The following is a 138746-nucleotide window of genomic DNA, read 5'->3' on the forward strand; positions in this document are numbered from 1 at the left end:
CAGGCTGCTAGGGTACAGTGCATATATATATATATATATGGCTTCAATAGAAGCGTACTTTACTTAACATAAAGTCACTTCTTCACCAATTCCAAACCTAAAGAATTCACTAATACTTTCATTCCTAGCTATACAACTAACCAGTTAACCTGAAAATACCAACACTAAAGCATTATAAGTGCTATGTAAAAATTAGCAAATATCCTTTTGGATGTATCAAAGACAACATTTTAAAAAATAACCTCCCATGTACCCATCACTTAGCCCAACAATCATCAACCTATAGCCAACCCATGGCCTTATCCAAACTGCCATCCACTTCCCTCCAGCCAGTATTATTTGAAAGCAAATCCCTTATATCATCCATATGTATTTACATATGAATTTCTAAAAGGAATGACTTTCTTCTTTTAACAAAACCAAATACAACATTACATCTAAAACATTCCTTAATATTATTAAATATCCAGTATTCAAATTTCCAATTATCTCATAATCGTCATAAATGGAGGGTTTTTTTGTTTGTTTTTTTAGTATTAGAAACATTTAGGTCTATTTCTTAAAAATAAGAGAAGATATTTTCCAAAAATTTTAAAAAATTTTAAATGCCGGGCGTATTTGACACAGAACTAAACAGAACTTCAGTAATTATAAAACAAATGTACTTGCTACAGCAGAAACCCCCTGAATATTCAAACTTAAAGGCTATCGTGTTGACTTCTTTGACATAAAATGTTTGTCTGCAGTGATGTCCCTGCTATCGTGAGCTAGAACGTCAAGCTGTTCTGACTCTGAATATTATATTTAGAACTGAATTTCAGCCAGAACCCCACCTAGTGCATGAAATGTGGAGTATATTTGATAACAGTTTGTTACTTTATTTGAAATGACCAAACTGCCTTGGACTAAGCATTGTTACCTAGTTAACCAGCATAAACTGGATGTGGGTACAGCTATTTTCCATTAATTAAATTAATAAACCAAAACAGAGGAGAGTATATGTATCTAGTTTGTCTGATGAGGTTGCACACTAGCTCTACTCGTTTTCTGTTGCTGCAAAGCAAATTACTACAAACTTACTGGCTTTCGACAGTACCCATTGGTTATCTCCTGGTTGGGTAGGTCAGAAGTCTGGGACGACGTGACTGGATTGTGTACTTAGGTTCTCACAAGGCTGAAATCCAGGTATCAGCAGGCTGGTCCATTATCTGAAGGATCTAGGAGAATCCACTTCCCAGTTCATTCAGGTTGTTGGCAGAATCCAGTTCCTCTGTGGGTGTAGGACTGAGGTCCCCGTTTCCTGGCTGGCTGTCAGCTGGGAGCCACCATTAGTTCCCAAGGTCACCAGCATTCCTTGGCATGGGGTCCCGTCCATCTTCAAAACCAATAATGATGCATCCAATGTCCCTCAAATTTGGGATCTCTGACTTCCTTTTCTCCCACCAGTCAGTTGACACTCTGCTTTTAAAGAGCTTGTGAAATTAGATTAGGCCCAACCAGATCATCTCCCTTTTGCCATGTAACATAATCATGATAATATAATCAAGGGAGTGGTATCTCATGACATGCAGAGGTGTGACCACATTTAAAGGGGAGGGGAGTACACAAAGGTGAGGATTATTAGGGTCCTTCTTAGATTTTGCCTACCTCATATGTCAAATTATGCTTTATTTTTTTTAAAGACTGAGAATAAATTTATTAACTCAACACACATTTATGACACTCCAACTATGTACTGGGTGCTGTTGATACAAAGATTAGTAAACCATAGCTCCTTCCCTCAGGGAGATTAACTTCTGAATAAGTATTTACTGTGGTGAATGCAGTAACAGCGACTCTAAAGGTACAGCAGTGGAATAAAGAAGGGAGACATGGATCTGAATCTTGATGTAGGAGCTAGGTGAGTAGTAGAACGAGGTGATAAGATCTAAGCAACATACCAGACCCCAGGGGGCTTTGCATGTCATGCTTCAGAATTTTTACTTTATTCTGTAGCTGAAACAGAGTCATTGGTAGTTACTAAACAAAAGAATGATATGAGATTCTTCCGAACACTTGACACCCAGTTTATGAAATTATCACTAGCAATAAATAGTATAACACCAGCTACACCATATGCGAACTGACTATTATCATTGCTGCATTTGGGAGAAATGAATTCTAATAACCTAGGGACCAAAAATGTTAGTGCAGTTTTCAAAGGAGCCTAAGTTATAACCAGATCATTGCCCAAGCACTGGGAAAATGTGACTCAGCCTGGCATCTCCTCCATCAGTATTCTTTGACAAATTTCTAACTTGCCATAATCTACCATGTCATACTTCCAAAATTCCATGACTTTCCGCCCCACCCTCTGCCAGGCTTTCAACAACCCACCAGAAAATGTTTTCTTTTATAGACTGGAATTAAAGCTTTGCACACATTTAAAAAAAAAAAATCTGCACATTTTATACCTGCTGTTGCTTCCTGAGAAAAGGTTACAGGAACCTCAAGTAAATTTTAATGAGTGAGATTCTTAGGTCTCAGAACTGATTTATGTGAGGAAGCGTTTGAGAGTTTGTAGTAAGTGCATGGTTGACATGAATTATCATGTAGGTGTACACCATTCCACATACATCGGCCTTTTATTTTAAAGAGTAGCCAAGTTCCAGAAACAGAATCATTTTTAAATGTCACCATTGGATCTCTGCTAACTATAAAGAATTAAGTATTTAAAAAATCAAATTCCTGCTTCCTGAAATTGACTCATCATTAAGTTTCTTCTTGTCGGTGAAATATATTGTTCAAAAAAATAAAAGTGGGGAAGGAACAACTACTTCCTGATTAAGAGGAGAAGAAAATAAAGTAAGCAACTCCCTTCCCATTATCTTCTGTACTTGTACATCTCTCCTTGTCTCCCTCCTGTTAGCAGACATGTGTATGACTCATGAGATTCTATTTGAAGTTTAAGCTCAACTATTCTTTCCCCAGAATGGAGTTTATCGTCAAAATCCATGAGGTAGAGAAATAAAGGAGCCTGAGCATTCAAGCTTCCTGACTTACAAAAAGATAGGTGAACATTTTTAAATAGGAAAGATCAAAAGTCAAAGTATTAGTAAAAATTTAAAGAAGCATAATGTCATCTTCCCTGTAGATATAATTTCAGAAATTCATATTGCTATAAGGTAATGGGAAATTTTAGAGCTTCTAAAAATTACTTTCTGAAATATCTAAATTTCTCAAAATAAATTTTATTTTATTCAACCAAAAATATTTTCTGAGGACCTACTGTGTGACAGTATTATACTAGGCATGGGAAATACAATAGAGAACAAGCCACCTTGTCAGATTTTATTTTAGAATAGAGTGTTAGGAGTTCTATTCAACCTTCAATTGCCAACCCACCATGGGAAGCTTTTTAAAAAAATTTTTTTTTGCTTTTTCATTTTGTTTTAGCTTTATTGAGATATAGCTGGCATACAGTATTGTGTAAATGTAAAGTGTACAACGTGTTGATGTGATACACTTACATATTGCAAAATGATTACCACCATGGTGTTAGGTAACACCTCCATCACATCATATAATTGTTTTGTTTTATGGTGAGAACATTTAAGATTTATTTTCTTACCAACTTTCACACATATAAAACATTATTATTAACTATAATCACCATGCTGTACTTTAGACCCCCAGAACTTATTCATCTTATAACTGGAAGTTTGTATTCTTTGACCAACATGTCCCATTTCCCACACCCCCAGCCCCTGGTAACCACCATTCTACTCTCTCTTCCTATGATTTCAGCTTTTTTATTGAAATCATACAATATTTGTCCTGCTCTGTCTGACTTATTTCACTTAGTATAATACCTCCAAGGTCCACGCATGTAGTTGAAAGTATTTCCTTCTTTCTCACGGCTAAATAATTTTCCATTGTGTACATGTGTATACCACATCTTCTTTATCTTCATCAGTTGAGGTTGTTTCCATATCTTGGCTCTTGTGAATGAAATGATCTTCCCAACCACATACTATATCTTCCTCCTCTGAGGAATCTGATTGATTTTTGCCTTTCTTAGAGCCCTTAGCCCCTTCTTTTCTGTACTCAAATTATTTATGTAATTGTCCTTTTAATCACCAACACAGTTCACTACACCCTTCCCCACTTCAAGAGTAAAATTCAGTTCATTTAAGCTACCAACAAGGTCCAAATTCACAAAAGTTTAGTGCAAACTAGAACACCTATCTTTGGTTGGAGGTCTGCTGTCTGGCAAATAGTTTCTACTCTTGCTACCAAGAGCGATGGGAGATGGTTTATGAGTGATTTTCTTGGTGTTGAGTATCTAATCTTACATTTTGCATGCAATATAGGCATATTGAAAATAATGATATCATGCCTATACTGAGCCAGTTCTACTGTTCTAAGACCCACTCCTTGAAATCAGATAGAAGCCTTGTTCTATCAGCAAATGTTTTAAGAATGTACTCTTTTAACTGAATTCCCCTAATATTAATCATTATTCATATTTTGGAAGAAACTCTACCAGAACACTCTTAGCCTAAGCCTTTGTTCACCAATGCCTGGCAAGAGAAGGCTTCCAAGAGGTGTCTTCTCTTGGAAAGAAGGGCAGGATGTTTTACAAAGATCTAGGGGGAGAACATCACCAAAGTCAGCTAGTGCTGGGAGTGGAGGAATTGTTCCCGCATATTAGCAGCCATTGTTCACACAGCTTGATTCTATCAGGAGGAATGGAGAGGAATAGTTACTGGGTAAAGTCAAATAAAACAGAAGGGGGAGGGACAGCTGCCAGGGACAAAGACAGGTGGATGTACCAGTGGAAAATTCCCAAGTCTCAAATCCATTTTGGGTTGATTTTTGCACATGGTGTAAGATAAGGGTCCAGTTTCATTCCGGGATTTCTCACAATGTTAAAAAATATATTGAAAGTAAAGTCCTAAAACAAAATACAAAAATCAACTTTTTAACAACATACAACAACAGAACTCCACAGTAAGTGGATAGCTTCTAGCTTGGTACATTATATTATTTCTAATAGTGGATTTTGTTTAACTCTTATCCAACTCCAGCTGAGTATAGGATATTAATTTTTGACAACATTTTGCAAAATGATGGAGTTACTTCTTGGTAGAAATCAATTTTATATAATGGTTACATTAGGTCTTTTTGTGACTTAAAACAATGTTAGCCCTGGTTACATGATTTCTATAGGTATTTCTGTTTTGGCTGCCATGTAAACTATAGGATTAAGTTTTATTTTATGCATTTGTGTATGTACTTGTTCATTTTTAAAATAATTATTTATTAAACCACTATTATAAGTAAGGAGTTTTGCTAGGTATTTGATTTGAAGGCTTTGATCTGTTTGGGATAAAATAGAGATGAAATTAAAATAGGTTAGCAATATTAGTGAGAATCATTGGCACAAGATAAGTATCTGTATGTTTATTTTCCATACATGGATTTTAATTTATTTTACAACTAATGCATACTTATCATTTTAAGAAAGTAGAAAAACAGATAAGAAAAATAAAATACATTTTTTAATTATCCATAATTTCACATTCTGGTGATTAACAGTAGTAAGGCTTTATTTTATATCTTTCCATTTTTTCCCCTACATATGTGGCAGGGAAAAAATAAAACATCAGTAGTTCTGTGCTGGCTCAGAATGGTACTGTGTCAGAGGAACTCCTTGGTGCAGGGTACAGTCATAGGAGACAGGAGACATGAAGGAAGCAAGATGGTAATATCACTTACCTCTTGTCTCCTTTTGTTTCTTGTGCTTTTGGTATCATATTCAAAAAAATCATTGCCTTAGACCATTATCACGAAGCTTTTCCCCTATGTTTTTTTCTAGGAGTTTTATAGATTCAGGTGTTACATTTAATCTTTAAACCATTTTGAATTGTTTTTGTATATGGTGTAAAGGCCCAGTTTCATTCTTTTGCAAGTGGATGTTCAGTTTCCTCAACATTATTTGTTCAGGAGACTATCCTTTTCCAATTGTATTCTTGGTACCTTGTGGAAAATCAGTTGACTGTATATGCATTCTATTCTATTGGCTGATAAGTCTATTTTTATTCCAGTACCACACTGTTTTGATTACTGTAGCTTCCTAATGTATTTTGAAATCAGGAAATGTGATCCCTCCAGGTTTGTTCTTTTTCAAGATTGTTTTGGCTATTCAGTGTCTTTTGTGGTTCCATATAAATTTTAGAGTTTTGTTGGGGTTTTTTCTGTTTCTGTAAAAAACGCCATTGAGATTTTGATAGTGATTGTATTGAATCTGTAGATCTCTCTGGGTAGTATGGACATTTTAACAATATTAAGTGTTCTAATCCACAACCATGGGATGTCTTTCCATTTATTAGCCAGTCACAGAAGGAGAAATATTGCATGATTCCACTTATATGAGGTATCTGAAATAGTCAAACTCAGTAACAAAGAGTAGAATGGTGGTAGCCAGGGGCTGCGGGGAAAGGATAATGAGGTGTTGCCGTTTAATGGGTATAAAATTTCAGTTACACAAGAGGAATAAGTTCTAGAGATCTGCTGTACAACACCATACCCATAGTGAACAATACTACATTGTGCACCTAAACATTTGAGGTGTTGAGAGTAGATCTAGTGTCGTGTTCTTACTACAATTTTTTTTAAAAAGAGGCAAGACTGATTTGAATGATTTACATCAGAAAGGGCATTGAAAGAGAATGAAGTAGATCTGGGATATGGAAGGAAGAGAAAAAGAAGATTGTAAAGAGAGAGAATTTAGGTGATCTGGAAAGAGGAAGGATAAAGTTTTTAGTATCAGGTGTGGGGTGTATGTATGGTGGGGAGAACTTTAAGAAATGTGTGCTGAGTATGTCACTACAAACTTTAAAATGTATTTTCAAATTGTTGGAGAATTTTATAGTGCCATTTATTTGAATGAAGACCAATAGGTGATTCAGCTTTTTATGAATAATACATCTACATATTTTATGATACCTCCTGTGGGTTTTCTGCCCACCCATAATCATTCCCCTTTTTCAAGTGATGACATCAACTTTCTAAACCTAGTGGGTTCCTGGCAGCCACATTTTTCTGACACAATTTTATTCCTCTGGCCATACTTAATACACTAAGGAATGACATCATATATTCATGTATTCTTAGACCAAAATCTCTCTAGGAATTTGGAGCTGGAATTTACAGAACACCAGGCAGTTTCTAGGTATAGCTGGACTTTAATATATAAAATTGGGAGTTCTAGGATAAACAAATTCATCACATGGATCATGGAGTAAGCACGTAGGAATAGAGAAACAGAGAAGAGAGATGAAGAATGCTTATAAGTTTTTAATATGTGGTTTAGTCTTTTCCTAAGAAGTTTCTCCTAAAAAGTAGCTTTGGAATCTTGGAGACATCCCTTTATTTATGATAAATTCCCTTTCTTTTGCTTTAGCTAGCTCAACTTGGTTTCTTTCCTGTGCAAATACATGCACACATGCATATGCACACACACACATTTAATAACCTACCCTTTCTCTTTCAGTAATACCAAGAATATCTTTATATTAATAAATATACTTTTACCTCATCTATATTAGTTACTGCATAGTTTTGTGTTAATAAATGCTCCATAATTTATTCAACCAATTCCTATTTTTGTACAGTTTTTGCACTCAAAAAAATCCTTACATATACATTTTTGCACACTAAATAATTATCAATTATTTGATAATTTCCTTAGGATAAATTTATAGTAGCACACATGCTGGACCAAAGAGTAGGTACTTCTTGTAAGACTTTTGAGGCATGTTGACAAATTGTCCAAAGAAATGTGTAACAATTCATCAAAATAGCTATAAAGATTTAAAATTATTGTCAGTAGGAAGGAAGACAGTATCTTATTTTATGGTGTAGTCCTTTGATCTCTAGAGCAGTAGAGTATTTGTTCACATGAGGGTCATTTTATTCCTTCCTTAGTTACTAAGTTTTTTAGTGCCTTCCCAAGATCTGTCCCACCTCCTCTCAGGTGTCCAGGCCTATAACAAGGATAAGTCACAATATAACACAGTCAGGAAAGTGCTGGGTCTGATAAAGGAAGAAAAGGCCTGTGCTTTGAATGAGCTGCAAGATACAGCTTGAATCTACTAGAAAGAACCAGGCCTATTTGGAGATGGGACCTCTAAGGAGGTAGCTGTTCCTGGGACTTCCCTGGTGGTGCAGTGGTTAAGAATCCACCTGCCAATGCAGGAGACACAGGTTTGAGCCCTGAAGATCCCACAGGCCGTGGAGCAAATAAGCCTGTGCGCCACAACTTCTGAGCCTGCACTCTAGAGCCCACGAGCCACAACTACTGAACCCACGTGCCACAACTACTGAAGCCCGTGCGCCTAGAGCCCGTGCTCTGCAACAAGAGAAGCCACTGCAATGAGAAGCCAGCGCACTGCAGCAAAGAGTAGCCCCCACTCACCGCAACTAGAGAAAGCTCACACGCAGCAATGAAGACCCAACACAGCCAAAAATAAATAAATAAAGTTATACAAAAAAAAAAAAGAAGAGCTAGCTGTTCCTGAAATCACTGAGGAGAATCACAAGAAGCCTCAAAGTAATCTCTCTGTCAGTGAGTCCCAACGCCTTATTACCACCTTCTGTGATCATGCTGTGACTTTGACAAGTACCCTTGAGGAAATAGCTTTGTCAGTTTACATAGTGAACCAAAGGCAGAATTCGAAAAGGGATAAAGCCTTTCATTCTCTTTATGCCAGTGTATATGGGGTTGCCCATTCCATTCCAAGCTGACCCTGCATGACTTGCTGCAACATGAAGGAATCTTCCCAGTGGTGTTATTTCTGGGAACACTTAACTAGAAACAGATCTGTTGACAGAGCTGTGACCAATGTAATATTTAATAGCATCTTTAAAAAAACACACACACACAAATAGGCATTGGGTATTGACTTGCTTTTCTCAGTATAAAAAATATGAAGAGTTTTTTGTTACAAATACAAAGGAGTATTTTAAATATTATAAAATTATCTGTGGCCTTGTCATATATGGCCTTTTATGTTGAAATATGTTCCTTCTAGGCCTAATTTAAGAGTTTTTATCATGAATCGATGTTCAATTTTGTCACATGATTTTTCTGTGCCTATTGAGATGATCATATGATTCTTTTTTTTTTATTCTATTAATGTGATGGATCCCATTGATTGATTTGTGTATGTTGAACCATCCTTGCATCCCAGGGATAAATCTCACTTGCTCATGGTGATTGATTCTTTTAATGTGCTTCTGAATTCTGTTGGCTAGTATTTTATTGAGTGTTTTTGCATCTATATTCGTCAGGGATATTGGCTTGTAGTTTTCTTTATAAAATGAGAACTTGTGATAATCTAAAATTAGAAAGCATTCACTGGTCCTGTAGATATCAGAATACATAGCTATTATTTTTGGTTATTAATTGCTTTGTAAACAAAATAGCACACATATGTCCTGCAATTTCTAGAAGTATAATATATATTAGAAGAATCCAGCCAAGTTTATTACACAAGATAATTTTAACAATATGAATTTTTTTAAAAGAAACCATAAAATCAAAGTTCTTAAGGTACAAAAGCAACGACAGAAGCCTCTAGAAAAGGGGAGATAGTTACAGGTGCAACTAGTCCAAAAGGGTTTCCCCTGCCCCCCACAGAATTCAAACTATAATACAATGGCACCACCTGTTGATGGAATGGCAGAATTGAAATCCTAAAATTACAAACAACACAATATCAAATATTTATTGGACGTATAAATCAAGTTACAGAACATACATCACTGATCAGTGATTAGGTGACATCTATCAGTGAGATAGGTGGTAACTGATTTGCTTACATCAATTGTTCTTTGACTTTCTGGCATTCTGTGATATGGCACAGCATTTGTTCAAGGGCTAATAATTTCTTGATCATAAGAAAATATATAACTACCAAATGTAAAATAGATATCTAGTGGGAAGCAGCTGCATAACACCGGGAGGTCAGCTCGGTGCTTTGTGACCACCTAGAGGGGTGGGATAGGGAGGGTGGGAGGGAGCCTCAAGAGGGAGAGGATACGGGGATATATGTATATGTATAGCTGATTCACTTTGTTATAAAGCAGAAACTAACACAACAATGTAAAGCAATTATCCTCCAATAAAGATGTTAAAAATAAATTAATTTAATTTAATTTAAAAAAGAAAATATATGAATAAAATCAGTTTTCAATATTTTTTTTTTTTTTAGTTTTCAATATTTTTAAACTGAAGTATAGTTGATTCACAATGTTGTGTTAAGTTCTGTTTTATAGCAAAGTAATTCAGTTATACATACACATATATATATTCTTTTTTTATGTATTATTTTCCATTATGGTTTATCATGGGATATTGAATATAGTTCCCTGTGCTATACAGTAGGACCTTGTTGTTTATCCATTCTATATGTAAAAGCTTACATCTGCTCACCCCAAACTCCCACTCCATCCCTCCCCCAACCCCCTCCCCCTTGGCAACCACCAGTCTGTTATTCTGTTTTTGTTTCATAGGTAGGTTCATTTGTGTCATATCTAAGTGATATCATATGATATTTGTCTTTCTCCTTCTGACTTACTTCACTTAGTATGATAATCTCTAGTTGCATCCATGTTGCTGCAAATGGCCGTATTTCAAACTTTATGGCTGAGTAGTATTCCATTGTATATATGTACCACATCTTCTTTATCCATTCATCTGTTGATGGACATTTAGGTTGTTTCCATGTCTTGGCTATTGTGAATAGTGCTGCTATGAGCATAGGGGTGCATGTATCTTTTTGAGTTATAGTTTTGTCTGGATATATACCCAGGAGTAGGGTTGCTGGATCATATGGTAATTCTATTTTAGTTTTCTGAGGAACCTCCATACTGTTTTTCAGAATGTAAGTTGTTACACCAACTTACATTCCCACCAACAGTGTAGGAGGGTTCCCTTTTTGCCACACCCTCTCCAGAGTTTGTTATTTGTAGACTTTTTAATGATAGCCATTCTGACCGGTATGAGGTGGTACCACACTGTATTTTAATTTGCATTTCTCTAATAAATAGCGATGTTGAGCATCGTTTCATGTGTCTATTGGCCATGTGTATTTCTTCTTTGGAGAAATGTCTATTTAGGTCTTCTGCCCATTTTTTGAGTGGGTTGTTTATTTTTTTGTTGTTGAGTTGTATGAGCTGTTCATCTATTTTGGAAATTAAGCCCTTGTCAGTTGCATCATTTGCAAATATTTTTTCCCATTCTGTAGGTTGTCTTTTTGTTTTGTTTATGGTTTCCTTTGCTGTGCAAAAGCTTATAAGTTTGATTGGGTCTCATTTGTTTATTTTTGTTTTTATTTGTATTGCCTTGGGAAACTGACCTAAGAAAACATTGGTACGATTTATGTCAGAGAATGTTTTGCCTATGATCTCTTCTAGGAGTTTTATGGTTTCATGTCTTATGTTTAGGTCTTTAAGCCATGTTGAGTTTATTTTTGAGTATGGTGAGAGGGTGTGTTCTAACTTCATTGATTTACATACAGCTGTCCAACTTTCCCAACACCACTTGCTGAAGGGACTGCCTATTTCCCATGGTATATTCTTACCTCCTGTGTTGAAGATTAATTGGCCGTAGGTGTGTGGGTGTATTTATGGGCTCTCTATTCTGTTCCATTGATTTATATGTCTGTTTTTGTGCCAGCACCACGCTGTTTTGATTACTGTGGCTTTGCAGTATTGTCTGAAGTCTGGGAGGGTTATGCCTCCTGCTTTGTTCTTTTTCTTCAGGATTACTTTGGCAATTCTCGGTCTTTTATGGTTCCACATGAATTTTTGGATTATTTGTTCTAGTTCTGTGAGAAATGTCTTAGGTAATTTGATAAGGATTGTGTTAAATCTGTAGATTACTTTGGGTAGTATGGCCATTTTAACGGTATTAATTCTTACAATGCAAGAGCATGGAATATCTTTCCATTTCTTTGAATCATCTTCCATTTCCTTTATTAATGTTGTATAGTTCTCAGTGTATAAGTTTTTCACCTCCTTGGTCAGGTTTATTCCTAAGTATTTTATTTTTGGGGGTGTGATTTTAAAAGGTTTTTCTTTTTACATTCCATTTCTGATATTTCATTTTTGGTGTAAAAAAATGCAACCAATTTCTGTATGCTAATCTTGTATCCTGCTAACTTGCTGAAATCATTTATCAGTTCTAGTAGTTTTTGTGTGGAGTCTTTAGGGCTTTCTATATATAGTATCATATCATCTGCATATAATGAAAATTTTACTTCTTCCTTTCCAATTTGGATACCATTATTTCTTTTTCTTGTCTGATTGCTGTGGCTAGGACTTGCAATACTGTGTTGAATAGAAGAGGTGAGAGTGAGCATCCTTATCTTGTTCCAGATTTTAGTGGGAAGGTCTTCAGCTTTTCACCATCGAGTATTATATTGGATGTGGGTTTGTCATAAGTAGCTTTTATTATATTGAGATATGTTCCCTCTACACCTACTTTGGTAAGAATTTTTAATCATGAATGGGTGTTCAATTTTGTCAGATGCTTTTTCTGCATTTATTGAAATGATCATGTGGTTTTTATCTTTTCTTTTGTTTATGTGGTGCATCACACTGATTCATGTGCATATGTTGAAGCATCCTTGTGAACCTGGGATGAATCCTACTTTGTTGTGATGTAAGATTAGTTTTCTATTTTTTTTATAGATCTTTATTGGAGTATAATTGCTTCACAATACTGAGTTAGTTTCTGTTGTACAACAAAGTAAATCAGCCATATGCATACATCTATTCCCATATCCCCTCCCTCTTTCATCTCCCTCCCACCCTCCCTACCCCACCCCTCTAGGTTGTCAGAAAACATCAAATTGATTTCCCTGTGCTATGCTGCTGCTTCACACTAGCTAACTGTTTTACATTTGGTAGTGTATATATGTCGCTGCTACTCTCACTTCTCCCCAGCTTCCACCTCCCCCACCCCATGTCCTCAATCCATTCTCTATGTCTACGTCTTTATTCCTGGCCTGCCAGTAGGTTCATCAGTACCATTTTTTTTTTTTTTTTTAGATTCCATATATATGCGTTACCACATGGTATTTGTTTTTCTCTTTCTGACTTACTTCACTCTGTACGACAGACTCTAAGTCCATCAACGTCACTACAAATAACTCAAGATTAGTTTCCTTACATAAATTTTAAAGCAAATTATAGAAAAAAAATACTGTAAGATTGATTTTTTATATAACACATTAGTGACATTGGATTGAACATTCAGAATCTACAGAATGTTTAAAAATAACTTTATAAAACATACTCTCAGCAGCATACTAGTACTTGCAAGAAAATAAGAGATAACCCCATGGACCAAACCTAAAGAAGAGCTCCCAAAAAAGACCAATAATCCAATGAGTTGGATATTCCCCAGCTGTCCTGGAGGAAGGCATGTGTGTGTTGGGGGTTGGGGTTTGCTTTCAAAATTCTTGGGTTTTCATAATTCAGAAAGAGTCATGTACCACAATGTTCATTACAGCACTATTTACAATAACCAGGACATGGAAACAACCTAAGTGTCCATCAACAGATGAATGGATAAAGAAGATGGGGCACATATATACAATGGATTATTACTCAGCCATATAAAGGAATGAAACTGAGTTATTTGTAATGAGGTGGATGGACCTAGAGTCTGTCATACAGAGTGAAGTAAGTCAGAAAGAGAAAAACAAATACTGTATGCTAACGCACATATATGGAATCTTAAAAAACGGTACTGATAAACCTAGTGGCAGGGCAGGAATAAAGACACAGACATAGAGAATGGACTTGAAAACACGGGGGGGAAGGGGAAGCAGGGACGAAGTGAGAGAGTAGCATTGACATACATACACTACCAAATGTAAAATGGATGGCTAGTGGAAAGCTGCTGCATAGCACAGGGAAATCAGTTCAATGCTTTGTGATGACCTAGAGGGGTGGGGTAGGGAGGGTCGGAGGGAGGCTCAAGAGCGAGGGGATACAGGGATATATGTATACATATAGCTGATTCGCTTTGTTGTACAGCAGAAATTAACACACCATTGTAAAGTAATTATACTCCAATAAAGATACAAAAACAAAATTCTTGGGTTTTTAAGGCATCAAATCAAAAGATGGTAACTTGAACTTGTGTGATGTCACTAATTGAAACTGAGACTTTCAAATGGCTGTACCTTTAGTGAAAGCATAGAATAAAAAGAAAATATGCCCAACACTCCAAAAACAAATAAGTAAGCTTGTCTGTCTTGACACAGAATCTAGATGGATCAATAAAAAGTCAGATTTGAGAATTTGTGATAAGGGATTTTCCTCACATAGGATGAAGTTCTTATTTCCACTCTCTACGTGGTCCAGGAGTATTTCAGCTCAGAAGGCATCTTAAAATTGGTCTATGGCTGCACAATACTCCAAATTCAAAATCTCTTTGGGGGACAAATATTCGATCTAGATATTACAGCCATACAAGTTTCCCACAAATAAAACTTAATTGAAAATAAGCTTGGGAGTTCCCTGATGGCCTAGTGGTTAGGATTCTGGGCTTTCACTGCTGTGGCCTGGGGTCAATACCTTGTCAGGGAACTGAGATACCATAAGCCACACAGCGTGGCCAAAAAAAAATGTCCTCATAATCCAAATCATAAAACTAACAAGAAAACATTTCCTCATAAGTGAGTCAGAAAATACTATTATAAAAGTTCTGGAAAATCTGGAAAACAATCAAAGGTTTTGATTTGTATAAATAAAAATAAAGTAACTGATTTAAAATTCAATTAAGTTGGCTAAAAGCAGGAAAGAGAGAGGTAAGCAGAGATTAATAAATAGAAGACTTTATTTCACAAAATTATATATAATTTTGTAGAGAAAAATAAACAGAAAATACAGAAGACAAGTTGAGGTATAGAAGATGGAATGACTAAACCCAACGTATGTCTCTTCAGATTTCCAGAGACAGAAAATAATGACTGAGAGAGGGACTTCCCTGGTGGCACAGTGGTTAAGAATCCGCCTGCTAGTGCTGGGGACACGGGTTCGATCCCTGGTCCGGGAAGATCCCACATGCCGCAGAGCAACTAAGCCCGTGCACCACAACTACTGAGCCCACATGCCCCAACTACTGAAGCTCACACGCCTACAGCCCTTGCTCCACAACAAGAGAAGCCACCGCAATAGGAAGCCCGTGCACCGCCACAAAGAGTAGTCGCAACTAGAGAAAGCCCGCGCACAGCAGCAAAGACCCAACACAGCCAAAAATAAATAAATTTTTAAAATAAATAAATAAATAATGGCTGAGAGAAAATATTAAAAATTAAACGGCTGAAACCTTTTCCAAATTGATGAAAGACCTGATTTTCCAATTTGAAAATGTACAACAAACACCAAGCAGGATAAATAGAAGTGAACCATACCGAGATAACACAATAGAAAACCAAAGATAAAGACATGTTCTCAAATGCAAACAGAGAGACAAGACAGATTTCCTAAAAATAAATGACCATTAGATAAACTAAAGACTTCTCAAAAGTAACAATAAACTACAGACAACTGTAGAATGTTATCTTTAAGGAGTAAGAGAAAACAACTCCCACCTTATTCATACATTTTATTTTTATTTAACAAACATTTACATGGCACTTACCATGAGCCAGCACTCTTCAGGACCTTACAAATGTTAACCCATTTAACTGACATAATTTAAGCCTCATAAGCCCATAATGTAGGTACAATTTTAAACTTTCATTTCACTGATAAGAATATTGAGGAAAGTCATATAGCAAAGAAGAACCTGAACTTGTATTTTGTACCTTACGAAACTATCACTGAAGAATAAGGCATTTTTACAAACAAATATATAGTGACCACAAAAAGCTTCTCATTAGCAGAATTCAGAAAAGATATGCTTTAGGAAGTAAGAAGTTAAATCCTAAAAGAAGGGATGGTAAACAAAAATAAACCTTAAGTATAAAAAAGCAAAACATAATTTATAGATGGCTTAAACATGGGAAAACTACGTATTGGACACCACCACTACTTATTCAGTTTATTACTTACAGAAAAAAGGATAATTTTCCAGATAGATATAACAATTCCAAATGTGTAAACACCTAATGTATAATATAGCAATATATATAAAGCAATGCTTGGCACAAGAAAAAATACTGGCAAATCTGTACTAACCATGGGAGATCTAACATTCTTCTCCCCAGATACTAATGAACTAGATTTTTTTAAAGTTTTAAGGCTGTGGATGGATAAAACAATGAACTGACATTTTAATTTACTAGTAATAGACAGAAGCTTGTACCAAAAAATCAGAGAGCAGATATTCTTCTCAATCATGCACAAAACTTTTATAAAAATTCACCATGAACTAAGCCTGAAAGCAAGTCTCACCAAATACCAGAGTATCAGGATCACAAAAATGTGTGTCTGCTGAACAGAATATAATTAAACCAGAAATTAATAATAAATAGATTCCTCTAAGAAATATTTGAAGATTTAAAATTTACTTGGAAATAACCAATGAGTTAAGAAAGAAAAATCATGGGAATCATTAAATATTTGAACTGAATGATAATTATGAACATGCTATATATCAAAACTTGTATAATTCTTAGATAGTAATTTTGTAGCACTAAATGCTACATTAAAAATATTGAAAAATAATGAACTAACCATTCAACTCAAGAAGTTAGGAAAAAGAACAACAAAAAAACCAGAACATGATCATTTTGCAACTACTAATGAATTAATTGACTCAGGCAAGGATTTTCAATGGATGCTTAACCATTAGATAAAAGGTTGACAGAAAATTGAATGGACACAGAGCTAAAGTAGAGCCTACAGATTACCCACTGGTGACACCTTCCTCAAGTGATCAATTTTAACAACAATAATTAGACACCCAGCCCTTTGATGTGATACAATGAGAAATACATAGCTTTATTCTTAAAGTGTTCTTACAAAGAAGTGTTTTGCCATCAAATTAATTTATTCAAATTAACCAAATAAAATATTTACCCCTAAACTTTCAATTTACAGGAAGTACCAAAATGTATAGTAAGGTACAAGTCAAATAATCCCCACAAGGAAACAATCATACACATTTTTAAAAATCAGATATTCTAAAGTAAAATTGATCCAGTCTCTTCAAAAAATTAATGTCATGGAGAAAGGAGAGAGAAGAGGAATGTTGTATACTAACATATTCTTTAGAGAAATGCCACATATTGTCATTGATTGAACCATGGTCTGAAGCAACTAGCTTTAAAGAGCATTGTATGAACTAATGGAGACATCTGAGTAATGTGAAATAATATTATTTTAGGGAACTATTATTAATTTTGTTAGAAGTGATCATGCTGTTATGATTATGTAGAAAAGTATCTTAAATTTAGAGATGCATACTGAAATAACTACAGGTATCTTGTTACGATATCTGTAATTTATATTCAAAAATTTACCAAAAATAGATGAAACAAAGGACTTCATTGTTAAATCTACGACAGAGATATTTATAATCCTCTTCTCTTTTTTTTGTGTGTGTATGTTTAAAATCTTTTTTATAATAACAAGTTTCACAAGTGAAAACCAAAGAAAATAGAAGCAGCCTTGGGGCTCTACTACTGTTTGCTTTAGAAGGGGTTAATGTGAACCAGACCTCTGTCTGTCTAGACTCCAGTCTCACCTATGGCTGCCTCCCAATGTTGCAGAACGTGTAGCACCAAAAGATTCAGGAGCAGACGTCATTCATCCTTCAGCGGGTGTGGCATTCTGCCTGAGCAGAAGCCCTGCTAGTCATCCTGACACTAAATGAACCAGAGAGGTGATGATCATACACCTTTTCCTCCTCTGGTTTTGTACACAGCATTCCAATGTCAACTCTGAGTCAAGCAGACTTGGACAGCTCCCACTGAAGATATCCAGAAAAGCTGCGGAGACAGTCCAGGATAAAATTCAAAGCAACTTCAACTCAGGGAACCAATTTTCCTATCCAGTTTTACCACTGCTGACTTCGTTTAAAACCAGTAGCATGTTCTTTTCTGGCTGTCCCGTTCTATCCAGTTTCTGAGCTTTACCCAACAGAAATTGCCATTCTTCTTCCAGAATATAGATGAAGAATTAGATATTAGACTGGCAAAAAATTAAGCAGCTCAATTCCATATTCATTTATTACAGTCTCAACCTGCCCAAAGGGGATTCAGTAAATTCTGTGAGGGACTCAGACAAGCCCTAGAAGAAATCACTAGTAACAGTGGGAAAGAAAGGTCTTGAGCATTAAAGGCAAACTGTGCTTTAGAACTCCAGAAAAAGCGCTATCTATAGAATAAAACATGAGGCAGGCTATGAATAATGATGGTTTTTTTTCCACTTTATCAATCCTTTCATTTCTTTTTCTTGCCTTGCTGATTAGGACGTCCTTTTTGTGTTGAATAAAAGTCATGATAGTAGGCATCCATAATTTGTTGCCAGTCTAAAAGGGAAAATGTTCTAGTTCCTCTACTAAGTATGATGTTGCCAAAGGCTTTTTTGTTTTTGGTACCTGTAATGGATGCTATTAGTCTCTACCCAGATTCCTTTCATTGAACCAGTCAGTGTAGTCATTCCCCAGCTACTGGAAATTATCGTCAGTTAAAGTTTACAGTTGCCCCTTTCTACAAAAAGTTACCCTTGACCGAACTGGAGCTCCTGGGGCAACCAGTGTCGAATGACTGACACACACGGGATTGCAAAGACCGAACACTTTGTAAATACCAATGAGACACTGAAGGACATGTAGGCTCATGTTCATTAATCAGCAATCTAAGACAAAGTATGCGACTCAAAAATTCTCCTAGGCAGCATTTTAAAAAAAACCCAAAAACTCATTTTCTGCAATGAGGGAACAAACAAACCTGAAGGCCAGATATACAATTTATTTGTGAGAGTAGCAGAACTTCAGAGAAGGCCAACTTCTCCTTGTCCAAGTCAGGGCCCTGATCATAAAGAAGTGGGATTCAGAGATTTGGGAAGGACGTATCTAGCCTCAGTTTCTCAATACGTGTGCCTGTTCACAGACAGCTTGAGTATCATCACATTATGGCAGTTGGCTTCCCACAAAGTGGAATCTCTAAGAGATCAGGCAGAACTGCAATACCTTTCATGACTGAGTTTTAGAAATCACGTATCGTTACTTCCACAATATTGTGTGGGTCACACAGTTCAGCCCCATTCAGTGTAGGAGGGGACTACTCAAGGGCAGGGCTCATTGGTTGCCGTCTTGGAGGTCCCACAGACCAACCTTTGTCCTCTAATAATAAGTCTCTCCTACATGTAACATCTATTTATTCCCTGCCTAAAGGCCCTAAGAGTCTCATACCATTATAGCATCAGCTTGAACTCCATGAACCTTATCTAAATTAGGTGGGTATGAGCTTCCTTGCCTGTAGTTTCTGAAGACTTGGGAGCTGAGACAAGTTGCCTGGTCCATACACCCATCACAATGGTGGGGCAGGATAGGATAATCACAATAGTATCTTCCATCCAAAACTGGTAAAAGAGGAGGTGTACAGGAGTTATGGGTCCCTAACATTTCTGAAATATAGAAGGACACAATGGGACATGTGTTGATAGTTCCTCGATTTAGGACTTAAGTCCTGGGGATGATTCACTGTAGTTTTGGGTCTGCTCTCTGAGCTCTTGGTTTTTTTAGTCACCCTTCCTTTTACCGTGAAAGGTATCTCATGTTTACAGCTGGGTAGTTTTCTCAGCCTTCTTCCTATATAAATTTAAGGGTTCAAAGTCCAATTTTTTTATTTTATTTTATTTTATTTATTTATTTATTTATGGCTGTGTTGGGTCTTCGTTTCTGTGTGAGGGCTTTCTCTAGTTGTGGCAAGTGGGGGCCACTCGCGGTGCGCGGGCCTCTCACTATCGCGGCCTCTCTTGTTGCGGAGCACAGGCTCCAGACGCGCAGGCTCAGTAATTGTGGCTCACGGGCCGAGCTGCTCCGCGGCATGTGGGATCTTCCCAGACCAGGGCTCGAACCCGTGTCCCCTGCATTGGCAGGCAGATTCTCAACCACTGTGCCACCAGGGAAGCCCCCCCAATTTTTATTTTTATTGTCTCTCATCCTTTCTGTCCAAACTGGTGCTGTTTCCATAAGTATGATTATCTTTTAAACTTTGTGGGTCTCGTGTGAATCTTATCAGAGTTAAATCTATTGGAAAATAGCCACACTATGGCTCTCTTTGAGATAAGCCTTTTTCTAATTGGACTTCCCAGTGAGGCTGCTGAAGTATAACATACTTTAGATTCTTAGAAGCCCTTCTGTTTAAAGTAGGCGATCCATGAGACACACACCCTTAAAATCTTTAGAAGGTCTTTTGCTTGCTTGATTTTTCTAAGGTTTTTACAGTCACGTTCTTCTTTTCATCTTTAGATCATGTTTTTTTACATTTCCCTGTATTTAATCTTCCCCTGGAAGCCATTTCTTAACTTTTACATCATTTGTCATACGGAAAGTCTAGGGATTCTCCAAACCAGCAAGGCCTAGCTCTTTTATGCTTAACCGTTATTTCCGGAGCGTATTGCTCTCCTCTTGCATTTTACTACAGGTGACAAGAAGAAGACAGCTGGCACATTCAACACTGTGCCTGGAAGTCTTCTAAGCTAGATCACCTGGTTCACTAAGGGAATTTTCTACTTTCCGCATTACTGCAGGAGATAGCATGTTACACAGGGATCCCTTCCTCTGTAGTTTCCAATATTTTTCTCACTTTCCCTTTCTCACTTTCCTCACTGTTGGTCTCCTTGGAACCACCAGGCTTCCACTAACAGTCTCTTTGCTGCCATTTAGGCTTTCACTAACATTCCTTTTAAAGGCCTCCTATGTGGCACATATATACAATGGAATATTACTCAGCCATAAAAAGGAACGAAACTGAGTTATTTGTAGTGAGGTGGATGGACCTAGAATCTGTCATACAGAGTGAAGTAAGTCAGAAAGAGAAAAACAAATACTGTATGCTAACGCATATATATGGAATTTTAAAAAGCGGTACTGATGAACCTAGTGGCAAGGCAGGAAAAAAGACGCAGACGTAGAGAACAGAATTGAGGGCATGGGGGGTGCAGGAAGGGGAAGCTGGGATGAAGTGAGAGTAGCACTGACGTATACACACTACCAAATGTAAAATGGATAGCTAGTGGGAAGCAGCAGCATAGCACAGGGAGATCAGCTTGGTGCTTTGTGACCACCTAGAGGGGTGGGATAGGGAGGGTGGGAGGGAGACACAAGCAGGAGGAGATATGGGGATATATGTATACATTGAGTTGATACACACTGTTGTACAGCAGAAACTAACACAACGTTGTAAAGCATTTATACTCCAATAAAGATGTGAAAAAAATAAAAAAGGCCTTCTGCTTTTACCCACTGCCTAGACTCAAAGCAATTCCTAGATTTTTTAGATTTTTAGAGTAGCACCACACTCCCAGTATCAAAACCTGTACTAATTATCTATTGCCACATAACCAATTACCTTCAAATTTCGTGATTTAGAATAAAAATAAACATGTATCACCTCCTAGCTTCTTTAGGCAGGAATTTGGGTGCAGCTTGGCTGGGCAGTTCTGGCTGAGCGGTTCTCATGAGGTTCAGTCAGATGTCAGCTGGGGCTGCAGTGATCTAAGGGCAGGAGTGGGACTGGGGCACCCATGTCAAGGTGACTCACTCACATGGCTGTCGAGGTGTTTGGCTGCTGGGGGAACGTTTTAGTTCTTCTGTATGTGAGCCTTTCCACTGGACTATCCACATGCTTATGACACAGCAGGTGGCTTCTCCCTGAGGGGGGGATCCTAACGAACAAACGCGGAAACTGCAGTCCCCTTTATGACTTAGCTGCAGAAATCACACAGTGTCACTTGTGCAATATCTTATTGGTCACTTCTTGGAAGGGACTACACAGGACATGAACAGCAGGAGATAAGGGTCACTGGGAGCCCTCTTGGAGGCTGGCCACCCCAGACATTCTTGACATTCATCAGACTTTTAATATTTGGATTTCTATTCAAAGAATAAGAGTAGGAAGTAGGAAAGGTCAAGTGGAAGCCCCTGGGACTGCTCCTCCAGCTGAGACAGAACATCAAGTACAACATGGCATCCTGAGGGGAATGTCAAAGATTAGTGCCACACTAGAAGACTTAAAGGATGCTGGGGTAATGGTGGCCAGCATGTTCTCCATTTAATTCACCAGTCTGGCCCCTCCCGAAACTGGATGGATAAAGGTGGATGTCAGCAGATTACTACAAACTTAACTAAAGAGTGGCCCTGATTGCAGCTGCCGCACAGGCTGTGGTATCTTTACCACAGTTGATTAAAACGATTTTGGGTACATGGAATATGGCTATTGACGTGATGAATGTGTCTTGTCATTACCTATCTGGAAGGAGGATTGGAGAGAGTTCTCGTTCACACAGGATGGACAACAGTACATATGCACCGTCTGGCCCCAAATCTGTATTTATTTTGCTGCTCTCCGTTACTGTATACCCCAAGAGATTGGGACTATCTAGAAATTGCACAGAACAGCACATGGATACAGTATATCGATGGTGCATTATCTATTGCTGCGTAACAAAGGGCCCCAAAGCTTAGTGACTTAAAATGACAATAAATATTTATTATCTCACGTAGTTTCTGTTGGTCAGGAATTTGGGAGCAACTTAGCTCAGAGGTTGTGGCTCAAGGTCTCTGATGAGTTTACAGTCAAGGTGTTGGTCAGGACGGCAGTCATCTGATGTCCTGCCTGGTGGTAGAGGTCCCACTTTCACCTAGGCTCACACACATGACTGGTGAGTGGGTGCTAGCTATAGACAGAAAACCCCAGTTCCTCATCACATGGATCTCTCCTTAGGGCTACTTGAGTGTCTTTATAACATGGCAGCTCGCATCCCCTAAGAAAGTAAGGAAGAAACTTTCATGACCTTGACTTGGGAACGATAGCTCTATTCATTGTGAAAAGGGAATACACAAATGCAGGAGTAGCAGGAGGAGAGAACCACTGGGGACATCCTTGGAGGCTGGCTACTGCACAGGACATCCTGTTAACTAAGAAGTGGCAAGTACTCTGGATGCCTGAAGAGGGTAAGAGATAAACTCTACAAAGATTCAAGGGCCTACCAAATCGGTGAAATCTTAATGGGTTCCACTGTCTGGGCATTTCAAGACATCCCTCCAAAATAAAGGACAAGTTATTGTACCTTGCATCTCCTGCCACTGAGAAAGAACAATGCTGGGTAGCTTGCTTTATGCTTCAGAAGCAATACATTCCATACTAGAGTATAGGGTTCAGTCTCATTCATCATGTGAAACAGAAGTTTTGAGTGGAGCCTAGAGCAAGAAGATACCTTGCTGCAAGGTCAGGCTACAGTTAAAGCAACTCTGCCCCTTCCTCCATATAATCTTACAGCCCTTGTGGTTCCCAAGATAACATATCTGTGGGGAAGAAAAAAGCTGGGTGGACCCGCAATGCACCCCAGTAGGAAATTTGCAGCACAGAACAAAAGCCAGTTCCTCACTTGTCCCCAGCTTCAGGATTCTCCTTGCAGCTTTGCCAACTGTCCTGGCAAATTCTCGATTTTTCTTCGCACTTGCTATTTCCTCTGCCTGAAATACTCCTTCATCACACATCTTGGCTCATGCTTACACGTCTCTGCTTACACACCACTTTATTGTGAGTCAGGGATGGGCGCTATTTAATATTGCAGTCCCCTACTCCTCACCCACCACTCTATTCTTCTTTCTCTGCTTTATTTTTTCCCAGAGAATTTAATGTAACACACTATATACTTCATTTATATGTTTTTCTCCATGTCATTCACATTAGAATGTAAATTCAATGAGGGCAAGGATATTTGTCCATTTTTTTAAACTGCTTGATCCTATATATATATATATATATATATATATAGTTATTGGGTGAATGACCCCAGATTTTAATTGCCTAATGAATATCTTCATCTCATTGCTTCCAAGACACTGATCAGTCATTATCTCCCATGCCCTGCGATAGGCAGAGGGGTGCACCCCTCCAAAGATGCTCATGTCCTAATCCCTGCAATTTGGGAATATAACCTATGTAATTGGGGAATCAGGCTTCAGATAAAATTAAGATTGCTGATTAGCTGACCTTAAAATAAAGAGATTATCCCAGAGTAGCTGGATGGGCTCAGTGTAATCATGAGTCCTTAAAAGTGGAAGAGGAACAACTCAGTGTAATCATGAGTCCTTAAAGGTGGACCTGGAACAACTCCAGTTCTCATGTACTGGCTTCAGTCAACTTCAGCCTTCAGAAGTCAAACTCTTGTTCATCTAGTCCTACTCCCACACCTGGAACCTACAGCTTTAATCCCCATTCGTGTTTCTAGTATGTTTCTGGTCAACAGAAATGCTAATTTGGTATTGACGCAGAGTTGTGTTTTATTAACTTTTTAATAGCACCGTCTTTTCTTAGTAGATCACCAAGTTTTATCTGTTGTGCTTCTAAAATGTCCACGGAATTTGCCCCTCATTGAAATCTCCATGGATTGCTCTAGTCAAGTGCTAAGCGTCTCTTCATGATTGCATTTATTCCAATAACTTCCTTCCTAACTGGTTTAGATGTTTCCAGGCTTTCTCATCTCACTGCATTATTCCAGGTAGCATTATAAAATTGAAAGATGATGTTATCACTCCCCTATTAAAAAATCTTAACTAGCTCCTGTTATATTTAGAATAAAGTTTGTTTATTAAGGACCAAGGCCATAGACCCTGGAATCAAATCACCTGTGTTCTGAACCTTGTTTCAGCACAGATTCTAGGTCAGAAAAACCTAGGTTTGCATCCTGGTTTTTCCATTTACTGCATGATTCAGGGCAAAGTCCTTATCCTTCTAGGAGATCATTGTAGTACTTCACTGAGTTTTGAGGGTTTTGTACTGTAATACATGTAAGGAGCTTAGTACAGTAACTGGCAATTTGTGCTCAATCAATATTTGCTTCTATAACTGTGTAAGATAGTATTCAATATTCTTAAGATTCTGGCTCTCGATATTATTCTATTCAGACTGCCCTAACAAAATGCCAGAAATTGAGTGGTCTAAACAATAGAAATTAATGTTCTCACAGTTCTGGAAGCTGCAAGTACAAGACCAAGGTGCTGTCAGCATTGGTTAATGGTAAAGCCTCTCTTCCTGGCTTAGAGAATGCTGCCTTTTTACTGTGCCCTCACATGGCCTTTTGTCTGTGTATATATGGAGACAGACAGAGAGAGAGAGAGAAGTAGAGAGAGGGAGAGACCTGGTGTCTCTTCCTCTTCTTTTTTTTTTTTTTTTTTTTCCTCTTCTTATTAGGACACCAGTTCTATTGGATTAGGGCCCCATTTTTATGACCTCATTTAACCTTAATTACCTCTTTAAAGGCACTATCCAAATTCAGTCCCACTGAGGTGAGAGCTTCAACATATGAATTCAGAAGAGACACAATTCAGTCTATGGCACCCTCCTTAACCTGACATTCTTCACTCATCTCTCTCTAGTGACACAAATACCAGGCTCCTGCCACAATGGGTTATTTCATGCCTAAATGTACATCCTCCCTTTCTTCTCTAGTCAAAATTCTATCCAGTTCAAACTTCTCTGATGCCTTCTCCAGCTCAAATGCAGGAATAGTTCATCTTCCATCTTTCCTCCTACGCTTCCTTGTTCAAACCATTAATATAGCTAATATAAGAATAGGGTTTTTCATTGTGCATATTTCTTTTACATACAACGTACTCTGTTAAATTCCATAATCATTGTACGATGTAATTCTTATTAATAAGCTTATTTTATGTATGTGGCAACTGAGGCTCAAAGAAGTTATTTATTGGTGCCATTAAAAAATGTGCTTTTGCTGCGTCGCACAGGGAGATCAGCTCGGTGCTTTGTGACCACCTAGAGGGGTGGGATAAGGGAGGGTGGGAGGGAGGGAGATGCAAGAGGGAGGGGATATGGGGATATATGTATATGTATAGCTGATTCACTTTGTTATATAGCAGAAACTAACACAACATTGTAAAACAATTATACTCCAATAAAGATGTTTTTAAAAATGTGCTTTTTTATGGATAATGGCACCATTCACTGATTACGAAACATTGAAAGGGGAGCAGGTTTTATGGGGAAAGATGTTTGACTTGGCACATACTGAGTTTGAAGCACCTATGACACAGCCAAGTGTGCATATATTATGTACTCATCTAATATAGCTAGTTCTGGATTAATATGCAAGTTTGGATTTGATCTTAGTTAAAATGTTAGCACAAGTAAGTGATCAGTGGCAAATGACTAACCTCTTTTATTCTGTGTTAGTGAAGAATAATGTTAAATTATTTGTTTACTCTTTATGCTTGCTCAACATTCTTTTCCTTCTCACTCCTTCCATATATTTAAACTTCTAAACAGCCAATTTTTTAAATCATAGAAGTTGAGCAGGATCTAAAGTAAATGGGATATTAAGAGATGATCAAACTTAGTCCTCTCTATAGATGAAGAAAGCACAGTATAGCGAGTTAAGTGACTCATCCAAGGTCACAGTACCCAAATAAAAACTAACATTCAGTTTTCTAATTCCTATCAAAAGTCTATTCCATTATATCAGTGATTCCCAAACAGTATTCTGCAGAACATAAACTGTGAGAAGGTCAGTGAACAAAATGATTCAAATGTGTCTTTTAACCCTGAATATAATCCCTTCTCTTGTTTAACTTTATTTAGCCCCACATTTAATGATAGAACCCCTTTTCCACCAGGTATTAATGTTCATAGGAAATGCTTTGGGAAATGATACACTGTGTTATACTTGAGTATGACAATGGTGGGTTTAAAAGGAACTTGGTATGCTTGATAGGAAAATTATCCTGCTGAGATGAGGTTAGGGTCATGCAAAGGAAAGAGTTTCATTTGCTTGATAGATTTACACTGTTATTGGAAGACATAGGGCATATAAATTAAATAGTTTTATTAATAAATGAGTAGGGGATTGTCTTATCAACCTGCCTAGAACTTATTAATCTTATTGTAGGGTAGGTTTTTTGAAAGATTGATTTCTCCTAAATAAGTGGTAGTGCAAATACACTAAATTAGGAGTCGAGGGCTTCTAGTTAGAGAATTGTTCTTTTCATGATACTTGCTAAGAACCTGGTAATGAAGCTGTTTTGCTTTTAGTTGACAGGGAAATTTGGGGAAAGACAAGAAGATAATTAAGCACAGAGTTAGTGTTTGATAATGAGTAATTAATACTGCTTCTGTGAAGTAGTAAAGATGGCTAAAGAGAATTAATTATTATGGAAATCTAAGCCCAGTTTTATGGAAGTGCCCTGACTTGAATTTGAAAGAAAGAGAAATACCACAAATAAAACTTAGTGTGTGAACAGGAAGTTTCTGATATTTTAAAACTCTCTTTTAGGATTAAAGATCTTTTATGCAACCTATGTGCATCTTAATGAGACACATCAATTTAATCAAAACCATTGATGGTCCTAAGGAAAAAAATAATAGTATGCTAAAGTATGGAGTAAGATAAATACTCCGAAGGAAATTTACATAATTTCCAAGTCATTATAAAAAAGAAAAAGGCTTTATTGTCCTGTACCAGAAATATATGCAACAAACTTGACTGTTTGCAATTTTTATTTTCCTATGTAATTACTGAATAAGAACATTTTAAATGACAATCAATTTGCATTTTTACTCTAATTTAAGTTCACGATTTAAATGTAGTAAGTAATGAATAATTAAGGAACATAAATAATTTAACATTAATCAAATATTCCTACTTAAAAATATGTCCTGCTAATTAAAAAATGTAGAAAACTGCAAATAAAGACTATAATCTAAAGGTGGAAAGAACATACGTATCAATGTCTACCCAAGATTCTGCCAGCTTCCCCACAGCCGGAAACTAAGAAAAATCACAGATCAAGAAAGAATTCATTTTCAAAAATACATTTTGTGGGCTTCCCTGGTGGCACAGTGGTTAGGAATCCGCCTGCCAATGCAGGGAACGCGGGTTCAAGCCCTGGTCTGGGAGGATCCCACATGCCGCGGAGCAACTAGGCCCGTGAGCCACAATCAGAGCCTGTGCGTCTGGAGCCTGTGCTCCGCAACGGGAGAGGCCGTGACAGTGAGAGGCCCGCGCACTGCGATGAAGAGTGGCCCCCGCTCGCTGCAACTGGAGAAAGCGCTTGCACAGAAACGAAGACCCAACACAGCCAAAAATTTAAAAAAAGTAAAGATTGATGAGATAAAATTAAAGAAGTAAAGTTAGAATTAAAAAAAAAATACATTTTGAAAGTATAGCTTTTTCTTTCTATCTATGGACAGTTAATCAAATCTATAACTACTATCTGTATATTAATGGAAGGAAACCAAATGTGGCAAACAGCTCTGAACTTAGAGTTCTGCCACTTACAGGATCTATGAACATTGACCCTTCTCTTTCAGGAAGTGAAATAATTATGCAAATTGTAAATCACCCATGCAAATATTAGATATTTAATTGGACCAGTCAATGGTACTTCCCCTGGTTCCCTCACTTACTGAAAGATAGTGAATTCTTAAGTTCCAATAAAGACAAGTTTCATTCTGTCATCTAACAGCTACTGAGACCCAGGTATATTCAAGGCTCTGTATTAGGTACTATGAATAAGACAGGTCCTTGGCTTCCATAAACGTATACCGCATGAGAGGAGTAAATAATTCTTTGTAAATATAAGCAAGTTATAGATAAGGTACTATGAAATTTCAGAAGCTACAATTTTTCCTTTACGTTGTAATAACTGGAGAAAGCTTTACTACAAAGTGCCACTTACACTACGTCCTGAAGAATGGGTAAGATTTGGTTTGAAAAAATAGTAAGCTAAAGGATATTCCGAAGGGAATAACAACTAGGAGGAAGGCTATGGATATGGTTCAGGCACTTTGAACAGTTCCTTTTAACTACAGCAAAGGTTGCTTAAGTCGGAAATAAAGTATAAATTAGCAAACCCTCTTACTTGCTACCTGAAAGAAACCCATCAGAGTTTGCCTTTTCGTTGTAAATTCAAAGGTCAGCCAGAATAAATTCCCTTCTTTTGAAGCAGCACAGATAGAAGTTTTCACCCAAACTAAATTTAACTGAATGCTTGTCAATGATTTATAACCTGGTCTTTAGCCCACACACCCTACAGTCTAGAAAACTGTAGATGAAATTGCTCTACCATTTACAAACAGGCCGCTTTGAATCTGTTTTCCTCTAAGTAGCTTTGTAATTCTGCGTTAGACACCTGGGAGAGACATTTCCAGTGCCCATTACGCGACATTTTTCGGTTCTGTTAATAGTTGGTTTGACTTTATATGACTGATCAAGAGACTGACAGCCTTCAATTTATCGGTGGCTCCTCGACACAGACACGGATGTTTCCTCATGAGGATTAAACCACCGTCTCAAAGCTCTGGTTTGGCAGAATTAATATTACACATTTTAAGGTATAGGCCACGTTTCTGGGCCCTAGGGCTTGGGCCTCAGACACCCCAGCTAAGCCCAAAGCAGTGCGGACTGGAAGGAGGTATTCCAGGGGTAGAAATATGCCAACGCCCCCGGGATGCGATGCTCCTCCCAACACAAAAGACGCCACCGCACCACCGGGCCCGGGGACTGAGCTCAGAAACCGCCAGGTGCTCGCCAAGCCGCCCTCGGCTCTTCCCAACCCCCCCACTTCCGCTTCCGGGGAGGCGCCGCCTGCCCCTCCGGCCTTGGGGGCGGTAGTGAAAGAGAAGCCGGAAGTGGCCCCAGTACTTCCGGTGCGGGAAACTCCTCGCTGCCGCTCCGAGCGGGCTTGACAGGCGCGGTCCCTGCAAGTAGGTCTCTCTCCTGTTGCCTTCCTCCCGTCTAGCCTCCCAGCTCGTTTGCCGCTGCCGTCCCGCCACGCCGGTCTCCGAAGCCGCCCCTTCCCCATGTGCCGGGGCAGGAGTCCGGAAAGCCAAGACCCGCTCGCCGGTACCCCATCATGTCCGAACTGACTAAAGAGCTGATGGAGCTGGTGTGGGGCGCCAAGAGCAGCCCCGGTCTCTCTGACACCATCTTCTGCCGCTGGACGCAAGGTACCCTGGCTGGACTCTGGCTTCCGGCCGCCGCTCCCTTTGGCCCCGCGAGAGTCGAGCCGTGACGCCTCTCGCGCCAGCCGGCTCGCGTGCCCCGCACTCCGCCCCGGTTCCCCTGCTCAGCTCAGAAACGGGACTTCCTAGAAAAGCCCTGCCTGCCCTGAGGGTTAGAGGCTGAGTAGGGGAACGGTGCCAGCGGGCCGCCAAAGACCCGAGGCGCCCCTGCCACTCCCTGGGCTGCCTTTGGGCTGGAGAGGAGGAGGGGGCGGCTGCCGGGCTGCAGCGGGTGACACGGAAGGTGTGCCCTGTGCCCCGGCGTCCGTTCCTCCAGCAGGGCTCCGGCCGCCTGGATCTTTACCCCCTAACGAGTCTGGTCGTTTGGTCTCATTTTGGAGAGAGGGAAGTCCACGTGAAAGTCGCAGTGGTTAATTCCAGAAAGCGATTGTGTTGCTTGTATTTCAGTAAGGCGGGGTTAGGCGTGGTACTCGGTGCAGAAATGGAATGTTGCGGTTGCAGAGTGTTTGATCCCTTGACCCGAAGTGTCCCCGGTTTTGAGGTGGTGTAGGATCTGTTCCAGTTCGAAGGAATACGGCCCACAGGACTTCTGTGCCGATCTAATTACCCAGACAGGCTTTTGAGTTATATAAGAAGTTTTGTTAATACTACGAGTAATTGTGAAATGAGAAAATACCATCTATTGATATTTATTAGCCATCATCCCTAACTCGTAAGTTTTAATATTAAAACACAACGGGCACATTACTTCAGGTGACTTAAAAGGGACAATGGTGAGGTTGAGGTTAAGAGCGTAGTGTTTGGAGTCAGGAGGATGGGTGATGGCTGTAGGTAAAACGTCACAAGCACACAAATAATAGCTATTTAGTACTGTTACTAAAACATTTTGTTATTAAAATATTTATTTAGAAAATACCGATTCTCAGAGGGTTTGGGGGAAATTTAGCATAGTAAATCTAAGTCCTTACTTCGTAATGCGTATTTAGTGACAAAAATTCAGGGTTTAAGTAATCCCTTCCTTCCTGCCAGATACTTGTAAGAGCTGGTAAAATTAGAATCGTAATATATTACAGTCAGGTAGGTTATTTAGTCCATTACTCTTGTTCTGAAGATGAGAAAAATGAGTTGTGAAGGGTTAAATGACCAGGCCAAAGTTGCACAAATTGATAGAACTGGGAACGAATTCCAACTCTCCCATCTCCTAATTCAGCTGTGTCTTTGTTGTTTTCCTTTGTGTTGCTCAACCAGGCATGTAATTAGTTTGGCTTTTTTTTTTTTTTTTTACAGATTTAATTATGTCGCTTAACTAGTATTTTCTGAAATGTTGGACATCCACATTTGCAGATTTTAAAATTTATTTTCCAGTTTGTCTTATTTATCTTAATAGTGAACAGCCAGCCCTAAAGTACACAAGACTGTGAAGGATTGAGAAAAGTTTTAGTTCTTGTTAATTAATTAGTAATACAACACAGAATAAGGTGATATTCAGCCTCATTTATTTTAGTACTGTGATGCAGAGGCAAGGAGAATTCAGAGAGGCAGTTCTAATGATGGTTAAGAACAGGCTTTGGAATAGGCATACTTGGGTTCTAGGTTCAAGGTTTTTAGCCTACTTAAGCCTCAGTTTCCTTCTCTGTAGAGTGCAGATAATAGTAGTGCCAACCTTACAGGGTTGTTGTGAGGATTAAAGGCAGGTGAATTCGTTTAGGCACTTAGCACAATATCTGACATGGAGTAAACGCTCAGAAAAGGGTAGCTTGATTTAAAAAGTGTTTTAATTGTAAACCAAGCCGAAGATCGCTGTCTGGCCATGCCCTGACAATTGCAAGAAGTTGTTGTTAATTTGGTGGATAATCACTAAAAGAGAACTTCGTAATGACATATTAGAATGCTCTGCCACCTTGTAGTCATACAGAAGTTCCTTTACAAGATTTGTTCAATCAATACCTTTTCAAAATAAAGGATTATTTATTTATTTATTGCTCTATAGAGAGTGTGGTTATGTTGCGGCTATGTAATTCTTCAAGGTCTTAAACTGATCATGATTTTTAAGGCAACCAAATATGTACTTTTAAGTTGTCACCTCTGACTCAGAGGGATGTTGTCATCGGTCTTGCTGTGTTAACTTTGTATTCATTTATCCATTCTTAGAGGAGGCAGAGACCATTGCTGACGATTGCTGTGGCAGTGACTTGGGATTGTGGGAACGGGCACAGGACACTGCTTTGCTGCGCTTGCCTTACTGCATTCGTAATGTGACATCAGCTTTGACTTTATTTCATCATCTATATCTGTGCTTTGAATTGACAGCTGTAATCTCATTAGTCTTTTGGAAGCAAGTTATAGGTGTGAGGTGTTTGGGGTAAAGAGAACATAGAACTATGTCCAGGGATATTCCATTTATGAAACTGTATTGATTGGTCATGTTAAATTCCTTTGATATGTTAAACAGCTGCAGCAGTTGGGTTTTTTTTTTCCCCCCTCTCTCTTTTAATTGATATGGCAGTTTTAGATAATATGTTAAAGCAGTTGGGTTTTTTTTTTCCCCCCTCTCTCTTTTAATTGATATGGCAGTTTTAGATAATATGTTAAAGCAGTAAGTGCAGGAGTGGCACATAGTATTTTTTTGTTCGTTTAAAATTCATTTGGCAGTTTTAGATAATTCTCTTCTGCAAATACTTTTCCTTAAGAAAAAGAAATAGGGTTTTGGTTTGGGTTTTTTTTTTTTAACAGTTTATTTTAAAGGCAATAAGTCACATTATTTAAAGCTTTGAAGTTGTTTTGTTTTTTTAACTTGGAAATTTACTCCCTACTCCTGCCTGCTTCCCTCCTGCTCAATTACCTATAATACTTTTTAAAGAAAAGCGTATATTTTCTACCTCCTTATTTGTAAGCACATTTATCCTTCTTTCCCTTCTCCCACAAACTGACCAGTGTTCCAGACCTAGACTTGATAGGGTGGGAGGGAAGACAAATGATAAATATAATATAGCATAAGTTAAGCATATATACTAGAAGGTAGAGAAATAAGGAATTATAGGGTGAAGTAGCCTGGACAGGCCTCATTTTAAGGTGAGATTTGAGCAGACTGTTGAAGTAACTGAGTTAGTCATGCAGGTATCTGAAGAGTGTTCCAGGCAGTGAGGATGGCCATTGTAAAAGACTTAATGACTTAATGCAGAATACGTCTGGCTTTTTGTTCAAGGAACGGGAAGGAGGTTAGTTTGGCTGGAGAGGGAATGAGGGAACAGGTCAGTGATAAAGATGATGTAAGAAATAATATGGCCCAAATCACTAAGATTTTATAGGCCATTGTAAGGACTTTGGTTTTTATTCTAAATGAGATGAGAGGTCATTGGAAGGTTTGGAGCAGAGGAGAGACACGACAGGACAAGTTTTTAAAGGGCTGATCTGACTGCTAAGTTTGAGGATAGACAGTAGTGTATTGAGTGAGACAGCAAGACCAAATGAGAGACAGTTGCAGTAGTCCGAGGGTAAAAGACCATGGCTTAGGCCAGGAGAGTAGGAGGTGGTCACGTTGACCTCATCCAGCAGAAGCAAAACAAGAGTCATCTAGATCTAACAAAAGTAAGTGTTAATCTTATTATAAAGGCAAACATTTTGTCTTATTGAGAATTTGTTTTCTTTTCATTACTGATTGTCTAGCCAGTGTTTGGCAAATGTTTTCTTTAAAGGGCCAGTACCTCTATTGTCTCTGTCTCATCTCTGCCATTGCAGCAAAAGCAGCCCTGGATAATAAGGGCATGGCTGTGTTCCAAAACTGCATTTAAAAAGCAGGCCAGGGGCTTCCCTGGTGGCGCAGTGGTTGAGAGTCTGCCTGCCGGTGCGGGGGACACGGGTTCGAGCCCTGGTCTGGGGGCATCCCGCGTGCCGCGGAGCGACTGGGCCCGTGAGCCACAACTACTGAGCCTGCGCGTCTGGAGCCTGTGCTCCGCAACGGGAGAGGCCGCGATAGTGAGGGGCCCGCGCACCGCGGTGAGGAGTGGCCCCCGCTTGCCACAACTAGAGAAAGCCCTCGCGCGGAAGTGAAGACCCAACACAGCCAAAAATAAATAAATAAAAATTAAACAAACAAACAAACAAACAAAAAAAACAGAAAAACAAGGCGCTTCAATTGTCAATTGGGTCATTTAAAAAAAAAAAAAAAGCAGGCCAACCCTGATCTACATTATAAACTCTGAGAACCCATTTTTTCCTTTTCTTGGCCCCCTTCCTTCAAGTTTTAAGTTACTTCGTTTTTTCACCTAAAGATTAGCTAGAAGAGAAACCCAGTTTGGCAGTTTATAGCAGTTCAGTGGTGTTTTGGGGGTAGAGATGGGGAGGGAACTGTAGTGGACTGAAATTAGAGTTTTGGACTTTCCGGTATAGGACAATTTTTGTTATGTAATATGAAAAAAAAAAGATTCTAAGTAACTTTGGAAAAGTGAGGGATCAGTTAAAATGTAAGCATAAAATGTATGCAGGAGTTAAAGTGTTTGGATTAAAGTCCAAAAGTATGATGTCTATTATAATGTGATTTAACATTTTACCAAAGTACTAAAATGATACGCCAGTATCATTAATTTGTCTTCCAAAGTGAAGGTCAATTAATATTGTGGATCATATCATTTCAGAGATTTTTGTTGTTGATGGAAGCCTTTTATTTCAAATATAGGTTTTACTTTCTCCCACCTACCTACATAATATGTCACCTAAAAACCAATTTTTTTAAACTCACAATTTGGAAGCTTATGTGACAAAGTTAATTTCTTGGTACTTTTGAGTACATAATGTGTTTTTCAGCTCAACGCATCTATCATAATACCTTACGTCTGTATTAGGCTTTACAGGTTTTGAAAATCTTACTTAATCCTTACAGCAACCCCAAGAGACAGCAAAGGATAAATGTGTCAATAGTTACCCTCCTTTTTGTAGGTGAGGAAACTAAGGCTCAGTTCAGATTCCACTCGACCAGTATTATCTGACTTATAATGACAAACGAAGTCTTTCTGTGGCCTTTTGTTAACATGGAAGGCTAGAACTATAGAGGCAGTAGTTGTCAAACTGGTTTGAATAATGTCAGTCGGTCATATGAAAATAAAAGACTGGGAAATTGCAAAGAGGTTCATGGCTCAGGTTTAAATTAGTTATGAGCTGTAGAACTGAGAAAGACTTCTATGTCTGTAGTGCTGTGGAATGTGATACAAAATCGTATATTTAGGATCAGATGCTTTAGATGGCCTATTTCAGATCTAATTAGTAAATCAGCCATTTTGTGATAAGTTAATTCCTCTTAAAACCAGGAAATAAGATGAATATGAGAACACTTGACAAGAAAAATAACTCTATATCCTAAAAAATTCAAACTCAAGTGAAACCTTATTATAAAAGGGGGTGCCTACTTAGCATAATCCTGTTTTAGGATAGAATAGTTAATTTCCATTTGTCTAATTTTATTTCATTTTTAAGCTCTAAGAGCCTTTGTTCATTATCAAATAACACACTCAAGCATATATACTGTAATTAAACGGAACTTGGCATAAAGCAGATCTGCCTAGAATTCTCTCCCTGGGGTTTTTATCTCTAAAGTACAAAAGCAGTTTATCAGAATGCGTTTCCATCTAAAAGCCCCACCCATGGATCTTGAAAATTGAGTTACATTATTAGTCATTTTAAGGAAGGCAAGAATCCATTACTGAGACCTGTTTATCACATACGCTGAAAGTTTGAAAGAGCCTAGTTTCACCTCTGCACTTAGGCCCAACACCAGTAACCCTTTCTTCCCAGTAGGAGAAGAGGTAGACGAAGAGCAGAGGCCCCTTGCCTTCACCTTGTTTCTAGATTGGCTCTCAGATTTGGTTGTCTTGATGCGATAACCAGCACCCTCAGTTCTCATTTGTCCTTATTAAATTTGCCCCATCCACCATACCTATTTCTTATCCTGCATTTTTCTTCTCCTCTATTCTGTTCTTCCCAAGGTGGTGGTGTGTGTTGCTGGGGAAAATTGTGGTCAGCGTCAATGCACATGTAGTAATTAAACCTTAGCCGAGTCCCCAGTATTTCTCTTAGTTCTTTATCCTGTCTGCTTTTCTTGTGTGTTTTGGAATTAACATTCTCCTCAATTTTCTATGCCCTCATGCCCCCCACTCGCAATCAACAGCATCTCTTCCCTTCCTCTTTGCCTGCATGTCTAACTTGGAAGCCTGCTAAGATTTCCTTTTTCTCAAGTTTGTTAAACTCAGGGTCCTGTTACACTCTTAAAAACTATTACAGGCTTCAGTGTGAAAAATAAAAGAAAATTAATGAGGCCTGTGGCATTATTTTACATTTAAAAAAAATCTCTTCAGTGTCTAACTCATAGGAAGACAGGTGGACTCTCCCACTTGCTTCTCCATTCCGTCTGTTACAATATGTTGTTTCAGTTGAAGTATCTGCGGAAAATCCAGCGTCTCACAGGTATGCAGTTGGTAATGTAGGAGTCTTGTAATAGCCTTTTCAGATAATTGTGGATATTCTTCTTTGATACTACACCCAAACTCAACAAGTGGTAGTTTCTTAGCGGTTACATGAAATACAGAATATGAAGCTACATCAATGAACTTTTCGTCCTCTGTTAAATTGAAATCCATTGGTTTGTCTTCTACTTTGACTGGATCTTTTACCCATGCATTAATTTGTAACAGCGTGCATTGGTCATTTGGAAGTTATCGGTCTGCTGGTTTATGCAGATCTTCTAAATGTTAACACATATTGTTATTACAATATCAAAAGTCACATTTATTATTTCTGATCTTGTCAGAAAAATCTCTGAGTGTTGAGAAGCTGTCAAGCTACAGTGCTGGACTTGAGTTTTCCAGAAGTTTAGTTGTTATTTGAAAGCTTGAGATTTTATCACTGGCAGAAATACTGTCAAGTTATTTTTCTTGAAGTATCAGGCTCACTTCATTCACTTCTGAGAAAAAGTCTAAATAATCATAATTTGTTAGTAGCTCTTCAAAGTAAAAACAGCATTCCACAGAAAAGCTGTTAGTTCAGCTCACAGTTCAAAAAATTACACATGTGCTTTGAGAATCTGTCTATCATTGCACAAGGTATGTAGCAGAGGTGCTTTATGGGTAGTTTCCATTTTGTCACACAGGCTATTTTTTTAAAGTACATTGTATTCAAAGTCAAGATTTAATAAGATTAGCATTAGTAAGGGCTTTTTAAAGTTAAATTGGCTTTTTTGTGTGTTTGAGAGCATATTGTGGTGTTTCCTAGTACAGTGACTGCTGGTCAGCTTAATAATGTCACTTAATGTGTGTTAAGGCACCAGTAACGTAACCTGCTATTCATTTTGTACTATCGCTGTGAATATCAACACAGTGAAAAGGGCAAATATGTTAGTATTATAATAAAAATGATTTTCACCTCTAGCAGGTCCCCTAAAGGGTCTCTGGAACTTCCCGGGGTCTGTAGGCCACACCTTGAGAACCTATCTTTATTCCGTCCACCACCACCACCACCACACCGCACTCAGTTCTTTCAGGACTTGGGAGTCCTTAAACTCTCTCTTTCCCATTTAATCACTCTTTTCCTTCTTTTAAACTCATGCCCTTCCCTCTGTAAAATAATAATTCCTTATCCAACTACCCTTCAAGCCATCATCCTTTTCCCCTTCACTTGTTTAACAAATAGTTTGCATTTTCTCTTTCTCCTTGTATTCTGAATCACGCCTCAACCCTTTTAAATTTGGCTGCTCTTCCCAGCATTCTAAATTTCTTTTTTTAGTATTCCCAGTGACATGCTTAATCCAGTATTTTCATTTATGTTTTTATTCCACTCAACATTTGTAACAGGTGACTGCTGATTTTTCCTTTCTAGGACCTCAGTGTGTTTTTTCTCTTACCTTTCAAGTCTTTGTCAATCTCCTTTGCTGACTCAGCGTCTGCTCACTTTTTTTTTTTTTTTTTTTTTAATGTTAACCGGTTTCATTATCTTTGTTCTACATGTTCTCATTCACTTTAACTGCCATGTTTAGGGTAATTCAACTTGCTATCTCTAATCCTAAACCCTGCCCTGGGCTCCAGACCCATGTTTCCCCAACCAAATTGTTGTTTCACATATTAGAGACTGAATTTAGAAGCAAACACCCCCATTATCTTCACTCCCAAAACTTCAGCAAGCATTTATTGAGTATTAACTATATAACATACTAGGAAAACAGTAGTTAATAGAGCAGGCAAGATACCTGTTAGGCAAGACAAACAGTAAACAAGTGAACAATCATATAATTACAGATGATGATAAGTACGGGTTGTGCTGAGGGATGGAAGGAAAGATCTACTTAGATAGGCCTATCAGGGAGTATCTCTCTGAGGAGTTAATACCTAAACTGGGTCTTTAAGGATGAGAAGGATTCAGCTATATGACAAGAGAAGGAAAAAGAGCATTTCATGCAGAGGGAACAGCAAGCATCAAGGCCCCAGGTAAAGACCTTGGGATGTTCTGAGGGCCTAAGATCACTGTAGATGATGAAGGTAAGAGTGAACTGAGGGAAGGTGGGGTTGATAGATCATACAGTGTCTCTTAGGCCATGAAAAGGAGTTTGAGTTTTATTGTAATTTCAATGAGAAGCCATTGCAGGCTGTGACAAAACCTGATGTCCATTTCTAAAATATTTCTCTGGTAACTATGGTGAATAAATAAGGGGTGTGGTGGGAGTGGGAATGTGGGCAGAATGGGGGGACCTGGTTGGAAACTATTAACAGTGTTCAAAGTGAAAGATGATGGTGGTTTGAACCTGAAGGTGGACTAGAAATGGGGTAGAGATATGTTTTGGGACCTTGAACCAAGAGGACCTTACCTTAAGGTGAAGCCTTAAAGATAAATCGGATTGTTTCAGAGAAAGTGTTAGCAAGTGTTTCATGCGGAGGGAACAACGTGTTCAAAGTGTAAGAAACCAGACAGAAAATGGATATTTGAGAGCCTGAAAGAAGTTCAGCATGCCTAGAGACTAAAGAAGGAGAGTGGCAAAGGATGAGGGAGGAGATATAGGCAGAAGCCGGACCATGCAAGACCATGTTGAGGAATTTGGATTCTGTCTGTGCCTGGAGTTCTCATCTGAGCTGTATTTGGGATTTACCTGATTATCACCCATAATGGAAACCTTGGGAGTAGATGAGTTACACAGGGAGAACATGTAGAATGCAAAGAAAAAAGATTCTAAAGCCAAGACCTGAGGAACATTAGCATTTAGAGGGAGTTGATCACCACTGATACTGAGAAGAAACAGAAAAGGAAAATTTGGAACAAGATGGACTACTAGAGCCAAGGGCCAAAAGATTTTCAGAAGCCAGTGGTCAGCATTTCAGATGTTTCTCTGGGAGATTCATCTGAAATAAGAAAGACTTGAGAAATAGCCTGTCTGGTCATTGATGAATTTGGTGAGAATGAGTTTGGTGCAGTCACAGGTTGAAAACCAAGTTATTGTGGGTTGGGTAAATTAGGAGGTAAGGAAATTGAGACAGTGCATGTAGACAATTAGGTGGGCTTTGAGAGAGTGGTGTTTGGAGTTTTGGGTGGAAGGTTGTTGTTGTTGTTTTTATGGTCAAATGATTTTTTAAATTAAGACTTTACTTTTTAGAACAATCTTAGGTTCACGGCAAAACTGTGGGCAAGATACAGAGATTTCCCACATACCTCCTGCTCCCTCAACGTGCACAGCCCCCCACCCCACTGTCAGTGTCCCCCACCAGAGTGGTACGTTGGTTACAGTTTTGAACCTGCGTGGACTCATCATTATCACCCAAAGTCCACAGTTTTCATTCTTGGTGTGGCACATCCTATGGGTCAAGACAAATGTGTAATGGAATGTATCCATCATTACAAGGAGTATTTTCACTGCCCTAAAAATCCTCTGTGCCTTGTCTGTTCAACCCTTCGCCCACTCCCCTCCTCTTGGCGGCCACCGATCTTTTTACTGTCTGCATAGTTTTGCCTTTTTCAGACTGTCATATGGTTGGAATCATATGGTATGTAGCCTTTTCAGATTGGTTTCTTTCACTTAGTAATATGTAATTAAGGTTCCTCCATGTCTTTTCACAACTTGCAAGCTAATATTTTTTAAATGCTGAATAATATGTACTATTTATCCATTCACCTACTGAAGGACATCTTGGCTGCTTGCACGTTTTGGCAATTAGGAATAAAGGTGCAGTAAACAATGTGTGCAGGTTTTTGTGTGTGGACATAAGTTTTCAACTCCTTTGGGTAAATGCCAAGGACCTTTTGGTAGAATCTTGAAGAGAATTTTTTTTTGTTTTTAAATATGTGAGATACGTTTAAATACTGTTTGAAAGAGAGATTGAAGGGTAAAGAGAGAGGAGGTGGGATGGAATGGGAAGCTCCATACTGTTTCTTATCTGTCCTGCTATCTAGTGTCTCAAGCTAGAAACTTCAGTCAGTTCTAATTTCTTATGTCCCAAGCCTTTCCCCACTTGCACATATTCATCAAATATTAATTTTTACCTTAGAAATACTGTTTGGATATAGTGTCTTCCCTCCACACGTTTCTTTTATTAGTTTGGCACTGTATAGGTCTGTTGAAACGGCCTCTTCCCCATTCTGGTCCTTTAAAAAAGAAAAAAATACCAGTATGATTGTATTACTGCTTTAATTAGTACTTGTCATGGTGTGGCCCTTCCCAGTATTAACATCCTGTCAGCTCTCCCTCCTCCCCTTTCCCATCTCTTCCGTCTGCCTCCATACTGCCCTTCGGCTGCTTTAACATTCCCTCTGATCCATAGACTTGTCCTGCTCTTACGAAATCTCTTTCCTTTAATAAAGGTATTTTCTTTACCTGAGAGTCATTCTCCCACCCTTGCCTCTCTGATAAATTTCTGTTCAAGGTCAGCCTTAAAGTTAGCTGGTATGACTTGACTCAGACCAAGTCACTACTTTCTGTATCCGCAACACTTCGTATTTCTGTTATAACATTCATTTATTCCTTCATTTTAGTAATTATTTGTTCATATGTCTGTCTTCACCTGGACTGTTGGCTTCTCCAGACTAGGGACTTTGTCGTTCACGTCATTTATATATCGTAGATGCTTGGTATAGTATCTCAGGGCCATTAAATGTTTGTTAAATAAATGACAGAATTATGACCATTAGTGAAATTTCACATATTCCTAGCATGTTGGAATTGGAAGTGATCATTTTAAAGCTAAGTGCACTGAGGCCTAGGGAGGTGAAATGATTTCCTGAAGGTTATACAGATAGTAACTCACTTCTCCTGACTTTCGGCCCCACGCTCTCTGCAGTGTGCCAGTGCTCTCTGCGGGAACTTGTACTAGATACTCTCCGTCAGTGCTAGTTGGGTAGTGTTTAAATTAAGATAGAACCAATATGGCCACATTCACTGTGTATGATGTTCTTTAATTTTTAGCTTAGAGAATGTGACTCAAAGATTGAAACTGAAAAAGATACTCTCTGAAAAGGGTCCTAAAATATCTGTTTAAATTCAGTAGGTAGACTGTCTAGTCTTCCTTTCAGTAAATTATTTCAAAATCAGATTTAGTGTCCTTTTACTGAAGGCCACACCTTATCTCTTGGGTCCACTTAGAGGGGTCCCCGGACGCAAAATTGTGTGTGTGTGTGTGTGTGTGTGTGTGTGTGTTTATGTGCATTTGGCAGGGAGCCTAGGTTCCATATCTTTTTTCAAAGGGTTCCTTTATCCTCCAAAGAGTTAAGAACCACTGCACTTGACTGACTTGAGGATATTTTGCTGTTGTGATAAGTGATCTTTCTCAAAGCAAAGTACATTAAAAATTCTTTTAGCTACTACTTGAATTACATTTTTAATCTTTGCTACTTGCTTTCATTTTTAGGGTTTGTGTTTAGTGAATCAGAGGGATCTGCATTAGAACAGTTTGAAGGTGGCCCCTGTGCTGTTATTGCACCCGTTCAGGTAACATAGACTACTTTACCAACTCCTTAGAGGGACGTGTTCAAACGTTTCATGCTTTACTTTCTGTTTTCTAATACCTGTACTCTGTAATCATGAGGCATGATCAGTTTACCTCTTAACTTTTGTTCATGTAAATTGCTTTAAATATCCAAAATAAAAATGATTTCAGAACATGAGTAGGTTACACAGCAGTAGCCATTTGGCTGTCTTTATTTTCAAGAAAACATAGTAGATGTTCTCTGACTTTCAGAAAATTTGGAGTTAATGATCATGACATCTTTCTTATACAGTAATCTATTGAGTAATAACATTTTATGCCAAAGATAGTGACACCGTAGCAGTGGTACTATTTACATTTGTTCTATCTTTAAAAACGATTTTTCTAAAAAGTTGAAGATCGTTAATATTTTCATGGCCTAAAACTTTATCAAATTTTAAAATAAGTTGACAGTATATACTGTTTTAGGCTCTAGCTTTGGTCTTTAGAATAAAATTAGTAGCAACCAATTTCAAACAGAATCCCCAAAATAAAAAAAGATTTTTTTTCTTTGAGCAAAAGGTAGAGTGAATCTCAATGTATGTATTTGATTTTGAATCTTTATGTGTTGCATTGTTTGAAATTCAAAGGCTGATTTGCTATAAACCATTACATTATTAAAACGGAGAATTTTCAGTTTGCTGTAATATTTACAATGTCTAAACAGGAGTATAACTTCAGAACCGTTATAAAAGAAGCTTGAATTTATTGTTTGTTTTAATCAGCACATTTTGAAAATACATATTTAATGTGGTATTTATTATTCATTGGGCATAAAGAATGCATTCCTGAACTGTTAGCTGCAAAGTAAATTTGTCTCTCAAACCTTATACTCCATACACTTACATTATTAAATTTAAAATGTATTTTCTGAAGGAGAAAAAAATTGTTCCTTTATGGTTCATTCTAAAATATACCCTTTGTAGGTCATTATTTTATTTCTTTGAAGAGTAAAGTTGATACATTTTTTTCATTAGTAGATTTACAAAAAAAAATTTAAGAAAAACTTGAATGTTTGAGCTTTGCCTGGGGATTACAGAGTATAAAGAATAAAATTTAACTATAAATTAGTTATGAGGCTGTTATGTTGAGTAATTGAGACAGATTTTGGTTGCTAGTAGGAATCTTACCTGAATTTGAAGATTACTTGTCCTGTTCATATGCATGTTAGATTATATTAACATAGACCCTCTTGGACCATAATAAAACCCTTAGGGTCTTTATTGCAAGTCTTTGAATATAGTTAAATCAAAGTAAACCACAGCAGTTTCATGTTTATAAAATTTAGTATATTTCCAAAATGGTAGTTATTTTTACAAGTGGGGTTGCTGTGTAACAAGGGATAATTGTAGTGTTCAAAACCGTGATGTATCTTTGAGGTAGTAATTTAGCTTCATAGTCATATAAATGTTTTCAATCATAGAAGAATTTTGTTTATATTAATATTTCAATATAAAAGTCAAAACTAAATTACTAAGAGTAATGAAGGGAAATGTGCAAGTCCAGATATTAAAACTTTTTTAAACTATATAAACTAGAACATGACACCTTTGCTAGAAGAATAGGCATATTATGGAACCAGATAGATAATACAGTAGTAGACCACATTACATATAATAATTTACCAAGAATTAATCACATACCATGATAAGAAGGAATATAAATCAATGGTGGAATAAAATGTTTAGTAAGTGTCACTGATATGACTGGTTGATAATTTGAGGGGAAAAACTGAATTTAGGTCATCTCATAGCATATACCAAGTTTATTCTTGATATAATACTTAAGCACAGAAAGCTGAAAATAATGCATTACCAACTAAGATAAAAAGATGAGTTCCAGGCTCAGAAAAAAATGTGAGGTAATATTAGCAATAAATCAGTGTCTTTCTTATACAGAGAACTCCTACAAACTGGTTAGAAAAACACTAAAACCTCAGAGGTGAAACGGGCAAGTGTATGCAATCATGACAGGTGGTATGATGCTGGACAACCAAAGAATCGAGTTGTCCAGCCTCACTAGGAATCCAAGAAAGTACAATTAAAACTTTAACTAGATTCTATTGCTTACTCTTTCTAATCTTTAGATATAAAATAATTGCCAGTGCATATAAGGGTAGTGTGACGCTGGCATACTCAGATATCTCTATGTAGTACAAATTGGTACTTTGACCTAGGGAAGGAATTTTACATTATAATTGGAACCATGATAATGCAGATTCTTTGATGAGAATAATTGTACTTCTGTGGATCTTTCCTAAAGGAATAATCCTTAATATGGAAAAGGTTGTATTCAAGAAGAAGCTTTTTTAGAGCAAGTCCAGATATATTTTGTATGTATTTATATATATATATAAAACATATATTTATATATATATTATATATTTTATAGTATAAAAAAATTGCAAAAAACCTAATGCACAGTAATGTAGTTTAAACATGGACTAACGTTTAAATAAATTTTAATTGCTTGAATAGACATTTAGAGATTAAGAGTTAAAGTTATGAATTTGTGGGAAAACAGAAAAGTGGAAAACAATCACGTACCCATTATGCTTCTCACTTAAAATAAAATTTAAAACAGGTATGAAAGGAAGACTGGAAGGAAGTATATCAAAACGCTAATGGTGGTTCTGTTAGTGGTGAAATAATGCTTGTCCCACCTCACCATTCCAAAGTTTTGAGGTGTAGTTATATTTTACGGTTTTTGTTATTGGGTGGGGGGGGGAATCAGAAGCACTTGGTTGTAGTATTTGTAGATTTTATTTCAATGTGAATATTATAGAATGTTACTTATTTTTTTTGTTAAAATACTTTGAATTGATTGCTTATTAGGTACCAGGTACTGTGCTAAGTGTATTAATAGTTTATCTCATATAATCCTCACTATAACCTTTTAATGTTTGTGCTACTATTATTTTAAATTAGTAAAGTAATGAAACCAGGATTCAAATCTAGGTCTGTCTGACTATAAGCAATCCTCTTATCTGAATACTACTGTTTTCAAGCACCTGTGAGTAAGAATCACCATAGTAACCTCTTTTTTCTTGAATCTGCCCCCTAGAGATAAAATAGGTGGAGTGTCAGAATCTGCCTTTTAAATAAACAAGTCAGTTGACTAGGATGCAAATAGCCCTTGAGCTACACTTTGAGAAGGAAACACTGTTACACACTGAACTGTTATTTATCAAATCACCAATGTAACATAGTTGGCTCACTTAAGGAAATGTTAGAAATGAGTTTGTTTTTTCTTTGGAATCTTAAAGCTTTATGAGTTAAACCAGCAAGTTAGGAGCTCCTTATAATAAAGTGATGACCCACATCCTGGTCATCTTGTGTCATAAATCAGAGATAGTAGAGCAGAACCACTTTTGTATTTAGATTTCTTTTCCCCTAAGGAATCAAAGAGAAATATAGATTTTTCCTGGTCTAAAGGGCCTTCACTCTGTGAATGGAGCAGTAAATTTCTTTAATTTTGTAGTTGTGTGGTTATTATCTTGAGCCAGTTTTTCTCTTTGACAGAAAATATGTATTATAAAGGAGGAAGAATTGTATGGATCTAGAATCAAGCTTATAGTAGTATATTCTGAGTAAGTAATTATGCTCAGTTACTGTTGAACATGAAGGGAAGCCATTTGAAATTTTTATAGCACTATTCAAAAGATCAGAAAGGAGGTGCAAATTAGTTTTTTTTTTCCGTTTTAAAATAAAAGAATGTTTAAAATAAATGTTTAAAATAAAAGGTATGTTTATAATGCATTCTAATAATTATTGCTTTAATTGTATAAAGGCATTTCTTTTGAAGAAGCTCCTGTTTTCTTCTGAGAAGTCTTCTTGGAGGGATTGCCAAGGTATGATAGCTGTCTTTTATCAACTTTTACTCCATCTTCTATTTTATAGATGATCCATGCAGTATTCATTGGCAGTAATTTAGTTGAAATTATCTGTCTTAAAAAGTAAACTATCAATGGGTTACTTTTTCCTGAGATTTACTTTTTAAATGTTTCAGAAGTTTCATGGATGACTCCAAATTTTTAAATGTATATTTCCAAATTTGTCTTTCCTAAGAGGTATAAGACAGGATATTACACTAAGGGAAAAATCCTTTGGGGCATTTCCCTGAACTGTTAAATGATAGCATACTATAAGGATAGTCATTTATGTTTGTTTTGTCTTATTTAGCTTTGAGCAAAAAGTCAGAATTACCTTTGTATTCCTGCATCTTTTAGTATAACGCCTTACACAATTCAGATAATACCTCAAGTAATTCTGAATTAAATCGCAAATGAAGCTTTCATGGCTTCTGCAATCTGATTAAGTCAGAGAACTGTATGTGCTACCTGATAATAACAAACATTTGCATCCTGCTTGACAGTTTACAAAGATATTTCCTTCACTTGCACAGTTTTATGTGAACTCACAGTAACTGCTGAAAGAAGGTAGGATATAATTGTGGTTTTGTATATAAGGGCAAAACAGCTTCCATTCCAAACCATGCGTGTAGACTCTACTAGTGGTTGTGAACTTGAGTTAAAAGTGTCACTGTCATGTATTTTTAATTAATTAGTAGCCGAAATGCAAAATAAATTTGAGGAGAGAAGAAACTATTCAAAAAATACTATTATTAACATGGGCATTTTATTAATAAAATTTATAATATTCCTTGCACAGAAATATATTCATATGGATAAAAAAATTTATGTAGGATTGTCGTAAATGTCGTAAACACTGTGGTGGCTAGAGGGTGAATGGCACAGTTCCTGCCTTTAAAGAACTTTTAATTAGGAGAGAAAGAAAGCTTGTTCCGGCATAAAATTTTACATAAGATGTGTATACATCTTATCCCCTTTGTTTGAAAGTTTCAGAAAATGGTACTACTTCTGGAGATTAATACTGCTTGAAAGGGGGAGGGTGGCTAAGGTTCAGGAAGAAATTGCGCATTTGTGCTATTTTCTATAAACGTCTAATGCTCATATCACTGCAATCCAGTATCGGTGGTTTCTGTATCATGCAGCATAATCGCTGTGGCCTCTGCTAATGTAAGGGATGGTGGTATTGTATGTGCTGACGGTGTGTTATCTTATTATCCTTACCCCTGTGGGACTGGGAGATTAAAGACGTTAGACTAATTCAGAAATGGGGAAAATCAGAGGTCTCAGCAGGCCCATACGCTGGCCTGGTTCTACAACAGAGGAATCCTCATGGCTGAAAGGCTCCGTTTGCAGCCTAAGAAAGGGGCGATCAGTATCAGGTTATTCCACGTAGCATATTCTTTCTTCTGATGTTTAATTCTGCATTTTCCAGGATTCTTTTTCTCATTAAAGGAAATATTTAACAGAGGTGACATTTTAACCCTCAAGCACATTGCTTTTCTGAACTGTAGTTTAAGATCAGTGGTTTACGGATTTTTCCCCCACTAAAAATGCTTGATTTTCATCATTAAATTAATGCATTCTTACTATTGTTATTTATGACAGGATTTTCTTCCCTACTGATGACCATTATAACTTACCTTGTGGTTATTTTTAGAGGGAGAGCGGAAGGAACTCCTTTGTCACACCTTATGTGCTATTTTAGAAAGCGCTTGTTGTAGCGACTCTGGACCGTACTGCTTGGCTTCATGGCTAAGAGGAAAGACAGCGGAGGAGGCTGCTGGTCTTCCTGGGAGCCCTGCACAGTCCAGCTGCCAAGTGGACCATTCTTGTAAGATACACTTTGATTTCCTGAAGTGATTTCTTGTATGTGTGTTTAAATAAAACTATTGAAAATTTTAAAGGAAAAAAGCTTTAAACATTTTATAAGGTCTCTTTTTCAGCCTAAGCTTAATTCATGAGCTTTGTTAGTATTTTTCATTTCCCTTTTGATTATTTTAATTAACTAGAGGATATTACATTGTTTACTTTTTCTTTCATTTTTGAAAAAAACAGGAAATGCATCTCTAAAAATAAACTTAGGTAAAAGTTCTAGTTAATTTCTGCTTGATGACAATCTCTTTTGAGCTTTGGAACTCTCATTTAGAAAGCTTAAATAACATGTTTCTATATTCTTTCATTTCAAATACCTTAATGTTTTCTGTGGTATTGGGGAAAAAGGAGTTGTTGTGTTTTTTTTAACATTAGAAAATGTCTTAAATATCTTTAGTTGTTTCCTAAAGTAAAGAAGGGAACATTTTTCTTCACTACATGTTTCTTTTCCTCCTGAACTTTTTGGACATGGTTACTATGGATGAATTATTTTAAGATAGTTTTAATTATGAGTTTTCATTTTGCATTCATTTAAGTTTTTCATACTTTGAAGATTTCTCTTTAAGATAAATTAAATAACAGCTGTTCTCATTCACAAGAATTCTATGGTCTTTAGTATTTGAAAATTCTTACATAGTTGACCTAAAAACTGCCAGAATGAGCTAGTAAAATGGAGACTTCTGATGGTACAGAAACTAGATAAAAAGAGTTGCTTTTCTGGTTTTCTTTGCAGGAATTAACTTGCCAGTAGGTTGCTTTTGATAATTGGTAGTTCAAGGTGCTTATATTGAATAAGTGACTTAATCTACCTGTGGTGCAATCCATTAACTATCATCTCTGCGGAACTTGTTTTTAGAGAAACTAGACACCCAGTTTCTAGAAAGTAGATTTCAGTTGCTTGAGATGCACGCCTGGCTTTCCCGGTGGGATTGTCTGTGAGGCATATTGCCTCCTTGAGCTGAACCATCTCTGTGATGTCAGCGCCTTCTCTGTCTCACCTTTGCAGTTACAGTGGCAGATTCTACTAATAGTGCATTTGCAAGGAATAATTTTTAAAATTTAAACAGTTGAATGGCATTTCTTTTTCAGGCCTTTCAAAGAGAATTTAATATATTTTTAGAGTTGATAATGACAGTTGAAGAAAACAAGTGGAAAGTATTCACAAGGTTGATAATCAAAAAATGTGTCATTGGCACTGGTTTTAAAACACTTCACAGGTTTTACTGGGTTGCATGTAAGCATGGTTAATAGTGTTAAGATACTAAAATTTTAATAGGAATAGTTGAACTAGTTAGAAGTTGTTTTAAAGAATATGCGCTTAAAACTGGTCTACGTATTAATATGTAAGATCTTTTCTTGTAACACTTTTCATTAGTATCTTAGTATACTGTGTGCTCCCTGGGATGTGCTGTACATTTCTATGTTGATAGGTTAAATCGCTTTAGGTTAAATGCCCTCATGATTCATTAACTTTGGCACTTCAGTAATTAATTTAGGTGGGCATATATATTGAATTCCCCTCCAAAAAACATAGTTTAGTAATTTTCCAATTTACTTTGTCTCATTTTAAAAATGGACATGAAATGAAACTATATTTTATATTCGTTTTTAATGTGGTATAAATTTGAAAAGTTTTGGTAACTGAAAATTTGGAGATTCACCTTAGATGTTGACAATGAAATGAACTTATATTAAAATTTTTATTCCATATAACAATCTGTTTTACCTGTTCCTTCCTTTATTCCCAGCTATGTTCTTTTCTTCATGTTATATCTTTCCACCATCCTGCCTGCTAAGCTTTTTATTTTGCTTGCCTCTTTTCTCTAAATTACTATCTTGATGTCAACTTTCATAGTATATACCCAGTAAAATGATTTAGATAATCAGGCACTGCAGAACAATTACAGTTTGGAAAAGATTAGGTAGAATTTTTATTTTATCCTGAAATTTTAAACATGAACTGTTTTCCTCCTTGTCAGTATTACATTCTGTACAAATGTTAATTTCATTGGCTTGTGTGGTGTGTAGTTTTGGCTTTTGGTAATGCACACTTGTTTGCAGTAGTGAATATTCAGGTTCAATTTCAGTTTGTTTCCCACACACAAATCAAAAGATTATTTAAATTAATCCTTTTGGACTTTTAAAGATTTAAAAAAGTAATTTGAAACGTTTGAAAATTAAAACTAGACTTTGGAAGGGTAGAATAATGTGACATTTTACATTGTAAATCAAAATTTTAATTTTGATTTCATAACGAATCAATTCAGTTCTCTAGTGAGAATTAATATTTGAAAGTACTAAGATTTACTTTATAAATTATATATGAAATTGTTCATTGTGATAAACGAGAGTAGGCATTTTGATCCGTGTAGGATATCTTTAAAGACTTCATCGTTGGGGAGCCGCGACTATCTGGGTTCGGGTCTCAGCTCTGCTGTTTGTTGCTTTGTGCTCTTGGGAGGATTCTTCTCTGGGCTTCAGGTTCCTCCTCTGTAAAATGGGATAATAGTGTTGTTTGAGGATTAAATGAGGTTAAGGCCCGTAGAGCACTTAGAAAGGGGCCTGGCACTTAGAAAAGTGTTCAGTAAGCTTTACCTTTGATTTCTTAAACATTTATAATTGTACTGTATTAATAAACGTAATCGAAATAAGTTACTGAAAACTTCCCAACAGTTATACAAATAAACGCGGAAACAAACTTAAAGCTGTCGTTGAACCTGTGTACTTTCAAAGTGCTCTGCCTTTTTATATATATCTGTTTAATAATTAAGCATCAAGCCTAAAGATTTTATATTATGTAGGAGGAAGGTTAGCTATGAGGATTTTACTTGGCGCTATGAATTGAAAGATTATTTAAAGTGCAGGACACATTACAACTATGTGTGAAGCACTGTGATTGTCAATAATTTCTCATATTTTAATGATTTTGGCACAACTGAATTAAAAAAGAAATGTTTATTAATTAATCACCCTTCTCCATTCTCAGTATTAAATCCATTTTAGTTATAATTATGGTAACTAAGATGTTGAAATATAAATTTTATGTTACAATAAAGTTGAAAATAAACTGAGAATTTTAAGGGAGTAAGGAAAGAGGGAAACTTTTAACTGCTTGAAAGTATTTACAGCCTGCTGTGTGTATCTTGTGTCATTTATTTGCCATGTGTAGTGCTGAAAAGTGTCTTTTATGTATAGCTGCCTTGGCTGTCGAAGAGCTTGGCTTTGAGCGATTTCATGCATTAATTCAGTAAGTAACATTGGAACATTTAAAATACTTACCTTGTGGACACATTGCCATTTTAAGTCTGTTCATACTGTGGAAAGGTAGTTAGATTTGTATGCTTGAAGATTAATTTGTTTTCAGATTTCAAAAAAAGAATAATTTGTAAATGTGTACTTAAAATATTCTGATTCCCAAATTAACTATGGAAATATACCCTTTCATAACATTAAAAGCTTTTTCATCATTATAATGAAAAAATCATTTTAGCTTAATGTTTCTGTCTGAGTGAATATAAAGATTTCTAGCGTGATAAATATTTGCATTATTATTTATTGTTTGCCAAAATATGCTTTCTATAATTTTCATTAAAAGTGCCATATTTTCATCAGAGTATTTAAATTTTTTGTTATAAAATAAAAGGTAAGGATAGCTATATCGATAGAATTACGGGTGGCATTTGATTTGAAATATAACATTATGTTAAAAGAAGCCACAAATGTACACCTTATCTTTGGTGTTCAGATATTTGTTAAATAACTTTCAGGCTTTAGAAAGTCAAGTTTTCTTTGTTCTTAACCACATCCTAGAAGAGGGCCACCTCATTCCTTAAATAACTGTATGATCATTGAAGAAGTTGTTGATGCCAGATAGTTCACCTGAGAGATGAAGAGGTCCCTACTACGTAGGCATTCTACTTTAATGGTATCTATTATAGATAGGGACAGTTGTCAGCAGTAGCTTTTGCCTTTAATGGCTAAATTTGTATTTTAAAATTTGATACACTTAACAAAAATCTCCTGTTTGTATGTATGCATTTTAATGTAGAAGACAATTAAAAATTTTTCCTATTTATGAATGTAGTCAGTCTCATCATGGTGTTAATACTTAATTCTTTTCCCCCTCCCCAGAAAAAGATCATTCAGAAGTTTATCAGAATTAAAAGATGCTGTTTTCGACCAGTATTCAGTGTGGGGAAGCAAATTTGGAGTATTGCTTTTTCTGTATTCTGTGTTACTGACAAAGGTTTGTTCAAGAAGATACTTCTTCTGTTTTTTATTAGTTTGAATTTAGTATTTTTCCTGAGGTGAAGAGAAATTTTATTCTTCATGTTGTTTCTAAATCTCAGAATTAAAATCTCTTATGCTGATAATGAAGAATTGACTTCTCTTTCTTCACTTATCTGTTACTTAACCACTTTCCAGCTTTCACCCATGATCTTCTGGACTGCAGAGATTATCAGTAATGTTCTAATTATGAAGAACAGTCAGTTCTTTGGAATTTTATTTTCTTTGATATTAGCAGTGTCTGGCACTTGACCCCTTAACCCCTTCTGGAAGCTCTTTTCTAAACCCCACTCCCTTCTTAACTTATCTGATACATCACTAGTTCTCTTTGTGTAATGCCTCGTAATTACATTTTTGCTTATAGCTTCATTTCCATCTTTTCCTGTTGTTTACCTCTTTTATTCTCTCAGCTTACCTTTATGTGGTTAATTCCAACATGTACACTTCCAGTCCTACCCTTTTCCCCAAGTGCCAACCTCACATCTCTAGCAGCCTGTTAAGTCTCAGTTATCCTGCTAGATTTGCCGTATCTGAAATCAGACTTCATTCATTTGACAAATGTTTATTGGGCATTGACGCTGTGCTAGGAACTAAACTTATAATATGGGATACAGTTTTTTAAAATCATTCCTCTTCAGTGTTGTAAACAAAAAAAAGTGGACACATTAATAGTTACTTCCATCATGGCAGTGTGTTTTGGTGTTTAGTTGTTTGTTGCATGCACAAAGCATGGTGGGAAATAGGAGAAGGAATGCCAAAGTTCATTTGGTGAAGTCAAGGGCAGACCTTATATTGTAGGGATCATTTGATGGATGAGGAGAAGTTTTTTGGATGGAATAGCTGCGGGAGGATATTCCAAGCTGTGGGAACTGCAAGTATAAAGGCATATGATTATGCCTTTATAATTGGGGATATAACACACATTTGGGAAACTCTAAGTAGTTCAGTATTAGTGTAGCATAATATACCAGAAAGGCAATTGTGGAAGATGAGACTGGGCATTTACGTAGAAAAGACTCAGAATATGAAGATCCTTGTATACTGTGCAGAAATACTTAAGATTTCCTTTCATGTGGCCAAACTTAGAACAAAACAAAAATTGTGAACAATGGGGTAACGAGATCTTTTGGTTGATAAAAGATTCTTTAAATTGGTATCAGAGTTGTACTGGAGGGGGTTGGTGTGTGGGGTACAAGACTAGAGTCAGGAAAAAATGGAAAAGTAGTTACTGAAATAGGTGAACCTAAGCCAGAGCAGTGACCATGGAAAAGAAAAGGAGCATGTTTAGAAGCATGTTTTAAACGTAGAAATTTTAACACATTTAGGAGAATATTTAAGAGAAAGAACTTAGAGTACTTGGTAGTTCGTTAGCAGTGGGGAATGGCAGTGATGGAGGTATCTAAGATGACTGGTTTCTTGTGAGTTTGTCGTGACCGTTCAGTATTCTCCCAGTTTTTTATGCTCAAAAATTTTGATACCTCCTCTGTCTCTTGTCCTTTACAGCCAATAAAACCATCATGTCTAGTTGTTCTTCCTTGAGCTGGTCTTTAAAATGATGAGCTCTCTCTCCCCAGTGATTATGTCATTTGTTCATATTATTCATCATGGCTGTATCATAGTCTGTTTTGTATAGTTGTTTACAAAGAAAGCCAGTGCAAGATCTCACACTTGTTTGTATCCTTCTATAATATTTACACAATCATTACTATTTTGATTACTGATTATCATCTCTTTAATTCTTAGAAATGGCCTGTTATCAGATAGAACCAATGGTTAAAGTTAGGCGAATAGCACAGTGAATGGCAGTTTATCTTTGTCATTTTGGAATTGATGGAGTTAAAATGCCTAGTTCTTCTTGTACTTATCCAGTATCTAGACTTCAGGGATTTGGATGCTCTTTTGGGGGATTAAAAATATCTGAAAATTGGCTTTCAGGAAAATAGGAATCTTCCTGCCCCCAGTCTACATTTTATTTTGTCAGTGCACGTTTGAATTACCAATATGTAAGAACACACAATCAGAAGCAAACCTTCCATTTTCTTATGTACCAGATATACCTTTTGTGTATTTAAATTCATATCTTTATCAGCATTCATGTGTGTATGTATTTAGTACCAATAAGTTTTTTTAGTGATCTAAGAAAATACATCAGACGCCTTAGCAGGAATATTAGGTTTGAATACAGTTTCACCTGAAGTTAAGTGAGTATTAACTTTCGGATACAATAATTTTCTTCTCCCTCCTCTTGAAGTTTAAACATTCTTTTTCTCTCTCTACCCCTTTAACCCACATACCAACATTGGATCTGTTATACCTGTGTTCTTATGTAGAGCCCATGGAAGAAAATAAAAGATTCTTGACTGACTACTACTCACCATTATCATCTCAAATGCACCCCCCATTTCAGATCTGGGTAATTCTTTGGGAGAAAAGTTAATTAAGTAATTGTGTTTTATTAATTTATAGTATAAATTGATCAGTTTTTAAACTGCCATAATTTTCATTTTTAGTTTTTAAAATAAGCCAATGAATTCTTGGTTTCTTTAGGGCATTGAAAACATAAAAAATGAAATTGAAGATTCAAGTGAACCTTTGATAGATCCTGTGTATGGACATGGCAGGTAATTAACTAAAATCTATTATTTCCTCATAGGGACTTTTGTTTTTAGGGACTTGACCTAAGATAAAACACTACTGGGTCAAATAATTTTGTCTGTCAGTGCTAACAGCATAAAGTCTATGAACTTGAGCAGTCTTATGCTTTATGCAGTGTTTGCTTTAGGTATGAAGTGTTAATTTCCACTTTAGGTTTATGTGTGCATTGGATTTATTATAGGAAATATTTTGCTTTAAGATGACACTGGGGATATTTTAACAAATTCTGCTTGATATTCTGTTCATGAAATTTTCTAATAGATGAAATTTACTCATTTCGACTTAGAAATAAGTATACCCTTATTTGTAAATGCTTTCCTGCTTGGGTGAAAAAAAATTTTTATTTATTTTTCTCTGAGAATACCCTCCCTCTCAAGCTCTTTATAGCTATTTCTAGTAAAATTAATAACACAGTGATTGATTGTTAACTCACTCTAAAACATAAGTCCTTTTCTTTAGATCTTTCTGCCTCAGAGGTTAAAATTCACGTATCTTCCATCAAACACAAATTTTACAATTACATATGTATTTTTTAAGACGATTATAAATATTTAGTGAAGTGTTAGTCTAAGTATCATTTTTTTTCATCCATTTAAATACGATGTCTTGGATAAAGTTGTTAAGTTTATTATGCACATGTAGAACAATAGATACCATTGCGGTGATACAGCAAGTGATACATTTAGCAAGGTGGTTTGTCCAGCAAAGTACATAAAATGAGAACTATAAGGTTTCTCTCTAACTTGGTTTTCTAAACAATATAATTGAATGTAAAAAGTCATTATTTTATGCCTTACCTTAGGAATCATTTGTTTTGAAAATTAGTGTATTCGTATTTTAATTACTTTTTAATTTTTATTAATAGCCAAAGTTTAATTAACCTCCTTCTAACGGGACACGCAGTTTCTAACGTATGGGACGGTGATAGAGAATGCTCAGGAATGAGTAAGTATGTTCTTCATTGTGTTTATCTTGTTTATGATTAATATTTCACTAGAATACAGTTGATGGTTAATTAATCTGTTTAGTGGCTCTGCGTTACTTAGAGGTTAAGATAAATGCTTTGTTATAGGAGAATCCCTTACAGTTTTCAAGGTGCTGTAACGTGAAGAGCGTAGACTTTGGAGGCAGACAAACTTTGGTTCAAATCCCAAGTGTATGACTTGAGTCAAGTTACTTCTCAAGCCTTTAGTTTTCTCTAGTATAAAACTAGGATTGTAGGACTAACTTCTTTAGAAAAGGTAATAAATAGTCCTCTTAATATACGTAAAGTTAGTACATATTTATCCAGTGGTATCTGTGAGTATGGAACACTATTGCATTTTGCTTGAAATTGAGAATTACAAGTATTGTGATTTGAAATATTTGCTTTAAGAGGCTAGTGGTTTTTTTCCTGTATTACTTTTAATGTTCGTAATTTCCTTTAAAATGTGGGGCACATTTAAGGTTATCTGAGCATTTTAAACCACCATCGCCTCCATTTCTGGCCTTCGTCATTTCTTGCCTGTAGCTTCATGTTGTTGCCAGCGATGCTGGCATGAAACCCCTTTGGCCAGGCCATCCAGTAGGCAGGGCTGACGCACAGCCCCGAAGAGATTCCCTTTGGTTTGTTCTTACTCAGTCAGCCTGCTTTCATTTCTGCTGAATAACTGCCGTGTACCTCCTCTTGAAGTATGTGGTACAGACAGAAAGCATCATGGCTCCTATGGTTCACAGGGAAATTTATTTTTTCTTCTATAATTAGATAAAACTGTCACCAAATGACAGAAGCAAAGATTATGATTGAGAAAATAATAGTTACTGCTTTTTGCTCCCATTTAAATGAGTGAATCTTGATCTTAAATTTGAAGTTCTCTCAAATTTTAGAAAGACACAAAGTTAATTAACAGAAACATGAAAGAATATTAAGGGAAAAAAAATCAGTAAAAATTAATGAATTTCAAAATTAAAAAGCACCTTAACACAATCCAACCCTTAATTTTACTGTTTAAGAAATTTAAGAGCTACCCTTCCTTCCTACATTAGATAATATATGCAAAATTATCTGAGTGATGAGGTTAGAATGAGAACCTAATTTAGGTGATTTCTGGTAAAGGTCAAAATTTAAGCAGTAAAATTCACTGACAAAAAAAGTAGCCAGGTTATCTTGCTCTATTTTTTTTTTTTTTTTTTTTTTTTGGTAATTGAGCCCATCCTATTCTTGAGCCCTCATTCTGATTGATAGCTGAAAGTATTTAATCCTGCTGGTTAAAGGCATGTCAGTCTCTCAAGTCTGCCATAGGCTCTTCTTCATGCTGTGTACTTCCTTTACAGGATATTGGTCAATTATTCCAGTTTAGCTTCTTTTTTTTTTTTAAACAGAGCCACACTTCTGTGGTCATTTGGTTTTTGTTTTTTTTTTTTTTTTATAAATTTATTTATTTATTTTTGGCTGTGTTGGGTCTTCGTTTCTGTGCGAGGGCTTTCTCCAGTTGTGGCAAGCGGGGGCCACTCTTCATCGCGGTGCGCGGGCCTCTCACTGTCGCGGCCTCTCCCGTTGCGGAGCACAGGCTCCAGACGCGCAGGCTCAGCAATTGTGGCTCACGGGCACAGTTGCTCCGCGGCATGTGGGATCTTCCCGGACCGGGGCACGAACCCGTGTCCCCTGCATTGGCAGGCGGACTCCCAACCACTGCGCCACCAGGGAAGCCCCAGTTTAGCTTCTTGATGTGTACTAATTCATCCTTTTCTGTTTCTTGGAATATTAGCTTTCAAAGCTGTTGTCTTGCTGTGGATTTTTTTAAAAGTATAGTTTAAATATCAAAACTAAGCAATGACTTTGAAATAATTATCTTGGAAAAGAAAATAGGCAGGGTATATTTCTTGCATTTTCCCTTAATCGTTAGGAATGTTGACTTAAGGTTGAATCTGTTTTCAGTCACCAAACTTAAAATAAAAATCCATACATTCATTCAGCATTTATTGGATATTTTTCTGACAACATGGGAGGAGGTTGTGATATATGTAATATACAAAGAAAAATTATAATTAAAGAGTTACTAGTTTTATAAATCTTTAGGCAAGCTGCTTTACTTCTCTTGGCTAGTAGGGAGGTAATATCTTCCTCAAAGGGTTGTTAGATTGTAAAGACTAAGATTAAATTTCTAAAATGCCTCAACTGGCCCATGGGAAGAACTTGGCTTTCCCTCAAAAGAGGAAAACAAGAACATGCACACAAATAACTATAATGTGAGGTAAAATGAAGCATGTTGAAATAAAGTGTTACAGAATTCAGGGGAAGGAGAAAACCTTTGGGATAGGTGGAGAGCCATAAAGTAAGAGTTACCCTTTTAATGGGGCCACGTGGAATGAGAGAGAGGGAAAAATATAGGTTGTGTCTACAGGGACAGGGAGACAGATGAGTCTGATTATAGCAGTGTATCTTAATCCTGACTCTGCGTTATCACTCAGGGTGCCTAAGAGTAAGTCAGTGCTCAGGCCCCAGCTGAGAGTAAATAAACAAATTAGAATTCCTAGGTAGTGGGGTCTGGACATGGATCATTTTAAAATTACCCCTAGATGGTTTTAATGTGCAGCCAGTTTTGAGGAGACAAGAGCATTGGCTTCTGTGAAGGAGACAGTGGAGGGGAAGATCATAAACGTAGGGCTGGGTAAGAACCCAGAGGATCTTGATTGGAAGAAGTTTAAACATTAGCTGGCAAACATTAGGAAGAGAGTCATTGAAGGCATTTAAACAGAGCAATAACGTAAGACACAAGATAAGAACACTAATCTGTCAGCTTGTAGAATGCATTGGAATGGGATGGGATGACAAGTCGAAAGCTATAGCACATAGTCAAGACAACTGGGAGGTAACGAGATGCAGTAGGCGTGGCAAAGGAAGAGAAACAGAGCCACTAGGATTTGGGTACTTTGTGCTAAGCAGTATGTTTTGGATATGTATCTTCTCAACCTCAATATATACAGGTAAGAAAACTGAGGCTCAGATAATTTAGTAATTTGCCCAGTGTCCAACAGCAGGCATACACAGCTTTTGACCACAGCCAAGGCCTGCGCTCAGTCCCCCGTAACACATTCTCCTCCTGGACCACTCTTCCTCTGTGAAAGAGTCTACAGGAAAGTAGAATTTGTAGAATTCAGCTATGAACTAGACAGATGAGAGTAAGGTACAAATAACCAGTAGGTTTTCAAATAAAGTTTATGAATAAATGAACACGTGAAAGAAACATCATGGGAAGTCAGCTTTAAGTCACTGTGTATGTTTTGGTGCCAGAAAACAATCCTTTTCCTCAAGTATTTCATTTTCTTTCAAGCGCAGTTACAACTGTCTTAACGACTGTTAGAATGCCCATTATGCAGCAGTGACAAACAGTATTTTAACAATGCCAAGCTCTGTTCTTAGTATTTAATGACTGTCTTTTTTTTTTTTTTTCCCATTTTCTCACTTCGTTCTTATAACTACTCTATGAAGGTCATAGAATAAAGGAAAGTAAGGCACCAAATTAAGTATCTTGCTTCATCCATACAGTTTAGTAAACGGCAGAGCTGGGATTTCAACCACAGTAGTCTGGTTCCCTGCAACCAGCCTACTTAATCATCATGATATACAGCCTCTTAAACTATACGTAACAGAGTCTTCAGTGTGAAAATAAATATGTAGGATGTTGTGGACGAAGTTTATTTTATTAAGTTTCACAGTAGCCCTGAGAGGTAGTTATTTGCCTCATTTATAGAGAGAAGCTGAGATTGAGAATTTAATCCAAAGATTTTTGTCCATGATACAGAGTTAGTGAATGAGCTGTGCTGTATCTCTCAATCAAGGTGAATGAGGGCTAGGAGTAGGCTATGAATTTAGCAATTAAAAGAGCAATTTAGCTCTTTCCTTTAAAAGAGCAGTTGAGATAGAAGCCATATCATAGGGAGTCAGTATTTTAGCAGTGTAAGCAAGGAAACTTTGCTGGTGAAAGGATGGAAACAGGAGTTCATTGCCTGGTCAAAATAAGGCCAAGAGATGGGTATACACAGGTATTGTTTTAAGGGATGGAAGTCACCTAAATTGTTTGTTAGGAAGGGAACTGCTTTTAATAGAAGAGATAGTAAATGGAGTCAAGAGTAACAGTGACCTTGGAAAGATGCACAGTTCTTCTAAAACGGGAAGAAAGAATGTGTTGAGGAAAGAAAAAGGCATTTTGAAATATGCAAGATTTGAATTGGGAGAACTCTTGAGAGTTTGAAGTTGCTGAGAATGAGTGGACAGAGAAAGTTAGAGGCATATAAAGGAGAGAAAGAGTTTGAATCAACTGCTTTAAGAAGGAATATAAAGATGGATTATGAAAGAAGTTTTTAAATGTGCAATCAGAATTAAGAGCTGAGATGAGGTTACATAGAATTATTTAGAGTGGATCTAACCAGTAAAGCTTATAATTAGGCTTTTTCCTAGCAATAATCATCAATCTGGCGGTGGGAAAGAAAATGGACATTACGTGTTTATCCAGTAAAGGCCAAGAAGTTTCAATGAAAGATAAATGGGCAGTTTTCTCACCTTTATTTATAAAGGATATCAATGCTTGATCTGTCATATACGTAGTAAATATTTTTTCCCCAGTTTGTCTTTTGCCCCTAGTTTATTTTTAATGAATGTTTAGATGGTACTACCATTTTTGGCTGTTACAAACAATTCTGCAGTGAACATTTTTGTATATATCTCTCTGTTCAAATTCAAGTATTCCTGTAGGATAGATTCCTAAAAGCAGAACGTATGTTAAAAAAATTTAGGTTTCTGGGGTTTTTTTTGTTTTTTGTTTTTAACTAAATGGATTATTGAGATGTAATTCACATACCTTACACGTCTCCCATTTAAAATGTGCAAGCCACTGGTTTTAGTGTGTTCTTAAGTGTTGCACAGCCATCACCACATCAATTTTAGAACGTTCGTTTGTATTATCTCCGCAATAAGCCTTGAACCCATTAGCAGTCACTTCCCCAAAACCCTTAGCAGCCATTAATCTACTTCCTGTCTCTGTAGGTTTGCCTGTTCTGGACATTTCTGGTAACAGACTCATGTCTTTAATATCTGGTCTTCTGTACCAGCTTATTTCACTTAGCATAATGTTTTCAAGGTTCATCCATGTTTTAGCATGTACCAGCACTCAATTTTATTGAACAATATTTCATTGTATGGCTTATACCACATTTTCTTTTTTCGTTCATCAGTTGATGGACATTTGACTTGTTTCCACTTGGTTGTGATGAGTAATGTGGTTAGGAACATTTATGTACAAATGTTTGTGAGAATATGTTTTTATTTTTCTTTAGCCTCTTCCCAGGAGTGAAAATCCTGGGTCATATGATAATTCTGTGTTTACTTAACCTTTTAAGGAATACCTGTTAAACTTTGATAGATAATGCCAAATTACCTTCTAAAATTTGCTTTACCAACTAGAGAAGTATAAACTTATGCTTCCAGCATGTAGGAGAGTTCCCTGTTTTTCTGCATACTGGCCAACACTCAGAGCTCTCCCTCTTTAATATTTTGTCTATCAGTTTATTGACACCTGGTAGCCTATTTTGATTCACGTTTCTCTGATTCCTAGTGAGGCTGCACTTGATCATCTTTTCATATGTTTCTCAACTTGCAGTGTTTCTTCTTCTGGAAATTGTCTTTCTATCTTTTGGCATTTTCAGGGGAGAGGTTATTTATTTTCTTTTATTTACAATTTCTAGGGATGCTTTATAAATTCTTTGTTCTTTGTGTGTTAAATCTGTGTTGCAAATATTTTCTCTCAGCCTTTTCTGTCTTCTTTAACTTTGCCACTGGTGTCTTTTATATACCAAAGCTTTTCATTTTTATGAGATTAAATCATTTGATCTCTTCTGTTATGGCTTTTGTTTTTAAAGTTTTTCCTTGTATCTGTTTTATGTTTCTCCTACCCAAGATTAAAACTAATACTCTAGTATTTTCTTCAAATGCTTTTGTAGACTTTTTTTTTTTTTAAGTGTTTAGCTCATTAATCCATCTGATTATTTATTTATGAGTGGTGTGAAGTAGGGATCTACCTTTCTACTTTTTCCCAAAGAATTTCCTAATATCCTAATTCCAGTCAGTTCTCCACAATATGAAACACCTGCTTTATCAAATAACAGATTTTCCCATAGGTATGAGTCATTTTTTGGAGTCTTCTATTCCACTAATCTATTTGTGAGTTCTTCTGCCAAAACTACACCATTATATAGTTATATAATACACTTTGATATTTATTAGCACGTTCCCTAATATTGTACTTTTTCAAATTTATCATGGTCCTTTCCATACTATCTATTCCAATTAAATGCTTTTCCAGCCTTTTAATTTCTAGTTTTAAGAAATCTCTAGGGCTTCCCCGGTGGCGCAGTGGTTGAGAGTCTGCCTGCCAATGCAGGGGACGCGGGTTCATGCCCCGGTCTGGGAAGATCCCACATGCCGCGGAGTAATTAGGCCCGTGAGCCACAACTACTGAGCCTGCGCGTCTGGAGCCTGTGCTCCGCAACAAGAGAGGCCGCGATAATGAGAGGCCCGCGCACCGCGATGAGGAGTGGCCCCCGCTTGCCGCAACTAGAGAAAGCCCTCGCACAGAAACGAAGACCCAACACAGCCATAAATAAATAAATAAATAAATAAATAATTAAAAAAAAAAAAAAAAAAAAAAAAAAAAAAATCTCTAAACATTTTGCTTGAGGTTATAGTAAATTTGTATATTATTTTAGAGAACTGACATCTTTACAATATTAGGTCTTCCCATCTAGATAGTTTTTTATATCTTTAAATGAAAGTATATATTGTTGATCATATAGTTCTTGAATTCATGTACATTATTCTACCTCAGTTGTTAAAACTAGCTTTTGCTTCTGCCATAGAGTACAAATAAAACTGCAATAGAACTAATCACTGAATTCATTCTTGCCCACGCCTCAGTCCTTCACAGTAACTAGCCTGGTATTTTAAACACTAAATCAGATCATGATATTCTCTCACTTAAAACCATTCAATAGCTGGCTTCCCCATGCACTTAAAAGAAAATCCAAACTTCTTAGCAAGGTCTTAAAATCCTTTTGTGGTCTGGCCCCTATTAACCTGCCAGATATCTTCATTTTTACTGTTGGCTGTATTTTGAGCTGAGGTTTTCTTTGATTTTATTTTCCCATAGATCAGTCTTCCCATGGCCTCCTTTCTTTCTTAAACAAATCCCTCAGCATTTGCGTACCCTCTCTTTTTTTTATGTATTGTACATTTATTGCTTTCATATGTTTATTTGATGATTATTTTTATTTTAATGTTTTCTTCATTTTATGGGATTGAAATAGAGTCAGGTGTTATAAATCAGAAACCCACATTCTTTGTTTCTTTTTTCTTTTGATAGAAATCACTATGGCAGTCCTTCCAGGCATAGTTAATTGAAAGCTGATAGACTCATGATACATAGACAGTAAGAGAATCTAAACTCTGAAGATTAAGATCATTTTGAAATTTTCATTTTTTTTTTTTAAACTTTGGGTTTATTTATTTATTTATTTATTTATTTATGGCTGTGTTGGTCTTCGTTTCTGTGCGAGGGCTTTCTCTAGTTGCGGCAAGTGGGGGCCACTCTTCATTGCGGTGCGCGGGCCTTTCATTATCGCGGCCTCTCTTGTTGCGGAGCACAGGCTCCAGACGCGCAGGCTCAGTAATTGTGGCTCACGGGCCTAGTTGCTCTGCGGCATGTGGGATCTTCCCAGACCAGGGCTCGAACCCGTGTCCCCTGCATTGGCAGGCAGATTCTCAACCACTGCGCCACCAGGGAAGCCCTAAAATTTTCATATTTTTAAGTAATTAATGTGAATTGCAATTAGTGGCCAGGTGCTATACAAATTTGAAACGTATTTGGTTTATCAGAATTTATGTGAGGAAAGATCAGAAGTGCTCCTTTTCTCCAAATTCTATTAGTTGTAAAAATATATTAAGTTAGCTGGAACTAAGTTGCCAGACAAAATGCAGGGCTCCCATTTAAATTTGAATTTCAAATAAACAATCATTTTTAGTGTAAGTATGTCCCATTCAGTATTTGGAATATACTTATACTGAAAAATTATATTTTGTATCTGAAATTTATATTTAACTGGACATCTTGTGTTTTTATTTGCTAGATCTGGCAACCCTGGCTAGATGCCAACTCTCTAGCAACCTGACTTCTCAGGAATACGACAGACAGCTAATAAGGGGGTTTTAAAAAGCTCCTCACTTTAAAAATAGATTTCACAAAGTTTATGGCTCAAATTGCATGTACCTTTACCTATAAGTGAGACAACCAAGCCTTTTTCTGTATCTTATTGTTTTTTATTTGAGGTATTCTAACGTCCTTAAAGTCCTTTTTTTTTTTTTCCATATTTTTAACTATAGATTCTTTACCTTACTTACTCAAGGACCCTACATAATCTCACCCCAGCTTAATTTTTCAGCCATCATGAACCTGTGCTTGAACAGAATCATGCTGCTTGCTTTCATTTCTTTGTTCATGCCCCTCCCTGTGCCTGAAGACCTGTATCCCTCGCATCTGTGCTTGTCCAGTCCTTCAGCTCGCACTTCATGGGCCCTCCCTTCCCCGGGGCACTTCCTGATTCCCACAGCTGCAGGTCATCCATCCTGCCTCTGAGCACTTTGCCTTCATGGCACTTACCACATTCTACTTTGGTTTTTTTGGTGGGGGGGGAGGGGTTGAATTTTTTTAACTGTAGCAAGAACATTTAACATGAGATCTATCCTGTAACGATTTTTTAAGTATGGTATTAACTATAGGTACAAGATTGTGCAGCAGATCTTTACAACTTATTCATCTTACATAACTGAAACTTTCTGTCTGTGGAATAGCAGCTCCCTGTCTCCTCCTCCTCCCAGCTCCTGGCAACCACCATTGTACTCTTGGCTTCTATGAGTTTGACTATTTTAGAAACCTCGTCTAAGTGGAATCATGCAGTATTTCTCCTCCTGTGACTGGCATATGTCACTTAGCATAAGGTCCTCGAGGTTCATACATGTGCACATATAATAAGATTTCCTTCTTTTGTAAGCCTGAATAATATTCCATTGTATGGATATTGCACAGTTTCTTTATCCATTTATTTGTTGCTAGACATTTAGGTTGTTTCAGTTTCTCAGCTATTGTGAACAGCGCTGCAGTGAGCATGGGAATGCAGATATCTCTTTGAGATCCTGATTTCATTCTTTTGGACTAAATACACCGAAGTGGAACTGTTGGATCATACGGTGGTTCTATTTTTAATTTTTTGAGGACCCTCCATCCTGTTTTCCGTTTTAGATCCGCACCAACAGTGTACAAGGATTCAGATTCTACTCACCCTCCCCAGCGTTTATCTTTTGTGTTCTTGAGAATGCTTAGCCTAACATTGTGGTTTCAGTTTGCACCTCTCTGACGATCAGTGATGTTCAGCATCTTTCCATATACCGTGGCCATTTTGTGTATTCTTTAGGGAAATGTCTAAGTCCTTTGCCCAGATTTTTTTGTTTTGGCGTCTTGTTTTGTTTTCTGGGTGATTTGGTCTTTTGCAGCTGAGTTGTAGGAGTTCCTTATATATTGTGGATATTAACCCCTCATCAGATACCTGGTTTGCAGAGAGGCTCTTTGCTTCTTCGTCTTCATATTCCCAGTGGTACCTTTGTATTCCTACACGGTGCTTAGCATTGTTCTTTTCCATACTTGGCACCCAGAGCATGTTTGTTAAATAAATGTAGTGAAGTTATCTGCTTTCCAAGTCAGCGTCAAGTTTGAAAGGCCCAAGAAGGACCTCTGTAGACACCCTGACAGTAGTGAGAAGTGGTAGTTGGGAGTGGAGGAGAAGGGTATAAAAAAGCAAACTCAGGAATATGAAACTCTGCATTTAGGTACAGTGCCACTGACTGAACAGCAGGGTTGATAGACACTCACCAGGATTAGTCTTAAACGCTAGGCTAAGAAAACGAAGTTAGAAAATTCTGAAATGTAATGACATGATTATTAGAATTTTCTGCAAATGTAAGCGGACTTCTTTGAGACTTATTAATTCTCTTATAACTAAATTCTGTAAGTTTTAATATGAGGATAGTATATCCTCACTATAATTACAACTTTGTACAATAATAAATATTCTTAATGATGCACTTTAGCCATCAAAAGAAGATAAAAGTTATAAGTACATGTCCTGTTCAAGGAAATAGGAGTTAACACATTTTAAAAATGCTACCATTCAAACAACATACCTAAACATGTGATTACTGACCTAATCTAAACAATTCATTATTCAAGAATTATGAACAGCTAATTTGCTATATTTAGTAGCATGATATTATTATAAATATACTAGTCTAGACATTTGTTTACAATTCTAAGGAAATAGATGATGTAGTATCAAGTTGTAACACTAGGTGGTGGTAACTGATTTTAGAAATTAAAGTGTGAAAATGTTTCTTAACACGTATTCTTTGAACTTGAAAATATTTAGTGCTGCTTACATTTCGGAAGGAAGAGGAAGAAACAATTTGAAAGGCTGTGGAGTACCATCTCTGCCTATTTGGGCTGCTCACCCTCACTTCCTCTTTTTCCTTTGAATGCTATAATTCAATGATTCTCAGATTTTTTGGTCTCATGACCTTTACACTATTAAATATAGTGAGGATCCCAAAAAGCTTTCGCTTATTTGGTTTATAAGAAAATAATAATCATTGAGTTTTTTGTTAAAAATTAAGACAGAAATTTTAAAAGATGTATTCATTTTAAAATTACTTTAAATATAAATATTTTTAATTAAACTATCTTCCCAAATAAGAAAAAAATTTAGTAAGAAGAGTGACATTGTTTTAAAATTTTGCCAGTCCCTTTAATGTCTAGTTTTATTAGCAGACAGCTGGATTCTCATATCTGTTTATAGATTCAGTCTGTTGGGAAATAACGTATCAGTTAGCCTCTGGAAAACCCCACTATACACTCACAAGAGAGTAAGAGTGAAAAAGACAATTAACGTCTTCTCATGTAAATCATTTCGGTTTCATGTAGTCTCTAAAAGGGACTTAGGCATCCCTAAGGATCGTACCCAAAATTTGGGAACTATTGCTGTGTCTTCTCTGCCTGTAAGAAGTTTGTGAAAAAATACAAACTATATATATACGTGCCTTCTATTAATTTTGAATTTACAAATCTTAAAGCTTAAACAACAAGTTCTTGGTTTACACCATCTGGATGTTGTACTTCAGGATACACAGTAAAATATTTACAACAAAAGCAAATAAGTTGATATTATTACATTAATTGATAAGAAAAACATAATATCCTAATAGGAAAATGGATGATATATAACCAGATGGTAAAAAGGATGTAGAGTTATATATACATTGTGTTTACAGTGGACATAATTTTTAACCGGAAAAAAACATGCTTTTTAGAAATATGTGTGGACCCAAATTACTATTATAGTGGTCCTCTAGCTAGAAGTCCTAATGGCGCCTCAATCCTAGCTTGTCTAAAACCAAACTCATGTTCTCTCTTCACGCCACTTTAGAACCTACTTCTTCTTAATTCTTTCTCTTAGTTAATCACCATTTATCAGGTTCCCCAGGCTAGAAACCTTTAAGGAAGGTTTCAAGGAAGATACATTCCTTCCTTTCAAGGAAGATACATTGATTTATCATACTTCTTTGCCATTTCTTCTGCTTTGAATTTTCTTCTTATCCTCTTCTTGGCCTGGAAATTCCTACATATGCTACAAGATTCAACTCAGATGTTACCACTTGTGTACACCTTCCCTAACACAGTAAGCAGATGCTTTAATACTACTGTAAGATGTGTGTGTTCATATAAACAGAGAGCACAGGGTTTTTCATCTGTCTCCTTTGATAAGCTCTTAGCCTTTTTAAAGCAGTACTGTGTTCTGTTCATCTTTATTTCCCCAGTCTTAAGCATGCTGCTTGTGTTTGTTTATAGAAGAGAGGAATGGTATCAAATGTCCATCAAAAGTTAACATTGAATATAAAGTTTTATAAATATATTTAATGTGCATCTGAAGGATCACATTACCCACTACCTAATTTAATGGTATTTTATAATGAGTAGTACTGTCATGATGACTTGATGTGAACTCTTAATAAATATATGCTGGGCTTTAAAGTTTTGGGTAAAAGAAAAAGTTCTGGTGTAGAATATATATATATGTGTACATATATATTTACATGGAAGTGCTTCTCAGATTTATATGCTAATGCAATGCTAACTTTTTTGTTGCAGAACTTCTTGGTATACATGAACAAGCAGCTGTAGGATTCTTAACACTAATGGAAGCGTTGAGATACTGTAAGGTAAGTTGATTTTTAAGGTACTTTGAATGGTTTTTATTCACATGTCCACTGTTGCAGAGAGCATTTTTCTCCCATGACAACATACTTCAGCTTACTACTGACCGTGTGTACTCTCAGTTCTTTTCTGACCTCCCTTCCTGAACTGACAGGCTTATCAAGGATGGAGTTAAGCTGGCTGATCGTGCTGAGGCTTGTTCCTTTTTGAGGGTCGGGGGCAGAACCCAGCATGAAATAATTTATAAAAACAGATACCCATCATCGAATATAAATGTAGTTTTGGGTAAACTGAGGGGAAGGAATGCCGTGTTTGTTCCTCACTAACAGTATGCTTAGCTGAAACAACTGATAATACTTTTATCGGGCAAAGAAAAAGAATTTGCTAAATGCCTGAAATTCTAACTTGTCTTTTTCATCTGAAAACTGATTTCGCACTAAAAAACAAAATCCAAGCATTTCACGGCATTAAACTCTAACACACGTGCTAGAATTAGGAACTGCCATGAAACTCTCGTTTTTTGATATATATTTCATAGCTTTCCTGCACAAACTGAAATAACTATTGGATATTCCAAATAGTTTTAAATGGAGTTTAAATCGTTAATGATTTGCACTTAATAAGATGTGCTGATTTTGGGGAAAGAAAGAAGTAGATCTCATATTCTTTTCCATTTTAGAATGGTGGTTCCATAGCAGTGGTTCTGGTGGTGATTATTTTTAGTAACAATAACAGTGCCTTTCTTTCTTTTTTCCTTTCTTCCTTCCTTCCCTCCCTTTCTTTTTTACCAGACAGCATTCCTCTTTCATGACAACACTTGGACAGGGGTGACACGGATATGATAATCAAATAGGTGTCATCCTGCCCTTATTCATTAGTAGTAATTGTACAGTCAAACAGTAGCAACTCATATTTTCAGTGACTTTAATTACACAAGTTAAAGCTATTCTGAGGCAGCCTAGCGACCAGAGAATCAAACTGCGTCTCCTCCCCCCCAACACACCCACAGACGTTCATATTCCTAAAAGTGTGTGTGCACATTAAAAAATGGTAACCACATAGAGACGATGGATTTGTTACTTAGCTTGATTGTGGTGATCTGTTTACGGTGTATACATATATCAAAGTATCAAGTTGTGCACCTTAAATACATACAATTTTTGTATGTCAAAGATACATCAGTGAAGCTGTTTTCTAAAAAGTGTGTGGTGTGTGATTTGCAGGCAGATAGGGTGTGAAGATGGTATATTTTGAAATCTTCACCCTGTGGCCTTAAGGCCCTGATGGTCTGGATTCTGTCTGTCCTTGCGGAGTTGCGTTGCACTCTCTCCATTGCTGGTCTCCTGTCAGTTTTTCATACACGCCAGGCCCTTTCCTGCCTGATGAGCCTTCGTACTTCCTTCATATCTGCCTGGAATACTCCAGCTCTTAAATGGACGGCTCACTCTCTCCTTCAGACTCTACTTCAGACTGTGCCTCGAAGACCCTTTCCTGGACCATTCCCTCAGTGACTCTTTTTCACATTATTTCATAAGAATAATCACTCTGCAATGATCTTTTTTATTGATTTAGTTATCTTTTTCTAATCTTGAATTTGTTTTTCTGTTGTCCCTAATGGCATATAAACTCTTTGAAGGCAGGCACATTGTCTTTCTGGGTACATATTAGATGCTCAGTCAATATTTGTTGAATGAATGAGCAGACAATTTCACCAGAATTGTAATTTTCAAAATATGTGCATTTGCTTTTCTGTAACTGTTAGAACAGAGGAATGTCTGTTTTATCCCCAAGATCTTAGTGGGAAGTCATTAGCTGCTGTATATTCTCCTGTTACTCCAGTATTATTGCTCTAGTGCCAACCTAGTGTTACTGCTGTAGTGTTCTAGGAGTAACTATGGTGTTTTCTAGGTTTAAAGATATTTTTAATGGTGGGATACAGCACGCTGATACTCAGATAGATGAAAGGCAGAACTCTGTGACCTACACCTCCAAACAAGAGAATGCTACCAGGCAGGGCCAAGAAGAGAATTATACCTGGGGACAAGGCAACAGCTGCAGCCCTAGGGAGCAGCTTACGTGTGGAAATTGGGATGGAGTTAGCTGGGTTGCCTGGGCTCCCTGTGACCTGGCTGGTTTGAATAGTCTGGGTGAGCTCTGGGCTTGGGAGTTGTCCCTTGTTGTCTGGGGCCTGGCTCCAGAGCGATTAGGGCCATGCAGAGTGGCCTGGGGTGGGGAGACATGTTGGGAGGTGGCTGGGGTTTGGACTTACGAGCTGTCTTTTTTAAGGGAATTGACCAGCCCCCAGTCAGGGCCTCAAAGCTGAGTTAAGACAGCATTAAAGAAACAAAACAAAAACAAAAAAACACTCTCTCTTACACTCTGGTGCTCATCTGTATATAACTGTAGATATCCTTCTGAAAATATATATACGTTCACTTATCATCAAACATTTAGAGAAATGGCGTTAAGGGAATAATTGTGTTTGTAATTAGTTGTGTGAATCTGAACATCTCCCTGTTCTTTGATAGTGTAGCAAATTGGCCTTTAGAATTGAAATTAACATTTTCATATCATTTTGATCATATATGTTCATTAAGACAAATGAAACAGTCTCTCTCACGGGCTCTCTAGGTCTCTCTCTCTCTCTCTCTCCCTCTCTCTCCCTCTCCTGCCCCTGTATGCGTGAGCGCGCGAGATAAAAGGTGACTGAGTGCTTTTGGCTGTGCACCTTTTAAAAAACTCATATATAACTCATGCATAAAATTCACCATTTTAAAGTGTGTTATTGAGTGGTTTTTCGTACATTCATAGGGCTGTGCCATCATGACCACTATCTAATATCAGTATGTTTTCCTCACTCCAAAAAGATCATGTAAACCAGGCGTCCCCAACCCCCAGGCCGCACGGCAGGAAGTAAGTGGCGGGCGGACGAGCGAGCGAGGCTTCATCTGCGGCTCCCCGCTGCTCCCCATCGCTCGCATTACCGCCTGAGCCACCCGCCCCTCCCCCCGCCCCCCACCACTGCCCTGCAGCCCCGGTCCATGGAAAAACTGGCTTCCACGTAACCGCTCCCTGGTGCCAGACAGGTTGGGGACCGCTGCTCTAAACCCTTTAGCTGTCACCTCCTCCTTCCTCCCCAGCCCCTGGCAACTTTCTGTCTCTGCAGTTTTGCCTGTTTTGGACATTTCATTTAAATGGAATCCTACAGTATGTGGCCTTTAGTGTCTGGCTTCTTTCACTTAGCATAATGTTCTCAGTGTTCATTCATGTTTTAACATGTATGAGTACTTCATTCCTTTGTATGACCAAATAATATTCTATTGTATGATATATCAGTTTATATCAGTTTCATTTTTCTATTTATCAGTTGATGGACATTTGGCTTGTTTCTGATTTTTGGCTATTATGCATAATACTGCTATGAACATTAATGTATAAGTCTTTTGTGAGCATGTTTTTATTTGTCTTGAGTGTATACCCAGGAATGAAATTACTTGGTCATATGGTAATTATGTACGTAGCTTTTGGAGGAACTGTCAAGCTGTTTTCCAAAGTGGTTGCTCCATTTATGCTGCCTTTTATTTATTTTCCTTATTACAAACACTTCGTGAGCTCAGCACTCATTTACCCTTTGATCCCACTGTTTGTAATTTTATCTTCATGTTTTACTTCTACCTTAAACTCACACACATATATATACACACACACTTTTTCGAAAAGAGAAGTTAAACAGCACCTAAACTTTTTACCACAAGAGGCAGCGTGATGTAATAGAAAGCTGCCACATGAGGAGTTATACAACCTGAGCTTTAACCCCAGCTCTGTACTAGTTAGCTGTCTGAATTGAGGCCAAGCACAGGTCCTGCGGAGTTCGCAGCTTCCTTATGTAAAGTGGAAGGCCTTGCACTGAACACCTCTAAAATCCCTTCACTCTGAACTGTGCCCAGAGCTTCTCCTGTGTCTTTGTCCTTTTGCTGCTAATGCTTTTCTGTTGTCCGCAAACCATCCTTCCTCCTCTGCTGGGTCACCACTGCCGTTAGCACAGCGCTCATCCCTCCCATCGCAGGTCAGAGATACTAGCTTTACGATCCCGAATACAAAAGAGTACCTGCCTCTTTCCCACTTCCCTCCTCATGATAGCAGGCAGGTCCAAAGGGTGGTTGAAAGCCGGGCACCAGAGCAGGGCTTTTGGCTGCTTAGGGGCAGATAGTTGGCCCTGACCGCTGCGGGTAGCCACTTGGAATTTTCCCGTTCTAGGGAGTCTGTGTGAGAAAAGAAAAGTCAGCAAATGTGATTGGTAAGGTTAGTTGTTTTTCAGTCAGTCTTTGTCCATCTAAGAGTGTGGATGGTTAATGTGAACATGGTCAGGTTTCACAAGTCTGTTGAATTTTAAGCTTTTTTTTTCCTCTGTCACGCACAAAAAAAATGATACTCTCAAATTTTGGGTACTGTCATTTTTATATTAAATATATAACCTCGAAGGCAGGCTATAAAGTATAACTTCTTACGTATTTTAAAGAGACTTAATACTGTAAAACTTTGAATTTACTTCCTACCATGAAGAATCAAATGACAGGATTCTTTTATATCCTTAAATGTTTGGGAGTGTGTGTTTTGCTTTAGAGAGATTACTGTGTTGCCCCAGGTTCTTTGGAGACAGAATGTTCTTAAGGTTTTTCCCCTTATTTATTCATATATCTACTCACTTGTTAATTTATAATTATTTTCCTGATAAAGTAATTGTTGTCAAGTTTATAGTTTTAGGGTTTGAGATACCAAGCTGAAATTCTAGAAGTGGTCATTTTATCTAGGATCTTTAGTGAAACCTGAGAATGATTCTTAGAGCTAAACTAATTCTTTTTAGCTGTGTTAAATCTGTATTATTCTTCTAGTGGAAAGGTGCAGTACAAACTTAGCCCTGACAGTCTTTATAACATGCATTTTTACACTTAGCATTTGATCATTATGGGTAAGGCATTCTGGCACAATCCATTATTCCCATTAAATATGAATTAGACACTTCAGTTATGCTTCAAATATTCGTTGGCAGATATTTAACAGGCAGTATAAAATTTTCATTTGTTTATTTATTTTGCTACATTTGTTCTAGGTTGGTTCTTACTTGAAATCTCCAAAATTCCCTATTTGGATTGTTGGCAGTGAAACTCACCTCACCGTATTTTTTGCCAAGGTATGCTTATAGCAGGATTTTTTTTTTTTTTTTTTTTTGTAAGTATGACATCAGGCAAACAAGTAATATAAGTCCATGTTTAGTTTGGATCTTTGTACAGACTTCAGTGTATTCCCACTGTGAAGTGGATTGTTTCAAAATCTAAAAAATTAATACTGAAAGACATACTGTTGTACTGCTTTGGTTTTGGAATCATTTCAGTAAAATCAGTCATGATTTAGTTATAATTTCTTTATCTTTTCCAACTTCAGAACTTTGGCTTTTGATTTTTTTCAGAAATCACTTGTGTTATGGTGAAAATAATTGAAATTAAATGTTTTGGGTTACTCTTTTGTAGAGAGGATAAAAATCTAACTTACGTGACATAAAATAGTTTTAGTTATAACATCTAGGAAAAAGCATTTTAAAATCTATTAATAGTTCAGTGGTATAGAAGTCAGTTGCTCTTTCAGGATGGAATATTTCCTACAGTTTTAGTATATACAATATTACAGTATTGAAATAGATTAAATACATTTGAATATGTTTGTTATAAAATTCTTGCAACAAAACTGTTGCTAAATCCTAGCCTTTATAATATTTCTTTTTCCACAGTCGAGTGGTTAAGAACCTTGAAGTTAGAATCCCAGCCATGCCACTTCCTAACATGGGGCAGCCTCTTCCCCCATGTCTTTAAAATAGGGATTAATAATAGTGCCTTGCGCTTAGGACTGTTGTCAGGCTTAAATATTAAACAATTAGCAGTACCTAGTACAAGTTAAATGCCCAGTAAATCTTAGCTGTTGTCACCATCATCATTGCCGTTTTCATTATTCTGCATTTACTAAACATTTCTGGTATGCCTACGTAGAGTTGCTAGATGTTGGACTAAAGGAAGAAAATATATAATTATATTTTTGACGTTTCTTAATTCTGTTGCACTTTCCTGATTACTCGACGTGCTTTTTCAGCTTGTACTTGTTAGAGTACTTTATTTGTGTCTGTAAGAAGTATGAATTGTATAAATTGTACCAAAGACTGAACTGACAGTGCTAAGTTTTGTGGATCTATTTCATTATTTATTACTGTATTCACTTTTATTGTGCTGGCAAACGTCCAGCTAGTGGATTTAGTGAAAGATACATACTTACCTTTCCTTAAACAGGGAAAGCTATAAAATACAACTGTAAGAGTACAGACCGTACTGATTGGTTACATTTCGTCTGACAGCTTTTGCTATATATTTTCCTCCTGAAGTAGAGAGGAAGAAGTTAAAAGCAAATGTAAACTACAGAACCTAAACAACTAATTCCTGCCTGAGGATTTCATCATTTGACTCATTTTAGTGTCAAGTGTTATAAATTTCCAGAAAAGGAAATCAGTTCCAATTCACATACAGAAATGTATTTTCAAGCCAATTATTATTTTTATCACCAACCCTATTCTTTAACATTAGGAAAACTAATAAATTCTATCAAACTATATGTGTCAAATATAAAAGATAGTAAGATAAAAATATTTTAAACCTTAAATTTTATGATTGATATTTAAGAAATGATTTTGTTGTCAAAACAGCAGAAGAGGTTTCACGGGAGGTTAATAGAAGGAACAGTGTCACTTGCGCTATGTAGATATGCAGACATTTTGTTTTCAAACATCGAAATGTTAGGTATGTTGAGAGAGTCATGGAAGTGAATGATACCCGCCTTTCTATGGAGTAGACACTCCTTACCTACCTGTCCTGGTATTCTTTGTTGTTCCCATAGCAGTGGGTCCATTGTGCTGTTGCATTTATCACATGATGCACCGTTGCTACTTCCCGCGCCTTTCTTTGCGTGGCCCGTGGTCAGCAGTGAGCCTTGTGTGGGGCAGGGACTCTCTCATTCATCATCTTATCCGTAGGCCTCAGCCACTGCATTGAAAAGTGGAATTGAGCCATGAAGTACATAGAAAAACTTTAAAAACCCTGCCACACCAGTTGTGGACCTGACAAAACACACTCAGCGTACACCGTGGACGTCAGTCAAGGTTTTTAAATCTGTCTTCATGTATTTGCATCCTTGAAGCTACTAGTAATCCTGATAGGAAAGTGCACACACACATAAAGTGATTATAGAAAAGCTTACGTTAAGATTTCAGGTTCTTCTACTGTTATAAATCATAAAAACCAGGTATTTCAAATACCTTATCTCTCTTTTAGAACTCTTAAATTTTGTACTGATTGTTTTGATACTTACCTTTGTGTTTTCCCCATCTGGTATATAGACTGGCACATAGTGTAGAGAACTCATTAGTTTAATGAATAAAGCCTTTGCACGAATTTTCTACAGTTGGGTTCCAGTGACATTTATATCTTCTAAAAATATTTCCTCATGACTCACTCTGAAGCTTCTTAAAAGCACGGGTACTTCCTTTTCCGTGAATTTTAGCACAATTGAATTTGGATTGCTTGAACATGTTATCTTTATAGAGTTACAGGTAAAGAATTTTTCCCTTTGAAATAAAGTATTCTAAATCTGGAAGAACATGTAAATGGTAAATAACATTGATGATACTTGATAGCATTTACTAGGTCCAATTTTAAATTTTTTTAAATGAAGCAGTATTTATATAGTTTTTACCATATAGAAAATACTGTAAATTTTGCTTTTCTTTATGTTACAACAAGATCCATTATTTGGTCACTCTTTCTTGGATATTTATGTATTTGCACAAGTAATTTTGGCTATGGCTTTGTTTTTGTTATTCTGTTTGATTTTTGGTTTCTTTGTTTCTGGTAGGTAGGTTCACTTTATGTTCTTGGCCTGAAATGAACAACAGAGTTTTGTTCCCGGCCCCCCACCTGCCCCAGACCTTAATGTGAATGTGTATATCTTTTTCTATAAAACTGGTGTGTTTGTTTGTCTGGAAATATATTTTGTGTGCTGATTTCTTTGTACTGATTATGATGAAGTAAAAAAGCATGTTTTAAGGTCACAGTTTTCAAGGCAGTCTGTAATTTGGCATTGTAAGATGCCTTTGAAAAGCAGTCACCTTCTTCATGTGACTTACACACTGGAGGTGGTAATAGCTGCAGTTCTCTTCCTTCACGATATACCCACTTGTCAGATATTTACAGGGCGTATAATACGCGCCTGGCATTATGCAGGGTGCTGTGAATACATGGTAAGGGAAAGGATTAGGCACCTGTTTTTATGGAAGTGTGCATTTTAATGGAGGAGGCATTAATCAAAGAGTCACACTTATAAAATTACAGCTGTGATGGATGCTAACAAAACACAGGTCTGTAAAGCTTTAAGGAAGATTAGGAACATCTCCTTGAGGAATTGATGTTGAAAATGAGCCCTGAGGCATCAGTAAGATGAAACTACAGGGGGAGGGAAAAAAGAGCATTCCCACCTAAAGAAACAGTTGGAGCAAGCAAACAGCCGTAGAAGAAAGGACTGTGGTGTGAACAACTGAGAGAAGAGCGGAAGCGCTGAGAACTGGGGGCGGGGCAGGGGGCAGGAGGAGGCTGCAAAAGTAGGAAGCCCGTGCGACTCTCTTCTAAGAGTAAGGACCGCCACTAGACTTTAAAAATCGGTGGGAGTAGTTTGTGGGGGAGATATGAAGGAAGGGAACAGGACTAAAAATGCATTTTGTAAAGATCACTCTGGCCAATTGTGGAAGACACACACTGAAGGATATCCTAGGAGTAGGATGAACAAGACTCCGGTAGTCTTCCTGGTGAGCAAAGAGTGTAGTTTGGTCCAGGGGAATGATGATAGAGATGGATAGAAGTACAACTGACCCTTGAACAACACCAGGTTTGAACTGAGCGGGTCCACTTACACACGGATTATTTTTCCATAGTAAATCCTACACAATTCCCAGTTGGTTGAATCCCCAGGTGGTTGAATCCGTGGATGCGGAACCACAGATACAGAGGAACCATGGATACATAGGACCGATTATAAGTTAAATGTGAGTTTTCAATGGTGCTGAGGGTCAGCACCCCTAACCCCTGCATTGTTCAAGGATCAACTGTATATAAATTTGAGAGATTTATACCTCAGTTAAGCTAACAGGACTTGGTGATAGATTGGCTCGGATAGATGATGGGTGAGAAACCTCATGAGATGTGTGTTTTTAATGATTAGATCTCAGCAGCTTTGCACTTGTTGAATGTACCCACTCATGATTAAAGCACTTTATTTTTCTTTGGCCAAATTGACCAGGTCAAGATACTGCAATGAAACGGCCCAACCAAATAATCCCACAGTGAGGTTTCCAAGTCCTGCCCACACAGACAGTGCTTTTTAGTTTTTCCACATATTAGCAGACCACCAAGGATCATCAGACATTTGAGGAATGCTAACGTGAAAAACAGAAATCAGGGACTTCCCTGGTGGTCCAGTGGTTAGAACCCCACGCTCTTCCCGCAGGGGGCACGGGTTCAGTCCCTGGTTGGGGAACTAAGATCCCACAAACCAAGTGGCTTGGCCAAAAAAAAGAAAAAGAAAAACAGAAATAAGAACAAATAAGGAAAAAGCAACCGAAAAGATTAAGAGACAGTGAAGGCATCAAAACAAAACTTCAGAAAACCAAAAACCATAAGAGAAGTTATTATATCCATGAAACTATGGAGGCCATGAGGACAGAACATTTGAAGGACGAAAGAGAAACTGAAAACTTACTGAAAGAATTGAAAGACAAATTGGAGAATTCTCTTTCCTCCATCATTGCTGTAGCTTCCTAACTGATGACTAGACCATGCTGTGGCCCTTCATGGGTCTGTAGTAGCTTCTCAATTCAGGACTAAAATGAGCCCATTAAAATGTAAGTCACTTCACGTCATTGGCTCCCTTTTCACTAAAAGTAAAAGCCAAAGTCCTTAGAATGACGCCCTAGGCCCTTCCTCCGCTAATCAGATTCCCTGTTGCCCTCTAATCCCATTTCCTACTACTCTCCCCTCCTGTCTTGCTTGGCCACGGTGGCCTTTCCTCTGCCTCAGAAGTGAGGCAAGCCCTCTGCCCCTGCTCTTCCCTTTAGGATCTTGCATCAGATGTTTGTATAAAGGATTCCTTCCTACCTCCAGGTCAGCATTCAAGTGTCACCTCCTTAGTGAGGCCTTCTCTGGCCACCTTTTCTAAAAGCTCAACCCCATCCTTTCCCCCTTTTCATTAACATTCTCTCTCGCACTCATTCTCGAAAATAGATTTTGGGGGGGGGGGGTGGCCGTGCTGCACCACGCAGCTTGCAGGATGTTGGTTCCCTGCCCAGGGATTGAGCCCACACCATTGGCAGTGAAAGTGCGGAGTCCCAACCACTGCACCACCAGGGAATTCCCTCAAAAATAGATTTTTTTAAAAAAATCTACATATTTATTTATTTTGGCTGCACTGGGTGTTGGTTGCGGCCTGCGGGCTCTTATTTGCAGCATGTAGACTTCTTAGTTGTGGCATGTGGAGTCTTAGTTGCAGCTAAGTGATTGTTGTGGTTTGATTTACATTTTCCTCGTGACTGATGATGTTGATCATCTTTTTATGTGCTTTTTGGCCATTTGTATATCTTCTTTGGAGAATTGTCTATTCAGGTCCCTTGTCTATTTTTGAATTGGGTTGTTTGTCTGTTTATTGAAATGTAAGATTTTAATAAATCCTGGTTACTAGGCACATACTATATATCTTACTTATTTGTTTTATGTATTACCTGTCTCACTAGTAAGCTTTATGACAGCAGGATTTTGGTCTGTTTTGTTTCTGTTTCCTAACACCAAGAACAGTGTCAGGCACAGTGCTCGTGCTCTATAGATTGCTGTTAAAGAAATAAATTAGCAGAAAACACTGAAGATTTATTTCACATTGTGATATAAGCATGTTGGTACTTGATAAAGGGGGAAAAGGGGACTTAAGTGTGCCAGGTTGTCTTCGATCACAAGAATTCAGTAGATCCCGGTGGTCTGACATGGGCCCTACCCTGGAGGCTGCTGTGGGAGGATGGTCCGCCCCTGGTGCCTGGGTGCCCCTGAAGGCCCCCACGGTCCGTGGAGCTGATCCCTGCCATGTGGCTGACAGGTGTCAGGGATCCGGCCGGGTGTCAGGCCTGTGGCTCTGAGGTGGGAGAGCCGAGTTCAGGACATTGGACCACCAGAGACCTCCCGGCTCCACGTAATATCAAACGGTAAAAGCTCTCCCAGAGATCTCCATCTCAACGCTAAGACCCAGCTCCACTCAACGACCAGCAGGCTACAGTGCTGGGCACCCTATGCCAAACAACTAGCAACACAGGAACACAACCCCACCCATTAGCACAGAGGCTGCCTAAAATCATACTAAGTTCACAGACACCTCAAAACACACCACTGGATGTGGTCCTGCCCACCAGAAAGACAAGATCCAGCCTCATCCACCAGAACACGGGCACCAGTACCCTCCACCAGGAAGCCTACACAACCCACTGAACCACCCTTACCCACTGGGGGCAGACATCAAAAACAATGGGAACTACGAACCTGCGAAAAGGAGACCCTAAACACAGTAAGTTAAGCAAAATGAGAAGGTAGAGAAACACACAGCAGATGAAGGAGCAAGGTAAAAACCCACCGGACCAAACAAATGAACAAGAAATAAGCAGTCTACCTGAAAAAGAATTCAGAGTAATGATAGTAAAGATGATCCAAAATCTTGGAAATAGAATGGAGAACATACGAGAAACGTTTAACAAGGACCTAGAAGAACTAAAGCGCAAACAAACAGTGATGAACAACACAATAAATGAAATTAAAAGTTCTCTAGAAGGAATCAATACCAGAATAACTGAGGCAGAAGAACAGATAAGTGACCTGTAAGATAAAATAGTGGAAATAATACCACAGAGCAGAATAAAGAAAAAAGAATGAAAAGAATTGAGGACAGTCTCAGAGACCTCTGGGACAACATTAAACGCACCAACATTCAAATTATAGGGATCCCAGAAGAAGAAGAGAAAAATGAAGGGACTGAGGAAATATTTGAAGAGATTATAGTTGAAAACTTCCCGAATATGGGGAAGGAAATAGTCAATCAAGACCAGGAAGCGCAGAGTCCCACACAGGATAAATCCAAGGAGAAATACGCCAAGACATATATTAAACTATCAAAAATTAAATACAAAGAAAAAATATTAAAAGCAACAAGGGAAAAACAACAAATAACATACAAGGGAATCCATATAAGGTTAACAGCTAATCTTTCAGCAGAAACTCTGCAAGCCAGAAGGGAGTGTCAGGACATATTTAAAGTGATGAAAGGGAAAAACCTACAACCAAGATTACTGTATGCAGCAAGGATCTCATTCAGATTCGAAGGAGAAATTAAAACCTTTACAGATAAGCAAAAGCTAAGAGAATTCAGCACCACCAAACCAGCTTTACAGCAAATGCTAAAGGAACTTCTCTAGGCAGGAAACCACAAGAGAACGAAAAGACCTACAATAACAAACACAAAACAATTAAGAAAATGGTAATAGGAACATATATATCAATAACTACCTTAAATGTAAATGGATTAAATGCTCCAACCAAAAGACATAGACTGGCTGAAAGGATACAAAAACAAGACCTGTATATCTGCTGTCTACAAGAGACCCACTTCAGACCTAGGGACACATACAGACTGAAAGTGAGGGGATGGAAAAAGATATTCCATGCAAATGGAAATGAAAAGAAAGCTGGAGTAGCAATTCTCTTATCGGACAAAATAGACTTTAAAGTAAAGACTTTTACAAGAGACAGAGAAGGATATTACATAATGATCAAGGGATCAATCCAAGAAGAAGATATAACAATTATAAATATTTATGCACCCAACATAGGAGCACCTCAATACATAAGGCTAATGCTAACAGCCATAAAAGGGGAAACTGACAGTAACACAATCATAGTAGGGGACTTTAACACCCCACTTTCACCAATGGACAGATCATCCAAAATGAAAATAAATAAGGAAACACAAGCTTTAAATGATACATTAAACAAGATGGACTTAGTTGATATAGGACATTCCATCCAAAAACAGCAGAATACACTTTCTTCTCAAGTGCTCACGGAACATTCTCCAGGATAGATCATATTTGGGTCACAAATGAAGCCTTGGTAAATTTAAGACTATTGAAATCGTATCAAGTATCTTTTCCGACCACAATGCTGTGAGACTAGCTATCAATTACAAGAAAAAAACTGTAAAAAATACAAACACATGGCCGCTAAACAATACGCTACTAAATAACCAAGAGATCACTGAAGAAATCAAAAAATACCTAGAGACAAATGACAATGAAAACACAACCACCGAAAACCTATGGGATGCAGCAAAAGCAGTTCTAAGAGGGAAGTTTATAGCAATACAATCCTACGTCAAGAAACAAGGAAATCTCAAATAACCTAACCTTTCACCTAAAGCATTTAGAGAAAGAAAAACAAGAAACCCCCAAAATTAACAGAAGGAAAGAAATCATAAAGATCAGATCAGAAATAAATGAAAAATAAATGAAGGAAACAATAGCAAAGATCAATAAAACTAACAGCTGTTTCATTGAGAAGATTAAAAAAATTGATATACCGTTAGCCAGACTCATCAGGAAAAAAATGCAGAAGACTCAAATCAACAGAATTAGAAATGAAAAAGGAGAAGTAACAACTGACAATGCAGAAATACAAAGGATCATGAGAGATTACTACAAGCAACTATATGCCAATAAAATGGACAACCTGGAAGAAATGGACAATTTCTTAGAAAAGCACAACCTTCTGAGACTGAACCAGGAAGAAATAGAAAATAGAAACAGACCAATCACAAGCACTGAAATTGAGACTATGATTAAAAATCTTCCAACAAACAAAAGCCCAGGACCAGCGGGCTTCACAGGCGAATTCTATCAAGCATTTAGAGAAGAGCTAACACCTATCCTTCTCCAACTCTTCCAAAATATAGCAGAGGGAGGAACACTCCCCAACTCATTCTACGAGGCCACCATCACCCTGATAGCGAAACCAGACAAAGATGTCACAAAGAAAACTACAGGCCAATATCACTGATGAACATAGATGCAAAAATCCTCCACAAAATACTAGCAAACAGAATCCAACAGCACATTAATCCAAACAATCATACACCATGATCAAGCGGGGATTATCCCAGGAATGCAAGGATTCTTCAATATATGCAAATCAATCAGTGTGATACACCATATTAACAAATTAAGGAATACAAACCATATGATCATCTCAATAGATGCAGAAAAAGCTTTTGACAAAATTCAACACCCATTTATGATTTTAAAAAACTCTCCAGAAAGTAGGCATAGAGGGAACCTACCTTGACATAATAAAGGCCATATGTGACAAACCCACAGACAACATCATTCTCAATGGTGAAAAACAAAAGGAATCCAAATCAGAAAAGAAGAAGTAAAACTGTCACTGTTTGCAGATGACATGATACTATACATAGAGAATCCTAGAGATGCTACCAGAAAACTACTAGAGCTAATCAATGAATTTGGTAAAGTAGCAGGATACAAAATTAATGCACAGAAGTCTCTTGCATTCCTATACACAAATGATGAAAAATCTGAAAGAGAAATTAAGGAAACACTCCCATTTACCACTGCAACAAAAAGAATAAAATACCTAGGAATAAACCTACCTAAGGAGACAAAAGACCTGTATGCAGGAAACTATAAGACACTGGTGAAAGAAATTAAAGATGATACTAACAGATGGAGAGATATACCATGTTCTTGGATTGGAAGAATCAACATTGTGAAAATGACTCTACTACCCAAAGCAATCTACAGATTCAATGCAATCCCTATCAAACTACCAATGGCATTTTTCAGAGAACTGGAACAATAAGTTTCACAATTTGTACGGAAACACAAAAGACCCCAAATAGCCAAAGCAATCTTGAAAAAGAAAAATGGAGCTGGAGGAATCAGGCTGTACTACAGAGCTACAGTAATCAAGACAGTATGGTACTGGCACAAAAACAGAAATATATGTCAAAGGATAGAAAGTCCAGAGATAAACCCACGCACCTATGGTCACCTTATTTTTGATAAAGGAGGCAAGAATATACAGTGGAGAAAAGACATCCTCTTCAATCAGTGGTGCTGGGAATACTGGACAGCTACATGTAAAATAATGAAATTAGTACACTCCCTAACACCAGACACAAAAATAAACTCAAAAGAGATTAAAGAGCTAAATGTAAGGCCAGACACTATAAAACTCTTAGAGGAAAACATAGGCAGAACACTCTATGACAGAAATCACAGCAAGATCCTTTTTGACCCACCTCCTAGAGAAATGGAAATAAAAATAAACAAATGGGACCTAATGAAACTTAAAAGCTTTTGCACAGCAAAGGAAACCATAAACAATACAGAAGAGAACCCTCAGAATGGGAGAAAATATTTGCAAATGAAGCAACTGACAAAGGATTAATCTCCAAAATTTACAAGCATTTCATGCAGCTGAAAATCAAAAAAAACAAACAACCCAATCCAAAAATGGGCAGAAGACCTAAACAGACATTTCTCCAAAGAAGATATACAGATTGCCAACAAACACATGAAAGGATGCTCAACATCACTAATCATTAGAGAAATGCAAATCAAAACTACAGTGAGGTATCAACTAACACCAGTCAGAATGGGCATCATCAAAAAATCTACAAACAATAAATGCTAGAGAGGGTGTAGGGAAAAGGGAACACTCTTGCACTGTTGGTGGGAATGTAAATTGATACAGCCACTATGGAGAACAGTATGGAGGTTCCTTAAAAAACTAAAAATAGAACTACCATATGACCCAACAATCCCACTAATGGACATATACCCTGAGAAAACCATAATTCAAAAAGAGTCATGTACCACAATGTTCATTGCAGCTCTATTTACAATAGCCAGGACATGGAAGCAATCTAAGTGTCCATCAACAGATGAATGGATAAAGAAGATGTGGCTCATATATACAATGGAATATTACTCAGCCATAAAAAGAAACGCAATTGAGTTATTTGTAGTGAGGTGGATGGACCTAGAGTCTGTCATACAGAGCGAAGTAAGTCAGAAAGAGAAAAACAAATACCGTGTGCTAACGCATATATCTGGAATCTAAAAAAAAAAAAATGGTTCTGATGAACCTAGGGCCAGGACAGGAATAAAGACACAGTCATAGAGAATGGACTTGAGGACACGGGGCAGGGGAAGGGTAAGCTGGGATGAAGTGAGAGAGTGGCATGGACATATATACACTACCAAATGTAAAATAGATAGCTAGTGGGAAGCAGCCGCATAGCACAGGGAGATCAGCTCGGTGCTTTGTGATCCCCTAGAGGGGTGGGATAGGGAGGGTGGGAGGGAGACGGAAGAGAGAGGAGATATGGGGATATATGTATATGTATAGCTGTTTCACTTTGTTATAAAGCAGAAATTAACATACCATTGTAAAGCAATTATACTCCCATAAAGTTGTTAAAAAAAATTATTCAATAGATCCCTAAGCTTATAAATCAAGAAATAACAGTTAATGCATGCAGTATCCTATATGGAGACAAAAACAGAATAACTTGCTTTTATTCTTCTGCCTGATCAACTTAAATACATATAACATACACAGATTCTTTTTCCAGATTAGTGAATAAAAACAATTTTGATGAGTATTTGTAAGTAAACATTGCCACATTATATACGCCATCATATTTAAAATTTGCCTTCATGGTTTGAGGATGGGTAAGAAAATTGTTTCTATTCAGTGAAATAACTGTTTTGGTTTTTCTTTTTGAGATGAACAGTTTATCTTTAGGAGTCTAAGTAATTACAATTTTTTAAAAAGAGGTATAAGTTTGTCATTTTAAATTTCAGTGCCAATGTGTTTACTTAATAAAACACTTGATATTTGAGATGTCCAATGGCCCAGAACTTATTTTTATATCATTGGAACCATCTTCTTGACCCATAGAGAATCACTGAACACATTTTGTAGGACTGGGAGAGACTTTTCACAATTGAGTTTTATTTGAATGTCAATGTTGAAAATAAATTTAATAACCTTTATGAACAGGTTGTAAAACTTCAGATAATTTATGACCTTCTTCTCTATGTAATCTTTAAAGTTTTAAATTGAACTCTGCCATGTTTTTTATAAATCAACTTTTCTATCCAATGTAGACATGGTCATCTTTTTAATCTTAACATCTGTGTGAAGCAAAAAATATGATATTGTATTCTGATGTATTTTAGAGAATGTGGTTGAAAAAAATGTAGCTTGCTATCCTATGTAAATAGGAGTTTTCTACTTAATATTGAGGGGGAAAAGCACAGAATCTAACTGCAGGGACCTTTTAGGAACTCAGTCATCAAGCAGCAGGGGTTTCACAAAACCCGCAGTAGAAGGTTTCCTGGTGAAGAGAGGACAGTCCGATGACACAGTAGAGACGTTCTGCATCTCCAGATTTCTGGGAAGGACTTTTTTGACACCAGCTCTGTAGGCTGGCAAGCGTCTTCTCCTTCAGTTTGCTCCTTTCTCTCCTGCACTTTCGAGAAGCACCAGAGAAAAACTCTGCAAGGCGTGTTTTCCACTGTGAAGCAGACCCTCTGCCTTCAGGGGTCCCCTAGGCTTGCGCCTGGACTTGGACTAGACCCCTTGGAAAGTGGGCACCTGAAGAGCCGTCAGGGATGCAGCATGCGCTCTTGGGGGCACAGGCTCACAAGAAAGGTTTGGAATGAACCTGGGCTGCAGAAGGAGAAGGGAGGTCCTGTGAGCCATGGCCCAGAAGGGGACCGTACTTGGGTGTTGCCGTGACGATGGATGTGCCTGCAGAGGCGGGAAGAGGAGGCACCCGAAGCTCGGCCGGCGGTCTCCTCCTGCCCACTGAGCCGCGCAAGTTCATAGCTCTGCCCTTGCCTTGGGCACAGCGGCAGCGCCTCTGTCCCTGGGACGTACGTGAGGGAGGGCCTCTAGAAAGGCTGCTGGTTTAGATGAAACCAGGAGGCTAAGTAAGGCTCAGGCTGTCCGCTGGAGACAGTGGCTGGGGGGCTCCTGTCTCGGCGCCGCCAGCCCCGCCTCAGCCCCCTGTATCCAGCCGGGCCAGTGGGAGAACTGGGAAGGGGCCTGCCCCCTCTTCACTGTGGCTAGTGTTTGCTAGGCCAGTTACGGTGCACCAGTGATGCAGTGTGTTCCCTCTTGTTTCCCTCCTAGTTCCCCCTTTTCAGGGTTTCTGGAGGACTTTGTTGTTGTTGTTTCTCTTCCTCTCTCATTTGCGTTTGTGGATCGTGGTCAGTGGAGCCCCGCCATCCCCTGGAGGGACGCTGTGGTTTCTGTGCGAAGAGGCACCTGCTCCCGCTTTGATGAGGGTGAAGGGCAGCGGGTTGCCGTTTGTTATATTCGTGTTCCTCCACCACCACGGGCGATGCTTTAAAGGTTCAGCTCCTGTACAGAAAAGGATTTGCTAAGTTTGCAGTTGGGTGTCAGCATCAGGACCCATGGGGGTCCTCCCCACCCACGCGTCCCACCGGGCACCTTGACTCTTCAAACCAAAGTTCCTGAAAGGGGCACAGCCCGGCCTGGTCCGCAACCTCAGGGGCCTGGGATCCCTGTGGCGCTTCCTGAAGTCCAGGTTGGCTGAGGCCAGCTGGAAGGGGGGTTCCTCCAACAGCCCAGGTGCCAGCCGGTCCCTACCTGGGACCCTTCCCTCCCACCCAGCCGGGGGGCCGGGTTCCAAAGCAGTGAGCGAGCTCGTGGACTGGCACGGGGCTGGAGGCTCCCAGCCCTGCCGGGCAGTGTGTCCAGGGCCATTCAGATGCCAAGCATCAGGAAATCATTTTGTGCAACCACCTGAAGCAGAGATATTTTTTAAAAAGCAAAAATTATTCTCAGTTGTTCTGTGATGATCCTGCCGTTTTCTTTTCCCCGTGACTTCGCACCAGTGATTCTTTCACATCAGGTGAATCTTGGGAAAGCCTTGGTGCCCCTCCCTCCCAGGCCCCACTCAGTACCCATGCGTGTGCACCCCCAGCCTTTCTCAGCAGTTAAGACGTTCTAGGCAATGCCATAGGCACAGCTGACTGTGTCTCTCTCTCTGAGTGCAAGAAACTCAAGTCATCTTAAAAAAATACAAAAAAAAAATTTACAAAAAAACAAAACACACACAAAAAAATCTTTTTTAGGCCAGAGTTTTCTACAGGTACTAATGAATATTTTTCTTAATCGTTATAAGTTTTATGTGTTTAATATTTCTTAATACCAGTAGCATTAATTTATACTTTTGTAGCGACACAATATTTTTATAAACAGCCAGTGCTTTGGCTCAAGTCTCCACAAGGGGCTTATGCAGGGTTTTCTTCGGACCTGTGTACAGTGTACTGTATTTAAGAAAAAAAGTTACCTAGTGTCACCCTTGCTGTGTTAATTAACAAAAGACGTTGTTTCTGGTCTCCTGTGTCATTGGTGTGGACCCAGCAGTTATCCAAGGAGTCACGTTGCATGGGGGTTGAGTTGACAGTTCTTGTGATATGTAAACCCCCAAGACCAAACTTGAGGGTTTATTTAGGCTTTTTTTCTGTTTGTCCTTTGGATTTTTGGTTTCATTTCGTTTTGGTACCATTTGCCATTTACAGCCAAATCAGTTTTGTGGTGTTTAAAACTTTTACTGATGTCAAATGGAGGGAAGGAACAGAAAAAAAAAAAAAAAAAAAAGATTTTTACAAATGGAGGGAAGGAACAGAAAAAAAAAAAACATTTTTACAAAGTAATAAAATCTAAAACTGAGCTGTTTAAATGTTGGGACATTCCCAGGGAGAAGAGGAAGGTTCCACTTGGTTCCTTAAATCGCCAAAAGCCCCTGCCCGAAATTCAGCACCCCCTAGCCTCCGAATTCTTGCAACATTATTTCCCAGTTGGTTGATGCCAAGGCAAAAAGACATCCTTTTAATGGTTAGGGAGGATCAGTTGCTTAAATGATTTCATCTCAGCGTCGTATTTATGGTTTTACAATAAAACGACCTTTGTTGGGGGGAAAGGATGTCGGTGAGGTGAATTGTAGTACAGTGTACATAAATGGACTTCTTCAAAGAAGGAAACAATTTCTATTAAGTAGGATAGAGAGTGTTCCAAGCAGGCCTTCTGAACTATGGCAGAATAAAACCTTTGGATCTGTACCTTGTGAGGGAGCGAGCCCTGTGTGCATGGGCAGGGTATGCAGATATACCATGGTACTCTTCATGAGTTAGTTGAAAACTTGCAGATCTGCTGCACAGGTAAAAGAAATGATTTTGAGTAGTAGATGCTTAAGGAATTTAGAACTTTATTGTTAAAACAAGATGGTGTAACATTTGTTTTATAATATATTAAATCTTTTCTCCTTTTAGAAGCCAGGCCTTTTCATACTGAGACATGTTAATATACTTTAAATGCTCAAATATTACCTGATAGAACATTTGGACATTTGTCCTGTTATGTTTTTCTTCTCTCTAATCATCATTTTTTCCTTTGCCTCATTGACTTCCTTTTTTATATTTGGGGCCTAAGATTAAATTACTTGGGCCACTTTCATATTTTCCCCTTGAATTGGAACTAATTATGGAATTAATTTTCCATGCAAATTCAAGACGAGGCCTTTAAATTTGAAAATATGATACTTTAATATTATTGGAATTATATATATAAAATGTTAGACAAATAAATTTGTCGTTTTTGGTTTTGTGCATTTGAATCTCTGGGAGGACAGCTGCTGACCCAACATAAAGGTAGTTGGAACCTACCTGTAACATCTCATTTCGTCTTCAGAAGATCAGTGACTGATTTCCTTGGTAATCCGTTTCAGACTTTCTTTTGAAGTTGGGAAGATAAGTTTTACATTCCTTTTTGTTCTCTTTTATGGTTATAAAAGGACTCTTTGCATGTGTATACAGAGTGTCACCTTTGACCTTTCCTATGATAAAGCAGTTTTCCTTTTAGATAAGAACACACGAAAACACACTTCTGTTTAAAGGCACAGTATATAGAGAAACTGAATTCAATGCAAAGGAGAAACAAAACTTTTCACTGTTCCTGCATGAGCAGACTGCTTTTACAGCGGTATCTGCTCCTGGGAATCTAGACGGGATTCTGTCTACAGAGCAAGCTCCTTTGTGTGTCACTCCTTGGCGTAACTTTAGCAAGACGACTGCAGTTACACGATAGAGCCCTTTTTTAGGGTGTTCAAAAGTTGGACAGCTCAACTTTACCATTAATGCATTCCTCTACATGTATCCACACAGTTTGAAGGAAACGAAGTAAAATGATGCTTTATAGATCTTATTTATTATAAAGAAAATTCACTCCTTTGTATCTTTAATTACTGGGTAAAAGTCTTGGGAGTTGGAGTATCATTAGAGTCACAGCTGGGCGTTCTGTAAAATACTAGGGTTTTCCTGTGTATTAACGCGGTTTAGTCATCCCAGCCATTTATCCGAAGTAAATTGTAGAGTTTGTGCATTTGTTTAAGTTTCATGCCTTATCTGCTACAGAAAGGAAATGGATTTAAGAGCTAAAGTATTAATTTTTATAGTTTAAATCATAACCTGTCATGTTTCTGTATTGGTTTTTATGAATTTTTTTCTCTTAGTTATCTCAGTCGTGTCAGTGATGTCACCCAGCTTACTGAAGTTAGTCCCTCTTTCCATTTGAATTTGTTTCTTAAAACTTTTTGTTACAGTAGAACCCAAATAATTGTCCAGACAAGATAAAGTATCGCTGATATAAAGGCCTAAAGGCGTTCTGTTATGAGTCAAGTCCATGAGTTTTCATTAGAATCAGCATTGAGGAGTCCACATCTCTACCTGGCCGTCTAGAATTGATGAAAATAATTGTAGCAAATGGAGTGGGTAGCAGAAAAGGCCTTATAGCATATACTTAATGTATGATATGATAGTAAGTATTAACAAGTTTATGATTTTCTTTGTTTTCCTGTGCTGTTGTTTATGTTATCATCTGCCCAGATTGTGATCAAAATCCTGCTCAGCATTCATGGTCCAGCCTTGCTTGACATCTTTTGTGATGTGATTGCTGATTCTCTTACTCCCTTATGCTCCTGTAATTTCTTTAAACTTTCTACCTTCTTGTGATCAGGGGTACTACCTGATTTATCTGCTTTCCCCCAGTACCTAGTAGAGCAAACACTGGGCATGGTGCTAAGTATTGTTGAAATGCAAGGATTAATAATACATTATAGGGACTTCCCTGGCAGTCCAGTGGTTAAGACTCCACGCTTCCACTGCAGGGGGTACGGGTTCAATCCCTGGTCGGGGAACTAAGATCCCAAATGCCACGCCGTGCGGCCAAAAATAATAATAATAATAATACATTATAATAATTTACTAGGTAATTCTACTGAGTGTTTGCTACGTATCAGGCACTATGATAAGCATCTTACATGCATTTGTCATTCAGTCCTCAATGCAACCCTGTAAAATACGTTCCGTTTTCATCTACATTTTATACTCTGGGGCCAGAGAAAAATAACACCTACTGGCTAAAGCAAGGATTCTGTCTCCCGAGCTTTTAGCTACTTCTGTCCCTTAGGAAAACAAACAAATTATTATTCTAGTGTGAAACAGACTGAAAGAGGGGAGGGGTGTGCAGAGGGATGATACTTGAATTAAAGGACATGATGTGTATTAGATGAAATGAAGAATGTATTCTAGTCTTGGGAAAAGAGTAAGCAAAAAGGCAAGAGATGTGGGATGGGAAACTTGGTGCTATATTTGGAGAACAGTAATTGGTTCAGTATGGCTGAACCATACTCGTTGTGCTAGGAGATTAAGATGGAAGCAGAAATTGGAATGAGGTACAGTACCAGCTGAAATAATCATTTCTCCCCAGACCATCTTCACTATACTATGTTTGCATGCTTATCTTGATATGAAAGGCTAAACATGAACATTCAAGTCATGAATGTAAAGCCTATTCATGGAAGTAGAACAGTTACTTAATGAACAGTAAGAACTTCTCTGTGAAGCTTGATAAAACTTGAGTATTAAAAATTGAATATTTTCACTATTTTTCACAGTCAAACCTTGTTTAAAGTAGTAGGAAAGGAGGTAGGATTTGGGGGAATGTAGGGTCAGGGAGGTCCCTCACTTTGCATTTATAACTAATCCAAGCCTACCAAGCTTAGATGACCAGTGTTGTGTGGACTGCAACGTCAGTCGTCTTTCTAGGTATCCAGACAGACATGTGCATCACCTCCAGACTCTGCACGTTCGGAGTCAGTTCATTCTCCCATCAAAGCTGATTTCCCTGCCTGACTACTCCTTGCCTCTCACAGTTCTCAGTCCTCTTCAGCTCTTTCAGTTCCCCTTGTGCTACGCTAATTCACATCTTTCTGCCTCTCATGATTCTGTTCCTGCCAGCTAGAACTTCCTACCCTCTTTCCTCTCTCAGATGAGACCTAAAATATCATCTTTGTAAAACCTAGTAAGGTGATTAAGATATCATTATATCTGCAGATGTGTCAAAAGAAGGCATGTTTACTAAGTGTTAGAGCATTTGGGGAAAAAAATATAATATATTCTCTAAATCATGGGTCAGCAAACTATGGCCCACAGGCCAAATCAAGCCCTACCACCTATTTTGTAATTTATTGGAACACAGCCATGTGCATTTGTTTATATATCGTACCATCTTGCTGCCTATGCATTGTATTATCATGCTATGTTATGGCCTGCAAAGCCAAAAATATTTACTTTATGGCCCATTACAGAAAACATCTGGCAACCCTTACTCTAAATGAACACCTGTTAAACCAGAGTATGCCAGGAGTTTTCCCTAGGCTTCATCTGATCTTTCTATACCAGGCCAGGCCTATTCAAACAAGAGCTAAGAACACATTCTCTGAAGCCTAATTTTTTTATATGTTCATAACCAGAGGCAGATGATAAGCAGTAAACATTTTATTAAGTTTAATTTTTTTCTACATAAGCATAGTATATTTTTTATTTGTAGCACTTAGAACTTAGAGATGAGGCATCAGGTAGTTCACGTTAATTTTTTTTTTTTTTTTTTTTTTGCATTTTCTGAAATCTTTAATGCTGGAGAATTTGATGCGGACCTTTTTCTCTGGCTAAAAATGGAATCTTCCCTGTTCCCCCAACTTTATAAATGGTAGTAATTTTCCAAAACTTCACTTTGTAGGAAGATCAAAATGATGCTTCATTTATATTCTCTGTCACCTCTTCCCCCAAAAGAGTGTTTGTTTTATTTTGACCAAGAAAAACAATGTTCCCTTTCCTTCTGTTTAGATCATACTTTTACTTAATATTTAGAAATTTTGAAGTAGTGTTTTAAAACTCATTTCAAACTGTGCCTCATCACTTACAAGTAATAAAGGTTGAAATGCAACAGATGGTGAATAGGAAGAATGACTATATCTTCATCTTGTGTCTCCAAATGTTCCCCCTTGCATAAAATCTCATTTACAGCTGTATACCTTCTCCTCCATGAGAATTTCAGTGACAGTACTCATCCACAAGTTCCAACAGCCATTCTAAAGGGAAGAATTGAAAAAAGAAAGGAGAGTTGGAAATAGTTCATGGGGCTAAAGCTTATTCTGGAATACATGTAGAAATGTTTGCAATTCAGGTTTGGGAGGGGTAAAAGAAGCTAAGGAGTAATAATAACGATAGCCCTGTGCTAGTATTTGCTCCCTAAATCTGAGAGCTGACGCTGCAATCCTAGCCTTGGTATAAAGGTAATTATAGAGCTAAGACTGTCCTGGTGATGTATTGGACAAAGAAAAGCACTTTAAGAAATATTGTTAAAAATAGGTTAAATGAACAAATTTAACCCAAGAATCTGGCAGTATTCTACGAGAATTTTAAATGCCTTCTTTCTTTGGCCCAGCAATCCTACTCTGGAACTCTGTCCTGCCGATACTGCTGTTCATGTATGAAATTACATGTTCAAGTTTATTTGGTGCAGCATTGGTTATGGCAAAAGGTTAGACACAATCCAAGGGTCCAGCAATAAAGGACTGGATCATAAAATCAGAAAGGCATTGAAGGTTGAACCAGATGAAAGCATGTCCCTTGCCATGTGTATTAGCTACAAAATAACATTGAAAATGCACGAAAAGGAGACCCTAAAAGTTGCTAACATGGGATGGTAAAAGGGAAATAATTGTACATTACCAAATTTTACTGTTATAAAATAACAGATTTTTTTTTAAAGATGGTTCTATTTTTTAAAATTTACTTATTTATTTATTTATTTATTTTTGGCCGTGTTGGGTCTTCGTTTCTGCGCAAGGGCTTTCTCTAGTTGCGGCGGGTGGGGGCCACTCTTCATCGCGGTGCGCGGGCCTCTCACTGTCATGGCCTCTCTTGTTGCGGAGCACAGGCTCCAGACGCGCAGGCTCAGTAGTTGTGGCTCACGGGCCCAGTTGCTTTGCGGCATGTGGGATCTTCCCAGACCAGGGCTCGAACCCGTGTCCCCTGCATTGGCAGGCAGATTCTCAACCACTGCGCCACCAGGGAAGCCCATAAAATAACAGATTTTAAAAAGTATTTTATCATTTATTTTAACACATTAAAACTGTGTAGGAGCTTGTATATATTCCATTGTTTTGATTCCCATACCCATTTGATTTCTACTCCTATATGAACCGAACATACTATTGAGGTGTTCAGGCATGGCCCAGTAAGAACTACTCTAGGGGCTTCCCTGGTAGCGCAGTGGTTAAGAATCTGCCTGCCAATGCAGGGGACATGGGTTCAAGCCCTCGTCCGGGAAGATCCCACATGCCGCAGAGCAACTAAGCCCGTGCGCCACAACTACTGAGCCCATGAGCCACAACTACTGGCCCGTGTGCCACAACTACTGAAGCCCACGCACCTAGAGCCCATGCTCTGCAACAAGAGAAGCCTGCGCACCACAGGGAAGAGTAGCCCCCACTCACCACAGCTAGAGAAAGCCCACATGCAGCAACGAAGACCGAACGCAGCCAAAAATTAATTAATTAATTAATTAATTAAGTTTTAAAAAGGAACTACTCTAATTGACTCTTAGAGTTTATTCCTTCATCTTTGAGGTAAGGGTGGGATGATTAGGACAAAAGTTAATTAGTACATTTCTTACAAAAATGTATTCCCACAGAGAAACAGCAGTTTAAATACTTTTTAACTTTTATACCCCACAACTTCTTTTTTTTTTTTTTAATTGAAGTATAGTTGATTTACAATATTGAGTTAGTTTCTGGTGTACAGCAAAGTGATTCAGTTATACAAATATATATACTCTTTTTCATATTCTTTTCCATTATGGTTTATTACAGGATATTGAATATAGTTCTCCATGCTATACAGAAGACCATGTTGTTTATCTATTTTATATATAGTTGTTTGTATCAGCTAATCTGAAACTCCGAATTTATCCCTCCCGCACCCCCTTTCCCCTTTGGTAACCATGTTTGTTTTCTGTGTCTGTGAGTCTGTTTCTGTTCTGAAATAAGTTCATTTGTATCATATTTTAGATTGCACATGTAAGTGATATCATACAGTATTTGACTTTCTCTTTCTGGCTTAATTTAGTATGATAATCTCTAGGTGCATCCAGGTTACTGCAAACGGCATTATTTCATTCTTTTTTTATGGCTAAGTAGTATTCCATTATGTGTATGTGTGTGTATATATATATATATCTCCATTCATCTGTGAATGGGCATTTAGATTTCTTCCATGTCTTGGCTATTGTAAACAGTGCTGCTGTGAACATTGGGGTGCATGTATCCTTTCAAACCATGGGTTTCCCCAGATCCATGCCCAGGAGTGGGATTGCTGGATCATATGGTAGCTCTATTTTTAGTTTTTTAAGGAACCTCCACACTGTTCTCCATAGTGGCTGTACCAACTTACATTCCCACCAACAGTGCAGGAGGGTTCCCTTTTCTCCACACCCTCTCCAGCATTTATTATTTGTAGACTTTTTAATGATGTGGCCATTCTGACCAGTGTGAGGTGGTACCTCATTGTAGTTCTGAATCCATTTCTCTGATAATTAGCAATGAGCAGGTTTCCATGTGCCTGTTGGCCATCTGTATGTTTTCTTTGGAGAAATGTCTATTTAGGTCTTCTGCCCATTTTTTGAGTGGGTTGTTTGTTTTTTTGTTACTGAGTTGTATGAGCTGTTTGTATATTTTGGAAATTGAGCCCTTGTCAGTTGTATCATTTGCAAATATTTTTTCCCATTCTGTAGGTTGTCTTTTTGTTTTCTTTATGGTTTCCTTTGCTGTGCAAAAGCTTATAAGTTTGATTAGGTCCCATTTGTTTATTTTTGCTTTTATTTCTATTGCCTTGGGAGACTGACCAAAGAAAACATTGCTATGGTTTATGTCAGAATGTTTTGCCTATGTTCTCTTCTAGGAGTTTTATAGTGTCATGTCTTATATTAAAGTCTTTAAGCCATTTTGAGTTTATTTTTGTGTATGGTGTTGAGGGAGTGTTCTAAGTGCATTAATTTATATGCAGGAAGGCTTTCAGCTTTTCAGCATTGAGTATTATGTTGGCTGTGGATTTGTCATAAATAGCTTTTATCATGTTGAGATATGTGCCATTTATACCCACTTCTTAAAAAGGATTCAAGATGGTAAAAAGGGATGCTTGGAAACTTGTTCTCTGATGAGGTGTGTCTGAGTGAACACAATTACAGGCAGATGCTTGGACCAGATTTATGAATAGAGGAAAACAGTTAGAACCTAGATTCTAGTTTCATGTCAGTCAAGTGTAGAGTTTCATAATAGTTAATATATGTGGAGTAAAGGTTTGTGAAGAGTCCAAGATAACAGTGAATTTTGTGCTTATTTTTGGTAAATTGTAATATTGCTTACTTTGTAAAGAAACTAGTCATGATAGAGAGTTAGTTTTATGGGAAAAAGAAATCCGCCTTTTGGATATTTCCTTCAATAAAAGTTAAAATTCTGAACATGCAGAACTTGATTATTGATCTGTGCCTAGGTATTGATGTAACATACTTCCTAAAGTAGTAAATTTCAAATGCATGCCTATGTAATTGTTTGCTGTCATATCTCTGGATTTAACTTTTAAATATTTGAAAACTAGAGTATGCTTCCAGTTAGATTTTTTACTTGGACAGTAATATAAAGCAAAACTATCAGTCATTATTTTCAATGCCATGATATTGTAGCTCGTTGATAGCATGCTTTTTTATGTTTTCAGGATATGGCTTTAGTTGCCCCTGAGGCTCCTTCAGAACAAGCCAGAAGAGTTTTTCAAACTTACGATCCCGAAGGTAAAAGATTTTATTTTTTATTAACATTGACTCTGTGTTTTATATCTTCATATGTTTGAAATATATTGATACTTTCCTGAGTTTTAAAGAGTTATGGGATTATTGAAAGAAATGTAGCTTGCATTTCTTGAAAATTTTAAATAGGAAATGGTGAAAATGGGAACCAAAAAAAATAGGAAAATTCAGTGATCATCATATTCTCACATGGTATAAGGGTTTTGTGTTTCTTGTCGTACTAAAGTTATGATTACTTGAATCTTGACCTCTGATGGTGTTAAACAGGGAAAAATACCACCTCTTGAATAACTTTTCAAAGAGCTTAAGTCATTGCTTATTTATTTATTCAAATGAATAAATATTTCAGAATATTTCTTTTTTTAATAATTGAGATATAATTGATATATAACATTCTGGAAGTTTAAGGTACACAACATGTTGCTTTGATATATTTATATATTGCAAAATGATTACTATTTTAGCATTAGGTATAACACCTCTATCACATCACATAGTTACTTCTTTTTTGTGGTGAAAACAGTTAAGATCTGGTCTGTTAACAATTTTGAAGTTTATAATACAGTATTGTTGACTATAATCACCATTGCTGGTCATTAGTTCTCCAGAACTTATTTATCTACTAGTTGCAAGTTTCTACCTTTAAACAACATCTCCCCAATTAACCTACCTCAAGCCCCTGGTAACCACCATTCTACTCTGTTTTTACAAATTCAGCTTTCCTAGATTCCACATATAAGTGATATCATACAGTATTTGTCTTTCTACATCTGATTTACTTCACTTAGCATAATGTCCTCAAGGTTTATCCATGTTGTCACAAAAGGTAGGATTTCCCTCTTTGTCATGGCTAAATAATATCCCATTGTGTGTGTACACAAGCATACACACTGTAATCTTTATCCATTGACAAACACTTAGGCTGTTTCCATAGCTTGGCTGTTGTGAATAATATTGCAGTGATTGTGGTTGTGCAGATATCTCTTTGAACTACTGATTTCACTACCTTCAGATATATACCCAGGAGTGGAATTGCTGAATCATATGGTAGTTCTGTTTTTAATTGTTTGAAGAATCTCTGTACTGTTTTCTTTAATAGAGATACCGTTTTATATTTTCACCAGCAGTGCATAAGGTTTCCCCTTTCTCCACAAACTCACCAACATTTAATCTCATTTTTTTTTTTTTTTTGGCCATGCCATGTGGCATGTGGGATCTTCCCTGACCGGGGATCAAACCCGTGCCCCCTGCATTGGGAGCACGTAGTCCTAACCACTGGACCACCAGTGAAGTCCAGTCTCTTGTCTTTTTGATAAAGGTCATCCTAACAGGTGTGAGGTGATACCTCATTGTGATTTTGATTTGCATTTTCCTGATGATTTGTGATAGTGAACATTTTTTCATATACCTATTGGCCATTTGTATGTCTTCTTTAGAAAAATGTCTATTCAGGTCCATTGCTAACTTTTTAATTGAATTATTTGTGTTTTTGCTCTTGAGGTCTTTATATATTTTGCTTTATATATTTTGTGTATTAGCCTTTTATCAGATATATGGCTTGCAAATATTTTCTTCCACTCTATAGGTTGCTTTTTCAATTTTAGTATTTCCTTTGCTGTGCAGAAGCTCTTTAGTTCAATGCAGTCCCACTTGTTTATTTTAGTTTTGCTGCCTGTTCTTTTGCTGTCTTATCCAAGAAATCACTGCCAAGACCAATGGCAAGGACCTTTGTCCCTACATTTTCTTTTCGTAGCTTTACAGTTTCAAGTCTTACATTTAAGTCTTTGATCCATTTCAAATTGCTTTTTGTGAATACTGTAAGATAGGGGTCCAGTTTCATTCTTTTGCATGTGGATATCCATTTTTCCCAACTCCATTTATTGAAGAGACTACCCTTTCCCAATTGTATGTTCGTGGCACTCTGATCAAAAATTAGCTGACCATATATTCATGGATTTATGTCAGGGCTTACTATTCTGTTACACTGGGCTATGTGCTTGTTTTTATGCCAGTAGCACATTCTTTTGATTATTAGAGCTTTGCAATATAGCTTGAAATCAGGTAACATGATGCCTCTGGCTTTGTTCTTCTTTCTCAAGATGGCTTTGGCGGTGCAGTATCTTTTGCGGTTCCAAATAAAGTTTAGAATAGTTTTTTCTATTTCTGTGAAAAATGTCATTGGAATATTGGTAAGGATTGCATTGACTGTGTAGATCACTTTGGGTAGTATGGACATTTTAACACTATTAATTCTTGGTATAATCCATGAGCACAGTGTATCCTTCCATTTATTTGTGTTTTCTTCAATCTCTTTCATCGGTGTCTTACAGTTTTCAGTGTCTCATACCTCTTTGGTTAAGCGTGTGCCTGAGCGTTTCATTGTTTTTGATGCTATTGTAAATGCAGTTGCTTTTTAAATTTCACTTCAGATAGTTCTTGTTGGTGTATTGAAATGCAACTGATAACAATATGTTGATTTTGTATCCTCCAAATTTACTGAAATCATTTTTTCTAACAGGCTTTTAGTGGAGTCTTTAGGGTTTATATATAAGACCAAGTTATCCACAAACAGAGATCATTTTACTTTTACCTTTCCAATATGAACGCCTTTTATTTCTTTTTTGTGCCGAATTGCTATGGCTAGGACTTCCAATAATATGCTGAATAGAAATGGCAAAAGTGGGCAATCCTGTCTGTTTCCTGTTCTCATAGGAAAGGATTTTAACTTTTCACCATTGAGTATGATATTAGCTGTAGGTTTGTTGTATATTACACTGAGGAACATTCCTTGTGTACCATATTTTTTAGTGTTTTTATTATGAAAGGATTTTGTATTATATCAAGTGCCTTTTCTGCATATTGACATGATCATACAATTTTTTTCTTTTATAAATGTGGTATATCAGATCTGTTGATTTGCATATGTTGAACCATCCTTGCATCCCTGGAATAAATCCCACTTGCTCATAGTGTATGGTCCTTTTAATCTGCTGTTGAATTCAGTTTGCTAATATTTTGTATCTGTATTCATCAGGGATTATGATCTGCAGTTTTTCTTGTAGTGTCCATATTTGGCTTTGGTATCAGAGTAATGCTGGTCTCAAAGAGAATTTGGAAGTATCCCCTCATCTTTAATTTTTTGGATGATTTTTAGAAGGATTGGCATTAATCCTTCTTTAGTTGTTTCGTAGATTCACCAGTGAAACCATCTGTTCCTGGACTTTTCTTTGTTGGAAGGTTTTGGATTACACTGTCAGTCTCCTTTTTGTTACTGCTCTATTAAGATTTTCTTTGTCCTCATGAGTCAGTTTTAGTAGGTTTTATGTTTCTAGAAATGAATCAGTTTCTTCTCAGTTGTCCAGTTTGTTGGTGTGTTATTGTTCATAGCAGTCTCTTCTGACTCTTTGTGTTTCTGTGGTAACAGTTATAATGTCTCCTCTTTAATTCTCTCTGTTTTATCTTGTCAAAATCAGCTGTTATTTGCTGTTAAAGCTGTTTATTGCTTTTTTCTATATTTCTGTTCTCTATTTCATATATCTCCATTGTAGTTTTTCTTTTTTTAGTTCCTTAAGGTGTAACGTGAGTTTGTTTATTTGAGGTCTTTTTTGTTTCTTAATGTAGGCATTTATCAGTATAAACTTCTTAAAACTGCTTTTGCAGCATCCCTAGGTTTTGATACATTGTACTTCCATTTTCATTTGTTTCAAGATATTTCTTGATTTCCCTTTTGATTTCTTCTTTGACCCATTGGTTGTTCAGGAGCATGTTGTTTAATCTGCATATATTTTGCATTTTCTTCCTGTTGTTTATTTCTAGTTTCCTGTCATTGTGGTAGGAAAAAATACTTGGTGTGATTTCAGTCCTTTTAAATTTGCTAAGACATGTTTTATGCCTTGTCATGTGATCTATCCTGGAGAATCTTTTATGTACACTTGAGAAGAAATGCATATTCTGCTGCTGGTATATGGAGTGTTCTGTATATGTCTGTTAGGTACATGCAGTCTAAAGTGTAATTCACATCCATTATTTCCTTACTGATTTTCTGTCTGCATGATCAAACTGTTGTTGAAAGTGGGGTATTGAAGTTCCCTACTTTATTTCATTGCTCTCTGTTCTCCCTTCAGATTTGTTAATAATCATTTAATACATTTAGGAGCTACAATATATGGTGCATATATGTTTATAGTTGTTATATCCTCCTGATATATTCATCCCTTTATCATTACATAATGACCTTCTTTGTCTCTTGTTACAGTTTTTGATTAGAAGATATTTTGTCTGACATAAGGATGGCTACCCCAGTTCTCTTTTGTTTTCCATTTGTATGCAATATCTTTTTCGTCTCATCACTTTCAGCCTGTCCATGTCCTTTAAGCTTAAGTGAGTCTTTATAGTTGGGTTTTGTTCTTTTATCCATTCAGCCACTCTGTGTCTTTTGACTGGAGAAATAAAACCATTTACATTTAGAGTAAATGTTGATAGGTAAGGACTTACTATTGCCACTTTGTTAATTAATTAATTAATTGTTTTGTGGTTCTGTAGTTTCTTTCTTCTTCTTTTGGTTTCTTTGTGACTTGATTTTTTTATAGTAGTATGCTTTGATTCTCTTCTCTTTATGGTTTGTTTGTCTATTATAGGTTTTTGCTCTTTGGTTATCATGAGGCTTTTGTAACACATCTTAGTCTTATAACTATTTTAAGCTAACAACAACTTAACTTCAATTACATAAGAAAGTTCAATGCATTTACGTGACCTCCATAATTTATTTTGATGTCCCAGTATACATCTCTTTATATTGTGTATCCATTAACATAATATTGTAGATATAGTTATTTTTAACCCTTGTCTCTTAGCCTGTATGGTAGAGTTCAAAGTGATTTACACACCACCACTACAGGATTTTTATTTTTTTAAGGTGTAAGTGATGTTTAATATTATATTACTTTCACGTGCACAACATAATGATTTGATATTTTTATGTATTGCAAAATGATCACCTCAGTAGGCCTATTAACATTGATCACCATACCTAATTACAAATTTTTTATGTGTGTGATGAGAACTTTTAAGATTTGTTCTCTTAGAGACTTGCAAATAATCAATAGAGTATTATTAACTATAGTCACCATGCTGTACCTTACATCCCCATGACTCACTTATTTTATAACTGAAAGCTTGTACCTCTGACACCTTTCACTCATTTCACCTACTCCCCCACTTTTGGTGTTAAATTCAAAAAATCATTGCCAAGAGTGATGTCATGGAGCTTACCACCTATGTTTGCTACATAATAAGAAGAATTTTAATGTTTCTGGTCTTACATTCAAGTCTTAACTCAAAATAGATCATATTTTGTGTGTGGTGTAAGATAGTGGTCCAGTTTGCCCAGTACCACTTATTGAAGAGACTGGCCTTTCTCCATTGTATATCATGGCTCCTGTGTTGTAAATTAATTGACCATTTAAGTGTACGTTTATCTCTGGGTTCTCTGTTCTGTTCCTCTGATCTGTGTGACTGTTCTTAGGTCAATACCATACTGTTTTGATTACTATAGTTTGGTAATATAGTTTGAAATCAGGAGGTGTGCTACCTCCAGCTTTGTTCTTTTATTCTCAAGATCGTTTTGGCTATTCATTCGGGGTCCTTTGTGGAGCAGTATAGTATCAGAGCCAGGGTCCTAGGATCCGGTGCATACAGAACTACCACAGTAGTCCTGAGGTACAGGTGCACTTGCTGCAGATGTGGCACTGATGTCTGCGGTATAAATATGTACAGCTCTTCCATGGACCTGGGACCTGAGTTTCAGGGGCTCCCCATGGTGGCTCGCTGGTGTGGGGGTGTGCGACAGCGGCACAGGCCCTGGGATGACAAGCTGTGGTGGTGGCTTGGGCCCAGGCTGCAGTAGCAGCATAGACTGGGCATGGTGGGTCAGAGTCTCACTTTTGGCCCCCTGCGGCAGTCACAAGGCAGTAGCAGCAGCACAGCTGCAATGCTGATGTGTTAAAGCCGAGCATCAGGAGCGGGGCTCAGGGCATTGCAGCCTGGTCTTAGCAGTGATGTGTCAGAGCCTCAACCTGGGGTGGGGGGTGGGCAGGGCTCCGTGATGGAGCATCCTTGAGGATGATGGGTCAGAGCTGTAACCTGGTATCCAGTAGGTGGGGCCCAGGGCAGCAGACACTGTGCTGGGAATGGTGGGACAAAGCCACTACCCTGAAACCATGGATGAGGCCCAGAGCTCCAGTCCTGTATATGGTGAGGTGCTGAGGCGCACCTCATTCCAGAGAGCAGGGTACAGCAGAGACTGGGGTCCCTGAGGGCAGGTCTCCTGCAGCGACAGCTCTAGCCTCTGGGAGTAGGTGCAGGGGCTGGGGAGCACTGTGGGCAGCTCCGTCAGCTGGGAGCGATGTTGGTAGGAGACCACTGCAGCAAAGGCTGCACATGTCCCCAGTGGAGAGGCCTGCAGGGGTTCTCCTTTTCCCCGTGTGGTGAACTTCCTCTGAGGCCATCCCTCCTGGTGCCAGGCTGCTCTTGACTGGGTAATGGCTTGACTCCGGTAGTATACTTCGGTACTGTCCTGTGCAGTTATCCTTGATTTATTTTGGAGCTCCACAGGGTTTTTTGTTGCTTCTTTCTAGCCCAGTACTTTCCCTGGGCTGTTTTCTTCAGTTTGTGCTGTTTGTTTATTGTTTTTGTTGGTTTCTTGTGTGGGAGACATGAGCTGGGGTCTCCTGGCCCTCCATCTTGCTGACGTCACTCCCCAGAATATTTCTGTATAACTGATTGTGCCAGAAGAAAATACAGAAGGAGGATAAGAAAAATCATCTTTAGGATTCTCTTTTGAGCCTGAGCTTAGCTTCTCTACCGCACTAACAAAGGTTGTCTTAAAAGTTCACATATATGTCACTGTAATGTCAACTCTGTCATTGTCAGCTAGGTTATTTTAATCGTCTTTGCATTTATGTACTTCGATAATGGTTATGACTAAACTATGATAGCTAGCTCACTGACTTTTCCAGTATAACTTTAAAACCGAGCCATTCCTTATGTTCCACTGTAAATTACCATGAAGGAACCTACGTTGTTGGGTTAATCCTTATCAACTCCTGAATGGACTCAGTTATCTTTATAAATACACTTTCTTCTGTCTTGAAATTTTTAACTCTTGGAGATCTACTCTTTCCATCTCTGAAAATTTCAGTCATACAAATTCTAGGAATCTTAGTAACCATGTAACTTTAGTTACTTTTCAGTCTATAAATCTGTTTTCTTATATATCAGATGATAATAACCACCTGTTTCTTGAGAGTCCTTATGAAGATTAAATGAATAGCATTGTAGAAAGCACCTGCCCAGTCCTTAACACATAGTAGGTACTTTATAAATGTGAGTTCCTCTCTCTCTACACCTCAAGTTAATTGGTGCTGGTATTGGTGAGTTAACCTTCAGTTAGCTTCTACCACTGTGCCTTTTCCCTACCTTAAGAAAAATAAATGTTGCTTTCTTCTTGGAATTAATAATCTTTTAAACTTCCAATAACATTTCATTCCAATAACATTTCTTTCTAAGTCTTTAGAAGTAAAAGTAATTTACTTCTTTATCTTTTCCCACCACTGAACGAAATGCGTCTTATAGTAAGTTAACAACTTCAGCTGGAATCATTGGGATATGCAGCACATTGAACTATGTCATGGAGGGTGACAAATACAGTCATTCTCTTACCAATATGAATCCTCTGATGGAAAAGATAGGAAATAAATCATTTCTATTCCTAAATGCTTTTAATATATTTTGAGTTAGGATCAAACTTAATCAAGTACAGTTTTTGGAAACTGTAGCAAGTTAAAATGAAAATAAGATTGATATAAATAATATAAGATTAAAAGAAATGTGATCAAAGTGAACTGAGATTAGCTAGAGAGCTATCATGAAGACCTGAGGAGGTACGATCACGTTGGCAAATGGAAGCACAAAGAAGAGAAAATGATACCCATGAACACGAGGTAGGAGATAGAAATTTACATACAAGGAATAGCCAGCAAAGTGTTTGACTTGAATGGAAAGACAGGACACAAGAAAAGTAATTACGTAGCGTTTACTAAAGAGAAGTGATGCTTAGAGGCAAGTGGTTATTGGAATAATCAAGGAAATTAACGGTCAAGGCTTGGATTTATATTTTAAAGAAATATATTTCAGAAAATGAGTCAGGCGATTTCCTGTGGCATACCCGCCTCTTAAGGATTTATTTAAAGTATTTGGTTTTTTTCCCCTGCCATCTCTCAGCCCGCTTCTAGATGTTTGCCTTTTCTATACCTCATATCCCAGTGGAGAGTGGTCGTCAAGTGGTATACACATACACATGTAAATGTCTGCTCTGTTTCAAGATATATTAGGTGACATGTTTCTACCCATATTGATAATAGTTACTGTATGAGAGGAGGGGATTCCTTCTAGAGTGGAATACATTATAGGATGAAGTATGTAAGATGACATGGATAAACTGGGTATCTTTCCGGAGTTTCCAGTCAGGTCTTTATAGTGCTGCTTAATTTTGATTTGAAATGATTGTCCAAGATATCAAGCATACTTTTACCCCAGTGTAAGCACTACAGACCATTCTCAAACCAAACGTATGGCTTTTCTGTAATCTGCCTTTTTGGATCCCTCTGCATTAGTTTCTTTAGTGAGAATTTTAGAACTGAAATTGAAATTGGATGCGAATGAGTTTCTTGAGAAAGGAAATGTACAAGGAGGGTATCAGAATATCTTAGGAGATAATAACTGTGAAGGAACAAAGGCAGCATAGAGAAACGCCTTCAGAGCAAGAAGGAGTGTTCACAGCCATAGGAGACGTGGACTTGAAGAGCCCGATGTTATCTAGAAGGCCAGTTTGAAACAACTCCGTCAGGAATACAAAGCTACTAAAACTAAGCTTTAGCATCTTATAGTCACAAGTAGTAGATTTGTTTGCTTTTTGCAATTTCAATATTTTTAAATCATTGATGAGGTAGCAGGCTCCATTTTGTCTACTAAATTACAAGGAAAATTAGAGTATCTTATTGGCAATATTAAAACATAATTTATGATCAGTGGCAATTTTTCAGAATTGAGTCCTGAGAAATACATATGAAAATGAATTTGCTGTGTTTTTACTAGAGAGAGAAAATTATTGATTGATTAAATAAATTAGTTTTCATCTGTATAGTTTTATGTGTGACAACTTAGCAGGACTATAATCTGAATTGTTAAGAAGCAAACAAAACTTGTTCGGTCATCTTAGAAAAGCTATCTCTTTCTGTCTATGACTTACGGAGAAAATAAACTCCACTTTCTCATTTGAATATCACTGTTTATGGTTTAGCTACAGACAGTCCACTCGAGGAAGCTGAAAGATTAAAAGTAGAAAATTCTTCATTTTTAGTCACAAACTAATCAGCTACTTTACTGATTTGATCCCCCCTTCCCCCAACATAGCACACTTTTACCTCAAGATCTGAGCAGATCTGGCCTTCTCAGAACGCTTACTATATCAACAGTACGTACAAGTTTCTGGGGAGTTCCGGTTTCCGTTTAGCAGAGGCTGGTGTGGTGACAGTTGCCCTTTGTCACCCTCTTTAGAATATTTGTAGAAAAACTGACCTAGAGGGAAGCTAAAGAAAAGAGAATTCAAGTTCTGGTACCCGTGAGTACTTTTGTATCTGTCTCACTCTCCCCACCTCACCCTCACTCCCACTCCTGGTGTCTGCGTGTGCCTATCAGGTAGGTAGGCCTGTAATCGGCAGTGTTAGCGCCTGCTTCAGGCGTATTATGAGTTAAATGCACTTGCCGGCTAATCACCATTTACAGCATGGCCTCCGTGAGACTGTATTCTCAGTGTTCTAAACAGGTGACTTACAAATCAGGTTTATGTTTCAAAAGACCATTAGTAACTGAGGACCTGTCTAAAAATAGTAATAATCATGATGGCTGGCCTTTGCATGAAACATCACAGTTTATAAAGCAGTTTACCTGCATGGTCTCATTAAAACCTTACCATAAACCTAGGAGATAAGCAGGGATGACCAGCACCATTTTGTTCTTAAGAAAAACCAACCTTGTGAGGGTTTAGGTCACTTCTTCAGAGCTGCATGCCTAGTTATGAGAACTGAGACCAGATTTGAGGTGTTCTTCCAGAACGTCAAGCAATCTTTCCCCCTCTCTCCACTACCAGTACCTTTTTAAAAGGCTGAGGTCATAAAGAGCTGTGTTTTAACCTCTTTGTCTACTTTTAACTATTTTTAATTTATTGGAATACGGATATGATATTGACTGTCATTCCCACTGAGCAGTTAGTCTCTACTTCAGAGTCTTTAGGATCTACGGAGCTCAATAATTGTTTTGATGCCAAGCATACATATAAAATAAGTTCAAAAATACATATTTTAGCTGTTAGTTTCTCCTTTGTAATACTTGCAGAATTTTAATTTCAAGCAGGACCTTGACATACCATCTCTAATTACGTGGTCCCTTTAATGAAGAATCCCAAATTCAGGAATGGAAATGAACACTAGTGTGTGTGCTCAGATCCTCAAGAGAATCAAGTACTGGTCCTCTATAAAGTGTTACGTATGGGCTTTAGAGAAAGTCCATAGTTTTGTCTCCTGGGGATTTGGGTTGGGGGGTGGCGTTGTTTTTATGTTTTGTTTTGTTTCATTTTGTTTTTTACATCTCTTTTGTGGGTGAAAGTTTGGATATTTGGTTTGTATTCAGATACATGTTTTATAGTAATTTTTAAAAATAATGAAAGAGTAGGGACAGAGGTAAATTGATCAATGTGATCAAAGATACTGGACAAGAGAGGAACTTTGGAGTGCCTCCAGGTATCAGAAAATGGCTTTCTAAAATGCTAAAAGCATTCCAGTGGGTATCAGACAACCTGGATTTAAATCCCACCTCTGTAAACTCAGCTGTGTGATGTTGGGCAAGTTCCTTAACTTCAGTTTCCTCAGCTGTAAGATGGCCTTTGTATCTACTTTACATCATTATTCAGGTACTCAATAAGTTGACCATACTGTTGTTTAAAAAAGAAAAAAATCCAAAACTGTGTAGCATAGAGCTTATTCAGTAATCTCCAAAGAACTGAATTCTACACAGATGGTATTTGAAATTTTTAGCATCACCCGTAATGAGGTTTGTTTTGTTTTCTTCTCTCTCTCTCCCTCTTATTCTCTTTCTTCACTCTGCCCCGTTGTAGACTTCATCAACCCTGTTTGGACAAGGAATATATATTTTGATTTTAAAGAGCCCTTGTATTCTTTTTAGGTTGCTAAAATATATTGACAGCATCTTTTGTCTGAATGATTTCAGTGTGGTACATTTTTTTAATCTCTAAGACTAATTTTACTTGTTGTAGATAGTTTAGTATACACCCATCCTTAGACATTATCTAGAAGTTGCCTTTTGTTTAATTCTGTCTTTTCTCTTCCTTTTAAATCACGTCGTCTTCTCTCTACCTTTGCGTCCCTTCCGTCACTGCCATTCACCTTGCTGTACCATTCTCATCACTGTTTCCTGCTGCCCCAGCCATACTTTTTTTGTATCCTGTGCACCATGTTTGGTTTGTTTTGCAACTTTCCCATCACATAATTGAAGTGGTTCTGTAGGACAAGCCATAAAGCAGCTACTCATTTCTTTGTAAACTTCATAGGTACAATTCACAAAGCTGTTTTTGGTTGAACCATGGCGCCTGAACAGAGCAGTTTGTTTAAATCTGAAGTTAGGATTAGCTTGAATAATTGTAACAGATGTTATTGAGCAGCTACTTGTGTCAAGCACCGTGCTCGGCCCCCGGGTCATGGCATTCCTGCTGTCCCTGGCCTCCGTTCACGGGGCCAGAGGCACGAAGCAGCAGGGAGACACCAGGGCAAGCGCAACTACGAAAATGTCCTAACCTTGCCTCCGGGCAAAAGCCACATACTTTTTTTCACTAAGAGTTCTATTAAATTGTAGGGATATGTTATTATAAGCGTCAATAATAATAGCTAGGTAAAGTATGATACAACATTGAGTAAAAATAAAATAATTTGTTAATTTTTTACTAAAACCAACAGCATTTAAATTCTCCTCAACTTGATCTTGATTGTCTCCTCTGTTCCTAAGGAACTGTACTCTTTCTCAGCTGCAGGGGTTTGAAAACGTTACTGTCCCCAGTGCTGGGTCCCCATCTCCTCTCACGCTGTTTCTTGTCCCTCTGTGGCCTCCTGACACCTGCTCCCTCCTGCAGCTCTCCCTTCAGCTGGTGCCTCTGCTAGGAGGCCTGCCAATCTCCCCCTGTCTTTCCAAACGGGAATCATGATGGGTCCTTCCTTCTCCTTCGAGGCCAGCTCGACTTCTTCACCATTCTGAACTGGTCCCCCTACCCAGCAAACTGCTAACTCACTTCACCGTTGCGCCCCTACCCAGCGCTGCTCTGCGCAGAGTTCCTCTTCCCGAGCTCTAGGAGCTGGGCGCTTCTTGCCATCTGTTTACTGGGTTTTAAAGAAACAAAAAAACCCCTCTTTTTTAAATTTATAAACAAACAGCTTTTGTCCTCCTTTTCAAACGTCTTAAACACAATTTAACTGTATGTGAATATTGACACCGTAGCTGCGTTCCGTCACAACCGCGGGCAATGCCCCCTTGTCCTCCCCGCCCATCCTCCCCATTCTTCTGAGCTTGAAAGCCTGTACAAGTCCATTTTATATTCATGTGGTTAAATTACCGATGCATTCAAGTTCTACTTTTTCCTTTGGTGCTTCTTAGGTCGGCTTGAGCAATCAACAAATTGTACGCTCAGATTTCCTCTGCTCTTGGTATTGAGGTCTTCTTATCATTGTGTCTCTGTTTCCATATTCTCTGAGGAACCAGCTGACTAAATACTAGATGGCGTTGAGTTTCAATCTGCTTAGACTTAAGGCTGCTTTTTCTAAAGAATTTGTCTTGACAGGTATGATTATTAAAGAATAACGTAATTTCAAAATCAGTGTTTTAAAAAGGTAAGTAATTCCAAATCTCCTCTTCTAATCTTGGGTGTATTAAAAGTCTTTGAGGTATTGAAAAAAATGATTCTGCCGTCTCCAGGTATAAAATACTGTATGTACAAAAACTAGAGTCACTGGCTTGGTGTAGTCATTGCTGTACTCCAGAATGTCCGTGTTTACAAGTTGTAAATCTCTTAGCCCCCTTAAAAATGTGTTGGAATGTTTAAGCTTGAGGTTAATCACGTTTGAGTTAAGGAGGTCATTGTGTTGTTTTCCTGGTTGTTGTTTGTGTCTGTATACAGCCCATTAGCCCTTTCTGGGGATGGGAGCTGCGTCTCGGGTAACAGTAAGAAGAGATAAGGCTGCCTGCCATTCAGTGCTTCAGAAGAATATTGTAATACACACTGCTTCTGTCAAGTGGATACACATGATAGCCCATAAACATAGAAACCTATCCAGATAACTGTTCCTGGCTACCAGTAGCCAGCTAAAGCCTGTTTAACATTTGGAAATGCTAAGCTTTTAGCTGTGACCTAACTAAGCAAAATGAGTAATTTTCTACCTTTCAAACTTATCAAACTTAGGCTTACAAAGCTTGAATATTTTTCACAGGTGCCTTCAAACAAGTTTTTTTATTCTCTATACCTTCAATTATTGGTAACTTGACAAACTGGAATTATTCTAAATGTTCACTTTCTAAAATTATATTTAGGATAATTTTTAATTATCCTAAATGATTCTTAGCCTTTTAGTCAAGGCCAATCTGTCTTCACATGGGTAAGCATGTGCTTATGAGGTTTAAGAAAAGACTTTTAAAAAAATCATAACTTCTTTATTTCCTTGCTGGTAGAGGACACACTATGTGCAGAAAGAGCAACTACACTTTATAGTTTGATTATAGAAGCAGGGCTTTTGGACATCTTCTCCTCCAGGACAAGATTTTTTTTCTTTTTTCTTTAATTATCCTAATCCCTGAAAAGGTTATTGTGTTGGAAGTTGATTTAAAGCTGAGACAGTCTTCAGGAAAGAATAAATGGGTAGAGAAAGTCAGGCATTGTACATTTAAGGGAATCAACAAGTCGCTTGTTTATAAGTACTGTGATTTCAAACTGCCCTACAAGCTTTTTGTGTGTGTCACGTTCTATTGCATCATCTGAGTTTGGGCCATTTACCAATGCTATTTCCTCATCGAGCCCAAGAAAAGGAATATTTTCCATAAACTACTCTGCATCAACATTTGATTCTACTCTGCATTCCAACTTTGAATTTTTTTCCCTATTAAATCTATGGCTTTTATTTAAATCAGGTCTGTTGATTTAAGTCAAGAGATATCTTTTCTTGATCGTATATTGTCAGAGATCTAAATAACAATGGATCATGAACATTCTTGCAAGAAGCTAAAATAACATTGCGACAAAAAGAATTTACTGGTAAAGGTTTATTTTAATTGGATAACTGTTAGAAACTTAAGTAGAAAAAAACTTGTATCATTTAAATTTGTAAGCCTGTTTAAGAAGTAATTGGCTTTCAGGTTTCCTTGGAGTTCTCAGGGAGAAGTCATGTGGTTCATTTTTGTATTAGAAAACTAACCTTGAAAATAAATCTTTGCCTATGTGCCCAAGAAAACTAAGAGAGTACCTAATAACAATATTGTGCCCAAAATAAACTTAATATGCTGTTTCTTAATTCTTTGTATCCCTCTTATGTGATTCTTCGCTGGAGTCTGTCTGAGCAGCAATAATAGCATTTCTTGAAGTAAACTTAATCCAAATTGTTTCTGTAATTCTTTTCCAGATAATGGATTCATACCTGATTCACTTCTAGAAGATGTGATGAAAGCATTGGACCTTGTTTCAGATCCTGAATAGTAAGCTACATACAAAGTATTATTTAACCAACTCTGATTCTGTTAAGTGTAAAACATTATACACACATTATTGCCTCTTTTTTAAAAAATCTAAGCGTTTATGTATATATGAAGCATAGCACTTTATATTAAGCAACGATTTAGGAAGCAGTCAGACCAATCAGTATTATAGCAGAGACTTGACTTACCTAAAATGAGCTTCCTTTCCCACTCTGCACTTATGGTCTAGTTTTTAAAAAAGGGTCCTAAAAATATAAATGCCTTTCTCCATATTAAATATGTTTTTTCTCACTGAAACTTTTTCCATATTTTGAAATTTTGTGCATGTCTTTAGTACCTTCAGCTAAAGTAGTGACAGTTATGTAGAGTGTCTATATTGCTAGTCATCCTGCTTAAATAACCAGCAGGCCTCTGACATTCAGTCTTAAAGACCCTGAACATTCTAAATAATCTGAAACCTTTGTAAGTGGCCCCAGTATGTTACAGAATATAATTTTCAGTATTGCCTAACATTAATATCAGTCGTTGTCTTCGTTAATGTACATTATTACATCTATAACTTCTTCCATAAATTTGGGATCTTTATTATCCATGGGAAAATATCTCTCTGGTTAAGTGGATAGATCTTTTAATCAAATATGGTAATCAAATATATAATATATTGATCAAATATAGGTGATTTAAAAATCACGTTTGATCTACACTAACTTTTCCTTTTTCTGCACAGTTGTTGTTTTGTTTTGTTATTTCCCCCTTCTGAAAATGTATCTGACAATGAACAAACTTTAGCTTACAAACATTTAAGGAAAGGATTCAGCAAAAGCAGCATAAAACATATTGGTACACAGTTTTTAGAACTTGATCCTGTTCTGTTTTTAAATAAATAGTTAGGGTGTATTTTCTTCGAAAGTAAGAAATACATATAAACATTTGCAAACTAATCACATCTGAATTAGTATGTCTCAATGTCAGTACCTAGCACTGTGATGTTACCCTTACTTAGTAGACATAATTGTTGATACCAACTTAAAGAGGAGAAATTCAGAGACAGTTGAACTAGTCCAATAAATGGTATAATAGTAACTACCATATTTCTTCTCAACTGATTACCAAGTGGAGACCTTGTTTACATTGCTCTAATATGCAAAAGGGAATTGAACTGAGGTCATTTTGGTTACTAACAATTCTTAAGATGGGAAGGAGGAAAAAGGCAAAGTTGGTTTTTTGTTTCAGATTCTTACATAGATGCCTATATGTCATCTACTTAATTTTCCTTGTTTCATCAGAGTACATAACATACCCTGAATTTTAAAGTTAGCACAGTAGAGTCAAATTGTTTTTCTAGAAGTAGCTGAAAGATTGCACTGAGTTATTTATTCGGTCCTTTGGTCTAGTCACATTTATAATATGTGATGGCCCATAAACTAACAGGGCTTTATCAAGGATTAATAAATTATATTAAATATAATATGACCTTGCCTTCCTCTGTTTCATGTCATAACCTCCTGGCATTACTCAGACCCATTAAAGCGTCATATCCTTTGCATGTTGCACAGTTGACCCTTGAACAACACAGGGGTTAGGGGCACTGACCCCCAGCAGGTGAAGATCCGTGTGTAACTTCTGACTTCCCCAAAACTCAACTACTAATAGCCTACTGTTGACTGGAAACCTTATCAGTAACATAAACAGTCTATAACATATATTTGGTATGTTATATATATTCTATTACTGTATTTTAAAGTAAGCTAAAGAAAAGAAAATGTTATTAGGAAAATCATAAGGAAGAGAATTTATTTATGGTACATGTATGTATTTATTGAAAAAAAAAAATCCATGTATACGTGGACCTGTGCAGTTCAAACCCATGTTATTCAAGGCTCAATAAGTTGTATTTAACCTGACATTTATAGTTTGAAAGATAACATGGAGAGTGAAAATTTTCTGAAAAGACCATTTTCATTTTTAAAACTCTCTTCAAACTGCAGTCCACTTTTCTCCACCTTCTTTCTAGTCACACATAATACCTTTCAGCAACCTTGGCTACACCTATACTTCAGCTCTTTGAGAATTAAGATATCTTACCTTTTTTAACCTTCAGTTTACACTGTCTAAGAATTTTATGCCTCCACCTCATTTGCTTCTTGATAGTAAGCTTTTTAGATGTTTTTGATTATCTGATGTACCACTGCTTTTGATGCTGTTTCCTTTTCTCTTTGGGCTTAAAAAAAAAAAGTTATTTTAAGTTAAATGGCTCTTTTGATAGTTAAATTCAGGCATAGCTATGAAGCAAAGAGAATGTGCCTTTGGGAGGTTATAAGCCTGTTTTTACAAGCCTGGGTTTTTAAGTTACTTTACCTAATAAGGAACAATATTCCAAAGTCATCATCATAATTTAAATTCTAAATAGTAACAGATTACTCTGGTTTAAAAATAACCAAGTTTTGGCAAATTAGATGTCATCCTGTGTATTTGCCATTAAGGGTCTAAAAAGAACAGCTGTCAGGATTTTTGGCAGTCAAATGTGTTACAGTACTAGTAATTTAATCATGAAAGGAGAAAAATAAGCTTTTTTTTTCCATTGGTATCCACTGTTTTTCTTTTTTCTCTCCCCATAGTATAAATCTCATGAAGAATAAATTAGATCCAGAAGGATTAGGAATCATATTATTGGGTCCATTTCTTCAAGAATTTTTTCCTGATCAGGTAACATAGCTGAAGAAATATATTTATTGTTTTGTTCTGTTGGGAGGATCATATTATGATTGTTTCAGCATTTTTTCCTACTAGTTAAAAATGTTCTAACATGCAGATATTAGACTAATAAAGCACTATTATCATGCAAATACTTTCCCAACAGAGAGGATAGAAGAGTTGTGTGTTCCAATATAGCAACGCAAAACTTTGATTGGGGAAGAGGGGTGGTGGAAGAGAGTATATACACCAATATAGACACATTGATATTATTTTTCTAAAGGAAGATTCAAATTCAGAAGTTTGTGGAGTAAAAAGAGAAAGATTCTCTTAAACCACTCCCACCCCTATTTTCCTTCTCTCGGGTAACTGCTGTTAATAGATTGGTATGTATCTTTTTAGAACTTTCTAAACACTAGCAAAGAAGGTAAAGGAGCCTGTATGTAGTGCGAACTGCTACCAGTGCCCCTAAGTTCGAGGAGGATTTTAGTTGAGTAAAAGGAAAGCCTTTTACTGGAGTGGAGCTGTGCCGCTTCATGCTGGGACGTGCCTTCCACTGGCTGTGACGGGAGCTGAGTTACAAGGATCTATAGCCGTCTCAGTATGCTCAAGTTATGTCTGTGTCATTGGCTAATTCTACAGCCTGCACCTGGCTTGTCTTCCTATCTGAGTGCAGGGTTTTACCACTCACCCAAATGATTTAGCCAGGTGTACTGTGATCATTTCATCAGATACCAGCACGGTTTATGGGAAGGCTCGCAGGAGCAGCTACCGCTTATTAAGCATGTTCTCTGCACCCGGGCACCGTGCGCCTTATACATTAGGTGTTATTTTCCCCCCATTTTGTCAGTGAGGAAACGGAGGATTAGAGAACTTAAGAAAATGGCCTAACGTCATACTGCTAGCACGAGGCCAGTTCAGGATCCAGTGTAGGGTATCTAAGCAAAGAGACAAAGTACTTTAACCACCGTTTTACACTACCTTTTGTTGCTATTTATTTTATATCAGTTGTTAGTTACTAGAACTGGAGATGTAAATTGTATTCAGTTGTAGTAAAATATTTATTTTGTAAGTTAAAGTATATTAACTAACTCTGAAAATCAACAGCCAAATTATCTAAGTGACTAATTGCACTGACTCATGTATACAATTAAGATGATTGAATAAATTCTAGATTTTTCTGTTTTGTAAAGCATTTGAAGGGGATACAAAAAATTATGAGCTTAGATTTTAGACATGAAAAGTTGAAAACAGTTAAAAATGCAAACAGTCTTTCACAATAACAACTGAAGAGATAATGCAAAGTAGTATATGATTCAGAAATTAATTGAGACAATTGTTAGAAAGATCCCAAAGTAATAAGGAACCCAAATAGTGTATTTAAGGCAAACTTTACAAAGTAAGATTTACCCCAGATCTTGAAAAATGAGAAAAGAGTTTAAAAAATCACAAATGTGCAAAGAGCCAACAACCAAAGGTCTCTTCATGGGAAGATGAGGAATATGCTTGTCTCAAGCAGAATTCGGGAAGGTGAGAGGTTGGAGATAAGACTGGAAGGGTAGGTTAGGTCCTGTCGTTCAGGACTCTTGGTTGCAAATCCCAGCCTGAACTGTCTGACGTGGGCCGGAAAGCTAGGAAGTGGGAGGAGGAGCTCAGAGCGACGGAAGGGCAGAGGAAGCAGCGCCTGGGAGGTGGAGCCGGGAGCCTCTGGGGCTGGAAGGAGTCTCATCCCTGCTCGTTGGAAAGGAGCTGCTTCTCTTGGTTCCAACTGGAAAAAATTCCAAGGAGGGACACTGGCCCAACTTTTGTCGCAATCAGATATGACCAGGAAGATCCTTAAGGGGGATGGGCACGGGGAGACTCAGCCGTAGGCACTAAAGGGAATCGATCACTGGGAGTCAGGCACCTGCAGGGGCCCGACCGTTCACGGCCTTCAAGGCTACGTTCAGAGAGGTGAACGTGAGCTTTAGCGAACTGAGAACCAAAGTTAGAACAGTGGCAATGGCATGATCACTTTCTCTGGAAGTTAGTATAATGATTTATTCAGTTTCCTTTCTCTATTGAATGTTGTTTAAGTCTCTAAGCACTATGTTTCCTTTTCACAGTTAAAGTTTACAATATTCAGAAGATATTTGTGGGGATGGAAACCCCCAACTTGATACTGTGGACCAAACTGGAAGTATTGGTGCATATGTTTGTAATCTGAGTGAAAGTGGTATCACTGCTTTTCTGTATTTATTGAGAGGAACAAATTATTTATAAGCAGAAAAAAAGAGATACATTTTAGGAAATTTTTTTGCATTTTAGAACCGTGTCCTTTTAAAAAAAATTACAGTAATACATGCACGTATTTAAAAATATAAACTGTAGAAGAGCTTATAATAAAAATCAGCACTCCCCCAATTTCCAGTCTCTTCCCCAGAAGCAAATTTCAGCTTTTAGGTTTTATGGTAGTTAACTGCATAAGTCTAAGTATCTTGCTTTGTCAGATGATTCCGTAATCAAAGGATGTGGAATTAAGAAACTTCCATTTTACTTTCAATTGCTAATTAGAAATTGCCTGATATAAAGATTTAAAGTTTTAATTGTTCTTTGTTTATAACAGGGTTCCAGTGGTCCAGAGTCTTTTACTGTCTACCACTACAATGGACTGAAGCAATCAAATTACAATGAAAAGGTATGATAACTCACGTTGTAATTTGTCTTCACCTGGCTTGATAAAATATAGGAGTATATAACAATGTTTGATTCCCATAAACTTGCTTCCTAAGGAAGGAGATTATTCTAGGCGTCTCTTTACTATCAGAGCATATTTTAGACCTGGACTCAGTAAGATCTTCATTGGAATTTTGGAGCAGTACTTTCACTGGGACAAGATAACTCCATCTACATACATGTTGTTACCCTTGGGTGTTGTAGATATCACTAAATCAAGTTTAGTGTGCTGAAAGTTACTGATCCATTTAAATGGAGGAAGAAGGGGTAAGAGTGAGATTTTTGATTTAGAAAAATATTTTAAAGGATTTAAATTAATATCCATAACACCTAGCATTTATTGAGCATTTACCTGGAATTGTCTTAAGCACTTTGTTTTATGTGAAGTTGAACACCATCCCATGAAGTAAGTATTGCCTGTATATCCCCCTTTTACAGTGGAGGAAACTGACGCATGGGAGAGGTAAGCAGCTTGCCGCGGTCAGGCAGCCGGGAAACGGCGGAGCTGGGACGGGAGCCGAGGGCGTCCCCCTCAGAGCCCGCAGCTCACCCGCTACGCTTTGCTCCACGGACAAAGGCACATCAGTGCTTCACGTCCAGATATACTCACCCGCTTTAAATCAAAACTTTGGTCTCGCCAGTTCACCCTCTTTGATTAATGAGCCTTGTCTACACCTAAGATATAGCTCCTATGTTTGCATTTATGCCAGTAACAGTCACAGTAGATATAGCTAAAGCCTAACATGCCTTTTTTTTTTGTGGGAATACGGAAGTTTAAGTTATTCCTTTATTTTACTATAACTTTTAAATCTCAGAAAGCAGAAACCAAACAAAAAAACCAAGTATTTATACAAATAAAATAAATAATAAACTATAAAACTGTACTAGGGGAGTAAAGGAAGACTTGAACAAATGATGAGAGAAAGTGGTAATTGAGTGTGCTGTGTTCCAGAGAGCGGGGCCGCCCCCGGTAGCCTCTACAGACTCACTCCTCACAGTGGGGAGCGCCCACTGGCTTTTGAGTTGGAAGGTACCATAGAGACCGTTGGTGCTGAACCCCTATTTTACTTCCCTCATGAATGGCCTCCAGTCTCTTGAAATACTGTGGTAGGGGTGTCTTCTTCCAGTGCCAGCAACTGGCCCCATTGCCCTGAAGCAAGTGGTTCCGTTTTTAATACCTTAAACGATTAACGTCTTTATTAGAGTATAATTGCTTTACAGTGTTGTGTTAGTTGCTGCTGTATAACAAAGTGAATCAGCTATACGTATACATATATCCCCATATCTCCTCCCTCTTGCGTCTCCCTCCCTATCCCACCCCTCTAGGTGGTCACAAAGCACAGAGCTGATCTCCCTGTGCTATGCGGCTGCTTCCCACCAGCTATTTTACATTTGGTAGCTAACGTGCCTTTTTAATTTGAAATACCCATGCTGGTTTCATATGTATCTAAATCGAGGATGGCTAGAGAAAATAGATCATAATGTATATTAGATGCATAATTTTAGTTAGAGCAAATATAAACCTGTGACTAAAATTTACTTTTATTTTCATAACAATATATATTAGAACTTTTATTACATTAGGTTTGAAGATCTTTTCCATAGTAAAATGATTTACTGATATCTATAGCAAGATATAAATTGTCAATAAGCAAACTTGTATGCTCTGTTCTAATATGTGTAAATGAGTGCTTCCTCTAGATTTTGAAGTTTTATGTAGCCTTGTAATAGAAGGTACTTTATAGTCACTACTTAGTTACTTGCCTACACAATCCCTGCAAGGTAGGTCAGTCAAATATTATCCGTATTTTACAGATGAGGCCTCTGAGACAGGGAGATTAAGTGACTCACCCAGGGTCACACAGCAAGTCATTGGCAGAGCAGGGATTGGAACTGAGTTCCTGATTCCCAATCGTGTCCTTGGTCTGCTTGACCACGCTCCCTGTATATAGTAAGTTTTCAAGTCGTGCTCATGACAAGCGTCTGACATACTAACAAAGAGGTCAGAAATCAAAGATGAACTATTAACATGACAGTAGTACGTAAGCACTCTTAACACGAAGCATGTATGCCATTAAGTTGCAGAGGTATAACATAAAGTTACTCAGGAGCTAGAAATCTGGTAGACCACAGAGTAAGGTACTATTAAAAATATCTGAGGAAACAGACAACAGGAGAAGGCTGGCCAAGCGGAGGGGAATGTGATCCACCAGGGGGCACAGGCCAGGGCGGCCACACAGGCAGGTCGGGGTACTCCACCCAAGCAGGTCTGCTCTAACACCATGAGCAAGGGGTGTTCTTCGTGGACAATTTTTCAGAAAAAAGTTTTGCTCTGGAGAGCTGAAAAGCATGACTTACAGTTTTAATAGTAAATTTATTCCATCAAAACTAGAAAGTAATACAGCAACCAAAGTAAAGATGCAAAAAAGTAAAAGTATTCGTTTCACATTAAAGTATATGTCTTTAGAGCCTCCTAAAAAAGGAGATTTATGAAACCAAATTATCTGGCCTAGTAATAGAAAATATTCCCATATTTAATGTTATTTAAGGAGACTCCAGCTTAAGGCTAATCAAGTTGTTTCTCTTGGCTCCTTGGTCAAATAGTTTATAGCTTTTATCTTGGAAGAATGTAATTACAATCATGTGTATCAGCCACTGAGTGTAAAAATCATTACACATACTTTGGAAGAGGGCAGTCATCTGTATCTGTTCCTTTTAAATTACGCAGTTAGTTAGAATTTCTCTTGGTACAAAGCAAAATTCATGACTGAATGCTTTAATGTATACAGTGGGCGCTTATAATGAGTTAGGGCTTTAGTTAGTATGTTACTTCACAGATGACTTCTAAAAGTTGTTTAAAGAAATCAGAGTAAAACTTTTCTGATATCCACCTGCCAGTGTATCTTTTTAATAGTCATTGCCATTACATATAGAGATTTTTGTTTCTGACCTGATGTCCTTTAATATTTTTTCTCCATGATATTTCATGCAGAACAAAGTACATTCATGAACAGCATTTCAGAAGTATTTACTACAGTAATAGAGAATTTCATTGACAAACATCCAGTTTGCTTGCAGCTCTGGAAATTCAACATTTAAATTGAAAGTAGAAAATAAAGTCCTTCTCAGAATATATAGCTGAGTGCCTCCATATTAAAGCAATAGGAAAAGAAAATTGTAAATTTATTCAAGGGGTATATATTATTGGAAGAATGATTTTTCTTTTATCAGAAATAGTATGTTCTTGGGATTTGCATACACTTCTTATAAATCATGATCTTTCTTACAATCTAAATTCAGCTAGTAGTTAAAATTGTTTCACCATCTCGTTTCCAGATTTATTTTCACATTAATCAGGAAGCAGATATTCTAGCTTATAATTTCTATCAAAATAAAATTAGATATAAAGTTCCATATGAAACAGTACACAGTGCCCTGTTTGCTAGCCTATGAAAAGTTCTGTATCCCTCACAAGACTTTGCTAAGAATATTGATTGATTGACCTTGGTGGCTTTATTTTGTTCAACAGGTAATGTATGTGGAAGGAACTGCAGTTGTTATGGGTTTTGAAGATCCCATGCTACAGACAGATGACACTCCTATTAAACGCTGTCTCCAAACCAAATGGCCATACATTGAATTACTCTGGACCACAGATCGGTCTCCGTCACTAAACTGATTTGCCGAAGTATTTATAAGGAAGATTGTAATAGCAGATGTTGAAAGAGGGATGAAAGACTGGCAATTGGCTCAATTAAGCTATACACTGGTATCATTGATTGACTGTAAATAACAATTGAAAACACATTTTCAGTGTTTAAGATATGTTTAAATTATTTGTTTTAAAGCTTTAAGTTAAAGGTTACCCTATTTAAACTCTTTATGTGAAATTTACTAGCAAAACTAAGCTGTAATCAAACTTTATCACTGTTGCAGTCAGATAATTTGGTCATTTATCAAACATCATATTATAACATTTTAATATTGAGTATCAAAGTTACTATTTATAAACTACTTTGGGGTTTTATTTCATTCAGGCACAGTTTATTTAAATGATTCTGGCATGCAATATATCAGCCTCCACACTGAAATGCAAAAGAGTTTATCTTTGTTATTTTCTAAAATCTGGTTTCCATTAGAAACATTGATAAATAACAAATTGTCAACCTGGATCTTTGACAATTGGCTTAGCTCTGGCATGTTTATAAAAAGTAGAAGCTATAAGGGAACATTACCATTTATTCACAGACATATAGAGGAAAGAGAATCTGATATAGTCTTAAGACTGTCAGCTTTCACTGTATTGCCAAATACACTTTTCCAAATTTGTCCCAACAGCCCTGTAAGCCAGCTTTCTTGTATATTTTAAATGTGATAAATGCATGAGAACATCTGTTATTACATTAGTATATTGCATTATTTATTATGATCCTAGTGGATGGTCTAAATAAACACTTTTTTTTCTTCAACCATATCCTTGATTTTTCACATTCATGGCTCAAAATAAACAAATACTTTTAAATGATTCTGCCTAGTAACCCTGAGAGCACAGCATAGAACAGACGCCTACTGGACGCACACGACCCCTCAAAAGGGAGACCAAGCCTTATGCTTAACTAGGACCTCTGTAACTCAGACAGCCAGGAGCACCAGAACCTGACGGGCAGCTGTCTGCATCAGCGGACAAAGTTGCAGAAGCCCCATCCTGTTCATTTCTGAGAGAGATTTACTATATGTTGATTGATTGATAGGTTTGTTGCCCAGCAATTTGAAATGTGAATAGCCAGAAAATACTTTCTTTCCTTCACTTGAGAAGCCAACAAGATATCCTCTTATGAATTTCAGAACTGAACTTTACCTTCAACAGTATAGTTGAATATGTATTTCCTCTATAAGTCTCTTGGGGGTTTTATTTATCTTTTTATAGACATTAACAATTACAATGATTAGATTTTAGCATAGGAAAAAAGCACAAAATTTTATATATAACAACTTTTGGTAGCACTGTGTTCAGGAGTGTGATACTAGCTACTACAATTACAGCTGTAAAATGTATTTTTGGTACATCTTGCCTATTACCAAATGGCTGTAAAACACATTATACTAGAATTAATCCCTAACTCTGGTCCTAAATTCCATAAGGATTATGAAAAAGCATAGATTCTTCTCAAACATTGAAACTACAATATAGTCATTTCTCCTTAGAGTTGCTTCATAACAAACCATCCCAAAATTCCACAACATAATCATTTTACAAAGCCTGTGGCTCAGGAGTTTGAACAGAATACAGTGGGCATGGCTTATCTGCCTCTCAATCTGGAGGCCCAGCTGGGAAACTGTAGGTTTCTTAACTCACATGACTGGCATGACTGGGGCCTTAGCTTGATCTAACTCACACACGACATCAAACAAACAATGCAGATACATTTTCTCTTCACGTTCAAGTGAGACACTTACCAAAACAGACTATATGCTGGACCATAAAACAAACTTGGAAAATCCCCAAGAGTCTAGAAATTAAGCAGCACACTTCTGAATAACCCAAGGGTCAAAGTGGAATTGCAGTGGGAATTAGAACATATTTTTTACTGAATGATAGTGAAAATAGTACATAGTAAAAATTGTGGAATGTAAGTAAAGCAGTGCTCAAAGGGAAATGTATAACTTCAAATACAGTAGAAAAATAGAAAGTTTGGAAATTAGAAAGCTAAGCTTTCATCTCAAAAACAAGAAACTGAAAGTAAAGTAAATAATGAGATAAAAAGAGATACTGACATGCAAAACAACAAATTTGGACTTTACACACCATGTGTAAAAGTTAACTTAAAATGATCAGAGATCTAATTGTAAGAGCTAAAACTATAAAAGAAAAAACAATCCTCATCACAATGGGTTAGATGATGGTTTCTTAGAATACAAAAAAAACAGCAGCAGCAAAGATAAATTGAACTTCATCAAAATTAAAACCTTTGTGTATCAAAGGACACCGTCAAGAAGGTGAGATGACAACCCACAGAATGGGAGAAAATACTTGAAAACCATACCTCATAAGGAATCTGTATCCAGAATATATAAAGAAATCTTATACAACACATAAATTAAAAATATTTTTAAATGGGCAAATGATTTGAAGAGATATATCTCCAAAGATGATATACAAATGGCCAGTAAACACAAAAACATGCTTAACAAAATTAGTCATTAGGGAAATTAAAATAAAAGCTATGAGATACCACTTTACCTACCCTAGGATGTCTAAAATCAGAAAGCTAGATAGTAACGAGTGTTGGCAAAGATGTGGAGGAAATGGAAATCTTAAATTGGTGGGGATATAAAATAGTGAAGTCACCTTAGAAAAACAGTAGTGCAGTTCTTCAGAAAGTTAATCAAGGGTGAGCATATGACCCAGCATTTCCACTCCTAGGTATACACCCAAGAGAAGCAAAACATATATACACACAAAATTTTTTCTTTAAATATTTATAGTGGTGTTATTTATCCTAGCCAAAAATGGAAACGACCGAAATGTCCATTAACCAATGGGTGGATAAATAAATGTAGTATATACATACAATGAAAAATTATTTGAAAATTAAGAAGAATTACTGATATGTACAACCACATGGATGGACTTGGAACACACGCTAAGAGAAAGAAGCCTGTTGCAAAAGACCACACATTATGATTCCATTTATGTGAAATGTCCAGAATAGGCAAACCATAGAGACAGAAAAGGGGTTAGCAGTCACAAGAGCCTAGGATGGGGACAGAGTGGAGGAACAGAATTGGGAAATGACTGCCAGTGTATAGGGGTTTCTTTTGGGGTGTTAAGAATGTTCTAGAATAGATAGTGGTGATGGTTACACAACAGAATATACTAAAAACCAATGAATTGTAAGAATAAAAGATAAAACGAGAAACCCATGAAACAGAAAGCAGATATGTAATACAAAAAACGTCAGTAACACCAGAAGTTAGTTCTCGGGGGGGGGGGGGGGGGACTAATAAAAAAGGATAAAAACACCTAACAAAACTGATCAAGAACAAAATGAGAAATAAATTATTAACACCAAAAAAGAAAAGGGAAACATTGCTTTAAATTCTCCAGATATTAAAAAGACTAGAGTTAGAGTACATTCAAACTTAAGTTGTTACTACCGTAAAAGAGACTGTTATAAATTTAAACCTCATGGTAACAACAAAGCAAAAACCTGTAATAGATAGATACACAAAAGATAAAGGAATCTAGGCATATCACTACAGAAGATCATCAAAACACAAATGAAGAGATCAAGAGAAGAAAAAAAACGAATTACAAAACAGCCAGAAAACAATTAACAAAATGGCAGTAAGTACATACCTATCAATAATTACCTAAAATGTAAATGGACTAAGTTCTCCAATCAGAATACATATCATGGCTGAATAGGTTTAAAAACAAACAAAAAACAAGACCCATCTACATGCTGCCTGCAACAGACTCCCTTCAGTTGTAAGGACACACTGAAAAGTGAAGGGATGTAAAATGATATTCTGCACAAATGGAAAACAAAAAAAAGCCTGGGGTAACTAAATGTTGATCAGGTAAAACTGACTTCCAGACAAAGACTGTAATAAGAGACAAGAGGTAATTATAAAATGATAATCCAACAAGAGGATATAATGTGTAAATTACACACAGCATAGGAGCACCTAAATATATAAAGCAAATATTAACAGCCCTAAAGGGAGAAGTAGACATCAGTATAACAACAGTAGGGGACTTTAATAATCCACTTTCATAAATGGATACAACATCCAGACATAAAATCAAAAAGGAAACATTGGACTTAAACTGCATGTTAGACCAGATGGACTTAACATATACAGAACACTCCATCCAAAAGCAACAGGATACACATTTTTCTCAAGCTAACATGAAACATTTTCCAGGATATATGATGTTAGGCCACAAAACAAGTCTTAACAAATTTAATAAGACTGAAATCATATCAAACATTGTTTCTGACCACAGTGGTATGAAACTAGAAATCAGTTACAAGAAGAAAACTGGAAAATTCACAAATATGTGGATATTAAACAGCATGCTACTGAACAACCAATGGGTCAAAGAAGAATACAAAAGAGAAATAAAAAATTAAGACAAGTGAAAATGGAAATACAACACACAAAAACTTATGGGACACCAGAAGCAGTTCTAAGAGGGAAGTTCATACTGCTAAATGCCTATGTAAAGAAACAAGGAAGATCTCAAATAAACGACCTGACTTTACACCTCAAAGACAAAAAAAAACAAATGAATCCCAAGTTTGTGGAAGGAAGGAAATAACAGATCAAGCAGAAATAAAGTAGACTAAAAAGACAATTAAAAGATCATTGAAACTAAGCTAGTTTTTGAAGATACACAAAATTGACAACATTTGGCTAGACTCACCAAGAAAAAGAGAACTCAAACATCAGAAATGAGAGCAGAAGAAGACCTACAGTCCTGCAGCCTGTGGAACAAAAACCACATTCACAGAAAGATAGACAAGATGAAAAGGCAGAGGGCTATGTGCCAGATGAAGGAACAAGATAAAACCCCAGAAAAACAACTAAATGAAGTGGAGATAGGCAACCTTCCAGAAAAAGAATTCAGAATAATGATAGTGAAGATGATCCAGGACCTCGGAAAAAGAATGGAGGCAAAGATTGAGAAGATGCAAGAAATGTTTATCAAAGACCTAGAAGAATTAAAGAACAAACAAACAGAGATGAACAATACAATAACTGAAATGAAAACTACACTAGAAGGAATCAATAGCAGAATAACTGAGGCAGAAGAATGGATAAGTGCCCTGGAAGACAGAATGGTGGAATTCACTGCCGCGGAACAGAATAAAGAAAAAAGAATGAAAAGAAATGAAGACAGCCTAAGAGACCTCTGGGACAACATTAAATGCAACAACATTCGCATTATAGGGGTCCCAGAAGGAAAAGAGAGAGAGAAAGGACCGGAGAAAATATTTGAAGAGATTATAGTCGAAAACTTCCCTAACATGGGAAAGGAAATAGCCACCCAAGTCCAGGAAGCGCAGCGAGTCCCATGCAGGATAAACATGCCAAGACACATAGTAATCAAATCGGCAAAAATTAAAGACAAAGAAAAATTATTGAAAGCAGCAAAGGAGAAACAACAAATAACATACAAGGGAACTCCCATAAGGTTAACAGCTGATTTCTCAGCAGAAACTCTACAAGCCAGAAGGGAGTGGCATGATATACTTAAAGTGATGAAAGGGAAGAACCTACAACCAAGGTTACTCTACCTGGCAAGGATCTCATACAGATTCGATGGAGAAATCAAAAGCTTTACAGACAAGCAAAAGTTAAGAGAATTCAGCACCACCAAACCAGCTCTACAACAAATGCTAAAGGAACTTCTCTAAGTGGGAAACACAAGAGAAGAAAAGGACCTACAAAAACAAACCCAAAACAATTAAGAAAATGATCATAGGAACATACATATCAATAATTACCTTAAACGTGAATGGATTAAACGCTCCAACCACAAGACACAGGCTTGCTGAATGGATACAAAAACAAGACCCATATATATGCTGTCTACAAGAGACCCACTTTAGATCTAGGGACACATACAGCCTGAAAATGAGGGAATGGAAAAAGATATTCCATGCAAACGGAAATAAAAAGAAAGCTGGAGTAGCAATCCTCATCTCAGATAAAATAGACTTTAAAATAAAGAATGTTACAAGAGACAAGGAAAGACACTACATAATGATCAAGGGATCAATACAAGAAGAAGATATAACAATTATAAATATATATGCACCCAACATAGCAGCATCTCAATACATAAGGCAACTGCTAACAGCTGAAAAAGAGGAAATTGACAGTAACACAATTATAGTGGGAGACTAACACCTCACTTACACCAATGGACAGATCATCCAAAATGAAAATAAATAAGGAAACAGAAGCTTTAAATGACACAATAGACCAGATAGATTTAATTGATATTTATAGGACGTTCCATCCAACAATAGTAGATTACACTTTCTCCTCAAGTGCGCATGGAACATTCTCCAGGATAGATCACATCTTGGGTCACAAATCAAGCCTCAGTAAATTTAAGAAAATTGAAATAGTATCAAGCACCTTTTCTGACCACAACACTGAGATTAGAAATGAATTACAGGGGAAAAAACGTAAAAAACACAAACACGTGGAGGCTAAACACTATGTTACTAAACAACCAAGAGATCACTGAAGAATCAAAGAGGAAATCAAAAAGTACCTAGAGACAAAAGACAAAAGAAAACACTACAATCCAAAACCTATGGGATGCAGCAAAAGCAGTTCTAAGAGGGAAGTTTATAGCTATACAAGCCTACCTCAAGAAACAAGAAAAATCTCAAATAAATAATCTAACCTTACACCTACAGGACCTAGAGAAAGAAGAACAAACAAAACCCAAAGTTAGCAGAAGGAAAGACATCATAAAGATCAGAGCGGAAATAAATGAAATAGAAACAAAGAAAACAATAGCAAAGATAAATAAAACTAAAAGCTGGTTCTTTGAGAAGATAAACAAAATTGATAAACCATTAGCCAGACTGATCAAGAAAAAAGAGGGAGAGGACTCAAATCAATAAAATTAGAAATGAAAAAGGAGACAACAGACACCGCAGAAATACAAAGCATCCTAAGAGACTACTATAAGCAACTCTATGCCAATAAAATGGACAACCTGGAAGAAATGGACAAATTCGTAGAAAGGTATAACCTTCCAAGACTGAACCAGGAAGAAACAGAAAATATGAACAGACCAATCACAAGTAATGAAATTGAAACTGTGATTAAAATCTTCCAACAAACGAAAGTTCAGGACCCGATGGCTTCACAGGTGAATTCTATCAAACATTTAGAGAAGAGCTAACACCCATCCTTCTCAAACTCTTCCAAAAAATTGCAGAGGAAGGAACACTCCCCAACTCATTCTATGAGGCCACCATCACCCTGATACCAAAACCAGACAAAGATACTACAAAAAAAGAAAATTACAGACCAATATCACTGATGAATATAGATGCAAAAATCCTCAACAAAATACTAGCAAACAGAATCCAACAACACATTAAAAGGATCATACACCATGATCAAGTGGGATTTATCCCAGGGATGCAAGGATTCTTCAATATACACAAATGTGATACACCATATTAACAAACTAGAGAATAAAAACCATATGATCATCTCAATAGATGCAGACAAAGCTTTTGACAAAATTCAACACCCATTTATGATAAAAACTCTCCAGAAAGTGGGCATAGAGGGAAACTACCTCAACATAATAAAGGCCATATATGACAAACCCACAGCAAACATCATTCTCAATGGTGAAAAACTGAAAGCATTTCCTCTAAGATCAGGAACAAGACAAGGATGTCCACTCTCCCCACTATTATTCAACATAGTTTTGGAAGTCCTAGCCACAGCAATCAGAGAAGAATAAGAAATAAAAGGAATACAAATTGGAAAAGAAGAAGTAAAACTGTCACTGTTTGCAGATGACATGATACTAGAGAATGACATGACATAGAGAATCCTAAAGATGCTGCCAGAAAACTACTAGAGCTAATCAATGAATTTGGTAAAGTTGCAGGATACAAAATTAATGCACAGAAATCTCTTGCATTCCTATACACTAATGATGAAAAATCTGAAAGAGAAATTAAGGAAACACTCCCATTTACCACTGCAACTAAAAGAATAAAATACCTAGGAATAAACCTACCTAGGGAGACAAAAGACCTGTATATAGAAAACTATAAGACACTGATGAAAGAAATTAAAGATGATACCAACAGATGGAGAGATGTACCATGTTCTTGGATTGGAAGAATCAATATTGTGAAAGTGACTATACTACCCAAAGGAATCTACAGATTCAATGCAATCCCTATCAAATTACCAATGGCATTTTTTATGGAACTAGAGTAAAAAATCTTAAAATTTGTATGGAGACACAAAAGACCCTGAATAGCCAAAGCAGTCTTGAGGGAAAAAAATGGAGCTGGAGGAATCAGACTCTCTGACTTCAGACTATACTACAAAGCTACAGTAATCAAGACAATATGGTAGTGGCACAAAAACAGAAACATAGATCAATGGAACAAGATAGAAAGCCCAGAGGTAAACCCATGCACCTATGGTCAACTAATCTATGACAAAGGAGGCAAGGATATACAATGGAGAAAAGACAGTCTCTTCAATAAGTGGTGCTGGGAAAACTGGACAGCTACATGTAAAAGAATGAAATTAGAACACTCCCTAACTCCATACACAAAAATAAACTCAAAATGGATTACAGACCTAAATGTAAGACCTGACATTATAAAACTCTTAGAGGAAAACATAGGAAGAACACTCTTTGAGATAAATCACAGCAAGATCTTTTTTGATTCACCTCCTAGAGTAATGGAAATAAAAACAAAAATAAACAAATGGGACCTAGTGAAACTTCAAAGCTTTTGCACAGCAAAGGAAACCATAAACAAGACAAAAAGAGAACCCTCAGAATGGGAGAAAATATTTGCAAACGAATCAATGGACAAAGGATTAATCTCCAAAATATATAAACAGCTCATGAAGCTCAATATTAAAAGAACAAACAACCCAATCCAAAAATGGGCAGAAGACCTAAATAGACATTTCTCCAAAGAAGACATACAGATGGCCAAGAAGCACATGAAAAGCTGCTCAACATCACTAATCATTAGAGAAATGCAAATCAAAACTACAATGAGGTATCACCTCACACCAGTTAGAATGGGCTTCATCAGAAAATCTACAAACAACAAATGCTGGAGAGGATGTGGAGAAAAGGGAACCCTCTTGCACTGTTGGTGGGAATGTAAACTGATACAGCCACTATGGAGAACAGTATGGAGGTTCCTTAAAAAACTAAAAATAGAATTACCATATGATCCAGCAATCCCACTACTGGGCATATACCCAGAGAAAACCACAATTCAAAAAGACACATGCACCCCAATGTTCATTGCAGCACTATTTACAATAGCCAGGTCATGGAAACAACCTAAATGCCCATCGACATATGAATGGATAAAGATGTTGTGGTACATATGTACAATGGAATATTACTCAGGCATAAAAAGGAACGAAATTGGATCATTTGTTGAGACGTGGATGGATATAGAGACTGTCATACAGAGTGAAGTAAGTCAGAAAGAGAAAAACAAATATCATATATTAACGCATATATGTGGAACCTAGAAAAATGGTACAGATGAACCGGTTTGCAGGGTAGAAGTTGAGACACAGATGTAGAAAACAAATGTATGGACACCAGGGGGGGAAAGCAGCAGGGGGGGTGGGTGGTGTGATGAATTGGGTGATTGGGATTGGCGTGTATACACTGATGTGTATAAAATTGATGACTAAAAAAAAAAAAATCAGAAATGAAAAAGGAGACATAACTGTACCGAGAAATACAAAGAATCATAAGAGGTTGCTATGAACAATTGTATGCCAACAAATTGGACAACCTAGAAGAAATGGAAATTCCTAGAAAGATACACCCTATCAAGACTGAATCATGAAGAAAGAGAAAATCTGAACAGGCTCATTACTAGCAGGGAGATTGAAACAATAATCAAAAATCAATAGAGGCAGAAAAAGCAAATGACAAAATTCAACATACATTTATGGTAAAAAAAAAAAAACTCTCAACAGACTGGGTATAGAGGGAACAACATGCCTCAATATAATAAAGACCATACATGACAAGCCCACAGCTAATATCATACTCATTGGTAAAAAAAAATTAATAGCTTTTCCTCTAAGATCAGGAACAAGACAAGAATACCCACTCTTGCCACTTTTATTCAACATGGCAATGGAAGTCCTAGCCAGAGCAATTAGGCAATAAATAAATAAATGGCATCCAAACTGTAAAGGAAGTAGTAAAATTGTCACTATTTGCAGATGATATATATAGAAAACCCTAAAGACTCCACCAAAAAATGGATAGAACTTATAAGTTCAGTAGAGTTGCAGGATACAAAATCGATATGCAAAAATCTGTTGCATTTTTATATACTAATAAACTACAGAAAGAGAAATTAAGAAAACAATCCCATTTACAATCACATCAGAAATAATAAAATACCCAGGAACAAATTTAACCAAGGAGGTGAAAGACTTGTACACCAAAAACTTTAGACATTGATGACAGACATTGAAGACACAAATTAATGGAAAGATGTTCTAGGCTCACAAATTGTAACAATTAATATCATTAAACATTTCATACTACACAAAGCAATCTACACTTCATGTAATTCCTAACAAAATTCCAATGGAAGTTTTCACAGAAATAGAAGAAACAATCCTCAAATGTATATGGAAACATAAAAGACCCCAAATAGCCAAAGCAATCTTAACAAAGCTGGAGGCTTCATGCTTCCTGGTTTCCGATTATATTACAAAGCTATAGTAATCAAAACAATATGGTATTTGCTTACAAACAGATACACAGATCAATGGAACAGAATAGAGAGCTCAGAAACAAATCTATACAATCTATGGTCAGTTAATTACAACAAAGAGGCCAAGAATATACAGTGGGGAAAGGACAGTCTTGTCAGTAAAAGGTTCTGGGAACACTGGACAGCTCACATGCAAAAGAATGAAACTGGACCACTACCTTACACCAGAAACAAAAATTAACTCAAAAATGGATTAAAGGGCTTCCCTGGTGGTGCAGTGGTTGAGAGTCTGCCTGCCAATGCAGGGGACAGGGGTTTGAGCCCTGGTCTGGGAAGATCCCACATGCCGCGGAGCAACTGGGCCTGTGAGCCACAATTACTGAGCCTGCGCGTCTGGAGCCTGTGCTCCGCAACAAGAGAGGCCATGAGAGTGAGAGGCCCGCGCACCGTGATGAAGAGTGGCCCCCGCTTGCCACAACTAGAGAAAGCCTTCGCACAGAAACGAAGACCCAACACAGCCATAAATAAATAAATATTTTTAAAAAATGGATTAAAGACTTGTACGTAAGACCTGAAACCGTAAAACTCCTAGAAGAAAATAGGTGGTAAGCTCCTTGACATCAGTCTTGGTGATGATATTTTGGATTTGACAGCAAAAGCAAGGGCAACAAAACCTAAAATAAACAAGGTGGGACTACATCAAACTAAAAAGCTTCTGTACAGAAAAGGAAACCATCAACAAAACAAAAAGGCAATGAGAGAAAATATTTGCAAATTGTATATCTGATAAGGGTTCAACCTATATATATATATATATAAAGATCTCATGCACCTAAAATAAAGTCTGATTAAAACATGGGCAGAGAGGCTTCCCTGGTGGCGCAGTGGTTGAGAGTCTGCCTGCCAATGCAGGGGACACAGGTTCGAGCCCTAGTCTGGGAGGATCCCACATGCCGCGGAGCAACTAGGCCCGTGAGCCACAACTACTGAGCCTGCGCGTCTGGAGCCTATGCTCCCAACAAGAGAGGCCACGACAGTGAGAGGCCCGCGCACCGTGATGAAGAGTGGCCCCCACTTGCCGCAACTAGAGAAAGCCCTCGCACAGAAACGAAGACCCAACACAGCCCAAAAAAAAAAAAAAAAAATATGGGCAGAGGATCTGAATAAACATTTTTGCAAGAGACATACAAATACCATCAGGTACATGAAAAGGTGGTCAACATCACTAATCATCAGGGAAATGTAAATCAAAACCACAGTGAGGTATCACCTCACACCTGTTAGAATGGCTATTATCAAAATACAACGAACAGCAAATGTTGCATATGATATGGACAAAAGGAAACCCTTGGGCACTGTTGGTGGGAATGTAAATTGATACAGCCACTATGGAAAACAGTATGGAGGTTCCACAAAATACTAAAAATAGAACTACCTTATGATCCAGTAATTCTTCTGGGTATGTATTTGAAGGAAATTTCATCTCTCTCTCAAAAAGGTATCTGCATTCCCATGTTACTGCACCATTACTTACAAAAGCCAAGACAGGGAAACAACCTAAGTGTCCACTGACAGATAAATGAATTGTTTAAATGTGGTATTACATAAAAGAATATTATTCCGCCATAAAAAAGAAGGAAATCTTGCCATCTGCAATAATATGCATGAACTTAGAGGACATTACGCTAAGTGAAATAAGTGACACCGAGAAAGACATATACTGTATGATCTTACTTATAAGCGGAATCTGGAGGGGAAAAAACCTCATAGATATAGAGAACAGATTGGTGGTTGCCAGAGGTGGGGAGTGGGTGAAATGGGTGAATGGGGTCAAAAGGTACAAACTTCTCATTAATAGATAAGTAAGTCCTGATGAGGTAACATACCGGATGATGACTATAGTTAATAATACTGTACTGTAATATTGGAAAGTTGCTAAGAGGTAAAATTTATCACAAGAACAACAAAATTTATAACTATGCATGGTGATTAATGTTAACTTATTGTGGTAATCACTTTGCAATATACACATATATGGAATCATTATTTTGTATCCCTAAAACTAATCCAATGTTATGTCAGTTATATCTAAAAATAATTTGAAGGATAGGGGAATAATTTTAAGGATAGCCTATAAATTATAGGCTAAGCAAAAGGTACACACATCCTTTATCTATCATTAAATAAAGGCTAATGAAACCAACATAATTCTCTTCTTTCAAAATCAAGCATTAATTGTTGAATAAATAGCACAGGATACCACTGATGGCTTAGGCTCACCCAATCCTTTCCAGGAAGACAAACAATAAGGCAAAAAGAACACTGGACTTAAGCTTATAAAATCTGGTTTTAAATCCTGGCTCTGTCCCTTACTTTACTTATTTATTCATTGATCAAGCATTTATCGACTCTCTCCAGTCCACTTAATGTTTTGAATCCTAATTCCTCTGCTATAAAATGGGAATAATTATACCTACCTCGCAAAGTGAGGTACACTCAATAATAGTTGACTGAAAACATTTTCACTTGCTTAAGTCCCCAGAATAAAGATTATTGATAATAATCAGGAAAAAAAACAAAAAGAAGGCAATTAGAAAAAATTAGTCACACTGTGGGTAAAGTTTTCATTAGTTCTTACCATGTGTCCAGTATCATTTTCTCAATGTCTTTAAGTTATAATTACAGGAACCATTTTTTACAGTGTCTCTGAATCAACAACCCTATGGTATAAGTTTCCCCGTTGTATAGGTTCAGTTCCTGAGGTTTAGAGACGAACTTACTGCCCATAATCACACAATCAGAACATGGCAGGGTTGAGACACAAGTCAGGCTTAACCACCTCTGGTGACCCTGCTCCTGAATGCCAGCGAACCACAGTGGCACTAAGCCCAGAGAACAGTCAAGGTCACCTACACCTGCAAATAGGGATGATTTTGCACACTCAGTACAGTGAGACACAAGAGGAACCCGGTCTTACTTTGAATATTTGCTCCCAGCATGGATTTGGACAATTTACTTAAATATTTTAAATGCATTTTATATGTAAAATGGAGATGAAAATGATACTCATTTTCATTCACAAGACCTTAGGAAGCATTACTGTACATACTAAATAAGATCTTAAATATAAAGCCTTCTAGCTTTATATCTAGCTTTTGATCATACTAGATGATCAAATTAACGTTTGTTCTTTTCTGCCCACTGCTTCCTTATGAAGATGACGGAATTGCTTTATGTACCTGGAAGACACTTGCACCACACAACCAAGTCTATACCAGCCCAGAATTTGTAACTATAAGAAGAAAATACATTACATGACTCACTGTAATGTAACATAGTATTTATCATATCAAGGTATGTGACTTAATTTTCTAAGCATGAATTAAAAAAACCTGTTATGCTACAAAGGTTTTTTTATCTGAGTATAAGATTGACAGTACAATTTTTTTCACTATATTCCACATCAGAGTTAACACGAAACGTCTCTACTGAAGAACACTAACTCATTCTATCAACACAATGGTCACATTATACAATAATATTTTCTTCCCTGTCGACTGCACTATTTTTCTTGTTCACACTAACTGATGTTACATATTAAATCAATTGACTAATTCTAAACAAATATTTTGAGCAAAAAAGCAAATGTGAGCAATTTCCAGCTGTCATGTAGAGTTAAATTAAAACATTTTGTCTATAAATACACATATAATCTTGTTAAAATTTAATAGGGGAAATACGCCATGTCAAAATCACATTGCTCTGGAAAAAAAAAGTTTCTCTTTATTTACTACATTTCTTATGTGGTCTTATTTGTTTTCTGTCACACTTCTTATCTACTTACTTTTACAAATCCTAGAAAGTGAGTACCATTTTTTTCCCATGGCAAAATTCCAAAATTCTAACTGAAACACAGATTATTTCCTTGCAAGAAGCTGGAGCCAGAAGATGACATAATGGATGTTTCTGAAGGCAGGGTAGACCCCTGACACACGTCCTACCACTCACTACGAATCCTTGAATCAGTTCCTTGGTTTCTATATTGTTTTCTTCACCCGAGAAGTGGGTTGTAAGAATACTAAATATTATGCATAAATTTTCTGGTGCAAAGTAAATAAATAGTGAGTATTCTTTTTTTTTTTTTCCGGCCATGCCCAGCGACTTACAGGATCTTAGCTCCCTGACCAGGGATTCAACCTGGGCCCCAGCAGTGAAAGCGCTGAGTCCTAACCACTGGACCGCCAGGGAATTCCCAGTGGTGGGTATTCTAATCGTTATTACTGATTATCAGCTTCCTCACTTGCCAGCAAATGAGTCAGGATCCTGATCAACCAAAAATACTAACTTTATAAAGGAGACGGTACACAAATCAATTGGCAATAGAAAAATATAACTACATTTAAAATGTTCAAGCTTTCAAACAATTCAACGTTTTGTGGTATGGGGCAACAGTTTTCAGCAGAAGTGGGCTTGAGACCCCACTTACAATGTTAATAATCACTGCAATAAGTTTTCAGCTTTTCAGAGGCAGCAACCAGATCTTATTCATATCTGTAATTCTAGTAACAGTTTATGGAAGACAGTTGAGACTTCGGAGTGGTATGTTGAATTGTTATTCAATATAATACCTATTTGCAATCCATTACAATCTTCACTCATTTGAGGAAGTGAAATGTCATGATCTTATTTTTCTCTTAAACTGCTGGTGTTCTAAAACTTTCCTCCACTTGTCCTCAGTAAATGTAATACCTAGTACAACTAGGATAAGAGATGAATATGGACTAAAGTAACACATTATCTGCAGATCCCATACTCCAATAAATGAGGATACTGGGTAACCCAAATGAATATTGATGGATGAAATTTGAAATAGAGTCGGTTATAAGATTAGGTAAACACCTCAGGCACTGGGCTAAGAAAGACGGCTTTAGGTGGAAAGGGCTCTGTCTCTCTCCTAATACAGAGCCAAACCTTGAGGGAATAGTAGCTTTGGTTTGGCCATAGAGGCGGTATATAATAATTCTGGAACAGAAGCACCAGGGACTTGGGTGTAGATACTTGTACTGAGGAGTAGAGGCCTGGGGCCTAGATGTCCAGGTGCAGGCTGTGGAAAGTGGGTGACAGCTGGCAGAAAGGGAGGTGGGAGAAGGCCAAATGCAAACATCCCAGGTCAATATTCTTAAAAGGTAAAGGTGTCATAACTGGGACGGGGTATTTAGGAGTCAAAACCAGACAGCCCCATCCAAGATGGGGAAACTTTCAAACAGTAGGCAGGAGGGGCTGTCCCAAAAGGTAGACAGTACTTGGTAGATGTCATGTTCTATCCCCACTGCACAGATGGGAAAGCAAAACCCAGAGGTTCAGCCTCAAGGTCCTACCGCAGTAAGTGGCAGAGCAGGGACTCATCAGACTTTGAGTCCAATCTATTTTGACTTTGTTGGTGGGAAATTTACATTCCCACCAACAGTGCAAGAGGGTTCCCTTTTCTCCACACTCTCTCCAGCATTTATTGTTTGTAAATTTTTTGATGATGGCCATTCTGACCATTGTGAGGTGATACCTCACTGTAGTTTTGATTTGCATTTCTCTAATGATTAGTGATGTTGAGTATCCTTTCATGTGTTTGTTGGCAATCTGTATATCTTCTTTGGAGAAATGTCTATTTAGGTCTTCTGCCCATTTTTGGATTGGGTTGTTTGTTTTTCTGATATTGAGTTGCATGAGCTACTTGTATATTTTGGAGATTAATCCTTTGTCAGTTGCTTCGTTTGCAAATATTTTCTCCCATTCTGAGGGCTGTCTTTTAGTCTTGTTTATGGTTTCCTTTGCTGTGCAAAAGCTTTTAAGTTTCATTAGGTCCCATTTGTTTATTTTTGTTTTTATTTCCATCTCTCTAGGAGGTGGGTCAAAAAGGATCTTGCTGTGATTTATGTCATAGAGTGTTCTGCCTGTGTTTTCCTCTAAGAGTTTGATAGTGTCTGGCCTTACATTTAGGTCTTTAATCCAGTTTGAGTTTATTTTTGTGTATGGTGTTAGGGAGTGTTCTAATTTCATTCTTTTACACGTAGCTGTCCAGTTTTCCCAGCACCACTTATTGAAGAGGCTGTGTTTTCTCCACTGTATATTCTTGCCTCCCTTATCAAAGATAAGGTGACCATATGTGTGTGGGTTTATCTCTGGGCTTTCTATCCTATAACAGGGACTCTTAAATGAGACAAAGAAGGGCATTCCATAATGATAAAGGGGTCAAACAGCAAGAGGATATAACACTTTTAAGTATGTATGCACCAACCTAGGAGCACCTAACTATATACAGCAAATATTAACAGACCTAAAGGGAGAAATAAACAGCAATACAATAATAGTGGGGGACTTTATAAGCCACTTACATCAAGAGACAGATCATCCAGACATAAAATCAATTAGGAATCATTGGCCTTACATGACTCATTATGCCAGATGGACTTAATATTCCATCCAAAAACAACAGAGTAAACATTCTTCTCAAGGGCACATGAAACATAAAGCAGGATAGATCATATATTAAGACACAAAACAAGTTGATAAATTTAAGTAGATTGAAATCATATCAAGCATTGTTTCCTACCACAGTGGTATGAAACTAGAAATCAATTACAAGAAGAAAACCAGAAAATTCACAAATATGTGAGTATTAAACAACAGGCTACTGAAAAACGAATGGGTCAAAGAAAAATCAAAAGGGTAACTAGAAAATGCTTTGAGATCATGAAAACAGAATTACCACATACCAAAACCTATGAGGTGCACCAAAAGCAGTTCTAAAAGGGAAGTTCATAGCAATAAATGCATATATCAAGAAAGAAGGAAAATCTCAAATAAACAACCTAACTTTACACCTCAAGGAACTAGAAAAAGAAGAACAAACAAAGCCAAAAATTAGTAGAAGGAAGGAAATAAAGATCAGAGTGGAAATAAATGAAATAAAGACTAAAAAGACAATAAAATATATCAATGAAACTAAGATCTGGTTCTTTGAAAAAATACACAAATATGACAAACCTTCAGCTAGACTCACCAAGTAAAAAAAGAGAAGACGACTCAAAATCAGATATGAAAGGGGAGATGTTACAACTCATACCACAGAAATAAAAAAGATCATAAGAGACTAATATGATCAATTTTATGCCAACAAATTGCACAACTTAGAAGAAATGGATACATTCCTAGAAACATACAAGACTGAAT

At 37.3% G+C, this 138746-nt stretch overlaps 1 protein-coding gene across 4 annotated transcripts; it reads left to right on the plus strand.

The window, feature by feature from the left end:
* Positions 1-29896: 29896 nt before the first annotated feature.
* On the plus strand, positions 29897-121480 carry MINDY3 (MINDY lysine 48 deubiquitinase 3). 4 transcript variants are annotated; one of them, XM_036843000.1, is made up of 15 exons: positions 29897-30209; positions 42095-42174; positions 46001-46061; positions 47740-47913; positions 51150-51201; positions 52086-52200; positions 54789-54862; positions 55762-55841; positions 68180-68250; positions 73356-73436; positions 96648-96720; positions 111525-111597; positions 114216-114303; positions 116897-116968; positions 120536-121480. In XM_036843000.1, exons 1-15 carry the CDS (start codon positions 30116-30118, stop codon positions 120683-120685), a joined length of 1338 nt encoding a protein of 445 aa, XP_036698895.1. In that variant the 5' UTR covers positions 29897-30115; the 3' UTR covers positions 120686-121480. The 4 variants fall into 4 exon arrangements, with proteins under 4 accessions (XP_036698895.1, XP_036698896.1, XP_036698898.1 ...); XM_036843001.1 differs by having other exon boundaries at positions 29900-30209; positions 47788-47913; XM_036843003.1 differs by lacking the exons at positions 29897-30209; positions 51150-51201 and adding an exon at positions 33301-33812 and having other exon boundaries at positions 47788-47913.
* The last annotated feature ends 17266 nt before the right edge of the window (positions 121481-138746 follow it).

The sequence above is a fragment of the Balaenoptera musculus genome, chromosome 2 (genome assembly GCF_009873245.2).
Source record: "Balaenoptera musculus isolate JJ_BM4_2016_0621 chromosome 2, mBalMus1.pri.v3, whole genome shotgun sequence".
NCBI classification, from domain to species: Eukaryota; Metazoa; Chordata; class Mammalia; order Artiodactyla; family Balaenopteridae; genus Balaenoptera; species Balaenoptera musculus.

Excerpts from the sequence above, each read along its gene's own strand:
- MINDY3 (XM_036843000.1), top strand. The coding sequence starts at position 30,116 with ATGTCCGAACTGACTAAAGAGCTGATGGAGCTGGTGTGGGGCGCCAAG. Across the intron at positions 46,062-47,739 it reads TTCTTGGAGGGATTGCCAAG|AGGGAGAGCGGAAGGAACTC; the intron begins GTATGATAGCTG and ends GGTTATTTTTAG. Across the intron at positions 54,863-55,761 it reads CCTGTGTATGGACATGGCAG|CCAAAGTTTAATTAACCTCC; the intron begins GTAATTAACTAA and ends TTTTATTAATAG.